The sequence below is a fragment of the Plectropomus leopardus genome, chromosome 1 (assembly GCF_008729295.1).
Source record: "Plectropomus leopardus isolate mb chromosome 1, YSFRI_Pleo_2.0, whole genome shotgun sequence".
NCBI classification, from domain to species: Eukaryota; Metazoa; Chordata; class Actinopteri; order Perciformes; family Serranidae; genus Plectropomus; species Plectropomus leopardus.
The window spans coordinates 21,394,281-21,536,531 of record NC_056463.1 but is presented as its reverse complement, the minus strand read 5'-3'; the positions used below and the strand labels follow the sequence as shown (position 1 = coordinate 21,536,531).

The 142,251-nt window shown below is 39.5% G+C and overlaps 12 protein-coding genes across 15 annotated transcripts in view; 5 read left to right on the top strand and 7 right to left on the bottom strand.

The window, feature by feature from the left end:
* The window catches only part of ppm1g (protein phosphatase, Mg2+/Mn2+ dependent, 1G), an 8,589-nt gene extending 5,070 nt beyond the window's left edge, over positions 1 to 3,519 (top strand). For both annotated transcript variants that reach the window (XM_042498829.1, XM_042498749.1), the window contains exons 10-14: positions 817 to 919; positions 1,185 to 1,316; positions 1,430 to 1,559; positions 1,686 to 1,785; positions 2,562 to 3,519. In XM_042498829.1, coding sequence (XP_042354763.1) covers positions 817 to 919; positions 1,185 to 1,316; positions 1,430 to 1,559; positions 1,686 to 1,785; positions 2,562 to 2,765 — 669 coding nt within the window. In that variant the 3' untranslated portion in view covers positions 2,766 to 3,519. The remainder of the gene's footprint in view (positions 1 to 816; positions 920 to 1,184; positions 1,317 to 1,429; positions 1,560 to 1,685; positions 1,786 to 2,561) is intronic.
* Positions 3,520 to 22,973: 19,454 nt separating this feature from the next.
* rhoua (ras homolog family member Ua) lies at positions 22,974 to 33,762 on the bottom strand. Its single transcript, XM_042498635.1, is given in 6 exon segments — positions 22,974 to 28,551; positions 29,459 to 29,647; positions 31,492 to 31,550; positions 33,349 to 33,445; positions 33,447 to 33,521; positions 33,524 to 33,762. Coding segments are annotated over 6 exon segments (810 nt in total). The 5' UTR covers positions 33,629 to 33,762; the 3' UTR covers positions 22,974 to 28,266.
* A 1,405-nt stretch (positions 33,763 to 35,167) lies between these two features.
* Positions 35,168 to 40,862, top strand: pdcd2 (programmed cell death 2). The gene is made up of 8 exons (XM_042487418.1): positions 35,168 to 35,465; positions 36,456 to 36,564; positions 37,700 to 37,756; positions 38,238 to 38,426; positions 38,755 to 38,904; positions 39,606 to 39,706; positions 39,806 to 39,919; positions 40,213 to 40,862. The coding sequence occupies exons 1-8, from the start codon at positions 35,268 to 35,270 to the stop codon at positions 40,390 to 40,392; spliced, it is 1,098 nt and encodes a 365-aa protein (XP_042343352.1). The 5' UTR covers positions 35,168 to 35,267; the 3' UTR covers positions 40,393 to 40,862.
* A 475-nt stretch (positions 40,863 to 41,337) lies between these two features.
* LOC121951849 (TATA box binding protein) lies at positions 41,338 to 49,706 on the bottom strand. 2 transcript variants are annotated; one of them, XM_042498366.1, is made up of 9 exons: positions 49,620 to 49,706; positions 48,483 to 48,715; positions 47,242 to 47,395; positions 46,906 to 47,083; positions 46,025 to 46,112; positions 45,852 to 45,943; positions 44,921 to 45,088; positions 44,485 to 44,579; positions 41,338 to 42,758 (listed from the first exon to the last, which is right to left on the bottom strand). In XM_042498366.1, the coding sequence occupies exons 2-9, from the start codon at positions 48,531 to 48,533 to the stop codon at positions 42,679 to 42,681; spliced, it is 906 nt and encodes a 301-aa protein (XP_042354300.1). In that variant the 5' UTR covers positions 48,534 to 48,715; positions 49,620 to 49,706; the 3' UTR covers positions 41,338 to 42,678. The 2 variants fall into 2 exon arrangements, with proteins under 2 accessions (XP_042354300.1, XP_042354372.1); XM_042498438.1 differs by lacking the exon at positions 49,620 to 49,706 and adding an exon at positions 49,414 to 49,431.
* Positions 49,707 to 49,757: 51 nt separating this feature from the next.
* On the top strand, positions 49,758 to 51,482 carry psmc3 (proteasome 26S subunit, ATPase 3). Its single transcript, XM_042498258.1, has 2 exons — positions 49,758 to 50,753; positions 51,023 to 51,482. Exons 1-2 carry the CDS (start codon positions 49,809 to 49,811, stop codon positions 51,359 to 51,361), a joined length of 1,284 nt encoding a protein of 427 aa, XP_042354192.1. The 5' UTR covers positions 49,758 to 49,808; the 3' UTR covers positions 51,362 to 51,482.
* Positions 51,483 to 53,047: 1,565 nt separating this feature from the next.
* psmb1 (proteasome 20S subunit beta 1) lies at positions 53,048 to 56,130 on the bottom strand. The gene is made up of 6 exons (XM_042498548.1): positions 55,951 to 56,130; positions 55,496 to 55,603; positions 54,602 to 54,683; positions 54,171 to 54,300; positions 53,804 to 53,910; positions 53,048 to 53,664 (listed from the first exon to the last, which is right to left on the bottom strand). The coding sequence occupies exons 1-6, from the start codon at positions 56,049 to 56,051 to the stop codon at positions 53,479 to 53,481; spliced, it is 714 nt and encodes a 237-aa protein (XP_042354482.1). The 5' UTR covers positions 56,052 to 56,130; the 3' UTR covers positions 53,048 to 53,478.
* Positions 56,131 to 57,199: 1,069 nt separating this feature from the next.
* On the bottom strand, positions 57,200 to 68,975 carry phf10 (PHD finger protein 10). The gene is made up of 12 exons (XM_042498140.1): positions 68,849 to 68,975; positions 67,491 to 67,603; positions 66,917 to 67,047; positions 66,510 to 66,593; positions 66,196 to 66,320; positions 65,932 to 66,081; positions 65,716 to 65,825; positions 65,179 to 65,326; positions 64,783 to 64,929; positions 60,356 to 60,464; positions 59,303 to 59,491; positions 57,200 to 58,446 (listed from the first exon to the last, which is right to left on the bottom strand). The coding sequence occupies exons 1-12, from the start codon at positions 68,918 to 68,920 to the stop codon at positions 58,352 to 58,354; spliced, it is 1,473 nt and encodes a 490-aa protein (XP_042354074.1). The 5' UTR covers positions 68,921 to 68,975; the 3' UTR covers positions 57,200 to 58,351.
* A 1,622-nt stretch (positions 68,976 to 70,597) lies between these two features.
* rab4a (RAB4a, member RAS oncogene family) lies at positions 70,598 to 77,862 on the top strand. 2 transcript variants are annotated; one of them, XM_042497938.1, is made up of 8 exons: positions 70,598 to 70,740; positions 72,096 to 72,176; positions 72,453 to 72,567; positions 73,091 to 73,153; positions 73,245 to 73,399; positions 73,654 to 73,749; positions 74,232 to 74,377; positions 75,402 to 77,862. In XM_042497938.1, the coding sequence occupies exons 1-7, from the start codon at positions 70,725 to 70,727 to the stop codon at positions 74,345 to 74,347; spliced, it is 642 nt and encodes a 213-aa protein (XP_042353872.1). In that variant the 5' UTR covers positions 70,598 to 70,724; the 3' UTR covers positions 74,348 to 74,377; positions 75,402 to 77,862. The 2 variants fall into 2 exon arrangements, with proteins under 2 accessions (XP_042353872.1, XP_042353949.1); XM_042498015.1 differs by having other exon boundaries at positions 74,232 to 74,389.
* A 169-nt stretch (positions 77,863 to 78,031) lies between these two features.
* Positions 78,032 to 84,693, bottom strand: ccsapb (centriole, cilia and spindle-associated protein b). Its single transcript, XM_042497818.1, has 5 exons — positions 84,630 to 84,693; positions 82,736 to 83,108; positions 82,273 to 82,353; positions 81,677 to 81,897; positions 78,032 to 81,564 (listed from the first exon to the last, which is right to left on the bottom strand). Exons 2-5 carry the CDS (start codon positions 83,100 to 83,102, stop codon positions 81,382 to 81,384), a joined length of 852 nt encoding a protein of 283 aa, XP_042353752.1. The 5' UTR covers positions 83,103 to 83,108; positions 84,630 to 84,693; the 3' UTR covers positions 78,032 to 81,381.
* A 1,881-nt stretch (positions 84,694 to 86,574) lies between these two features.
* On the bottom strand, positions 86,575 to 90,684 carry acta1b (actin alpha 1, skeletal muscle b). Its single transcript, XM_042497699.1, has 7 exons — positions 90,578 to 90,684; positions 89,531 to 89,667; positions 88,618 to 88,942; positions 88,049 to 88,210; positions 87,476 to 87,667; positions 87,184 to 87,365; positions 86,575 to 87,067 (listed from the first exon to the last, which is right to left on the bottom strand). Exons 2-7 carry the CDS (start codon positions 89,657 to 89,659, stop codon positions 86,924 to 86,926), a joined length of 1,134 nt encoding a protein of 377 aa, XP_042353633.1. The 5' UTR covers positions 89,660 to 89,667; positions 90,578 to 90,684; the 3' UTR covers positions 86,575 to 86,923.
* Positions 90,685 to 99,133: 8,449 nt separating this feature from the next.
* Positions 99,134 to 115,372, bottom strand: abcb10 (ATP-binding cassette, sub-family B (MDR/TAP), member 10). Its single transcript, XM_042497586.1, has 14 exons — positions 114,493 to 115,372; positions 110,960 to 111,166; positions 109,175 to 109,377; positions 107,742 to 107,876; positions 107,228 to 107,374; positions 105,467 to 105,602; positions 105,267 to 105,362; positions 104,828 to 105,037; positions 104,618 to 104,697; positions 104,289 to 104,469; positions 103,156 to 103,199; positions 102,821 to 102,855; positions 102,553 to 102,611; positions 99,134 to 102,438 (listed from the first exon to the last, which is right to left on the bottom strand). Exons 1-14 carry the CDS (start codon positions 114,896 to 114,898, stop codon positions 102,245 to 102,247), a joined length of 2,133 nt encoding a protein of 710 aa, XP_042353520.1. The 5' UTR covers positions 114,899 to 115,372; the 3' UTR covers positions 99,134 to 102,244.
* Positions 115,373 to 117,008: 1,636 nt separating this feature from the next.
* Positions 117,009 to 140,756, top strand: urb2 (URB2 ribosome biogenesis homolog). The gene is given in 13 exon segments (XM_042497479.1): positions 117,009 to 117,061; positions 118,067 to 118,222; positions 119,301 to 119,477; positions 120,139 to 121,280; positions 121,394 to 121,532; positions 122,372 to 124,814; positions 125,612 to 125,772; positions 126,553 to 126,663; positions 129,997 to 130,239; positions 135,174 to 135,270; positions 136,145 to 136,161; positions 136,163 to 136,273; positions 139,579 to 140,756. Coding segments are annotated over 12 exon segments (4,965 nt in total). The 5' UTR covers positions 117,009 to 117,061; positions 118,067 to 118,096; the 3' UTR covers positions 139,777 to 140,756.
* Positions 140,757 to 142,251: the final 1,495 nt, after the last annotated feature.

Genomic DNA, 142,251 nt, shown 5'->3' with positions numbered 1-142,251 from the left:
GTTCGAGGGCACCGACTGAAATACGTCGGTGCTACTGAGCAAGTTCGACCAATCTGTGCCATATTTTGGTACCTAAGAGCTTGCCTGAGTGAAAATGCCAGGTTCAGACTGGAGGCAGAAGTACGGCAAAGCCCACCGAAGCTGGGAAGCCTCCTGCGGAGCTCCGTGGCCATCATCCTGGCTTCAGGGCACTTTACAGCAGAGACAATCGAGTCCTGTGAAGCTGCTGGGTTCTGAATAGAGGAAGCAGCCCTGAGTGTCCCAAAAACCAGCCACGGAGCTCCGTTGGCTTCCCGGCAAATTAAACTTATGCTGCAGCGCCGATAATTTCAATCCATCTGACGTAATTCTCTTTTCTATTTTACTTTAGAAACAGCCTAGTATCACTGCTGTTTGTGATTGTGTTCAACAGAACCAAAAAAAAATGAACCCAGATTTTTGTTTGTCACTTTTGAGAGCCGGCCAAGTTAGCAGTCGTTTGTTTTTCGCCATTTAAAGAGCTCCACTGTAATTTCCAGCTGTGAAGCCAACTCACAGCCTGCAGTGTGTTGGATTGCCTCATTGCAGCAGAAGCCAAGTTTACTGACTTGTGAAGACTTTGTGTAAATGAAGCTGGATGCCTGCAATTCTTTTCTCTGCAAAAAAATGTCTGGAAGCTTTTAAGAAGTTAGTTTCAGTCATAGGGTGAAATAAATTGGTTGAAATTTGAAAACGATTCTGACTGTATTTTTGGGAAGAGAAGTTTTTTTTTGCAGGTGTAGTGCATCATGGAGGTTTTGATATTGTGTCACATCTCCCATGTTCTTGTGTTGGCAGCCCGGCTCAGACAGCGGCACCACAGCTGTTGTGGCTCTGATCCGAGGAAAACAGCTGATCGTGGCCAATGCTGGGGATTCTCGCTGTGTGGTGTCTGAGCGCGGTAGGTCCAAACCATTTGGTGCCTATTTACCTTGATAAAAGTGTATGTTTTGTAAAAATAATTGTGTATAATCAAAATGCCAATCAAATAAATTTAGGGACATTAGTCTACGACCCTTTAGGTCATAATTTTACTGAACACCAGCCAGTTATGGTGTTTTGCTTTTGCGTGGCTGCCACAAAAAATTGTCGTGGTAGACTTTAAAGAAAAGACTTTGCAGTGATGTTTTATTAAATATCAGAGTTACATTTCTGTGTCGCTGCAGGCAAGGCTGTTGACATGTCGTACGACCACAAGCCAGAGGACGAGGTAGAACTAGCTCGCATTAAAAACGCTGGAGGAAAAGTAACCATGGATGGACGCGTCAACGGTGGACTGAACCTCTCCAGAGCTATTGGTATGGCTTTTGGGTTCAAGTTGGCGATATAAATGTTGTGTCCTGTAACAACGACACCTGTAAGCCGAATGAGTTTCATTTACCAAGCTGCTAACTCGGACTCTGACTCTCAGGTGACCACTTCTATAAGAGGAACAAGGCTCTGCCTCCAGAGGAGCAGATGATTTCTGCGATGCCAGATGTCAAAGTTCTGACGCTCAACGAGGACCACGACTTCATGGTCATTGCCTGCGATGGCATCTGGTGAGTTTTAGTAGTCGCTGACAGCTTATTCACGCATCTGCCATGTTAATGCATGTCAGGTTGTTTCTTCCATTGATTTGACATTTACTTGTTGATAAGTCCTGTTTGTTAATGTGTTGTGTGCAGGAATGTGATGAGCAGTCAGGAGGTGGTGGACTTCGTCAGCGAGAGGATCAAACTAGACCAGAACGGCAAAGTCAGACCCCTGTCATCCATAGTGGAAGAGGTGAGCAACGGCTCTCAATACTTGTACATAATGACCACTTGTACATAAACCAGCTACATGACAGACATTAAAACAATCATTAGGTGTCTACACTGCAAAGTAACCCCAAAAACGAAGAGTTATCAAAAGGAGAGCCTAAAAATAAACTATGTAAAACACATTTCAATATCAGCAAAGTCTTAACTGAAGCCTAAGGCTCACCACTGCAATGTAGCTAACATTAGGTAGAGCCTTAAATCACAGTCCTGTCGTATCAAACAGCTTTACAGGTGCAGACCAGCAACTCACATTTAGCCTGTGCAAACTCCAGTGCTACCACTGGTAGAGCAGCTGAATGAAGGTCCGTCTCCAAAGCTGCTGCCCACTCTCCGTCCAGGGAAGCAGTACATAGCGATGGGGAGTGAGGCTGACAGATGGTGGTGTGGCAAGCAAACTAAGCCTTGTCTCATTTGTGGTCTGATAAATAAAGAAAGAGCCTGGCAAGAAGGTTCTGAGCAAATGTGCAGATCTACAATATAGTAAGAATAAATAAATCAGTGTAGAGGAGACACTGGCTTACTGTGTGAAGCATGTGCATATGCCCTTGGTCGCCTGGTTAGAGGGGCACTCTAACCATCTGTCACTTAAATTTGATGATTTTAAACTGTTGTGTAGTCATTATCCAATCTCGCTGCAGCCTTATTTACTACTAAACATTCAGCTTGTTACCATACATTTCTCATGAACAAATATTTCCATGCATCTGTAATTTCACACCTCATAAATCCTCCTGACAGCTGTTGGACCACTGTTTGGCCCCCGACACCTCTGGAGATGGGACAGGATGTGACAACATGACTTGCATTATCATCACCCTTCGGCCACACCCTGCTTCTGCTCAGCCAGATGACACCAAGAAGAGGAAGCACCAGGAGGAGGAGGCAGAAGCAGCTGAGCCGGAGAAGAACGGAAATGACAGCAAAAAGGCTAAAAGTGACTAAAGGCACAGAGAAACTGTCCCAGAGGGAGCAGCTGGTCCCAGGCCACCCCAGATCCACCAGAGACACACTCTGTTCAAAATTTAATCCTTACCTCACAAACATCGGTTCACCCTAAAACAGAGATCACAACTGCTATACGTATGCTCAAAAATTGGCCGAACTAAGATCATCAGTATAGTTTTTTGCTCTCTGTTTTAGGCTGATTCTCACTTTAAAACCCCTCCAGTCTTTTTTCTTCTTTTTTTTTTATTCGGTCTTTCTGGAAAGAAGCTGGACACACCTTTACTTCTTAAATTCAGAAGAGGCAGACTCACAGGCATGCTGAATAGCACATGATTTCCCAAGTGTTTGTAACTTGAAGAAAGATGCAGAAAGAACCAGTCTACAGAGATAAATGTGTATTTCTAAACATTTTGGAGATGTGGCACCATCTCTGCAGACGTGCACTGCACTGGGTTATTCCTAAAATCTTTTTCCACGTGGCGGCTTCACACTTCTGTTTTAGTGGTTTGAGGATAGCTCTCATAGTAACCTGTGTCTGATGCTGTTCACATGTTACAGTGTGACATGAATTTTCATGTAGTTCTGCGATATAAAATGTGCACATTACTTTCCAACATGAATCAACACAATGCTCTTTGTGTTGTGTCCAAAATCAAAGTTATTCATTGGTTCTCTAAGTGCTATAAAAACCACGAATTCCACTCAAAGGCACAGTTTCACATCCTCTAATTAAAAGAACTCAGAGAGGGGATCCTGCAGATCTGCTTAAAGGTAAACGTGGAAAAAAATAACTGAATGAGAGGATGTTTTTGTCTTTTGTAGCCCAAATTGAAGGTTTCGGATGCTGCAAGAATGCGTCCAGTGAGGCGCTGAATGTGTTGCTTCTTCTCTGATCTCCACCCTGAGCTTGTTCAGAGGCAGTTTGTGTTAATCACAGTTGGAAAGTCTGAACAATTTTGAGTTCAGTTGTTCTTGTTTGCCATTTATCTATTTTTCCCCATTAGCACCCATTCATAAGTGAGGATATTTTTTTCAGTCTCTCTGGTCACCAACAGTACATCATCGTTATATTGCCTTTTTTCATTCCTGCTTTTGTGTCTTGTCTTGATGAAAATCTCCAGGCGGAGAAAAGAGGCCAGAGTTTTAGGAGCTAGTATATTTTTGTCTGTAAGATCTGATAACGGAAACACACACAGACATAAAAGACCTGCTGCATTTTATGTCTGTGCATGTCCATCCAGAGATCAGTGGTGATTGAAGCCATGGATTGGACCTCCACACTCCGCTAGTCTCTAGGACTATACAGCATTTACTCTCCCAGTCTGTCCCCTGTTTCCACTGCAACACTTTTTTTAAAGATCATCTCTAGGATGTGTTTTAAGTAAAAAAAAAAAAAAAAAAAGTATTTCCACTCAAATGTTTAATTCTTTTTCCATTTTTGACGATTCAGTACTCTGGCTTTTTTTTTTAAATATATCATTTTTGTGAGGACACTCTGCCCTGACGCTCGACTGTGGAAAGGATGCACAAGGTTACTTTCGGAGTGGAAATACAATTTGAAGTACGGAGCGCCAACACTGTAGATGTTCAGAAGAAATTTTTGTCTTTATTTGCAGAAGCCTCATTTAAACCACATTGTGTGACTGTAAGTTTGTTTCTAGTGTACTATCTTGTCACCATGCCCTTTTTTCTGTACATAGTTTTTTCAATACTTGTAATTGAAGAAAAAGGAAAAGCTTTTTCTTTGTAATTGTGAGTCAATGTGACATTTTTGGTGCATACTCTTTTGACACCAGTATGTAAGTACATACAAATACATTTTTTTAAATAATGACTACCGTATTCCTGTGTGTTTGTTTGAAAACAAGCAGTGCTGCATTAGCTTTTTAAATCTTACGTTTCAGAGAGCATCTTTTAATCAATTTAACCAAAACATTTTTATTAGGCAGACAATATTGGGGTCAGTCATATCCTGTTTGTATACTGCTATCACATTGAAGTCAGTAATATTTTTGATGGTTACTGATAAAATGCCACATTATGGTAAGCTTGGGTATTTTTCAGCCTGGACCCAATTTTACCTTTGTTTTACTAAGTGACTAATGGAGACAGTTTTTGAATTTGGTCCAGTTTTGAGTAAGAGGACTCCGCCACAGTGGCAAAATTATATACAATTTAATCCCATTAGGCAATTGTGCGTTGTCAATTTACATCCAAAAAAGTTTTAAAAGTACTTGTTTTTGCCCCTGAAAGGCTCAGATTGCCATCAGAAGTGTCTGACATTATTGAAAAGTTGAAAAACCTTAGGTTATACGCACATCGCATAGGTGCAAAGCTTTTGAAGAACTTGAATGAAGAAAGAAGGTAACGCCTGCACTCTTACTCCAGACCACTCAGATTTATTCAAGACAATGTTTCACTCCCTTTTGGTTACTTCGTCAGGTCAATGACCTGGTTTCTGACATTGCTGAAAAGGCCCTACAGAGAAATGAAACCTTTCACTGATCAGGTGTGATGATGTTCACTATGTTCAGCATCTCAGTGTAGCTTATTAACATGCAGACATCTGCATTGTTTATGCTATTAAACACAAAGTGCTAAAAGCTAAGACTGGGCATAAAGTGTTTAACAAATGGTAAAATGTTGACCTGATGATGGTGCAAATGAAAAGTAAAGGGATCACCAAAGATATTAGGCTACAATTCATTGTGAGACGTCAATAAATATATGTATCAATTTCATGCCAGGCCACACCAGATAATCCAAATAATCTGTGCAGTCTGTCCAAATAATGAGAAGATGAGCAAGAACTTCCTGAAACTAAATGAAGGACATACTGAGATCCTCCTACTTGACCCAAAAACTAAGAGGGAAATGAGACCCTGCCTCATAGACATGACTACAGGTTAAAAACGTCAGTGTCACTAAATTCTGACCTAAATCTTAAAGACCAATATAAATTGTTGACCATCAGTTGTTGAAGGTGAGATCTCTGCTGAGACAGAAAGATGCTGAAAAGCTTGTTATTCTCTTGTTTTACATAGACTTGACTAACGTCTCTAGTCTTTGGACTTTTCAAAGCACTGTCACTGATTCTGATTCACACATAGGTGGTCGAGGCCACCATACGACGTACTCAGTTTGAACATTCACAGTAACAATTTCTAGTGATAATGACCAATTTGGGGTTCAGTATTTTGCCCAAGGATAGTTTGACATGCAGACTGGAGCAGCCGGGATCAAACCACCAATCTGTCAATCGTAGGTGATCTGCTCTACCTCCTGAGTCACAGTCACCCCAAATTCCCTATCATTTTATTAAACCTCTATGAAGATCCTCCACAGCTGCTTGTTTAACTGTCCCCCAGGTTGCAACAAAAACCTCTGGGGGTGCTCCCTTAAAGTAGTTTGTTTTGATTTTCTCTTTTATATAAGAGTAACACTCCTCTGGTTCGTGCATGGTCCAGGACAAGGAAGCTCTGCAGTGGGTGATTAAAAAACTGCTCAAAACATCACTGGTTCCCCCATGCTGTGAGACTCATCCTTCAAGTCCAAAAGATTGAGAGAAATTTAAATTTAAAGTTTAAAGAAATGACTAATAAATCTCTCTTGTACTTTGTTTATAAATAAAGTTCATGTATTCCTTGTCTTTGCTAAATGCTGCATAAATACACTTTTTTATGTGCTTTGCAGCACAGAAAGTCCTGCAGATGGCAGCAAAGACTTTTGGAGCGGTTCTGCTGATGGAAACAGGGTAAAGGAAACCAAGTGCCATGAAGGGTAAAGAGTCTGGAGGGTTTCATCCCAACCAGAGAGCACCACTGGCACACACACACACGCCTTCAACCGTCAAGCACACACTGAATAGTAAAATCATTTCAGTCAAATGAAGACATCTCCCTACATGAAACACAATCACAGTCCTTATCATGAAGGCGCAGTGTTATACTTTAAATCTCCATAGAAACGAGGAAAGCTAAAGAGGACAGACTTAAATTCCCATCAGCCTCGGGGCCTCTCTGTCCTGCCCTGCCATTGGCTGCCACAGTCCTGGTGGTTGCTCTGCTCCCAAAGGATCACTGTTGCTGCAGGAACAATAGAACGCAAGAGAGGAAACACACCCTGTCCTTGGGATCTAAAAATGTCATCACACACCAGAATACACACATTTTCTCCCTGTCTTTAAAAAGGAAGGATGTTTTTTGTTCTTGTCTGAAGATTAGCAGCGTCAGTGGTGTGTGTGTGTGTGTGTGTGTGTGTGTGTGGATACAGTAAGTGCATGCAAAGTTTAGTGGTCTGGGTGCTGGTCTGGTGTCATCCTTGTGTTGAATATAAATACAGGCCAAAACACACTTTTTGTTTGTGCCCTTGGACATATAATGAAAAAGAATAACCCTTTAGAATCTGAGCCAATTGATTTGATTTCTTAGGTAAAATGTGGGTAGACGGCGGTAAGCAACTTAACAAAAAATTGGCCCAAAAAAATTTGCATAAAATTAGTTTTTTAAAAGTTACGAGACAATTACCTGAAAAAGAGAGAAAAAAAACCCCACAAAAACAAATAAGAAAATGACCCAAAAACAAAATAAAAAGAAAAAAAAAAAAATGTATTTTTCTGTTAAATAATTTTAAATATATGGTTATGTTATGAATATAACAATCTTGACTATATTAATTAATTCATTTTTTCCCAAGTATTTTTTTTTTAAAAAAAATTTCGTAATTAAATTACATTTTCCCTTTTTTAAAATATATTTTAAATATATATATATATATATATATATATATATTTTTATTTTTTTTTTTTTTTTTTCAGATATTTTTTTTGGTCAACTTTTACCAGTTTCTTGTTATTTGTGGGGCATTTCTTGCCAAGCTTGTCATTGCCTTTTTCCTTATGTTGTGAATAGAAATCAAACCAAATTGCTCAGAGTTCAAGGGTTAAATAGCTTGCGAACAGCATCTAAATGTAGCATAAGAAAACCGACATTCATCCAGGTTTCGAAGGGTTAAACCCGCACTGCTCTGGGCTAGACTACTTTCCTAAAAATGAGACACATGACTTCCTCTTCACTAGTCAAGAGCACATGAACCACAGCTGTTACCTATAATATTTTGATTTCTGTAATGATTTCCTTGGAAGACATGATCGGCTGTTTCTCAAAGGGCCACTGTAGGTAGCTGCTCCAGGCTGACTTTTCCCTGCAGTAACTATAAAATGTTCCTAAAAGGCGTCCACTGTGGAGCTCAATGGCATCCTTGTCCAGCTGTGTGTGTTAGGGGAGTTGCTTCTGTCTCCAGACTCTTAAACTTGACTGATGGCGGTGGAGGAGAGCCACAGGAGTCCAACTAGACCTGGCCTGCAATTGTACATGTATAACTCTGTGTGTGTGTGTGTGTGTGTGTGTGTGTGTGTGTGCGTGTGCATGTGTCAGGTCTTATATAGAAAGCTAGACCACAATAGCAGGTTGTAGTTAGACAGTGTAAGTATTCATCAAGATCTTTTTCGATCTCCTGCCCGTGCTCCTAGAAACTGCATCAGCCTCGCACTGCACCGAGTTCAGCAATGTCCAAACACACACACACACACACACACACACACATTCCAGCGGTCACTGTAGAGCAGTTTAAATACTCGCTGTGACCAAAAATAGTTAACTATATGCTTTTTTTTTTCCAGAGTTACACACCTTCAGTCTCCTCTCCTGTTACTTATGTGATCATTTGCAGTGATAGCAGCTATCCTTAGTGATAGCTTATTCTCAGGTCATTTTTTTGGTAATTTATTACTAATTTCTTGCTATTTTTTGGGCCATGTATTGTTAAGTTGCTCATTGGCTTCTCCCAATGTTTTGGAATAAAATCAAGCCATTTTGTTCAGGTTTCAAGGGGTTAATCCGTAAGTGCTGGTGTTCTGTTTATTTTTAGCAAACAATGACATGTGATATGTGAATTTGATTAAAAAAAAGTTTCTTACCATCAACTTGACAATTATTATGTAATGTTTCTGCATATGTGACGTCAGCTAATCAATAAATGGAAAAACATTTTCGAAAACTTTCCAAGTTGTTGTTGAGTTTTTCCCATGAATTAATCAGTCGAGGACAAATTTTTCCGACTATTCTGACACCACATGGATACAGGGTTAACTATCACTACTACATTATCAGCTTCAACCCTTATAACACAATCACAAGACACTGTAGCATCAGCATGAACACACACACACACACACACACACACACACAGTTCATGTAAAAAAGATGTCACAGTCAGCTGTTCTATTGCTGGCAGGATGTACCAGCATGTCAGTTTCAGACACATCCTCCTGTGTGTGTGTGTGTGTGTGTGTGTGTGTGTGTGTGTGTGTGTGTGTGTGTGTGTGTGTGTGTAATTCATCAGGATCGAGCTAAGCATGTTGGATAGAAAAACAGGAAAACTCTCCACATCCTTTTTCCCCCTCTTTTCCCTTTTACTTCTCCTGTGCCCCACCTCTCATTTTTCTTCTTCACCCTCTGTCACTTCCTGTCACTTTTTCACTCCACTTCCTCTCTTCTTCCCTCCCTACTTTTACTACATGACCCCTCCTCTTTGTCATCTGATAATTTCCCTGCTTTCCTTTCTATTTCCTTCCTTTCTGATCACTCTGTCCTGTCTTGTTCTCTGTCTTCCCATCCTTCGACAACTGTCCTCAAATTCTTGTAGCTTTTATGTCTCTAGCTTGATTTTTGGCTCTGATTTTAAGATCTAATTGTGAGAGATGGTCAACAGAACAATGTTGGACAATGTTGGTGAGTTTATCTATAAGCTTTATGAAACCTCTGAAACCTCGATGGACATCAGTTTTTACATGCTGTGTTCAGATGCCTTTCACAAGCTATTCAACCCTTTGAAACTGAACAAACTGGTATGTTTTCTTTGAAAAACATGGAGAAAAGGCAACAACCAACTCTGCAAAAATGTATATTATTATTCTTTTTTAAAATTGTTTTCTTCTTGTTTGTTTGTACTTTACTTTTTTAAATTGCTCATCCCTTTCTTCCCATGTTTCATGTTCATCAAATTCAAAGGTTTTTTTGAAATACAGTGTTTCAGGCATCACTTACGCAACATTAAAAAAAAAACATCTTCATTTAGCTTCAGGCTGCATCAACCAACCAAAAGAGAAGCCTAATTACAAACACATGACAGTTACAACATCAGTCATTGACATTGATGATTGAAAATATATCCTTAAAATTAGTTTAACAATACTACCACCACCACTACTACTACTACTACAACACACACACACACACACACACACACACACACACACACACACACACACACACACACAGGGTGGATCAGAGATAAGAGAGAAGTGGAAACCAGCAGCTGTCTGATCAGCGGACATACTGCTGCTCTTACATCATCTAACATTTCTTCACTCTCTCATTCTTTCGCTCTTTCTCAGAGACACATTCACGTCCTGTCTGACTCCCCCGGCAACATTTCCCTGTTTATTCAGCATATTTGCCCTTTTCCCACAAAAAAAAAATCGATACTGTGGGTTTTTTTCCCCATTCAAACATTTACCAACAGACCCCAGTCTGTTTCTCTGTGGTTACGTTGCAGTGAGGTGTACACAGAGAAATAGAGCTTGTTTTACACTCGTAACCAAAAGAAAAACAATCTGAAATGAACAGCAGCAAGACAATGCTAATGCTTTTTTAATGGTGTTATTTTGTGAAGCAAATTTTCATTTGTTTGTTCTGTTGTTTTTCAATCTGTGTGCTTTTGCCTGTTTACATATGTTTTTCTTTAATGTGCTTTTGATAGCTTGATTACATTGTTTTTTTCATTTCTTTCTTGTGTTTTTACCTGTGTTATCTGTGAAATACTGTGGTTTGTCTTTGGATATGAAATGTGTAATATCAACACATTTGCGTCCTCTTAAATAAATAATTCATAAATTCATAAATAAACTCTTAAGCTATGTTTAAGAAGAAAATGACAAATAAATCTACCTTGTACCTTAAATACTAAAGTGTTGAGAAGTTGTATTGCATTAGTGTCTCTGTGTTCTTCACAACATCATTGTTAGTTAACCCTTTGTAACCTAGAGCGACATTACTTTTCTTGTGCTGCTTTCAGACGCCTTTCACAAGAATCTATACCTTTGAATCCTGAGCAAACTGGTGCAATTTCTCTCAAAAACATGGGCAAAAGGCAATACTTGATAAGAAATGTTGTACAAATTCAGAAAAAAAGGAAATGTTATTTTTATTTTATTTTAATTTTCTAAGCAGCTTTTTCAGGTCATTTCTATAATTGATTTTTATTTATTTTATTAATTTTCAGTTAATTTTAACTCTCTTTTTTCTAATATCTTTCTATTTTTCTTTTGTTGCTAATTGCTTTCTTCCCATGCTTTTGAAAGAAATTAAGTCGATTTGCTCAGGTTTCAAAGGGTTAAACCTGTAGAGATCACTGGAAGACAACGCAAATTAGTAATTCTAGATAATGTCACTGCAGAAATGTTCATGCACAGTAATGCAGTAGAGTGATTTTTAAAGCTGCAGGTTTAACATGACCTGATTACTCTGGAGTCCCTTTGTGAGCCTCCACACGGAGGACATTTAGTGTCAGTGCTGAGAGTACATCTTGGCTGTGATTATTGTGTGTTCAGAGATAATGCTGCGGAAAATGCTCCCTGTTACCTACATGTCTGCTTTCTGTCAGTGAAAGAGCTGTTATTCAGCTGCCATTAAGGCAGAGAGAGGCTGTTCTTCCTGCTAAAATCAGAGGTCATATGTTAAACCAGAGCTTTGTGCACTGCAACAATTATACACTAAACACTAACTATGCGTCCAAAAGAAACTTTAGACCTCTTTCCCTTCTCCATGCACATTGGAAGTACGTGAAGTTTTGCCAGAAATCCGTACCCTTTCAATCAATAAAAATTAGAAGTAGATATTTTTGCACATCTTGTGATTGAATAAATCCTGCTTCTCTGCTCATCTGAATCATCTTGTGACTGGGTTCAAACCACAGTCTCAGTGAGAGCAACAAAAGCTCTGTGGTCTATATGTAGCAGCTCTGGATCATATGAACAGACATCTAATGTCTCATGACTGAGCCCACTGTTATATAATTATTTAACCATTTTCTAAGATTATTTGAAAACATCTCTTCAGTGCTTAACAACTAACGAGTGAAAGTAGAACAAAGAAGTTGTGGTATTGACATGTACGATCAGTTACTGACTTCCATAACCTGCAGAGCATTAGGAGAGGGACTGTACATTTTTCCTAAAGGAACTTGACAGCATCATTTTTATTATACAGTCAGCAACCATGCATATGTTTACAGCAATTATAATAAAAAACAAACAAGGGGGGAGGGGGGGCGTGCTGATACTCTTGTACCTCTAAAAACTGTGGAACAGTCAGTGTTTTGTTTTGTTTTTAATGTTATTACTGTGCATGGTGTTATATTTTATTATTTCTGTATTATTTGTCCATGTATTACTATCTTTGTACCTATACTATGCTGTATTGTATTTTTAAGCATCTTTTAACTCTGGTATTAAAAGGCAGTGTTGAAAAAAGTTCACCATTATTATCATTAATATCATAAAACTCTCTTTCTAAAGATAATTCAGAGCTTGTCCTTATACTCTTTACACCTTAATGTTTGATTCTCAGTGTTGGGTCTAATGTCAGTATGTTACCATGCTAGCATTTGTTAACTGGCACAAAACACAACATCAGGCTGAGGCTGAGAGGAATGTCACTAGTCTTTCAGGTATTTAGTCATAAACCAAAGTACTGGATAAAGTGAACTTTTGACCTGATGGTAGCACCAAGTAAAACGTCAAAGGAAGTCATTACATCTCATCCTGAGTTATTGAGACTTTAGAAACCACAAATATCAACGTGCTGACAACACTAGAGGAAACACTAGAGGATCACCTAAGCCATTAGGATACATCCTCCGAGGGCCGTGAATATCTTTACAAAATTTCATGGCAACTCATCCCACCAAAGATCAACTGATATTTCCATCCAAAGAGCAATGCCAAGCATGACTAAAACTCACTGAAAACCATTTTGCAAAAAAAAAACAAACAAAAAAAACCTTAATGTTTCTACAGCCAGAATATCCAGCACATGTTGAATTCTGTGAGGACACAGAGCATGTATTCATTTCCCTCTTTCACTGTCGGACAACTTTTAGCAATGAGTTCATTTCAAACAATAAATCGGTATAGTGCATCCCCCGCAGATGATGTTTCAAACTGTAAAGTTTAGAAACAGGTCACTGGATATGGCTCTAGCAGTGTGTACAAAAAAAGTGGTAAATTTAAAGATAATGGTCAACACATCAAGGTGCTGCACAATAATCAAGACTCAGCTTATTTTTTACAGAAACATAAAAACTGAGGAGAGTCATCCTCCCTCTTCTCAGCCCCCCATGACTCAGAGTCTTATCTGATGAACCTGACTCCCTGAGGTCACGACTTCAACATCACCCCCCCATCTGTTTTACCTTAAACAAACAAGCAATACCTAAAACACTCACTTATATTTCTTTCTTAAAACACACAAACATACATGTCATCCTATCGCTTTCCCCGCATCTGAGGTTTGTATTTCTGACAGTTTCTGTGTTTACCTGTCTGTTATTTTAATATGAAGATAGAAATTTCATTCAACCATCAGCGAGTCTCATTGTTTAAGACCTTCAAGGAGCTGCTGTCCTCCACTGCAGAGATTCATTGGCTACAGAGATACATTGAAGCAGTGTCTTTGAACTCTGCACAGCTGAAAGTGGGCCTCTCTCTCTCTACATTATGTGTCGGCTCACACAGTCGAGAAAAGGACAAAAGTTCTGGCCACAAGCCTGGTCACTCTGTGTGTGTGTGTGTGTGTGTGTGTGTGTGTGTGTGTGTGTGTGTGTGTGTTTGTGCCAGCTGGTTACATCTGGTTTAAGAGGCCACAGAGGGAGGCTGCTTTCTCCCACCTCTCAGTATCAGTTACTAATCCCTGTTTCCCACAAGTGTGCTTTTGTGTGCGTGTTTGTGTGTGTGTGTGTGTGTGTGTGTGTGCACGCCTGCGTGTGTGTGTGTAACTGTGCGATAAATACTACATTTGTATTTATCATCATGAAGTGCACGGCACATTGAAACAAACATTTGAATCAATATGCATGTGGCAAATATTATAAAAATGACAACAAACACAAACATGACAATAAATTCAAGATTTTAAGATGATGAAGATCCAAGATTGAGAAATGTGCTGTTGGATGTAATTTGATAAATACCATAGCAGCAGCTGTTCTGTCCTCCTCCCTCCTCTTGTGCTTCCAGTTTATCTGATTAATCTCTGAGTGATATATACTAACATTTACTCCTTTTTAAAACCTGCCAACTTCTCAGGTTCCCACCTGAACCAGTTATCTGACCACCCAGCTGCTCCTTATCCACTGTCAGCTGACCACCATTAGTCTTCACATATGATGCCAGTCTATATGGATTAAAATTCACACACTTCATCTCTCAATACTAACAGCACGAATGACTTTCAATCTACATGATATGATCGATGTTTACACTTTGCATCGATGTTACGTCATTTTTGCTCATTTAATCGATACATCCATGCAGATCGATGGATCGTTACACCCCTACTACGCACTTTCCTCCTTAACAACAACTACACGGCCGCACCACACCGTCAAGTGCATTTGCAACCCCGCTCACCCAAACGAGTGCGAGAGCCAAAGAGAGTGCCCAACTTCTCACCCACTGCGGGAAATGGCCAAGTTAGGTCTTCAAACTCGCCCTCTCTGCTTTCCCCTGTAGCAAAAGCAAACCTTTCCACACAAGCCACTTCTGTCCCATGTGAAAGGGTTTTTTTTTTTACAGAAGGAGACACTGCGAATTACCAGAAATGCATTCATTGCATAGTTTGTGTTTTGCATTTATACCCTATCTCAGAAATAAAAAGGTTATTTAATTTGATATAGATAGATAGATAGATATACTTTATTGATCTCAAAACTGAGAAATTGGGGGAATAGAAGAAAAAATGCAGTATTTTTGTTTGAAATAATGTATAGAATATTTTTCAGTCATGATTTTTCAGTAACCTATTTTTTTTATTAAAAAAGAGAGAAAAACGTATCGTGAACCTGGTATCGTGAACCTGTTATCGTGAATTGTATCGAATTGTGAGTTGAGTGAATCGTTACATCCCTAATTACTACATCCATAGATATCCATGAACTGCCCTTGCTTAAATTTAAACATTCATATTTACATTAATTTCATCCTTTAGACCTATATCTTTCCTTCTGTTTGATTTAAACAGTGATCCTCACCGCCACCTCACAGAGCGGCCCATAAGCCTTCAACACAATACTCACTGAGCCAATAGGAGCTTCCAGTGGGATACCAGTTGACCTGTAGCCAATCATGGCCTGAGATGCAGAACAGATGTTCCTGTAGTTTTAAAGACAATGAGAAAAGACCAAGCCCCCAGGAGGAGCGCCAGGCTCTCATGCAAATTTTACACATATTTTGCATTTTACATAGTGGCCAAAAGTGTATTTACATTGTCCTGATCAGTCACGTGATGCCCACTGGCCCAGAGAGACTTTCCTTTTGACTTACATCAGGAAAGAGAGCACCCGCTCTACCAGGGTAGCTACTGGGCACCCATTTTTATTATTTTTTTTAACATTGCATTTGCACTTTATCATTTGGCATTAAAATTTTTATCTTTTCCACTTTCCACTTTGGATTTTGAAGCTGTACGTAACTGAGAAGGCGTGGCCTAAATGCTGGAGGGAGGGTCTTACACGACTGAGACCAGAGGCCCCATATGGACTTCCCTATAATACATCCATGGTATTGACAGCAGGGGGGGGGCTGACTGCTGGCGCCTCCTGGTGCTTACATTGGACATAGCCTAATGGTTTTGCTATGAAAACAAAAAAATGCACGCATGTGCTTTTTGCATTGCAAGTGTTTCGTAACAGAAACTGTAATAAACAGGGAGCTAAGTGAGCAGTAAGAACAGTGGCGATTACAGCATTTTACTGTGAGAGCTTAAATAAATATCTGTAAAAACCCAAAATAATAAGACTGTTTGGTCACTTCACAAAGTTTTTTTCAGCCACGCTGCAGTAAAACAACCAGCAACCTCAGCATTGGAAACAAGCTAACGTTAGCACCACAGTAACATCACAGCAACACAACATACAGCCTACAGTGTCGCAGTGCGGGAAACCATCTCAGAAATGTGGTTTTATTTGTCGAAAATCTAATCAAGCAGAGATTATCCAGGCGTAACATTAAATACCTGTAAAGCAGAAATGTTTTTACACTCACCATGGTTCGGAGTCCTCTCAGCTCCCATTAGCTCTCACCACCTCGGCTCTCGGGGTCGGTTGAATTTTTTCCTTTAAGTTCGCTTTTTGTCTTCGGTTAGCTTCTGTGAGCCTGTCTTCACCGTGCATGCTGTTGTCAGCAAAGAAATACGCATTTTTTACTTTGTTGGTTGCTGTTTTTCGGCCGCGTCCATAGTTCATCTCCCGAGACCGCGCGCCGACGGTAGTGAGCTTGAACTGAGCTCGTGAGGGGGACGGGGGTGCGCAGCGTGTGCACGAGCGGTGACACTGCGCGTGCAGCAAATCCCAATATAAACACCAGGAGGAGCTAGAGGAACCTTATTCTTATAGAGCTCACCTGTCTAACGTCATTCACCCAAAAATATTGTGGTACATCTGAGAAATATATATATATATATATATATATATATATATAGTATAGCAGTTGCCAACTGAAACCTTAAAAATAAAATTCATCTTTCGTTTTCTCCTCTTTCATTGCGCTGCGCACTTTAGTAATCAGTTTCCCCTGCCCACACCATGACTTCCTTATAACACATCCATGATGCCTCTGCTTCATCTGTTTCAGACCGCCCTCCGCGTTTGGGCCACGCCTCCTCATTTACATACAACTTGAAATGCCAAATGGAAAATGGAAAAGATAAAATTAAAATAGAAAACATCATATTTAAAATGCCAAATAATAAAGTCCAAAATCAATAAATAAAGCTTTTATATAAGTATTTCCATTTAGGTTTTTGCATTTTCCCATTTTAGGTTTCATATTTGATGTGTATCCTGTCATATCTCCATTGCCATTTTCATCTTTACAATTTAAGATTTAAGCTTGACTATTTCCATTTTAGCGTTTTGCATTTTAAATTTTAGGGTTTTTTTTGTTGTCACTTTACATTTTTAAATGATAATTTCACATTTTACAATTTACTTTTTTTCAGATTACTTTTTCTTTTAAAGTTTAATTATAGCCAGATTATTCTTAGTACTGCAGTCAATTAAAAAAATCTTTTTGAATCAACTTTTAATTTCCTTTAACTTTGAATTTGAATTATGCCTAAATAGATATTTATGTCTATGTTGATTTGTTCCCTCATCATCACACACAGAACATTTTTTTACCTTCTTTTTTTTTTAAGTGCTTGGAAATAACTTTATAAAACATGAAAAAAAGTTTTTTTTTTCTGTGATATTGTTATCTACTATGAATTTGGTCTGCAAGATGCTTCATACTATGGCCCCATTGTTGTTGGTTTTTTTACATCTAATACACCCCAGTCATCTGTTGCATCTTTAGTTAAGGAATCATTTAGGTGAGCGTGAAAAAAAAACATTTTGTTTCAGTGTGTTTAAAACTAATATAACTTAATGACAGAAGTGCAAGCCCATGTATGTACATGTACTAAAAAACTGAACAAGAACTGCAGTCAGTTTACTTTAAGTGAGCCTTGGATAGGCATTTGAGGCAAACTTAGGTTAATTTTACAGGGCTTGAATTTAAGTAAAAACCATATTATCTTTTATGACATGAATTTACTTCCTTGCAGCTGGTTCAGAATTATTTACTGTCTGTTACAGTAACTCTTGACTGGTTTCTTGGGGGACAAAAAAGTGATAAAAATTACTGATTTGGGTGGCAAGGTTGTTTTTTCACATGGCATTATCTAATTTATTCTAACAAATCCAAATATAGCTGCAGGGAGGTTTTCATATTATCAGTGAAATGTTGTAAATACCGTTCCGTACACTTCTTTGCACATAGAAACATTTGACATATCGTGTTTATTCATGCAGGGATGTGGATGTGAAAACGTCATGTGTGAAAACGTAGAGAACATAGTGACCTTGACTGTGATATATGTGCTGTTATCTGCAGTAATGTGCTTATGTAAACGTGGTGGTCAGCTGTTGTTAGCGGTCCACAGGAGAGATGTATGTGGGGGGGAGGAGGAGAGTGGGAGTGAGCTGTGGGGGTGCAAACTGTATGTGTCACACTGTTTCTCAACTGTGTAAAGGCCACATGACACTGAACTTTGAACACACATGCAAACACACGTCGTCATCATGTTATTCAAACAGACAACTTGTAAAGATGGAGAGGCAGTTTGATGAGCGGTGACAAAAGATGAAGGACAGAGAGAGACCAAAAGGAAAGCAGATAGGGTGTTTGACAGGAAAACACAGAAAAAGAAATGACTTATCTTTAAGGCGGAAAAGAAAAAAAACATGTGTTTGTATGAGAGCAAGAGTTGAGAGACTGAGATAAAGCACATTCAGGAGAGATTACAGGAGTATGTGTCAGTCTGTTTAGTTAGCTGTCTGTACGTAACCTTTTCAGTGTGAGGAAGAAAATCTGTTCACACCTTCACAATTTCAGGACTCACCTCCCAATTTATTATTAAGACTCAGAGTTAAAAGCCCCTTTTAGGCTGCAGGAATTTCATGCCATTATGCTGCCTTGCTATTCTGTATAAACGGTACAATCGCAGAATGAGACAGAGTTTTTGTTTGTTTCTTTTGTTTTTTTGTTTTTTTTTTTTTACCTACTTTATTCAGCAATACAATGCACAAAATATGTCAGGTATGAAACAAGAACACAAAAAGACACAAGAGCTGATAATATAACTTACAGTGAAAGATAAATGGCATGAGCATGATAAACTGCACACTACATACATTATTAGAAATCTTATAATAAATAAAAAGAATGGTTATACAAACAAAAAACAAAAACAATTAATTTCACATCAAGGGGGTTTCACCAAATGTGTTTCTCTAATACTCTAAATACCTGTTACTTTTTCTGTTGTTCAGCATTGAGTTAAAATCAGTCAAGAAACAATGGAAAGAAGGTTGTGAACCAAAAAAATCATTTTTCCCTGTTAAAGTAGTTTCAGTTTCCCATTAAAATACAGAAATGAATGACATAGTTCAGAGACTTGTTACTCATATTCTCATATCACTAGAGTAACTGATTATATTTTTTAAAAAATGACTGACACCAGAGTTACTGAAAACATGGTAACTTAAATCATACCAAAGAATCATTGTTATTCTACATAGAAAGAACAAGTGGACTGAAGTTTCATCAGCATCTCCACAGACAGAATAAGAGTTGTCTCGCCTTTAAGAAGGTATGATACGTTTTGCAGCTGCCGTCCACAGTGGTAGGCTACATTGCTTAGTGGGGGTACTCTTGTCTGCTTCTTCAAACCTCCAGGTAACACACTGACTATGGATAAAGACCAATAACCCCACTTCAAAAACTCAGAAGTACCCCTTTAAAGGTTGAGCATCTGTGGATCAAACTGCCACATCTAAAACTCCAGAACAACAACAACTGTGCAAACGCCAAAATCAGCTCTACAGTCTGATGAATGTAGCAGGAGGAGCTTCAGATGTTTGATCGTCTGCCCTCTTTCTCTCACACTCTTTTTCTCACTTTCTATAAAATAATTTATCTGTTAGCTTTTGTCTCTCCTCCTCCCTGTCTGTCAGCCCCTCAAATGCTCTTTTCTTCACTTTCTCTAAACCCGAACACACACACACACACACACACACACACACACACACACACACACACAGACACACACTCAGAGCAGCTGTCTACACACACATTGATTGGGTTTATAGCTTGTTAGGAAAGTGGAGATTGTATTTCAGCTCTGCTTGTTAAGAGTCAGCACTGATGTCACTCTGGCCCCTCTTTATGTTATGTAACACACACACACACACACACACACACAATCTGAGACAGAGAGGCTATAAAATTATAAAAATGGGTTGGAACCGAGCCTCAGACCATCGCCTTGAGTACTGGCAGCTTTCTGCCTATGCCATACACATTGGACTTTAACATTTTGCAAAAAGAGGCTGAAACATAAATATTCTATGTGGAACAAACTTTTTCCCAAGGTTATGTCCCTCTGTATCTCTCTTTCCTTCCTTGTGTAAATATGACAAAAAACACCTGTCTAATCGAGTAAATGTGCATCATAAAACTACAACATAAATTTCTGGATAACATATTATTATTATTATTTTGCAACTTTAAGTCTGAAAATTACTAAAAGCAATTGACAGACATCCAAGCACAGGATGTGGCCACGCACAGCATGCCTTTCTAAACAAGATTTGAGTAATGACATGGTGAAAACACATTAGAAGAGCTTTGGAAACCATTTTGAACCAGTACCGTAAACATTTTCAACCTGATTTCATATAATGATCAATAACATTTTAGCTTCCATGTCACTGCTACATGTGTTTAAAGTTTGTGGAATTTAGGGGCATCTATTGGCAGAAATGGTTTATAATATTCATAACTATGTTTTCATTAGTTTATCATCACCTGAAATGAAGAACCATTGCACTCACTACCTTAGAAAGAGCCATTATATCTACAGACGGAGTGCGTCCTCCTCCATGGACACTGCCATGTTTTTTCTTCAGAATGGACAAATTAAACACCGGCTCTAGATAGGACCAATCAGGTGATTATGTTTTTGCATCGGCCGCTGTAGTTTCCAACACGCTTAGCACATAGTAGAAGTTTCAGTTCTGCAACCTCACTACTAGATGCCACCAAATCCAACACATTGCACCTTTAAGGTTTTCAGCGGTGGCACAGTTTGTTGTATTTACATCTGCTCAGTTTACAAGGTATTGGGAGTGGTGTGTGTTTATGTCACGCTACAAAGTGACAATGCACTGAGCGCTACCCGTTTGGAGTTTTTGTCACTTTTTACCAAGCCGTTCAATCACAGAGGAGGAGGGGCGAATACCATGAAGTCCAGCCTTTACATCTTACATGTACAAGTACTGAACAACAACAATGGAGAAGAAACATGTTATAATACTGTTCATACAATGATATTTGTTTCCTTTCATGAATCCACACAGAACAGCGGGTCAGTCCTCTCTCTCTTCTTGCCTCAGTCCTCCCTTCATCCAGAGCATGTATTTTACCTTGTCACAGACATTTTTAAATCTGCAGATATTCCATATCATAACTACAGACTATATAAATATTGAACATAGCCACGATGATGTCACCTAATGGGTTGTGGACTCCAGTTTTGAAGACTTCAGTTTGGCCATCCCCAACTTGTTTTTTGGGCCAGAAGTGACCATATTTGGACAAAAGGCTGGTGCTGTGGAGGAGCAAGGATCTTACTCACACACTGTAGCAACACCTTGCAGACAGCCTGTCACTCAAGCAGCCCTGCACTTAAATATGCATTACTTTAAACTTTAATTTATTTAAAGTAGGTGAGTTATATTAAAACTCATCCCCCCTAGAGTTGTCGTGAATGTGGGAATTAGCTATAGAGACTAAACTGTTTTTTGTACCAGGCTGTAAACATGTTTACTCCTGCTGTAAAGTTGGGTATTTTAACAAGGGGGTCTAAGGGGTTTGTCTCCCTTCAGGATCCAGCGTGAAGTGGCCATTCGAGGACCTGCAGTTTTTGGCACTTCACATTGGCTTAATTTTTTAGCCCCAGAGGTTGTCGCTTGATAATAGCAGCCAGACGCAACCAAAGCATCTCATCTGAAAAAAACGCTGCACCTCCAAAGCGCTCTTAAGCAGTCCAAGCTGAGCATTTCCTGCGGAGCAACTGGCATTTTCAGCCGGGAAAAAAAACAATGCTTTAGTGGAAAAGGGGCTTAATAGACCTGATTTAATTTACAACCCATTTAGGGGGAAATTTTATTACATTCTGCCAATAATTATTTTCTGTTTTTACATAATCATTTGTTGCAGGTCTTGTGAGTTTTTGGATCGCGAATAAAAAGAATCAAATCAAAGCTCACAGTGCTGACAGGAGACCAGGACAATAAAACAAATGTAGCACACCATTTGCAGCCTTTCTTATGTTATTTTCCCAGCAGATTTTTAATTCATGATTATTACATTTTGGAAAATGAGCTATGATTTGCATCAGTTAATGTCTACCCCACTCATGGAGGAGAATTAGAGCCGAATAATATCAGTAAATAGGACCTGGCACTGCTTGAGTCACAGAGCAGCTGATCTGGAACAAAGTCTGCCTTGTCATTATGTACTAACTCTGTGTTGTCAGGTAGAGCAAAGCAGTTTGTTTCCCAGACAGAGTTAAGTCAGGGCATGCCCCCGCACACACACAAACACACACACACACACACACACACACACACACTCTGCCTCCAAGAACAGAGACATGCCACTAACCAAATGTCACATGACAGCCTTCAAAATAAAGCTCTTGCATAACCATGAGGGCCTAGAAGCAGAGAGTCTGTTTACAATGATCCAGTCTGAAGTTGGATGACTTTCTGTGGGCGTCTGTGTGTGTGTGTGGGCATGTGTGTATGTGTGTGTGTGTGTGTGTGTGTGTGTGTGTCTCCATGCCCCCAAACATCCCATTCATCTTATCCCCTCTCTCCTGATGTGCATCAGCTGAGCATAGCATGGTTGTTGCATTTGGTTATCACAAAGCACACAGTACAATTCCCAAACATCACTGCAGCCACAACAACATGAAAAAACCTGTTCAAAATGTGTTTTAAAAATGAGTTGAGGCCCTGTTTTACACGTGTTTCACCTTCCTTCTGACCATGCTGACTCTTTTGAGTAAAATTCATAAAATCGTGTATGTGAGCAGACACAGAAATATGCACATATGATATAGACAAATTCTATTTACAGATGTAACCAAAAACAAAACGTTCTCATTTACAGCTGACGCTCACAAGTTATATTTAAACACACACATACATTCCCAGTCCCACCACTCAGCACTGAGCCTAAAATCAACAACACACAGCATGTATCATACACAATATTCTTTATTTCTCAGCGTATAAAACTTCTGTACAAACACTTCTTCCTTTGACTGACGTCCTCGATTAAACAGAGGTTCAGTGTGAGCAGATGGCAGCAGCTGTTACAATGTTTTTACATGCAGGAAAAATGATGTTTCACACAGGCCGAGTGGGGTGGTTTCCTCAAAGAAGCTCTCAGCTGGTGCGCCATGTGAGTGAGCTCAGGTGTGCTTCAGGGGGTATCAAGCTCAATAAAACAATGAAATCTCAAGAATGAACCGTTCTGTCTGTTTCCCCAGGCTGTCTGCTTTTGTTTTAACTCACTGGGCTTTACAGGATATTCTTGTGCAATCAACAATTAGGAATGTGTGGGAATAAAAGTCTACAAAAACTGATTTGCTTACAGTAATCCGAGGCCTCTCACACGCAGAAACTATTTCATGTTCATATTTCCCAATCCACATCCAGACTTTGCACCTGTCCCGAACACAGAGCATTAACATTTCTGTCCGACCCTCAACAAAACAACTTTGCAGCACATTTCTTTGTCCGTCTCATAGACGGTCACCATCACGTCTCTTCTTGACTGTCTTTAAACACAATAGTTCACTTTCAGAAACCCATCTGTTCAACATTACAAAGCCGTCCATCTGTCATACAGGACTCACACTGCTGTGGATCAACAGCCTATTCTGGCTCCTGGGAAGCAGTTAAAACATTAAAGTCAGAATATATAACTTGTGAAAAAAGAAAAGACACAATCTTAGTCTTAAACAGAAAATTTTAAATTGAAAAGCGAAGAAGTGCAGCATATTTATTCAACATACTTAAGAGTTTTACTACTACAGCCTTATGTAGTCTGCAATAGCTTTTGCTAAATTCAGTTTAAAAATTTCTGACTCTTCTGTACTCGCATTACTTTTAAACTCTGTTCGCATGTGGCCAATGGACTCGCTTTAAAGAAATACGTCAAGCACAAAGTGGCCACTATATCAAATCAGTGTGAATTTGCAGGTTGTTCTCGTGCAATGTTAGTACATTGTCCTGCAAAGAGTACTGCGCCAAAATTCATACATATCCCATGTAATCAAGAGCCGCCACTTTGTGTATTACCAGCGTATTTTGGAAGACTGTGATCATGTGACCAGTGTTGACGGTAGTAAAGAAGGAGGCTCTCCCGTAAGGTCTTAGATGATGATCACAGCAACCTTTCTGGCCCAAACCTAACCTCCATATCTTCACGTTATCATATCAACTGTTGTGATTGCATTTTTGTAGGATATCATGCAAACCGTTGTATGAGGTTATATTGGAATTTGTGAAGAAAACTTTTTCAAATATCTCAGGAAACTGCAAACGTATTGATTTATTGATAAATTAGGGAACAAAACAGCAAAACTGTGTTAAAACATTTCTTTACAAACTCTCACACAACTCATTTTAACCAAGGTTTTCTAGTGAAAATACATGTGTTTGAGAAGTACTGAGCATACGCATGGATAAAGGAAACTTGGATTATACTGCTCAAGTTTTGTGAGCGTTTGTCAGTGGATGTTTTGATATTTTTTTGCTGTTGTTAAATGTGGTCCTTAATCAATAAATTAGAATGTTTGCAATTTGTTCTGTGGAGGCATGCAAAAAAAAGTTTTCTTCACAAATTCAAGGCGACACAGCATGACTAATTGATTTATAAATGCTCATTTTGTGTTCCTTTAAAGGATTATACCATAAGCTTAGAGGTTATTACAGGCTGGATAAAGAGAGGAGAACCAAAACAAAGAAGGAGTCATCCTCGGGCCCTTGTCAGACACATGTACGATATTGTTTTCCTCACTCATGCTGTTTTAACATATTGAAACAGGAATAATCTAACAGTTATTCGCAGTATAAAAGCAGCCACATGCTGCATGCAAACAAACACTGTGATAAAAAACTTTACTGTGCTCCCTGTGAATTATGTAAGCAGGCAAAACTGATCAGACCTGACAGAGGAAACATAAGCTATCATCAGGGTCCATGTGACCTTTACCCTACTTAAATCCACCATCAGCTAAGACTGCACACAAACAGCAAGACAAGCAACTTATTATGCCTTTTTTCCCCCTCAAGCAAGAAACAATGCATTTGCTATCATGAGTAAAACATCCACACAGTGAGACCATTCAGTCCCCGTCACATCTTCAGCAGAAAACTACCCAACTGCTCCAGTAACGCACTGTCTTCAAATCGAGGCTCAGTTTTACACTAAAATCAACATTTCGAGTTGAAACATGATTTCTATTAAATTCTCTCATTGTGTGCATACATGTATTACTACACAACTTGCTGCCAGATTGTAGAAAAATCTGCAGGTCAGTTTGGGTTACAAGTGCATTTTTGCAGAAAAGTCTGAAAGACACCAAATTTTGGTGTAAAGATTAAGCTGTAGTTGGGTAGGACATTTAATCGTGCATAACAGAAATGTTTAAAAGAGAGTGGTTAACTAATTAGGTGAAAGTATTACACAGAATTGTAATCCTCCACCATGATTGTCCATGTTGTGGCAGCAAATGCATTAACTTTACAAAAAACATTTTTGTTTAACTTTTAACAAACACCTTTTCTCCACACAACATTTAACAGAAATTATTGTTGATTGAATTTTGAGGCACACCGCAGCTCACTCCATTTCACACCAGACAAATGTGATGCTCGTCAGCTTCACTTCTGCACAATTAGCAGGGTTTTAACTCTAAACTTAATCCTGGGCTCAGACGCCTTTTAGCCCAGAGTTTACAGCTTTCCTATCGCTAAACTAACAGCTATTTCAAACTCAAACAACAACACAACTTTTAGCCCAGAAATCATGAAAAAACCTCCAAGGCAGGATTGTTTTTGTTTTTTGTTTTGTTTTACTTTGCCAGGAATACCATAAGAAACACAGGATTATAATAACTTGCAGAAATAAGAACAAAAGTAGCAGAATATTAGTTGTCATATGAAACACTGTTGTGAGAGGGAAAAATTCATTAGTGAACACTGTTCACCCTGAACCTTTAACCTCGTCTTATAGCCTCTGGGTTACTGGTCAGACAAAGGTTTTGTTTGTACCTGGATTCTAAACAGGGGGTTAGGTCACAGTTAAAGTGACATGCAAGCATGGAAATTATTTTTTTGTGTTTATGTATGATCAACATCAATTGTTTTGTTGCACACTAAATAACAGCAGATCTTTCTTAAGTCCATTACAACCTGGTTGCACCCTTTTTCCTCTCTGCTGCAGTGAATCCAATACAAAGAGCCATTCAGATGAAGGCACTGTAGAGAAATGGTTGTAAATTATTGGATTTTGGTCTGGTTTTAGTAACTACAATGTACAATGGAAGGTGTGGCAGCCTCAGTTTCTTTTTATTTCTGCTTTACAACAACTTAATCTATTGTAAAGAGAACAGGCTGCAGAACTAATAGACAGTAGCCACAAGACGGACAGTGAATGTCTGTATTATTAAAGTATTATGGATGCAGAGGGGTAGAAATTACCAAAGGTTACCATTGTAGTAAAGCATATTTTGGGGAAAGGGAACAAATGCAGAGCAATAGACATGACAAACTACAGTTTATACGTACTAAGAAAAGAATTCACTGACTTCACATAATTAAAACTTCACAGTCTTAGATACACATATGCATTGAAAAGCTAAGAAATAAAACCCATCTTTGTTTGTTCTGAGTTGTTTTCTCACTGCAAACCCACAGAAACAAACAGCTGAGCCCATTCTGTAAATTTAAACACATGCAAAGAGCACTTGGTTGATCTAATTCTGTTAAGTGCTCACATTTACAGTAAGGCTGTTTCAGTGTACAAAAGATAAATCAAACAGACACCAAGCAGGACAAATATCTGAAACTAGTATAGTGTTAGCCTGCCTTTTACCTTCAGCCTGCGGATGCAAGTTACTGGTTCACAGGATGAACATTTCAAGTCCTGGAATTTTCTGTTTTAGACTGAATTCTTTTGTTGCACGTGAAAAAGGCCTCTACAGAAGTCACTTGGCTAAAGTTGTGGCTTGTGGAACAACGTGACAAATATGGAAATTACAAAATGTCCTCCTGTCAGGTTAAGGTCAATTGTGAGCTGGTCTACAGTCCACAACGTAGACAGCAGAGACCTTCAGTACTAATGATGAATAGATGAGGATGATGAACTTTTTATCGTCATGGGAAAAAAGACATTTACCTGAGTCCTGCTGCAAATAAGACAGAATATAAGCCTTATGTCTGAACCTCACAAAACAATTCCACTATCTGGCTTCATTCTGGGCCTGACAGTGGCAGGACATGATGGAAACCGCATGACAAACCAAAATAACTTCATAAAAAGTTAAGATGGAGCCAAAAATAAGAGAAGAGTTATAAGTAAACCATGATGCAGGTTTCAGATGCACTACAGTAAACTCTGCATGTGAGCAGAGTCAAACTAATAGCTGCTAATAAAGTCCTTCATTAGAGCAACACTGATACAAGAAGCTCTAGAATTTCTTTGATGTTTTGATTCAAATCACGTCAGGTGAACTTTCTAGGTCAGAAAGTCCAAAATGGCTTCTTCTATTCTTTTTCTTTTTTTACAAATATAAGGACAAAGTTTGATTTTAGGTAAGCTCTATATGATTCAGCAGTTCTTTCTAATCATGAGTGTTGAAAACACGCCAGACAAAGGAAGTTTAGATGCAGCTTCAGGCGACATAACAAGCGTACTTACAACCATACTATGTTGGGAAGTTAATTATGACAACACCAGACAAAACAAATGTTATATTTTATGTGTTTAACACAGACGACACTGTTCTTGTTTAAATCTGGAGATGTCTAATCATGAGCAAAATTGTCACATCCACCATGGCATAGAGAGCGTCTTCTCCTAGTCCCAGTTCATACCAGTTTAACTCCAGTAGAGGCAGGAGTACCTTCTCTTGCAGATGGCTCCTACTGGAGGCAGGCTAAGATTAAAAGCAGGTTAGAAAAAGGGACACTGCAGTATATTCAGAGCAGGTTTTGTTAGAGTTCAGTATTAAAACTCATCCATGATGAGACTTCAAACCCCTCTTTGAATAAAAAAAAAAAAAGAAAACCATTTAAATCTGTGTCAGTCTTACTTTGGTTCCCAGCCAGAGTCCAGTCGAGGTCCTGCTCAACATCAGCCTCCATTAGAGAAAAACCCAAACTGAAAGCGAGTCTGGGGAGAACCCAAACCTGCTGAATCCAGACCAGGAAAAAGTCAACATCAGAGTCTCAGACACAGACTCACCGCAGCAGGTCTGCTCTAGGCCACGCAGCAGTACCTTTTCCACCATGACTTGGACAGACTCTTCATCTTGTCCGGTGTCTGCCTTTGCTTTTTGCGCCGTTTCTGTTTCCCTCTTGTGCGCTTATGGGAGCTGTAGTTCTGCAGGCTAGCCAGTATGGCTGTGTCAAACACTTCTTTCAAATTTTTTTGGGTCAGGGAAGAGCACTCCATGTAGGCCACAGCTCCAATCTCCATCGCACAGTCCCGGGCGTCTGCTGGATCCACAGGTCGCTCCCGGTACTTAGCCAGGTCAATGAGAACCTAAAGAGAGGAGGAAGCACTTTGTTGAAGACGGGTGCAACAATACATTGATCTGGATTGTTTCAGTGATCAACAATCCAATACCACTGATGCATATTTTCATCTTTAAGATATGCCTTTATTTTGAAATTTCTGTGTCACCATTTGAATCCAAGCACACCTCCTTCTGAAACATTTAAACAGTGCTAACGGCCGAGCACCAAGAAGATAATGGTGAGCAGCCAAGAAAAAGACAATGGGGATATTTACTAATATCTTCTCCTATCGATCGCAGGCCCCTGAATTGAATAAAAATTGTATTGAGGTAGACTTTATAATATCAGCAAATATCGCATCATTTTCCAAAGAATTTATATAATATCAAATCATACTGAAACTTGTGATTTACACTCGTAATATTAACAAAGGCCTATTTTGTTGATCTTGGATCTGCTGATTTATTAGTCAGAGAGACAGGAAAGTAGCAGTGTTTTTTTCCATCAGTATTAACGTGATCATTTTTGAATATTTGGTGAGCGTCCTGGAATCTCATTCTTGTAGCTACTTTTCCTCTAAACATTCAAAATTGTTATGATATCAAGGAAAATCAATCCTGAGAGCCAAATGCACCCAACACAAACACAGTAAAAGATGCTCACAAAACTAGCAAATCATTGGCATTTTTGCAAACAATATATTATTAACAATAACACAAATATTTTGTCAAAAGAGTTGTATTCATATTGGTGAAAGGTCACATTTAGTGGCTTACAGGGACAGTTAATACACCTGTTCCTACTACTATTTTGACATGTCAAATTGTCTGCTGGGAGAAAAAAAGTGCCTGTTAAAGTGATGCTATTGTAAAATTGTCATTTCGATCATGAAGAGTTACAGCCTCTAGTTAATGCTAGTGGTTTTGTTTCACCTTGACATCTTCTCGGAGGTCGCACTGTGTTCCTACGAGGACGAGCGGAGCGAAGGGTGCGTGTCTCCGGATCTCTGGAACCCACTTTTCAGGAATGTTCTGGAAGGAGGCGGGACTGACGACGCTGAAGCACAGCAGGAACACATCTGCACTGGTGTAACACAGCGGCCGCAGCTTGTCAAACTCATCCTGGAGACGTTGGGAGAGAGGGAAGTGTTGAGGATGAATAGGTTTTACAAAGCAACACAGTAACCGTTTTAAGAGTATTTGGATAAAAAGAGAGAAATTATTGACACAAGGAGGAATCTACAACATCTGCCAATCCTGTCTGTCCTGACAGAGTTACTGGTGCTACTGAGCACTGTCTGTTTTCAGTGACAGATGATTAACTAAGACAACATGTCTCATTTCTCCTGCCTGACTTTCATCTCCGACTCTCTCCTTCCTCTGCCTGTGATCCTCCCATTTATTCTGACATCATATCTGTAAACAAACTGATGCACAAAAACAGCTTTTGAGTGTTTATATAACGTGAGCTGATTCTTTATCCATATTATCTTGTAACAGATTCCATAACTTTTTTCAAGTTAAACACTAGCTCTAACCAGTTCAAGCTCACTCTAAGAAGATTTTTATAGATTTTTTTTTTTACTTATTTTTGACAAAAGCTGCTGCTGCAGAGATATAAAATGCATCACTTCCTGTGTGTCACAGGACTTTTCCTGCCTGGGAAAAACCTACCAGACAATTTCCTGACAGAAACTGAGCATATCTAGATGAACACTACAGCTACTGTATATCCATTGTAAACATGTTTACTTCAGGTATAGTCTTTTTTGCTCTTTATTTGTCCAATTATTGCCTATTACAGAAACTACTTCTCAGAAAAAAGAAAAAGAAAGTATCACTCTATATAATTCATTCATTCATTCATTGTCCATAACCGCTTGTCCTCGTAAGGGTCGTGGAGGGGCTGGAGCCTATCCCAGCTGTCATTGGGTGAGAGGCGGGGTACACCCACCAGTATTTCAGGGCTGACACATATAGACAGACAACCATTCACACTCACATCCACACCTTCGGGCAATTTAGAGTCACCTATTAACCTGACCCTGAAATGTGGGAGGAAGCCGGAGATCCTGGAGAACACTCACGCAGACACAGGGAGAACATGCAAACTCCGCACAAAAGGCCCCCCCGCCCAAGGTCCGAACCTCGCTTCAACCCAGGTTCGAACTGGGGACCCTCTTGCCAGAAATGTGAGCAAACTGGCTTGATTTATTTCAAAGGCATGAGAGGAAGAAGGCAACGACCAGCTTAACAGCTCTTAATCTTTTTACCAAACTTGTTGATAGCATTCTTCCTTTTGCTTGGTTACAGCACCTCAGGTTTCAGACAGTTTTCTGTATTCTGTTAAAGTGCCGCCGCTCTTAAAATCCTAAAAAAAAAATCAGTTTCTAAAGAGGCAGGCTGTGGTCCTCTGCCAAGACACAACTGCTCTGGCCCTGAAATGAGTGAAGGACTAGTCTTGCTCTATCTGCCAATCATCCTTATGTACATCATGTTGGTACTTTAAAATAGATAGAAAAGCAAAACATTGATGTATGTATATGAAAACTCCAACTGTAGCAACATTTTTGAATTCTGAATTCCAATAATGCAAACTTTTGTGGGGTAGACTAATTGTTGGGATGGTACCGTGCAATTTGATCGAGGTTTGATTCCAGACAAGGAACTTTGCTGCATTTCCTCCCGTGTTTCCTGTGTAGCTCTACACTGTCAATTATCAAATAAAGGCAAAAATGCAACAACAAAAACACAAAACAAAAACAATAATTTCTATCTCATACCAGAAAGAAAGAAAAACAGAACAGAAAAGAGTATTGTTCTGTCTTCATAGCTTCCTCTGCTCAGAGGCATTGTTTCAAACACAAATAAAACAACAGGAAATACTGCTGCCCTCTCCTCCTGTGTGTACATGAAGTGTGTGTGTGTGTGTGTGTGTGTGTGTGTGTGTGTGTGAGATCACTGACCTGTCCGGCTGTGTCACAGAGTTGTAGTTTGACTGGCTGCCCGTCCACCGATACCACCGCTAAACAACAAACACACACCACACACACACACCATGAGACACTGGAAAAAAAACAGTCACACAATCTGAAAACAACAGCCGGTAACTATTTAACTAGATTAAAGTTAATACAGTGAAGGAAAGATGAGTCACTGAAGTGACTGGCCAATCAACAGAATATTAATCAATTCTGTAACTTATTTAAATCATTAAAAATGACAAATATCAAAACAGTTCCTGTTTATGACTTCAAAGTGGTTACATAATGGACTACAAAGCTCACATGAAGTGAAATGTTAATTATATTTGACATTTTTACTGAGGGAAAGATAGATTAATTAATCAAATTTATTGATAGCTGGCCCATTCATAAATGGCATGCCTTTAGCAGCTGTTAAACACCCCGTCTCCTCGTAGTCTACATTTAATTGTGAAGCTATGATTTAGGATTATATTTCCATAGGGTGACATGTGTTCATTCACACATAGGGGAGAATGGGGTTGGTAGACACATAGCTATTTTTTGTTTATTTAGGCTGACATCAAAATGTCTGCATTCATCACCTGTGCTAATCCGCTATGTTAAAACATCTGAGAGTCAGTTGAGAGTCTGTGATGAGTAACAGTAGCTGGCTGACATAATGTCAACACAAAGTTGAGTCAAATGTAAGCAGGACTGATAACCACACACTTGTCATATTAACATTTGTAACTATAGCTGTATTTCAAGAGGTTAAAACTCCTTTAAAGATGTAATTAACGTATATATTGTTAATGACTATTTTTGGAATTGGCAACGGCAGGAATGACTAGACATTCCAATGATTATGTTTAATGGTTCTTGTTTGAAACAAATCTTCAAATTGTTTCCATGTGATGCTTAATTTTTTTGTTAACATTGTGCCAACCATCCCCATGTTGGGTCTGGTTGGCACCAATGCACAGCATGACTTTAAATCACTTAATTTTAGAAAACAATTTAATTCAAAGTTCCTAAAGCATCAAAACAACCTCAATAATAGATATACAGTGTAAACGTTAACACATTTCTGTCTTCGAAAAGCAAAGTAATTTAAGATTGTTTAGGGTCAATAAATGAACAATTATCAACAGTATTATTAATAATAGGACTGTCCCTTGAAAGTCAAAGACTCGAATCATCAGTCAGAGACCCTCAGTGGACTGAGATTGCTTCAAGTTGAGCAGTCATTTTTGGCTTCTTCTGGGGATGTTTTGGTCAAAGATTTTGTTTGCAGAGTGAATCCTCTTGACTTTACAAAACTCTTTGCAGCTGCAGACATGCAGGCAGCAGCACAGAGGGAGAGAGCGACGCCACCGTAAGGTGAACAAGTGATGAATTTACAGCTCACAGCAAGTTAAAAAAAAAACACAGTCTCTGGCTTGTTGATATCTAGAGTCGACAAACAATGTTGTATGGAGAAACAAAATGAATCGTCAAATATTGGTATTGAACAGTCTAATCCGATTCAACTGGCATAATTCTGATTTTGATACAGCAGATATAAACTGCAAAAAAAAAAAAAGAAAAAGAAAAAAATCATGAGTAGAGGAGCTGGGTTGTGTTTGTTGAGGTGTGTGTCTACAGATTAGGCTATAGATTTTAGTACATTAAAACATATTTATTAGTATCTGAGACCTTAAAATTTAATTAGCTGTTGATAAGCATACTGTAAATTAGCCTATGCCAGATATATATTTAAGAGCGTGACAAGTGTACCAACCGACCCCGGTCTCCCCTTTATAGTGAATTAATTACATTACTCACGGATGTATCAAGAGACCGACATTAGTTCTTTACCTGAGAAGTTGTCAAACGCGGTGGGGACGTACTCGGTGGGATACCCGTTGGTGGTGTAGCTGACCACCAGGCTGGTTTTCCCCACAGCTCCGTCTCCCAACCAGCACACACTTCACCCGCTTCTCCGCTGCTCCGGCTCCCGCTGACCCTGCCCGGACCGCCGCGTCCTGCCGGAGCCCCTGACCCTCCTCGGTGGGACAGGCGGAGCAGGGGACACCGGTGCCGGCTTGTAGCCCCCGTCGCCCCGCAGAGGCATCTGGCACGGAGAGGAGGGTGACATGTAGCCTGAGGATACCCGGGCAGGAGGCTCAGTCCCGGTTCGGGCCAGTTTTCACATCGTCCATTCTTCCGTTACTATCTGCCGGGCTGCGGAGCCGTTTGTCAACTGACTTTTTTGTTGTCGCTGCTGTCCGCTTCCTTTAGTAGTTTCCATGGTTCAGTTACAAAAAAGTTTGAGCTTCTGGTCACCGCACACAGCCCCAAAAACTGGCCCTGTGTCGGTCCGAAGCCTCATGGTTGATTTAACTGTGAACTAAAGTCCGATTAAAGGAGCGGGGGTTCAACTGACGTTAGCCGTTTCTAACAGTCTGTGTCCGTCCAGTCCTCCAATGGACAGACCAGACCCGTCCCAAACTCCCCTTCATATGACATCACAGTGTGTGTGTGTGTGTGTGTGTGTGTGTGTGTGTGTGTGTGTGTGTGTGTGTGTGTGTGAGAGAGAGAGAGAGAGAGAGAGAGAAGATGAGAGAGAGCGTCACTGAACATATAATAATAATAATAATAATAATGTTATTTTCTATCTAAATCAGCAGAATTAGGCAAATCAACATTTAAAAAATAGACAGTCTAATAACAGGCATACTACTACTACTAATAATAATAACAATAACAACATATAAATTAATAATAATAATAATAATAATAATAAATTTTCTATCTAAATCAACAGAATTAGTAAAGGACATCAACATTTAAAAATGATATATGTGTCTAAAAACAGGCATACTACTATTACTACTACTAATAATAACAATAATTCCTGCTTTTATTTTCAGTTTGGATGTACTAGCCCACTGTACCTCATTATTCCTAATCCCCCCCTAACGTTTGTGAAGTACATTTTACACAAGACTTTTGCAGTTTTGTCTGTCACTTAGTTTTCCACATTTCTTTGTCTCTTTTTACTTTAATCTTACCAATAAGTCTGTTAACTCAATCTACAGTGGCAGCAGAAGAAGCCCCCAGATTTGATGTGATATTATTTTTATTCACATAAAAGTACCATATATTGCAGCAGGTCGAAGTGGAACAGATTCTAACTACTTTACTTTACAATTCATCATATTTTATAAACAAAATATTTTGAACGAAAAGTTTTAATATGCAACGTAATATCTAAATATAGCCTAGGTGTCAGATAAATGAAATGAAGTAGACAGAAAGTATATCAAATCCGTATTGATTACAGTTGAAACTATTAAAAAAAGAGAAAGAAACACCGTGTTCAATCACAACATTTAATTTAGCCTATCTTTTTTGTGAAACCGTGTATATTCATAGGACAGTTGTGCACCCAGTGGACAGACTGAAAACGAACTATAGCCCTTTAATAAAAAAAAAAAAAATTAAAACTAATAAATAATAATGATTACGTTTCTAAGAGCCAGGTGAGTTACTAAATACTGTGTTTCCCAACACATAATATAAATTTAGATCATTCTTCACAAAATCTCTACAATAAAAAACTTCAAGAAACACGGAACGAAACACCAACTGGTCAGTGTTTACTCACGGACGCTTTTTCTGGGCTGCACCCACGTTTCATGTGTTGTGTTGTCAGAAGTTGAACATCTTTGATTTCTTCTGGACCGTTGTTGACACACCTGTCCACTTGACGGGACAATAACTTCCTCTCCAACATGTCCGGGGACACCAGCCCGTCCTCGGCGGAGGTAGTTCTGGGTTTCCTGGAGGAGGCGGAGCCGTGGCGGCTGCTGTCCCCGCAGTTCCCAGTAAAGTCGGGGGGAAAACCGGCGTGGCTCAGCCAGAGAGGCCTGCCCTCACTGCCCGGACTGGAGTGTGACATCTGCCGCCTGCCTCTGGTCTTCCTGATGCAGGTCAGTGTCCCGGGAGGACAGGGAGGGACTCTGGACTCGCTGAGGGCATCCTCCACCATAAATATAATAATAATCATAGATCAATAGATAATAATTCACTCTGATTCTTGGGAGTTCCGTTTTAGGGGAAACATACAAAACATCGTTTTGGGGCTATTTTGCTTCGATGACAGTCTTCTTACAAATGCATTTTTAGGTATTTATTTTAGTTCCGACTTCTGTTTGGGAAACGCAAAAAAAAATAGGGCATATTCACTTACTTGCTTATTTAAATATTACCGTTTCGCAAAACTTGTAATACATTTTGTTCCAGTTAGCATGGTGAAAAAGTCATTGTTTTATGGCTGTTTATTGATAGTATTTATTGATTTATGGAGTGATTAAAACATATTAAAAAATTCCAGTTGTAAAAAACAAAGTCAACAAAATAAAACTAGAATTTTAAACCTTTATCCGATTAAATTTGACAAGATAATGCCTCATATACGTATTTAAACAGTACATTTCAGAAAACTTGTACTACAAACAAATAAATGTCATGAAGTATGAATCAGTATATATCTATTCCTAAAAGTTTAACCATATCCACATGTAGTGTTTTTTCTTAACTTGAGAACTGGAATAAGTCAATCCAGTGATAATATCACAGAAAGAAACTGTGGAGCTGCCTCATATTATAGGCTGATAAATTATGGAAAACTGGGGAGTAAAAGTACCACTGCAAAGCAAGCACTGGAATATGTTGTTAATCACTTTTATGTTTCCTTAAACATTTATGAGGGGGCTTTCAGACAAATATGACGATCAGACAAACTATACTATGATAAAACACACGTGGGCACATTTCCATTTACAATAATAGGTAACCTCAAACTAACATTTTTATCTCATCTTCATGTAAGCCAAGTGATACATTTATAAACCCACCTCAGCCCTATTCATTTTACAACCAGATAAAGTAATAAATTACCATCTCTGTTTTCCTTGCAGGTGTATGCACCCATCTCTGGTCAGGACAGGAGTTTCCACAGAGCGCTCTTACTTTTCTGCTGCAAAAATCATGAGTGTTACAAACCCAATGACAGTCGCTGTATGAAAGGTACAAGTAGTCAGTAGTGTTGTTGTACTGTATATGCGGACTCATGCCAGTGACCAATCACAGCTGTGATGATATATAGGACAACATCACTCCCTTCTCCTGTTATATTGCTTTTATACAACAGTTCAACAAGCGTCATTTATTATTTAACAGTAATACTCGACAACAGACTATGATTTGTTTGTTCATCTAATGATTTTTCGGCTCCGCCAATAGTTCAGCTAATGTAAGTAACAGCTGTTGCCTAGCAACACAACACAAACTTTTTTTTCTGCAAACTAGCAGGAAAAAATTAATTAGCTACTTTGTGTTAGTTAGGTCTACATGTTATGCGCTGGTTAGTTACTTGTCTGTCTGTCTATTAACTGCAGCAGACTGTTGTATGTTGTGTGTCTCTCTTAACTTATGGAGGCTAGTAGAAAGAGTCCTTACCGGCTCATAACAGCAGTCTCCGCCGCCTCCAGCTGAGGAAACTCTAGTTTCTGTCACCAGTGAAGGGAGAAGGCAGGTCGACCTCGGAGTCCCCCACTGTCAAACATCCCGTGTCGGGTTTAAAAGCTCCTCGTCTCCGCGCATCGCCACATCTTCATAACGTTGTTGCCCGCAGTCTTGAAGCACCATGCGGGGGTTAGCCGAGCCAGCTAGCTATACTGAGGCAGCTAAGCTAAAAACAACAGCACGGCTAACGGCTGCACACGTCCACAGAAAAACGTCCTCACAGCAGCTTGTTGAAGGACACCGCCGCAACCACTTTAACCGAGAGTCCTGGGTTTTCGCCTAACTGGATAACTTATAAAACAATAAACCGGACAGAAGACGGTGTGACAGCTCCAACAGCAACTATTTCCTTAACCAAAACTCTCACACATGAATGAGCCCCGAAAAGAGTGGACGTTTCCCCCCATTAGCTACCTGTTCACCTCTGACTTCAGATAGCTACCACCGTTAATGTAGGCCTGATGAGAAAAGCCGCGAAGCGGAGTGATACATCAAGAGTTAAAAGTCCCTGTGATGACCAATCAGATTGTTTGGTCGGAACTAACTTGTATAAAATTGCCTCTTATTTGTCTAGTTAATATATTTTCCTCAAGTTTTCTGACAGATTTTTTTGCTTTCTCCTCCTTTTCCCTTTAAGTTTTCAGAAGCCAGCTACCGAGGAGGAATGAGTTTTATCCCTACGACCCTCCGCCAGGTTGGTGTATTTTGCCAAGATGTCAGGAATTTTTTTGTCACCTCTTATTATCAAGTGCTGCATTAATAACGTATAGTTGAAATATGTCTTCTGTCATCACTTTACTATATGTTTATGTTGATAGCATAGTAAAGATGAAATTTAAAAACTCAAACTTTTAAATTTATATATTTGCATTCATCTGTGTTTATGTGTTTCAACAGTGACACGGCTTAAAACATTGTTTTTTAGCAGAACTTATGACTCTTCACTGACTTCTTGTTGGTTGCTCTGCTTTTATGCACTTATTTTTTATTACTTTTAAAAATGCTTTTGTTTTGGTTGTTTTAATCTGTTTTTTATGCTAATGATTATATCCTGTAACACTTTGATATTTGTTCCAAATGTAAGTATTTTAAAAAATCTGTTATTATTATTATTTTTATTGCTTCAATATGATGTATTTATATTTTTTCCCTCTATTGTTTTTTTGTATTGTCAGAGGATGAACCCCCCAGTGGTCCTGAACCGGACCAATGTTTGTTGTCCGTCTCTGGACTTAAACTATGCTGGGTGTGCGGTTGCCTTGGCAGCAAAGCCTGCTCCCGCTGTAAGACTGTGACCTACTGTGGAAAACACCACCAGACCCTCCACTGGAAACACTCACACAAGAGGGAGTGTTGCAGCCAAGGTGTGTGTGGTAGCATTAGATTAAAAATGTGTATTTTCTCTCAAAATACTTAGCAGTCTTATAATTTAGGTTACGTTTTCAGTTTGGTTTGTGTGTCATCAGGATTACAGAAAAAGAACAAGTCAGATTTTTCTGAAACTTGGTGGAAAGGTTTCGCATGAGCCGAGAAAGACTCCAGTAAATAATGAAGCAGATCCAAATCACGGGGCAAATACACAGATAAGAAAGCACTTTGGAAGGGCAGCTGTAGTGCATTCTGAAAGTTAAGAGAAAACGTATGCGACTGGGAATGCAGGGTTAATGGCTTGCTGTGTCTTTGTCTGTACAGAAGCATCCATTGTCACAACCTCTTCCTTCCTCTTCCCTGAGTCTGAGCTGGTCACTGAACCCGAGGAGGAGGAAGACAAGAAGGAGGACGACACAAAGGAGGCCGAAGAAGAAGAGGACAGGAGTGTAGATTGTCCCTCCTTAGCGGACGGTAAGATTTAAATTATGTCGAGTAGCTATGAAAATACTGGTCACATGAAGTAATCAGGGCTCCTGATGGATCCTTAAAAAGTCTTAAAAGGCAATGAATTTTAAAATCTAAAAATAAGGCTTTAATTTGTATTAAAAATGACTTAAATTAATCTTCAAAGTCCTAAAAAATTCTCAGACATGGGAAGTAAGATTTTATTTCTATGTTCTTTCCTGATGTTGCATAGTAAAAATTAAAAGTAATTGGCAACATCTATTTTTATTTTTTGTTAAATAATTTACCAAATTCCTCCTCTGAAAGTCGTCCTGATGGGAATCCAGGCAAAAGAATCTCACATGCACAGTGAAAAACACAAAATTATCAAGAAAGCCAGCCAACAGCTTTCAGATATTTTCCACTTCGGTTGATAAATGAAATATATTATAATCTGTTCTTTTGTGTGCCACGTGTAACACTCCAAAAAGGTCTTTTTCAACACTTAACATTATCTAACTTTTTCACTAGACAAAAAATGTCATGTTTTATGTCACAATAAACATTTGTGCAAAACTGTCCTTCAGTTTTGGTTCTTGTAAAATTACTCTTAATTTTTATTCTGAGTGGTTATCAAAACAAGTCCTAAAAAGTCTTCAATGTACCTGGCCTTATTTATGCTGACATTATTTTTCTTGTCACTACTGACTTTCTGTCTCTCGGTTCAGCCCTGGCAGAAACAGACCTGGAGGAGATGGCCATGCACGAGACTGAAGACAACAAAGTGTTCCAGCGCTTCAAAAAGAGGATCGCACCAGAACCGCACCAGGTTAACATCAAAATACTGAAAAGACTTTCGCTGACGACCTCAAGGTAGAAAAATCTAGCCAGTGTTTTCTGTGTCCATCTCCCCGTGTTTTCTGCTCAGGTGGTACGTTACAGTCGAGGCGGTTCCCCCTTGTGGGTCTCTTCTCAGCACATCCCTTCAGATCAGGATATCCCACCATGCACCTGTGGCACCAAGAGGATGTTTGAGTTTCAGGTAGTCCTCTCTTCTCCTTCCCTCTTCCTTTTCTCTACCTTTCACCCTCTCGCTCACGACACTCTTGAATGGCAGCGTGTTATTATTTTGTGCCCAGGTGGTGTGCTACAATGTACTCAAAGTACAAGATTTAAAACCCCTTTAAATGTAAATGAATGTAAACACTCAGATCAAGATTACATAAAATGTATAACATTTCAGCCATCAAATACTCTGCTCTGATAAGGTTTTGTGTAAGGCTCTTTTTGCATGTAATAACCCTTTTGTGTTTGTGTGTGTGTGTGTGTGTGTAGGTGATGCCACAGCTGTTAAACAGTCTGTGTGTGGACTCAACAGGAGCCAGTATCGACTGGGGGACACTGGCGATCTACACGTGCTCTGCCAGCTGTAACCATGACGACCAGTACTGCCCCGAGTTCATCTGGAAACAGGACTTCAGTTCAGACCAACACACGCGGATGAAACCTACATAATATCTCTAACACTGACACACAGCTTCCTCCAAGACTATCAAGGACAATGAAGGTGTTTTTGGGCAGATATTCAGTTAATTGTTTTATTAAAAGTTCATATTTTCAAACAGGAATTCTGGTTTCTTGACCCCACCAAAACTTTTCTATTATACTGTTAAATTCTGGCTCTTTAAAACAATGCATCAGAGGTATTTCTGACTGAGAGAGGGGTGACAAACTGAAGGAAAAACCAACATTAAGTGTGTTATTGTGGAGTAGAGCCTCCAGAGCAGCCTGAGGTTCCTTGTCACGTTGGGGGGATAAACACCGTTCCTCCACAACACATTCCCTCATTTATATGTACAACTTTTACTCAAGTATAGTTTTTTTGTAAGAGAGACCTGGGCAGTAAACCTGAGTGAACAGTCAGCAAATCAAATATAACATGACTTTGTGCTTTCTCCTCACAGAATAAAGTTTTTAAACTAATATGTCTGAACAAGCTTTCATATGATTTTCTGCATTTTTTTCAGTGTTGGACACAGTTACAATACTCCATCAATTAAACTACCCTCTGAAATTATTGCAACATCATCTGAACTGACGGGTGTAAACAAAAATTCTCGATTGCATAAATCAAAGAAAATTCAGGTTTGCGCTGCACAAAGAAATTCACTAACTGAGCAAAAATAAGTTTAAAGTGAGACTTTCTAACTTTTGATTAATAAAATATACTTCCAGATCTTTTTCTATTAACTGAGGAGAAAATACAAATTTATTGGGAAAAAAACAAGAATTTATGCTCTATCACTCATTTCTTATTTGTATTATATTTTTGTATCTTTTAAATTATGCTCTGGGATGCCGTTCTGTTTGTCTTCCGTCTGTTTACAACAAAAACGCTGTATCCAGATACAACAGCATCAAAAGGTTACTGTGGTGAAAGAAGCAGCTTTAACAAAAGAGTCAGTATGTACACATTTATTAATGCACAATGCAGCACATAAACTATTTCAGAAGAAGCAGAGTTGTATTGAGATGTGACGGGGCGTCCTGTCTCTGCCGCCGATCAGAATCAATGAGGAAAGTATTAATTAATATTAAATGCAAATCCGTATTAATCTCTTCTGCCCAAACAGGCGTCAGGTGGCAGACACACAGATGGTGAAACTGACAGTCACCAGAACTATCTCACCAACAAGTGCTCAAAATTTAACTCGTTTGTGGCCAGGTGTGTGGCTGAGCATATAGCAAAGTCAGTTTTTCCATCAAAGATTCACTTTTTCCTACACGCAAAAGAATTTTCAAGAGAACTTTTAAATATAATTCTGAACAGCCAAAAAAACCCAACAACTTTAAAACAATAAACACAGCAACATAACACATAGTTTATCTGCCTTCAGATTTTAGTGCTTGTGAATGTAAGATGTATTGTGTGAATTTAAAATAAGTGAAAGAGGAGGCTGTTTAGGACCAGCAGAATCTTTTCTTCATGTTTCGGTACAAACGTAGCCATAACTGAGCTGACAAACCTCAAAGAACTAACCAACAACCTGATGATGACTTCAGCTGTAGGACTTCAATCAATTTAACTTCTGTCAACCTAAAATTTAAGATCATCTGTCTTCAGTTACAGCTTATCAGACTTGATATGTGTCAAAATGTTTGTATCTAGAGGAAAATCCACATCCAGCGTTTATGTAATCAGGACTAATCTGAACTGTAATCTGCAGGATTTGAATGCAAAAAATAATTAACATGAAATTCTCAAAAAAGCAGACCGATTTCTTTTGGGATAAAGTCACTCGAGCTAAAATCTTTGCAAATACTGCTCACAGGAATGTGGTGTTGACAGGCCCAGACATGTCATGATAAAACTTGGGGACTGAGCGGACAATGTATAAAAATGCAACGTACAAAACTTGTTTAAAATGGCTTAAAATAAAAGCAAAAAGCAATCAAGGTCTGACTGCTTCTCTTTCAACCAGCGCTTTTTACATTTCTTTACAGTCTTATGTACAATCAGGGATGTGATCTGGATAACAGAAAAATAACTGGGCAAAAGCTGAGAAAGGGTCTGAAATAAATGGAGGTGTCTTCACTTCTGATTAGAACAGAGGAAAACAAAGAGTAAAAATTCTGGAGGGGGCACAAAAAAATCCCTGTACAACAGCCCTTACAGCAGTCCACTTGTTGAGGTCAACATATAGATGACACTTCTTGTGAATTACAAAAAAAAAAAAAAAAAAAACTGAGTACAAAGAGTCAACGTTTGGGACATAAAGGTAAAAGATGGAGCTGCAGGTTCTACGTCGTCTTGCGGAAACCTTTCAGAATGGGATAAATGTTTTCAAACGCTTCGTAGATCTCTGCTCTCACCTTGGCGCCTTAAAAAAAAAGAAGAAAAAAAAGATAGATATCAACTACAGTGAGTAACACATGCAAATCCCACAACAATGATAGAAACAATCATTATATCCATCAACATGTTCAACATTATCTTTTCTATTGTTGTCTTTATTATTGTTGGTTCTTATTGGGTATTTGCTCTACGTTTGTTCAGAATTAGAATTAGAAAATATCTTTATTGTCCAGCGGGGTGGAAATTTGTCTTCGGCACACCAAACACAGAAGACGGCACAATAAACAGCAAACAATCTAACTGATTGTTAAAAAAAGAGCACATAAACAGGTCATTAGGGACACTTGACACAACAGGTTCAGGTCATTGTCTGTCCGTGGATTAAAAACGCATCAGTTATTTTGTTGAGTTGAGGATACTGATGGCACTTGTAAAAAAACAAACAAAAAAAAATTACATTTTAGTGCCTATAGTTAGCTACACTTACAAGACTGCGACCGCAACTTTTTTCCCCACTTTTCCCATGTTATTTTATTGAACTAATTTATTCTCTCTTTATCTGGGACCTAATTGATCAAAGTGGGATTTAAAATATCCTTCACATAATAGTCTTGATTAGGAACTCATGGAAATGGACTTGAACCATGATGTTTTCTCTCCCCCTCTTTTCCTCTTCTTCTTCTTCTTCTTCTTATTTATTAATTTATTTGTTTAATACACTTTTTTTAAAAAAATGTACCCTTGTATGCTTTCACTTGTTTACCTGCTAACTTGTCTTTTGGCTTGTACTTGTATCTATTTCCTTTAAGCACTTAATTTTGTTGTGATTTATTATTGCCAAAACAGGCTTGCGGTAAAGTTCTTAAAACCGTCTTTTCTAAAATTTTCTGGCTGCCAATAAAAACAAAATTTTAGATTAAAAAAAAAAAAAAAAGATATAAGTCTATTTTGATTGTGATCAATTACGGCCTTTGGTCTTCAAAATGACCATAAATTGCTCTTGCTAGAATATTGCCATGTATTGATGCATTTTGTCTAAGTTTATACATTATCTGTGTATATTCAACCTCTTCTTTTGATACATGAACAGTAGCTTTAATTTGTATGATTTGTGATTATTGTTTTGTATTTTACTGTATATAATCGACACACAACTTTGTTGCCTTCTTGGCCAGGTCACTATTGAAAAAAATATGTCAATTGGTTTTATTTGGTTAAATAAAACGTTTAAAAAAGGTTTTGGGGCGCCCAATAGCTCAGTTGGTAGAGCCGTAGGACCACGGGTTCGGTTACGGTCTTGGCCCTTTGCTGCATATCATAAAAATAATCTTTAAAAAAAAGGTTTTAAGGATTCTGATCAATTTCTTGCGTAAAGAGCTTGACTGATACAATAGGACGATCGATAAATTACAATAAATTGTTTCCATTTTTACTATTATTGAAAAAAAAAAAAGACCAAACACGTGATAAAGTAATTAAGAAATAGTCTGCCAGGCATACTTTTCACAACTACTAAAGGAATCAATATGTTCTTTTTAAAACTCCTGCATCAGTACAGCTCTGTGTGATCTTGCAAAAAACAATCAGTTTTTTATGTTCTGCAGCCGCACTAAGTTTTTGACAACTATTAATGAGGCTCACTCCAACAAACCAACATTAACTCCTTCATCAAGCATGAGATTAGGACACAGCGTAACGTAATCATAACTAATAACGACCGAGAGACGTCAGCAGAGAGGAGCAGGTCTCACCTGTGAGTACAACCTTCCCAGAGACAAAGATGAGCAAGACGATTCTGGGTTTGATCATTCTATAAATCAATCCTGGAAACAGCTCCGGTTCATAGCTGAAAGAGACAAATCATTTTATTTTAATCATCACAAGTATTCGCCAAATCATTAACATAAATCAATTTAAAGTTTAAAAAAATCATCTTAGCTCTTTGCATACTGTCTAAAACATTTATGTTTTCTTACTTAAATTTAAAAATAAAAAAAATCCCCGTTAATGGATTCAGAGGACACAGTTTGTATGGGAGCATGTCGACAAGAAGAAACTCCTCTAGCTTTTCCTTCTGTAGCACAGCTCTGCAGCCACATGAAACATCCTGCCCTGGCACAGTCCAAAAATCAGAAACGGGCTACCATGGCTTTCAGCGGCACAAGACATTAAGCAAACAGGAATTACCTGCTAAACTGCTGATGTGTGAGAACTAATCCTTCCAGCCGAATGGGGAACTTCACATCGCAGCTTCCCACCATGTTCTGAATCTTGAAGTCCAGGAACTTGGCAGGAAAACCGAGCTTCTGCACCACACGAGCGTATTTTCTTGCAGCTAACCTCGACTGCTCCTCACTAAGAGAAGATGAGTCAATGTGAAGAGGGTTATAGGAAAATTCGACATGTATTAGAAGAAAGAGGAGGAGCTACAAGGCAAGAAGGTAGAGAGCCTTTATTAAAAGACAGGCGAGGCTTAGCCTGTCACAACTCACAATAACTACGCTATTGACCTTTCAAGGTCAGCAAAAATAATTGGTCATGTCCATATATTGTGCGATATAGCCCTTGTGTTTACACGTGTTTGTCTATATATTAAATGTCACCTTCATTTTAGCCAACAGGATGCCAGAATAAACAGCAAAATTTTCCCAACCATTATTAGACTTGGATTTAGCGCCTAGACGTTGTCACAGCGACTAAGCCAAATGAACAGAAAAAAAACTCTTTGTTGATGCGTTTTTATGCCATTTCTGGTCACTTTTTTCACTGTGGGTGGGGGTCACCTCCTCTGTACACACACATTTATTTATGTTCTATTTCTTAAGAGTTTTCTAATATTTGTTTTCACTTTCCACTTCCAATATCTGAATATTTTTAAGAATTAAAAGGTTTATCGCTCTTTGAAAAATGTACTTGCATCAATATGCCATTATACTACTATATCAGTGACGTAAAATTGTCTCTAAAATGACAATAATATAATTTATCACAATGATTTCTGGAAAAAATGAATAATTGACCAGTTATACTGACAGCCCTGGTGCCATCACATCTCTGAGAATCTGTTTTACTATGAACTTGAGCACGTGACGGTTTAGCAAACAGCTCTTATTCTGACCTCTTGGCTCCAGTGCAGACCATCTTCCCAGAGCTGAAGATGAGAGCAGTGGTCCGAGGTTCTCGTATTCTCATGATGACGGCAGCAAAACGCTACAAGAAATGGAGAGAGTGGGATTGTTACAGCCAGTAGTGCTTCATTGAGCTGATTACTGTAATGTGTTGCAGTCTCACCTTTGGGTTGTACTCTGCATTCCTGGCTCTCAGAGCGATGGTCTTCAAATCCAGTTTACAGCCCAGATTTACGGTAGATACTATGTTCCTAAAAGTAGGGAAAAAGAAAAGAAAAAAGAACTGAGTCAGAGACATAAAGAAAAACAAGTCTATGTGTCAGGAAATAATGGCAATGTAGCCAATTTCAAAATAAAAATCCTTCATAACTAAACAGAAATGAGGGTGCCCTGAGGTAGTATCTGAAATTATCTGAATTTCCAAGTGTGCTCGATACAGGTATTATGAACTGAAACGCTGATCATTCTGCACAGTTGGAGCTTTCCGCTGCTCCGCTACATTTTGCCAAATCAAAAAATATTACTCATCAAAGATACCACACAAAATAAGAGCTTTAATGTTATCTCATTTGAAATGCGATTGTCTAAATCTGTCAATTAGTCTGATTACTATAAATATATATTACATCTTTTCACCTGTATACATACAGTTTATGTACATTGTCTGCTATTTCTGTTGATACCATTTGGTGGAGGAAATTTGCATTGTCCCATTACTAAGCTCTATTTCTTGGATCCAGCTTTGGGCGTTTAGAGGGATGGGTAGTTTTTTTTGGTCTTATTTAATTGTTTTTATATTTTTTATTTATGTGCAGTGTCAAGATCTATGATGTAAGGGACTTGAAGGTCGGGGGTTTGCAGGTGGAGGGGAAGGGATCATACAGGCAAATATAACACCACAATGTGCTTTGATGACTACATCCCACTTTGGCTATTGTAATGATCCCTTCCAGTTCTTGCAAAAATATCAATAACCCCCCCCCCCAAAAAAAATAACAAAAAACCGATACTGTGATCATTCTTTCCATTGGATATAAAACATACTGCAGCTGTGGTACTATTCCAGAGCTCTCCGAGGCTGGTGTGGCCGGTGTGACAGGGGTCATGGGGGTGAGCGGGGTGTTGTAGAGCGGGGTGTTTCCTGGCAGCGCTGTGGTGGTCGTGCCTGCAACAGTCTGGGAATGGTAAAGCTGCGGGGTCTGCCCCGACGTTCCAGGAAGACCTGAAAAACAAACCACGCATATTTCCTCTATAACATCAACCAATTATATAATTACACTATGGTAAGGACTCATTATTTTCCCCAATTCTATAATTATGATCTCACCTCATAATACCGGGAAAGGATGGAGAGGAATATGACAGTAGTGTGTGTTGTACCTGTGTTTGCCTGCTGCGCCTGTTGCTGCTGTTGTTGCCTCTGCTGTTCCTCCAGTATAGACAAACTGTTGGTGTTCTGGACGGGCTGGGGTGTCAGGCCTGAACCATACGGCATCATGGGACTGAAGATTGGCATGCCTGGGGTCATGGCACCCTGAAAAAGGACATAACACCAAAAAAAAAAACAAAAAAAAAAACATGAATTTTGGATTGAGCAGAGAAGCCCCATTAAGAGCAAATGATACTCACAAATGACATGCAAAGAAAAAAAAAACACCATTATCACAATGTTTTTCACTTGACACAAATAGAAAGAATGACCACATTACTTAATACCAATGGTTTATGGGTTGATTTTGTAGGGTAAGGGTTATTTAATGATGGCTGCACAGCTAAGTAACAATAGCACTCCAAGACCTGAATTAATAGTGAATATATTTCAAATAATTGTAGCCACATGTTTAAGTTGATTTGCTATTTTCAAGATCTTCATGATATGGCATCACCAGAAACTGTTTTTGTACAATTATCTGTTAAAAGCTGTAAGTTCATCAACACTTGTAAACTTGAAAGATGTGAAACTATGCCTTGTTTATACCTGCAGAACCAGATTGTTTACCACAAAGATTTAATCTTGTTCCTGTATGTGACATTATATTTCACAACTACTCTGTCCTCAGTGATAAAGTTACTCCCTACGCCCATTTCACTGGACGATGATGGTATCATACTTCCTCTTCCAAATTAGCAGTAAATTTCATCACTAAATATACATTTAAAAAAAACTACTAATTATGAACAAGATCTTTTTGATGAACATCATTGACTGTGATACTGAGCTTTACAATCTCTGCATAGAAAACTCTGCTGCATATTCAGCGGCACTCTACAGCGTATCACCATCCTCCAGCTCCCAAACAACTGCTGCCACTGCATTCCATTAAGCCAAGGGTATACGTAAAATAAATACATTTATTAGTATTTTGCTTTCTGGGAGGTGCACTGCATTCAGGTGAGGACCTTAGAACCTTATTTTAAGTCTTATTTTGGCACAAATATTTTTTAATTAGTCAGAATGTAGCACAATATGAAAGCGAAAGCAGTTTTAAAGTGCAACAAAATATTCTGTACTACATCAATGAATAATAATGATCAATAATTGTGATCTGAATCTTTTTCAGAATGGAAGTTCATTTTTAAAAATGTCTTAACCAAAAAAATCTTGAAATCAGTGTTTTTACCTGAGGGGAGGCCAGCCCCTGGAAGGGTGGTATACTGTTGTTCTGGTCCATCTTTTAGCTCCTTGCGTTAGTTCACTGCCACCTACGAGCAGGAAGTAACTTTACACAGCAGGTGCCTCAAGGCTGTGCGTCTTGAGTTTGTATTACAGTAGAAAAACACCAACAACCACAGAGGACTGGACTCTGCAGAAACACCTTCTTCTTGATTCTTCTCTCTGGCAGCTTTGTCGCGCCTGAAAAGATGGACAGAACCAATGCTAAGTTAAACAAACAATTGTTGGTGGTAACTATTCAGCACCAAAGATTATTAAAGCTGATGATGTTGATGATGACAATGATAGGGTGACAGCTGCAGTACATATTGTACCCGTGTAGTATACTGCAGCATTGGCCTTCATGGTGCCAGTCCTGACGCTTTATTACTGTGATTGTCATGTCCTGTTGATGGTAATAGACACTACTCTGGAAATAGTTACGTTATGAGGAAATCTTTATCATATTTGATAAGTTATTACGGGCAATATGGTGGACACTAAAACTAATTACTAATTAATCTGCGCCTGTGCAGTTTGAATGTGCATAAGTGACAAATAACCTGTGCACAGGTTAATGTCGACAGTTGTATGTTTCTGCTTCAATTTTTGTGCTTTTGTGTGTTTTTATGCCATGTTTTTACATTTGCCGAAACACAAAGTGTCTTCTGGATTAAATAATAAAATCAAACTGAATTGAGTGAGAAGCTAGCAAACCGCATGAAGGCGAGTGTGTGCAGCTGCAGCAGTGGCGCGAACACATCCTCTGTTTGCTAAGCACTAACTTTAACTTTTATTAACGTTATTCATACTGGTTCGTTTATTTTGAGCCCCAATACTTTGTGTCTTTTGAAACGTTAAGTGTGCACAATACGGGTGACAACTCTATCTTTACTTACTAGTCTTCTAGCAGGAAGTCTCTTGACAGCCTCCAAAATGAAACATATCAACACACTGGCTAGCTGTTAGCCGCAGAGCTAACATTAGCAATACAAGCTAACATAAGTCAAACGCGTTTCGAAAGCAGCGTCTTTGTGTGCTACAAACAGTTGTAAATAACTTTGACATATGCCAGTACACAAGAGCACATTGCCGGTCAACTTACACGCACACTCTCGCAGTGCAAAGCGGCACACGAACAAAATAAATTCAGCTTCAGGCTCGGTTACTCCTCGGTGCTTCGGCGCTCATGTACGGAGTCGGCTACTTCCGGAAGTAGAAGGTTTAACTTCCGGCGGGTCATAGGTCTCTAGTTCACTACTCGCTCCAGCCGTTCACAGCAAACACAGCAAAGATGGCGTCGCTGAGTGACAAATCAGTTTGGGACGAGGTGGAGGATGGAATCGGCGAAGAAGTGTTGAAAATGTCCACAGAGGAGATAGTTCAGCGGACTCGTCTCCTCGACAGCGAGATAAAGATAATGAAGAGCGAGGTGCTGCGGGTGACCCACGAGCTGCAGGCCATGAAAGATAAAATCAAAGAAAACACGGAGAAGATAAAGGTGAATAAAACGCTGCCGTATCTCGTGTCTAATGTGATCGAGCTGCTGGATGTGGACCCCAACGACCAGGAGGAGGACGGGGCTAACGTGGACCTGGACTCCCAGAGGAAAGGAAAGTGCGCCGTCATTAAGACCTCAACCCGGCAGACCTACTTCCTGCCGGTGATCGGGCTGGTGGACGCCGAGAAGCTGAAGCCTGGAGACCTGGTGGGTGTCAACAAGGACTCCTACCTGATCCTGGAGACCTTACCCACCGAGTACGACTCCAGAGTCAAAGCCATGGAGGTGGATGAGCGTCCCACAGAGCAGTACAGCGACATAGGAGGGCTGGACAAGCAGATCCAGGAGCTGGTGGAGGCTATTGTCCTGCCTATGAACCACAAGGAGAAGTTTGAAAACCTTGGCATCCAGCCACCCAAAGGCGTCCTCATGTACGGACCACCTGGCACAGGTAAGACCCTCCTGGCCAGAGCCTGCGCCGCTCAGACCAAGGCCACCTTCCTGAAGCTGGCCGGTCCACAGCTGGTCCAGATGTTCATCGGAGATGGAGCCAAGCTGGTGAGAGACGCCTTTGCCCTGGCCAAAGAGAAAGCCCCGTCCATCATCTTCATCGATGAGCTGGACGCCATCGGGACCAAGAGGTTTGACAGCGAGAAGGCAGGAGACAGAGAGGTCCAGAGGACCATGCTGGAGCTGCTCAACCAGCTGGACGGGTTTCAACCCAACATGCAAGTCAAGGTAAAGATGCTGCCGCCAAAGACGTTTATGTACCTCAGCATAAGTATGCACGATAATATCTGCATCATCGGTATAGCCTATTATTAGCTTAAAAATGAAAAATTGGTATCGGCTTCCATGCTGATTTCTGCGAAAATGACAAACCAATATTTTACCATACAAGTATACTAGTTTTACTTGAAACTACGTTAAGCAGCACTCCCCTGATGATGACTGTCTGATGTCAGAGTGATGACAACTGTATAACTCCATACATTTTTATTTTCTAGGTGATTGCTGCCACCAACAGAGTGGACATCCTGGACCCTGCGCTGCTCCGTTCAGGTCGTCTGGACAGAAAGATCGAGTTCCCCATGCCAAACGAAGAAGCCAGAGCTCGCATCATGCAGATCCACTCCCGCAAGATGAACGTCAGTCCAGACGTCAACTACGAGGAGCTGGCTCGATGCACCGACGACTTCAATGGAGCCCAGTGCAAAGCTGTGTGTGTGGAGGCCGGCATGATCGCGCTGCGCCGCGGGGCCACAGAGCTGAACCATGAAGACTACATGGAGGGAATCCTGGAGGTCCAAGCCAAAAAGAAGGCGAACCTTCAGTACTACGCCTGAGGACACAGCCTGTGCCTGTGTTTGTGTGTGAGAGAGTCTTTTGATTATTCAAATTGTTCTTGAGAAATCACTTGTTAGAGTTGCTGATTAACTTGGGTTAATAAAAAGAAATAAAATGTCATGTTTAAGCGTTGTTTCTTTTTGCTGAGCATCGATACAACAGTTTTCACTCTTTCAGGTGATACAGAATAACATCACAAGTGTAAAATTATTAAACAGAGCAGTTCAGTCTTTATTCAGCTGGAACCTGGTGTTTGTTCTGTACAACGGAGGTTATACATTGTGGGTTTTTTTTAGTAAAAAAAGACAATTTTTAAAAAATGTGAGAAAAGTAACCATCAGACACACCACAAAACTGGTTGGATAATATTGAGGTTTCATTTGTCACTCCTGAGCAGAGGCAGTATGAGGATACTGCAGGAAAATGGAGACAAAGCAACAAAACTGTTTACAACACAATGCAAAAAAAGATTTATTACTATAAATTTAATACTAATACAGTAAGTAAGCCTTTTTCTCAGCTGACATTTTGACAAATCAGGATAAGAACAGTGTTAATTAATGACATTTAAATTGGATGCGTTGTACATTCAAGTTTACCATTTCCACAGCCCTGCAGCCCGGCTATCAACACCAGCTGTTTCCCCCAATCTGTACTACATACTAATCATCATAGTACACTATTTTAGTAGTTATTATGCATAAATATCAACCTACTTTCCCCTTTTATATCATCAGGAAATGAAATGTGGTATTGGATGTCAATCTAATTACAACTTTGGAAAGATATTTTTAATCCGATATAATGAGACATCAAAATGTTTTTCCTTAGATTTAAAGCCTGTTTTTTTCAGGATTTCTGACCTAAAATGTATTAATAATCATTTATGCATTGCATTGTGGGAGAACACTGCCCATCAACAGCACACTCAAAAATGTATGTAGTATGCTCTGAGTGGTCACCGTTCAGCGTGAACACACCAAATACTGAAAAAAAGTGCCAGAACTAGGACATCTAAATGGAATTCAGCCATCAATGATGTGGTGTGTGTGAGCCTGTAGTCTATTGGAGCAACTTTAATATGAGCGTGTGTGTGTGTGTATGTGTGTGTATGATATAACATGTTGTAGTAATTACAGATAGCTGAACCTCTGGGGAAATGCATTTGAATAAATTTGTAAATAAGTAGGGAGAAATGTTGAGAAAGCAATATTTATAATTATCATTATTGCACTGAAAATTATGTTACAGAATTATTGTTTTTAAGCACTTTTCCAAGCCCTTTACTAGTTTGTTTTTGCTTTTCTACTTTTTTATTATTGTTTTGTGCTAATTTCCAGTAAATGTTCTTGTATTTGGGTAATTTCTTTTCATGTTGCTCATTGCCTTCTTCCCAGGTTTCTGAAAGACAAGGCTACAACAACGCAAAAGAGAAAGAAAATTCTGTGAGCTTTTCACATTTGTAATGTCCAACAAACTCTACACACTAAAAGTAACAGTCTTAATTAGTAAATGTGGTAAGTCATAGGAGGGTGTCTTGCAGGTAGGTTGGAAGGTGTAGTATGGAGTCCAAAACTAGGCCAAAAAGAAAAACGTATTTTATGACAAAATCGTGAGCAACACAAGCCGCTCAAGCTGTAGCGTCCATGTGTGCAGGACATGAAATAAACAAGAAGACCCACTTCTTCCAATTCTTTATATTTATTAAGAATGTAAAAATAACAGCAGAGTATGTATCCTTCAGAAACATAATGCATCTCAAACAGAGGAAGAGTCTAGGCAGGTTGAATGAGTGAAGAGAGAGTTTCTGGCTTCTCAAGAACAGGAGTGCTGATCTAGAATCAGGTTACTAGACCACAAATACGAGGATGTAATAATAACAGAGACTGAAGTTGATAACTGTGGAAAGCAGCAGAAAAAAAATATGTAAATTGTAAGAGGACATTAAAAAAAAGGAAAATCCGCTTCCAAGATTGAACCTGGCTGAAAAGGCCAATAGAAACAGTTTCTGGAACAACACTCCTATTTTAAGAAACTTCCTGTAAAGGGGCCAAAACCAACAGGTGAGTGTGGAAAGAACAGACCAAAGAGAAAAGCAGAGAGAGGAACATCCTCCTCAGTCCTTCCTCAGAGGTATAGTCTGCTCACTGATGCCCTCTTTAGTGATGATGCAGACCCGAAGAGCGTCCCCGGTGTAGACATCTCTCTCTGCGGCCGAGATGAAGACATCCTTGACCAGCTGAACCGCTTTGTCCTGAGTCAGAGGGACGTGCTGGACACCCTCCATGTTCTTGAATCCAATCTGTGGAAGGAGGGACATGAATGAAGCTTGTCCGGTGTAAAGAGACTTGGTTGAGACACTGCATTGTCTGCATACCTGATAAGAATAAATGTAGTGGGATTACGGCAATAAGTGGTCAGCACGCAGAGCATGTTTTTACCTGGTTGTCCAGCAGCGGCTGTAGCATGGCACTTGCTGATCCTCCAGCCTTGTAGGTGTCTCTCTGGTAGGAGCCCACGGGGTCAAAACTGTACACTGCTCCCTTGCCTACATTAGAAACATGGAATATTGCAAATAAAAAGTTATTACATAGTTAAAGATTTAAATAATTTCCAGCCTAGACAATTTACTGTGTGATATGGTTAACAACATAGGCAACAACCAAACAACCACCGTGGACAAGAATCATGACTTCAGGTGAAATATGCAGATTTTTTTACTAACACAAGGCAGTGCATGTGCATACAAATGCTGCATTTACTCATTACCTTAACTCATCTTGATGTCAGCAGCATTAAGGAACCTACCCTCTTCATCCAGACCTCCGATGATGTTGTAGACGTAGTAGGGAAAAAACCTCCTGCCGTACAGGATGGTGGACAACATGGCTGCGATGGCACCACAGGTCATCGTCTTATTATTTGAGTGTTTGTACATCTGAGAGAGGGGAAGGAAAATCAGTGCAGACGTTAGTGACAAAGAAATAACCTGTGATATCCTTTGAAGGTCCTGTAGGGGTGCAGACTGCAACAGAGTAAAAACTTAAAGAGAAGTAACAAAGATGTCGTCCTTATAGTTAATTAGCTGTGGTAACACTGGACACAATCAGAGATGGTAGAAAGATTGTTGGAAGTCTTGGAAACCATTACAATCCTCACACACCGCTGGCCTGCAAGTAGAGGCAGCACCGACAGTGAAAGAGAGAGTGAAACCAAAAGATCACGCTGCACAAGCCCACCTTTAGTCTGGCATCAATGATTTTGGTCAGAGTCAAGCAGTCGCCATGGAAACCGCTGCAGCCAATGACGGTTGTGTCTGTCCTGTGAGAGGAAGGAGAAGCACTAAAATCAGAACCAATCAGAGCATCTTATTGTTCAACGTGGCAATGAAAAATGATCTTAGCCACAGAAATCAACTGCTGAGGGGCACTGCTACTGATCACTGAGCACCACGCAAAAACAAACTTGACTCTTGACGAGTTTCAGAGCAGAGCTGCAGTGACCTCAGTGGTTGCACTTCAATTTAGGGGTCAACCGATGTCGGTTTTTCAGGGCCAATACCTATACTGATTATTGGTCGTTTATGAGACAGATAACTGATGTTTGGAAATGATAGGCTTTTACTAGAAAAATGAAAATCTTTTTGTCAATATTCAGAATTTGGAGCATAACAAACTCCAACATAAACCTTTGTCTAAATTTCCTTCAGCAAATGTTGAAACTTTCAACCTCATATACAGCTAGCTCCCAGCAACTTTTTTTTTCAATAAAGCCAAGTGAAGATTTACCTTAAAAAAAAGTACCTTCCTTTGGTTGTACGAAATAAAAGTTCCTCCCATGCTGACACTCCCTTTGCACTTTTTAATTAATGATTTTTTTAAAAATCAACAATCCTTAAATTAAAACACTGATACAGATAATCAGCAAAATGCCAAATATCAACCGCAATAATCGGCCGGGCCAATAATCTGTCGACCCTTACTTCTAATCTGACAAAAACAGATATTGAGTTCAATTGCAATATAATTACAATTATAACGATGAAAGCAGTCTGTGAAGGGAACATTTCTTGATTCAGAAGTTGACATGGTGCCTTAGTGCTGCTCTACTATTCAATGACAGTGCAAACTTACAGTTTGTAGCATTTTGGAGAGTCGCGGCTGTGGATGGAGTAGCCTTCACTCAGCCTGGTGTCTGAAGCTACAATGGCGAAGTCTTCCCCAGCAACAGCTAGTACGGTCCTGAAAACAACAAAACACACCACGCCGATTAATTTATAATCTTATAAACCACCTCATCAAAGAGACAGACAGATGCTAACGGAAGCTAAGCGACTGTTTCGAAACTGAAAGTGTAGGATTAGCTAATATTTCCCTTTCAAGTTAACTTAAGTTTCCATTTATCTTAAGATGAGCTTTGAATCTAAGTTAAGATATTGTACAAAGAGGCATTGCTCTAATCACTTTTTTAAATCAACTTCACCTTTGTTTAGTTTCAGATGCTAAGCTGGTTAGCTTGTTAGCACAGTCAAACTGGACGTAAACGTTAGCTAGCCGGCTAACAGCCAGCGGTGGAAAATCACACTCACCCTCCGTTGAAAGCGTACGGTGAGAACCGGTGCTCTACTGGACCAGTATAATGATAATCTTTCATTTTCCCAGGGTCGCCAAACGTTTGAGAAGAAAGCATTGTGACTGTAGGAAGCTAACGGTGTTTCAGATTCAGTAAAGTCGCTGTATCACCGCAATATGGCAGCCTCTTCTTTTACTGTCAGCACAGCCGCGTGTTCGCATGTGATCTGGGCGAGAGCGCCCCCACAGGCTGTTTGATCAAGCGCAGGAGCCCACAGTGACACAGTGAGACCATAAAGACTGTATACTCTGCTATACATACATACATACATATACTCACACACACATATATATATATATAATCTGTGAGTGAGACCAGTGATTTTACCCAGGTCAGAATAACTTTTTCTCACATTTCACTATTTAGAATCAACAAAAGCAGATACCAAATAGTTGCATAATCTAGATCTGCAGTTTGCTGGTGAGTGATATATATGACATGTGATGACAAATTGTAATATGATTTTAGTTTTGTGCACAGTAATTGAATCCATCGAAACGTAATAACATTAAAGGTCCAGTGTGTGGGATTTAGTGGCATCCAGCTATGAGGTTGCAAAACCTAAACTTCTGCTGTCTTAACCCTTTTTAACCTGAACTGAAATCAGTGGGTTTTGTTTGTTTTTTTCATGCTTAATTCAGATATGTTTTACAAGCTATTTAACCCATTTAAAAGCATGAGCAAATTGCTTTGACTTCTTTTGAAAATGTGAGGAAAAAGGCAATGAGCAACTTGACAAATGTCCCAGAAAAAAAAATGGTAAAGGATGACAAAAAATAACTTTAAAAATAATTCAGAAAAAAGAGAAAACTAAATACAAATAGGTAAAAATATCCAGAAAACTGTTAATATATTTCAAATTATGTTATAGAAAAAAAGTATAACAGTGGTGTTTTTTAAATTTTATTTCAGCACTTAAGGAAAAAGTTTTTGTTTTTTTCCTTTTTGGCTTGTTTCAGGAAATGTTCTTGTAATTATTTATTTAGCTAATTTCTTGTTAATTTTTGGGCTATGGCTTGGTAATTGCTCATTGCCTCCTCCCCATATTTTTTCAAGAAATCCAATCCAATCCAAACAAAATGTAAACATTTCCTTAAAAATGCATATCTGTAATGCATTGGTAGTAAAAATCTACCTTTTCGCTAAAGTTTATTTTACTCTTTTGTATTTAAACTGGGATTCTATTAAACAGAGATAAATATGAGTCTTTTTAAAGAAGCTTTTATTGAAAAAACACTTCATAATTCAGTGACTATGACATTATTCAAAACAAATATTTCTTAAACAAACTGCTCACTGAGGGAGAATATAAAACAAAGAAATACAAAAAATAATAATAATAACTGGAACAAATAATATTTCAAGCCCGCTGCAAAAATATCAGTTGACTAATCATAGCTGATGGATATTCATTTTAATTCCGCTACAATGAGTGGTTACTTTTTTGTAAAATAATTAAATAGTGGAAGGTTGACCGCAAAATCAATAAACGTAAAGTGAAACACTTTGTTTCAGTCATCAAGACTCGCACATCTCACAAACAGCTGCTGCAGCCGTGAGGTCGATCACAGCCAGTGTCTATTACATTACACACATAACAAGCACCATGTCATTATTTAAGACAACACTTGGTTTAAATAAGATTGCTCTGTACTGGCCTGCCGTTTTAAATTAATTCTAATCAAAAATACCAGAAAAAATACAAAACCATACAAAAAAATGTTTTCAAAGCAAATGAATTACATCAGTGAGCTCTTGATTGTTTCAGTAGCACCGAATCAAAAGCACTGTTTGTTCAAATAAAACAAATTCCCAGAAATGCTGTGATACAGAAACAACAAGATACGTCGTTTTGATGAAGTAGGAATGCACTGATACCGTTAGTGGTTAGCAGATCACAGGATTCAGTGCAGTACATTTAGATGGATCTGATCTACTGTTTGGCTGTTAACATTATAAATGTAAGATGACTGGAGGTGATGCCTAATCTGGGGTTTTTTTGAGCATTTATATTTGAGGTATAATCCCATATATAATTAAAAGTTTGGTTTTGAGGAGGAAAGTACATTTTTTCAACTGATTGTGATTCAGGTTATAGACCTGCCTGACTGATGTCATCACAGCTTTCATAGAAAAGATCAATAAGTTTGTTTTCTAGTGTTAGTGTTAAGACTAACAGCAGGTTAAGATCTCGTGTTTGGGGTGTTAGTATTTGGTAGGATGGCTGCACTGTAGTTCATTTTTTCATCACAGTGATCCCATGTTTTAAAAAAATATGGCTTCTGAAAAATGGAATGATTGAACATGTGCCGTAATGTGCATTTGTTTGGTCAGAGTATCGCGGTTAATGATGTTCATCATTTTTGTGCCGACTTGGGCTTCTTGGGTGATTTGACTCCCTTCTTCTTGGGTGTGGCGAAATCTTTGTCGCAAACCTCACATACCCAAAGGCCTGAGGAGACGGAGAGGATTAATTAACACAAAAGAGACAAACAAAAATGCAAAATCACATTTCTAAAAATCAGGCAAACTAAGTGAATGTCTGTTGTAGAAATTTTGTGCGTACAAGTGAAATGTCATCATGAATAATAACTGTATGAAAGTGGATGATGCATCCATAACAATGGTACAACTATTTTCGAGGGCCTTGGAGTTCTTCACTGTCTGCATGCAGACATGTGAAGAGGCTCCAGGGTGTCTTAAGATAAGAAACTGTAAGATCAAAACCATGTAGATGTTCAGACTTTGATGGTATACAGATTGAACCACTTTAAGGACAAAGTTAAAAATGTCTGATTTTTACCAGAAAGTGGCTGAACCCAGTCCCACCCACTTTGGAAGACTGGTATGGAATAATTTTGGAAATATTTAAAATGGAAAAGCTGACCTTCTCTTTGAGGATTCAAAAGAATACATTCTAGTAAATCTGGAATAAATGGACATGTGCACATGGAAGTATTATATATTAATTTCTTTTGTTTTGTCTTTTAATGAAAACAAGGAAAAAATTAATGAAATTAGAGGAAATAACGGATATATAATTATCCTGTTATTTTGTACTTTATCTGCATTACACAGGCATTATGACTGTAAATACTGGGGAAAAAAAATCTGTATTTTTGAAACTGTGGATGTAAAAGTCACAAATAAAAAGGGTTTTTTTTTTTAAGTCTGATTTTCAAGGTTTTCCAGTACTTAAATCTGTGTGTAAGAATCACGTACTTCAAGCACCTTGTATGAACCCTGTGTATATGTGTGCCCATATCACATTATGCACGTTATGCTTGTGTCTGGAGCCATCCACTCACCAGTAGGTATGGAGTCCATGCCCACGCAGAACGTGTGGTATCCTCGGTCACATTTGTCGCAGAACATCATCTCGTCCTCATGGTGGGGCTGCTGACACACGGTGCACGTCTTGCACTCCATACACTGCCAGCGGTAAGTCTGGATCACACTCACCAGCTCCTTGCTCATGTCCAGGCAGGACGGGTGGCCTAAAGTGCACGGACATGGAGGCACATGCACAAAGCAAACATGCACACACATAAATAAATACACAATGCATGCGCACAGACACACACAAACAAGCGAGTGAGACAAAAACACGAAAAACACAAACGGACTAAATGTGAACAGGCCCTCCCACACACAAGAATACACTGTTACGATATTTAAGAGGACTTGTACACATGTAGGTAGACAGTATTATTGAAACATCTAGAATCTACTCACATCTATCTTAACATAAACTTCAAAGAACAATATAAAGTTATAACTACCCATTGATATTGATCAGGACTGTCAAAAAACATAGTTTTATGGTGGCATGCATAGACCTTTTCTCCATGTTGTCTGAACTGCCAGATGAATTTAAGTAAACACTAAATTTGCCAAACAACCTGATACAACTTTCAGATAAATAAATAAACTGTGTGATAACAATGTCTTTGTGAAAACACAGTCAGTGCAAACCACCTAAAATGAATTATATACAATACTCAAACCTACACAAGCTTTACTAAATGCCGACAGCATATAAACACGGCAGTATTAACACTTGCCTCAATGTATTTACTTAGACACAATGAAATGAAGTTGACTTTTGGTACAATGAACTGAACATTTCCTTTCACTGATGATAGAGATGATTCATTGGTCTGTTAATTTTAGGTGCCACTGATGTTAAACGAATGAGAGCCAGAGGAACAATTCATTTATGATTTCTGCCTATATTACTGATGGGGAGCACCATTTACACAGAAACAACAACACCTGTCACTTAAACTGATGAAACTGTGCTGATGTTGTACATATATAAAAACAGGGAAGTGTCCTTTAAATTAAAAGCGTGAACTTACCGCTGTTATCACATTGGAAGCAGTGAATGAGTGCCTCTGGTTTGCCCCTCTTGTTGGCCTCTTTACCCTTCTGGCAAATGCCACATATAGCATTGGGAATGACCTTAGGCTGCAAGGGCAGAATAATGCTATAAAAACCATGCTTATCCTGTAGTCATCGACAATATAGTGGTTAAACAAATTTTTAATGCCTAGGACAGAAAAAAACAACAAAAAGAGCACTTTCTCTGGACAAACGGAGGCTGTTTCTGTTTGGGGGCACAATACATGAATTACATTTTGACTGGGTTATGCACTTGAAACACAAACTCCATTATGAAAGCTGCCGTCCAACTAAGTTTGGAAGTTCTAAATGATACAAAGCCAGTTCTTCTTAGTTTTGTTTCTTTAGTTTTTCTTTTGTGTTTGTTGTTTTTGCATAAGCATTCCCAGGTTACTGGGCATTAGAGCAATACACAGAATTATTTCCAATAAACTGCAATTAAGTGTACGTATGACCATGACATTAACACAAGAAAGATGTATGGTATCTATCAGACTCTTCTGCATGCATGTGGGGTCTGTAACTTACGGCATATTTATTGTCACTGTGGTCAAGTGGTGGCTTACTTACTAGCAGACTGACCTTAAAGATCGTGCAGTTGCTTTCTATGCACTGCACCTTACAGTTCAGCAGGGGTCAGAGGGGAAAGAACCAGAGCAGAGAGATAAGGAGGCTTGAGGACATTTAAATCAGGATGTCACACAGGTAAATGGGGAAACGTTTGAAATTGAAGCCTCACAGTTAACATGGAGGATTGAGCAAGATTTAATATTTGGACTTCAACAGCCTGAGGGTGAACAGGAATAGTTAATCTAGTTCCATAATATTTGAAAGAAGGCATCTCTACGGCTGATATCTCCAACATTCAGCAACTCACTTCAAAACAATCTAGACTGATAAATAGCACAACAGCCATGAAAATATGAATTTTACATTTTTGGGGTGAACTGTTCCTTTAACTTAACTAAACTAAACAGTGTGACCCCAAAATCTGTGCAGTTTAAGAGCATAAAATATGTATGTGAAGAGGTGAGTTTGATTTACGACTGTCTTTAGGACACAGTAGTATCCCCAAAACAAACAAAACATGTATTTAGAAAATTAAATTTGCTTTCCAGTAATTCATGAGGTGGATGAGGATTTTTTTTTTAATTTTTAAAATCTCAAGATAGTGACATCCTTCATTAAAATGCGAGAAAATGAGGAAGTGAGCATGTTATGCTAAACAGCCAGAGAAAATGGGTGCTATTGGTCAGTAAGGACATGGTTTGGTAATGATGACAATCAAAGACTAGAAAGAAAGCATTAAAACTAAACTAATAGACAGACAGCAGCAGGAGAAGGAAATAAAGAAAAAAGGTAGAGCTGGATGTGGCCCCCTGACTACATTTTCATTCATACTCACTATGCATGTGCTAATTATACACTCTATCAGTATTTCTTCTTTCTTCTTTTCCGCTGTATTACTTACATCATTAGTGAAAGGAGCGTCCCTATAGCTACTGTGAACTGACTCTTTACGACTATAAAAATGTATTTGTGGCCACATGAGATGCTTACGCTACAAGCAGTGTCCAGACAGCACATTATTGAGTCCAATGAGGCTGCTTGTTGCCTGTTCAGTCAAATCATCTCTTCAGTGGAAACATCCACACAGAAAAATAGAAAATGAGCAGTTCATGAGGTTTAATCCTGTTTTATTCTAAATTAACTGAATTTTGTCAACACAAGAAAATGCTGTATTTTATGCACATTAATGAAAGAAAACTCTCAGAGAACTCACTTTCAGGCATGTTTACTTTTATATAATCTGGTATCTTTTATATGGAGTCATAAAGCTCTAAACATTACGTATAATTCAGACACAGAGGCAAACATACTGAGACACACTTAAGTGGGAACTTCATACTGGCTGACCACACAGATTTTAGATCAGTGGATCATATGGTTTAAACATCATGTTTTTACTTTTACTGAGATTTCTATAATGTAATGAAGTGATTAGGTGATGCTAACCTGTTAGCTGTGCCTCACAACTTCCTATCTGCCTCTGCCAAACATCCATTCATTATCTAATGAAACTGAACTCTACTCAACCTTACAACTCATAGTGATAACTGTGGCCCTAATCAATATCATTCACTCATTTAATATATCTGACATACAAAGTCACAAAACTTTCTAAGCTCCTTCTAAGAATCAAACCAGCACTGCACATTCTCAGTTAGACTAAAAGCAATATCAAGGGAAATGTTCTTTAAAAAAAAAAAAACAAAAAAAAACAACAACCTTATAAAATACTAATAACACATTATCTGCAGCAGCTGATGTTATTGTGATTTCTGTAATATGACTGTATGTAACCGTATCATACAATAAATCCAACATTTTTATCTCATATGTCTCATCTATGTATAAGCTACAGAAAGGCTGGTGAGCAGCGTCTTTCAGGGGGATTCATTTCCTTGAATCATAAACGTGTCAGGTAAACGCTGCAATACAGATTACACATATATGTAACATGCAACATGTATCAAATTCTAAACAATATAATGCTGTCAAGGGCAATAGTTTAACTCCGAACTTTGTTGTTCATAATTACTTTTTATTCAGGAGCTGGTTGCAAAATACCACACTATCAGTCATGAGGTCATCATTACCATTGCACATGCTGTGGATGGTATCCAGACCAGAGCGAGGTAACGTTTAACAGCTAGCAGTCTACAACACTGACTGCAAGTTTTGCTGTCACATGTTGGGTCTTTGTGGAGACATATAAGTCATTAGAAATGAATAAACCTCATCTACTGGGGTTTTTGAATATGTTAAACATCTATCACTGAAAAGGAGACTGGTGGATTTAAACTTTACCAGCATTTCACTTTGGCTGATATACCAGAGCTAGTAAATTATGGATCATACTTGACTTCTGTGTATACTGCACTGATGCAGATAAAGAAAATGCCTGACAGCTGTTAAAATACATCTCTGGGTCCTTTTGTACTCATTAAAAATTAATTCACTAATTCTAGTGAATTCTGGCTACCTCCATGCCATGCTTCGTATGGACTCAAAAGCATATTCAAAATGATCTGATGTGTAAGGGTTAAGTCAAAGTTAAACTTAAACTTAAACACACTGAAACCGTTTCAAACAGACACTAGAAAGGGACCATGCCCACACCACAGCGCTGAGCTGAACTCAACTGAATTTACCAAGTCCATCGTATTTTCATTAACCCTAATATGCCAGTATATTTAGGTGCTTGAATTTTTTTTCTGCAACGTTGAGGATTATTAAAATGAAACAAAATTCAATGTGGCTAGCCCATTGGGATTTAGGGAACGAGTGGTGCAGTGAGATTATACTATTTCCCCCATCTACAGTCCTTTTAACATTTAGTTGAAACCATTTATATATCACATTTAACTAATTTATTTAAAATGAGTACCAAAGACGTGCCGTGACTGGGTGTTAAAGAATGATCAGCTGATGTGGGGCTTGACCAGCAGTCCAAACCCAGACAGACAGCATACAGACTACTTCTAGCTCAGCTCAGCAACAGTGTGAACAAGGTCAGCATGTCCTCATCTCTCCAAGATGACATTATAAACCCCAAGTCAAACAGCTGTCTGATACGTATTAACAGATTAACAGTACATCACATGGTATATAAACAAAGCATATTATAATACCAATACACACTTAAAACATTAGGGTTAAGTGTATTCTACACTTCAGATATAAATGTTAAAATTCTATAGTGTTAACATCAACTACTTTTTAAAAGCAACCACAACTTGTATGTGGTTTATATTTTCTATATCAGAGTAACAAAAAGACTTTTCTTTTCAAAAATGAAAAAGGAAAACTAGCAGCCAAAACATCCACTTACTTGTCTAGGAAGTATCTTTTTTGACAAGTGAGGACAGACAAGAGGTATATTGAAGACATTCAAAAGGAAAAACTTTTAAAGTTCAAATTTGTCTTCGCTGAAAAACCCAAAAAGTGAAAGTGCAGGGAACTGTTCCTTTAAATGTTCTTATTGCTCACAGTCTGGTACGAAGAGAGAGAAAAAAAAAAAGCAACGTGGCAAAAACTGAAGACGACAGGACCCCCTCTGTGTGTGTGTGTGTGTATGTGTTTGTGTATGTGTGTGAGTGTGTGTGTGTGTGTGTGTGTGTGTGTGTGTGTGTGTGTGTGGGACAGGTTGTCCCAGCTGAAAAGTTGACAAACTGTATAAGCCGGAGAACAAAGTGAAGAAAGGTAGGGAGGGGTGGCGGGATGGATGGAGTAAGGGAGTGGTAGTAGTAGAAAGAGGAGGAGGGGTAGAAAAGTGCTGCTGCTGTTGTTGGAGAAGAGTTCAGGTGCTTTTGTCCTCTACCTTGTACCCTGGGGTGGCTTTGTGGGAGGCAGAATGGCGCTGGTTGCCGTCTTTGCCTGGCGTGGATGTCCTGTCTTTGGCCTTGGACTTATGTCCACCTCCTCCTTCCTGGCTCTCCACATCAGATGTGTTGCCTGAAGAACTGTCCTGTTCAGACAAACAGAAGAGGAAGAGAGAAGAATACGGGGTTTAACAGTGATGCACTATAATGTTTTTCCATGTAGATATCTTAGTCAGGTCTAGTAGAGGTAAATGAACGTCATGGGACCTGGAAGTCATCATGTATAGATTCACAGTGGTTTTAATCATCAAGCATCCGTACCACTAATCTTTAAAGGATGTATGATCTGACACAGACAGGCTACTAGAGTACTTGTTCACGGCCTGATGTCTTACAGATGAGTTCTTGTTCTTTTTGTCCTCCTTGCCATCCTCCGCGTCATCCGAGTCTGGTTCTGAGTCCAGCGCAGGGAGCTCAGGATCCAGCGGAGGCTCAAACAGAGCTGTGTTCAACGGCAAGTAACGCAGCTCATTGGGAGAGTACCTGTCATGCACATCACAATAATTTATCAGGCGAACCATTCAGGACAGCACTGACTACATTTACATGCACTTATATTCTGTTTTTTGGCATTATTCCAAAAAAGACTATATTTATTCAACACTATTTAAATGGATAATGAAAATGTGTATTTCACTAACATACCTGTTTACAGGCAGCTGTGCATACTCTGATTTTTGTGTGGTAACATGTTATTTATCACATTAAAATATGGAAAGATGGAACAGCTGAGGTGGCAAAAAATACAGACTGATAGGCTATCCAGAAAACACAGTTTCACTACAGGAAAAATATTATGGATTGGGATTCATTTTCCCAAATACAAAGAAGCAAATTGTAAGCAAAACCAGGTATCTCCGTGTGTGATGTACCGTTTGTAGTAGTCTTGGAACTGTCCTGGTATGAGAGCCACAGGGTAGGGCCCCGTCCTTGTCAGCTCTGGAGCCAGCACCTTGAACCTTCCCTGGGGCACCTGGATAATCTGAGAAAACACACAAAACACAATGCATGTAGAAAAAGCTGACACAAAGCTCTTTTCTGAGTCCCTGTGCAAATCTCATAGAGTTTGCTTTCCATGTGGAGCTTACATGTGTCTGGAGGTCAAAGTAAGCTCTCCTCTCTTCCATGCGCTCCCTGTTGAAGTTACTGTTGAACTCTGCAGCTTTTTTAGCTGCCTTCTTAATGTACTCAGGAACCTTGCTGGCCTCCACCTTCTGAGGGTTCTGCTGCTGCAAAGACTGTAAGAGACATGCACATACATGCGTGTGGACTTTCATTAAATGCACTGCTCTGAAATAAAAGGCCGCAATTCTTATCAACCCCAGGATATTTCTTTTAGTTTGTATACTCACAGAGTACTCTTTTGCTATTCTTTGCCGCTCTCTCTCCTGCAGTATGACTGAATACTCAGAGTGTTTGGCAGGATACTCCTTTATCATCAGATCTATCACCTCGTCACTCCGCAGAGCTGTCAGACCTGGAAAGAAACAAAAGATTCACGCTGTGCTCACTTGGACTGCATCAGGCATACTGATGACTCAAATATTATTTACAGAGTAAATCTCCTAAATAATTTTCCAGACTATTTTCACTTTATCGTAACTGCACTGTGTTAAGAGAACGTTAGGAGTTTGATTGGTCTGAGAGAGTTCGATGTGATCCCTACCCAGAGTACATTGTGTCTCGGTAATGACGTTCTGTTCACGCAGGTAAAGCTTCTCTTTGTGGGACAAGTCTCTTCTCTCCATATCTGTAGAGTGACAAAGAAACACATTACTAGTCGAGGAACAGCTTCACTCTTCATCAGTTCATAACATGAGTAAAGAAAGGTCATTACAGCAATGTGACAGCAGACAAACAACTATACACAACTACTATTAGTGAAGGCAGTCCACCCTTTCTCAATGCCTGTATTTGTAGTGTAGTATAATCCCAGTAATAATACTTGTAAATGAATATGCACTTGCAAATCCAAAATATTATAATGTAGAATCAATAGCATTACATTAAAAAAATATAACTTTATTCCTGAACACTTAAACAGTACAGTTTAGATTTTTACTTCAGTCTTACCAGGGTACTTCCTCTTGAAGGATGTGACTCCCAAATACTCGCTGACCTGCTCCTGCAGCATGTAGTACTCTCCTGTGTCATCTGGAGGCCACTTGTACTCTGTCAGGTTCTCTGCTGGGAAATATGTCAGGCTGGAGGAGGAGTGGTGAAACAACAGAGAAGGAGGATAAACTATTTAAAAAGATATGCATTAAATTGATGTTTTGTTATAATTATTTCATTTGTTATAATAGAGATAAACAGGTTCTTAGCAAGGACAACACATTCAACGGAAAAGCACACATAATAAAATGTGGAAATGGCATGTTTAAAATCAAGTATGTAAAAGGGGAACATGTGAGATCGAAGAGGGCTTAAGTTCAGTTACATCACATTCACGTCCATACAACTACATTTTAATGACAACTTAGATTTATATGGCGCCTTTCAAGAATCCCAAGGACACTTTGCACAATTGAACAAAAATACATCATAAAATATAGTAAAATATATCAACAAAATCTTGTAAGACCCAAAGTTATTAAAACTGGTAATGCTAGTTTAGTGCTCCATGCCAAGTATTAAGCAAACCTACCCAAGAAGATCCTGACTGGATGTGTCAAAGCTCCGGGAGCTGTCCCCTGAACCCATTCTCCTTCTTTTGGGAGGCTGGCTGCCATCGTTGGACTCCTCTTCTATAACATCCTCCTACAGAAGAAAACAACAAACAAAAATCATCATTTAAAAATCATTTATTTATTTGTTTTTTTAATCAATACTGATATAAAGTGATGTTTGTAAACCTCACAGAGCATGCATGTATTGACAAACTAGACTTCTGTGCGATAGGCAAGCAAAGTATAAAAAAACATTTAATTTTGCTAATCACTTAATTCACCACTTACTTTGCTGCTCTCTAGAGGGTGCTTTGCATTTACTTGTCTTATTTTCATTCTGGTAGAGAATTCACTATATCCAAAAATTATGTTTTGTTTGGGGAAATAGGTCAAATTCCAAGGGTGCTTAATAATAATGCACTAATATCACTCAAACAAGAACAAACCTCTTCATCATCATCTGGCTTAGTGTTTATCATTTTTACCCTTTTGACCTACAGTCCACCCAAGGACAGCCTCTATTCCACAATAATTACCACCTAACAAACAGTCACTAACATACTGTGCATTTAATGGTATTTGTCACATTCTAGGCTGCAGTGGAGGATTGAAAAAGGAAATGAAGAATCAAAAATTAAAAACAGCCACATCAATCAGTCTTGCACAAAAACACCAAAACAGTCATATATAAAAGACATTTACTATTAGTAACAAAGCTCAACCAAATGTGTACATTTTTAAACATCTTCAGACCTAAGTTATTGCAGAAGGCTGCATCAGTCCTTAAATAGCAGAATAAATATTAGACTTGAAAGTTTTTACTGAAACATCTTGGTCTTACACGTTTCAAGTAAAACACTGCAAGCCAAAAATATATTTAAACTGTACTTCGTCTGCGAGTAGTAATACTACAAAAAAAAGATCTAGTATCTAGTCCTAATTCATGTTCTTACTTTTGGGGATTTAGATCCTGTGAGTAGTGTAGTTAACGTTGGACTTTTTACTGAAAAATGTGACATTTGTCTGTTCATGTGGAGCTATTTATTAAGCAACAACAGTATGTAATTCTGTAGGAAAAAATAACGCCGGTGGCAAACAAAATAACACATATCATATGAACAAATGCTTGTAGAAATGACGGAGAAAATAGAGACGATGCCTAACATTCAGCCCACATTAGAAAACAATGGGGTGATGCTAACATCGCCATCAGTGTCAGTCATGGACGCAGGCAGCCGTTGGAAAGCTAACTAGCCGTTAGCTGAGCGAGCAACCATGCAGAGCTCCGTGAACAGAGCTAATGATTATTCGTGATTATTCGAAATACAAAGATCACCTTTAAGGATTGTGCTCCAGGAGTGGCGGGGTTACTGTCGCAGGGCGGTCTGACGGGGAGCACAGCAGCCATATTTCCCTAAAATAGAGGCTGCGGCTAGGCTAGCTCATTAGCAGGTTCTTCGCTTTCTTCTTCTATGGTTTATCTGGCGGTTTGTCATGCACGTTAAAGGTGCGTGCAGCCATCTACTGTACCGGGAGTTTTAGCAACAGAAACTAGAGGAAACTTTTTCTAAAATCATTTAGAAAAAGAAATTATCTTCTCGAATCACGTGTATTCTGTAACAGTGGCACAGAAACAATTATTACAATTTATTTTATAAACAGGCCTACATTTATTTAAATTCTTCTGGACTGTGATGTACAAACATGTTTTTGACTTGTTATGTGGAAATAATTGTTATAAAATAGTATACAGAAAAGTTATTGTTATTATTGTATGTGCTGCTATTGTTATTTTTTATGTTGGAAAAAAATATTTGTGGGGAAAAAAGGACTGAGAAATTAGAAAGCCATCAGGACTATGGTCATTTATAATGCTTTAAAAAACTCTTTTAATTTGTAAGTTAATATGTACCCCTTTTGTTGTATGTTATGGTATTAATTGTATTCTCACATGCCTTTATATCAATTGTATGATGATTGAATTAAGGAAGTTTAAAAAATAGTGGGGGGAAAAAAAGAAAAAAATGAATTAAATTAATACAAAAAAATAAAATCAATATCCCTGGAGAAGTAATACTCTGAATATCAAACCTGTTAAGGTACATACAGGTACATAACTGCCACCTTCTGGGCTGGAGTTTGTCACAGAAGCCACAGCATAACTTACAGCACTCTTAAGTACCTAATATCGACTTCCCTATAATACACCCATGTATAATACCTGTGGAAAAAATGCCAAATGTCTCATCCAAAATTACACAACTATGTAAAAATACCTAAACGCTGCCTGGTAACATGTATTATGGGGTAAACGGGCATTTGGTGCAGTTCAGGATTATTTAAAATATATACAAATGGGAAAACAAAGTATTAATCAAGCAGTAATACTGATTACAATAACAGGCTATGTCAAATTTAACACAATTGACTGACAGGGGTCATATGGACATGTTTTTGTCATTCTTTAAAGTTGGCTGGAGTTAATTGTAGAAGTCATTAAGTCAACAATAATCACGCTATGGTTTCACAACACAAACGTTAAGCAAATAATTGAGTTAAAGAAAGACGAGGACAGGGGTCAAATTTGTCTTTTTAATTTTTGGCACAAGGACGTCTTGTGACGCCCTCTTCAGCGTATATCCTGTCAATACACACAGGTAGGGTTAATTAAAAGTGACCACACCACCTGTATAATTAATATTTAACCAGTTGATTGTGAAATTGAATGTGACTACAGGCTTAGTAAGAAAATATTCCCAGACATGTCCATGTGACGATATTAAACATTTATCTAAACAAACAGGCTAACGCAGTTGCAGTAAACTGTCATAAGCTTATTATACTTACGCAAAGTCAATCCGACGTTAATTTTCCTGTCCAGTTCAAGGTAACGGACTTGTTTATAGAGTCAAACAAAGACTTTATTCACTCTGAGGACTCACTTATTTGTTGTATATACCACGCAGAAGCTTCAAAACCTGTCAGCTGGTCTAACAGCGTCACTCCGCGGCAGCTATAAGACGTTACAATTATCGGCCCGTTTGGACGGCTTTTATTTTGAAAAAAGAACGTACGGGAAGTCGGAGGGAAAAATCAGCTGGAATCCGCGGAAATCATCAACAGGACTATTTTCCTTTACTTAGCTAGCTATCCATCTGTCAACTTCTAATTCTCCTTTCCTTCCTTGTTGCTGTCAAAACGCCACACTGGCGATGTCGGAGTCATACGGTAAGGAGGCTGTTTGGACAAGTGTCCACCATTAACGTCTGGATGTAGCCACAGAGATAGATGGGATGAGGCAGGTGCGCCGAGAGAGGTTTTTTCTCACCGTAAACAGATAGCTGACAGGCTAACCGAGGGCTGCTGGCCTTAAAGATGCCATGTCAGCGCAAGTAACACCACAGAGGCTATACAGTAGATTTTACTGAGGCGGTGCGGACGAAATGTGTCGAGTTTCTGAGGTTACAAAACCCCTCAGAGGTTAGCGGTATGGACAGGAAGCGGACCAGGGGACAGACAGGGCTGATGATGATGGAGCTGGTCTGAAGATCTGACTGAGCTGTGTATCCTGTAACAACAGACACAAAGCAAGGGATGTAAGGGATACCTATTGAGGTCATTATATGGTTTATAGGGGACTGATGTCCTAGCCTCAGCGTTTTACACCGGGATGAACAGGATTTTGAGATGAAGCTTAGATAGTCCTGTATACACTTCGACCACATCCATGTGGGTGAGTCCTAAGTGCTCTATACCACTGTGTAGCCTTACGATCTGGTGTATTTTAGGATGCTATGGTGGGAATGGGTTATTAAACAGAGGGCCAGTGGTTGATGTTTTGCATCTCTTGGTAGCAGCAAGCAGCACTCAGCAAAAGAAGTAGTACGTCAGAAACATCAATGCATGACAAAGATGCACACTGGCACCTCGTGTGGTCCTGTGCATACTTACTTACATGGGACAATAACTTAAGAAAAAAAAAATTCCATGCTTCAATACATAAGTAAGTAAATAAGACTTTCTAATGCATTGCATATTGCTTAAATAAATTCATAAAATGTATGCATGGGCTTTCCAGCCATGTGAGGAAAACAGACTCAATAATTAACCATATGGTTACAAAATAAAAGTCAATTACAAAGACTACTGACAACATTCAGCAGCCTCTTTGCAAAAGGAATAAAGGACAGTTCATTCAGTTTACAGTTCATTTGCATCCTTTTGTGGTTATTTTGAATCTCTTCCTGGTAAGTAGGTACTATGTGACATTTCGCAGAATGAGGGCCATTGGGTCCCCCTTACACCTTAAGCCCCTGGGTGTGTGTCTGGTGGACCTGCCAGTTACCCTTTTATGTGGTGTTCATTTTGATTTTAGAGGGCAATACTGGTATCAATATTTAAGATTCATAAAATCCAACAAAGATTCTCAGCTGCTCTTTGTTATTTAACGCAAAAACATGAAATTATTTATGTTAATTAAAGAATTCTGGCCAGGATATATACTGAGCAGAACATTTTACAGTTGGAAATAACTGGGTTATGTTGGATGTAGACACCATTATATCTGTGTTTTCTTACTGCAGATTTCCTGTTTAAATTCCTGGTGATTGGGAATGCTGGAACAGGCAAATCCTGTCTGCTGCACCAGTTCATAGAGAAGAGATGTAAGTGAGAAACATGCAACACACTGTTCATTATTTACTGATTATAGACAGCTTCTCTGACCTCGAATGTTAATGCAGCACTGTAGTGATTGATAATCAGCACATATTAACATGAAAATTGGATCAGCTTTAGGTTAGAGAAAACAAATATGAGAGATGTGAGTCCAGATTATAATCACTGTACGATGAATTTTCTTCTCTGAGAAGAGACACTGTAGGCCATCACTGTGTATTGTTCTTATTTAATAATAAACTATGTTTTATTTCGTTTTTCAGTCAAGGATGAATCCAACCACACGATTGGAGTGGAGTTTGGCTCTAAGATCATCAATGTGGTCAACAAAATGGTCAAGCTGCAGATTTGGGATACTGCAGGACAAGAAAGGTTCAGGTAGGGACATAACTCTACATGGTCTCTCAACACGTACATCATTTCTGTTCTATGGCTTACATTCATTTTAAGTCTTATTTACTACATTTCTATTTACGACAGAGAGAAGGGTTCAGATCTCACAGAAATAAAATTTATTAGAAGGCCTCTAGCATTCTGGGTGTGTTTTGTTTTTTTTTGTTTTTTTTTTTTACTAAATTAAATATTAGGATAGGTAGGGCGGTGTAGATCTGTACACAGTCTTGTGGGAAACACCCATCTTAATTTGCACCAACCTTTTATCCACTGGAAGAATGTTAAATGTTTAAGCTGAACTGCAGTGAATGCCTTTTAGTTTTTCCTACATGAATAGAAAGTTTGTTATCCAAGAGCCACATTGCAACCAAGTTACTGAACAATATCTGACCACCTGCTCATATTGACTAGGAGCTATTCTGTTTGTGTGTCTTGCAAAATGCAAAGCAGAGAATACAAAATACTGAAAGACACTGACGCGATACATCTTTGTGTGTTTGTGTGTCAGGTCTGTGACCAGGAGTTACTACAGAGGAGCAGCAGGAGCTCTGCTAGTTTACGACATCACCAGGTAACTCAGCCGACTACAGAACATAATTTCAGATCTGCTTCATGTCAAGTCCCCTCTTCTTTCTAAAATGTAACCTGTCCGCATGCTGCAGTCGAGAGACGTACAACGCTCTGACCACGTGGCTGAGTGATGCCAGGATGCTGGCCAGTCAGAACATCGTCATCATCCTGTGCGGAAACAAGAAGGACCTGGATGCAGACAGAGAGGTCACGTTCCTGGAGGCTTCCCGCTTTGCTCAGGAGAACGGTAAGTTTGTGATAACGTGGGACGCTTTGGTTGTTGAACTTTGGTAGTTTCTTTTCAGCAGAAGGGAGCTCCAAATGTGGACCTGATATTGTTAACGTCATTTTTTTAGGCATGTCATTATCACCTCGATTTTTCTGAAATGATTGTAGTTCACTTCTGTTCTGTAAAAATGATGCTGCTCGGACTAACAGCATTTTATTATTAGGACTACAGAGGACTGAAAAACCATGTGTGTGTTTGTGTGTGTGCATCAGAGCTTATGTTCTTGGAGACCAGCGCTCTAACAGGAGAGAACGTTGAAGAGGCTTTTGTCCAGTGCGCTCGGAAAATCCTCAACAAGATAGAGTCAGGTAGGAACTGCGGTCCTCACCTATAACCCTCACCCCCGACTCTAAATCCCCTCTGATCCTGACAGGCTCAACAGCAGGCTTAGATATGACTACTGATTCAACACTGTCGCAGTTTTAACTGAGATTTCCACACTTAAAGTCAGAAATAACTTAAGTTGATATTAAAGAAACACTATCACAGGGGCGCCTGGTGGCTCAGCGGATAGAGCGGTGCCCTATACACAGAGGCTGAATCCTCGCCGCAGCGGTCGCAGGTTCAATTCTGGCCTTGACCCTTTGCTGCATGTCGCCCCCTCTCTCTCTCTCCCCCTTTCATGCTTAAACTGTCCTGTCCATTAAAGGCAACAAAAGCCCAAAAATATAATCTTTAAAAAACACTGTTACTGACAACTAATGTCATCTTTTCAGAGTTTATGGTGGTCCAAATGTGAAGTCCACTCTCTCGTCTCTGTCTCTTCACTAATCTTGTCTCTCATTTTCAGGGGAGCTGGATCCAGAGAGGATGGGTTCAGGTATCCAGTATGGCGACGCTGCGTTACGACAGCTACGTTCTCCTCGTCGTGCTCAGCCACAGGGCACCCAGGAGTGTGGCTGCTAGTGGATGCGAGGAGTTACAAACACAGACAAGGTGAAAGGGCCGGTGGGTTTGGACTCTGTGTGCATCATAAGATGATATTAATTTTGCTGTTTTATCTCACAGAGCAAGGTTTTTTATTAAGAGTGTCAGAGTTTATGAGCCAGTTCGAGCGACTTGATATTCTGCTCAGTGCTGTGCATCCGCTGCACTCAGCCTCTCCTCGTCTTCTGCTCTCCTGTCACTCATCTTGTGATTAAACCTCAGTCTGAATACAGATTCACAGTGGAAGGATTTATGAAATGGGGTTTTTAATTTTGTCTAAGTTTTTTTTTTTTTTTTGCTGCTCCTTCTTTTAGTGAAATAAACTATGTTTAACATCTTTATTACAGTCATTCTGGAAGGTTTTTGCCATGCTTTTACTATTCACTTATAGGATATGGCTCTGTAGATATACTATATTGTGATACTGACAATATATCCCATGAAAAGACCAAAACTAACAATGCACCAGTCTTCTCCAGTTCATTTGGCTTTCAGCCCTATAACCGTTTGTTCCTATTGAAGGCATACATCATCAATTTAAAGAGTTCTTTATTTCGTATAGAAAAAGGCTAAAACAGCTTGGCACTGGTTTTAGGAAACGTTACTCAAACAAGAGTAAATAGCATGTTTTTGGGTGACTGTGCTCAGCTGCGGATTTTAGGTGCTTGTGTTTATATTTCCAGCAACAGGACAATGAATGTGGGATTGACTCATAAAGTAAATTAGTGTCCATGTTCATCGCTTCCACAGTAGGGAGCAATGAAGTATATCAGGCTTTGGCTATACTTGTGGTACTTGTTAGTTTGATCAATTCATTGTTAGTTCAGGACTTTTTATGGGGTTTATTAATAAAAATATTGAACATTGTCAGAGTTGCCCTTTAATGGCATTGACTTTACATAATATTGGTTCAACCAGCTTTTTGCCTGCAAATAGGAGGTAAGTCACAACTCTGCATTGTTGCAATGCATGCAATTTAATGTTTTTGGGTTGTTTTTCTTGTCTCTCTTTGTGTGTGTGTGTGTGTGATCAGTGTGTTTCAGATGTGTTTATGGAGACCAGGAGAAGAACAGCTTCGGGGGACCCAGGGTTCAGGTTGCTATGTTGATGACTCCTTTCTGACCTTTGACCCTTCGCACGGAATCTTCAGAACCTTTGTTGTCATGGCTGCACCTGCAGAGAGCTGAAAAGTACTCCCAGCCACGCCCCCTCTCAGAACTATGAGCATCTCCATGGAAACCAGAGAACGCCCACCCTCCAACATTCTGCCCCACTACTGGACCAAACCTTTGACATGTATTACTGACATGTATGTTACCCCTCTCTCTCACCTTTATACTTACCTTTTCTCATGCCTGCTTACCTCCCAAATGTATGCATTTTAGTTTTTCTCTTATCACTATTCCTGTCTACCTTCCATATGGACAACTGAGGGGAAATGTCTTTTCTTTTGCATCTGAGTTAGACAAAGACGATATAGTTTGGTGATTAGTCAGCTGTAAAGGCTTTGGTAGGTGGATTTTGAGATTTTGGGGCTAGCCAGGCTAACCTGTTCCCTCCTCTTTCAGATATTATGCTTATTTAATAACCCCTCGGCCCCAGACTGATACTTGATTCACAGACATGAGCTATTGATCTTTCTCATCTAAAGTCTAATTTGTGGTCGGGTGCTCTACAGAAATGACATATTTTCAACAGAAAAAAATGTCGCTGGACACTTAACTTTCGCGTCATGCACCTGAATAATTTTGTTATGTCGCAGACACTGTCGTGTTTTGTTGCGTAATGTGACTGGAAGTGTTATTAATGATGAAGTGGAGAGACTAGTTTTCAATCCAAACTGACTCTGCAGTTCACCAGGCTGACTGACAGCAGACATTTACTGAACCAAAATATTCATGTCAGCGACACAGGAAGCAATTGACAGTGTTTGTATTTAGTGATTTATAGATTTCAGTTCCCGGTTTAAATAAGCAAGTGAGGGAGATATGCTGATTTACTGAGAGCTGATCGGTCGCTGTAGATAGGGTTTATATGTGTATGTGTGATTTAAACAGCTGTCCGTGCAAATTACTCTGGTCTCTGGTTACTATGGAGATAACTTAAAACCTTTCACTGAAGCATAAATTGAAAGTGATGCCTGACTGTTCAATTTCTGTCGAGCGACACTTATCAAAATTGTGGAGCGCCCTCTTGGCAAGAAAACTAATTGTTGGACTATTCCTTTAAACACTTACATATTTATTACCTTCCCCACCTACAGTTTTACTATTTCTCCACCCTCCTGCTCCGATTGCCTGTTAACATAACCCTCACCTGTTTAAAACACACCACTAAAAGTCTACTGACCACCCATACACTTTGCATTCCCTGTATCTGTTTCTCTCCCAGCAAAGAGCCCACAGGCAATGCAGCTGCCAACTGACATCATCAGCCTGCCCTCCACACCCATTATTACATCCCATCATTTTCTCTGTTACCTTCTTACACACCTTCTAACAGTCTACCTGCCTGACTCTTTACGCAGCTCTCTGCCCCTCTGTGAACCCCCCCCTTACAGCATCCTATACACTGTACAGTGTTTCTGTATATAGAGACTGACGCATGTTTTCTCAGACAGAATAGCAGAGTATTTCAATATGAAGAGATATTATATGTATATTAAAGTAGATATATCCAGCATCTGTTTTCATGCTCCACTGTGTTATCATGTTAAGCTACAATACACTGGCGACTTGTAAGCAGTATAGACGGGCAGTACTGTTTGCAGTATGTTTGTGAATGGGAAAAACATGGGGATTTCAATATTGATATTTATGTGAGGAAAAAAATGCTGTTTTATCATTGTCCGAGCTAATAGATTTTAAAATCAGAAATATTTCTGAGGATACATTTGGCTTTCCGTCATGGTTGATTTAAATAATTTGGAGTGTGAAAGTTAAATGTCATCTTTTGATTTACAACGGCACATTCAGCATTCACTACTCAGTCACTTCTTTATCCACAGGATTCCACTTACAACTGATTATGTCTGATCCCTCTCATTTATTAATTATGCCTGTTTACATGAATACCTCACTGCTAGCTGTGAGGTGATTCTAACGAAATGCATTTCAAGTTTTTTGTCTCCAAAGATACTTTTTGTTCAGTTCAGCCACATGAAGCTCACAACAAGAAATCACTTCAACTTGGGTTTTGTTTTATGAAGATTTAGACTGAAAAGGTGTGATTTGCATAGGTGTGTTCAAGCACTACAACGTGTGTTTGTGTTAATGTTATGTTTTTTTGGGTTTTTTTTACATGTTTGCCCCTTCATAGTTATGCATTAAGCTTTTAAATCAAGCACACTTCAAACTGTATAAATATATCATTTAAGAATGCATCTGATAGTGGCGGCTCCACATCAGATCGCAGTCTTGTGTTGATGACATCATCATGTCCTTTGTTTACTGATGGACATCTGTTTTTCTCTTGTCATTATGAATATCATGGATTTTTAATTTATTGTGTATGATAAAAGCATATGTTTTTAAAATAAAAACTACAAATATAGCATTGTCTTTGAAAAGCATTTTTGTTCCATTATTGATGTCTTCCTTTTAAAAAGATTTCTTGAAGTTTTCTGAATAATAAGTGTAATTTCAAAGAGATGAACAGTGAACAGACGGGTGGAAAAGTGATTTATTAAAAGCTTTGCACGAACACCATTTAACCTCAACAGTCATTTCCTCTGAACCATATAAAATATGTACACCGTAAGGTAAAAGCCTAAAATGTAAACATAATAAAATATCATGAAATTTTACAGTATTTTGTAATTTCAACCCTTGTGTCATCCTACAATTATATTAATGAAATTGTATTGGATATTTTGCACTTCTGAATCTCCACTGTGGAGTTTGCCAGTGGTTAGAACTTCACTTTTCCTGTTGCTAATTGGTCATAATCTCTATTTCTTTTTCATCATGACTGATTTAATTTCTTGAGTGGAATGATTATGTGAGGTGACACTGTCCTTTTGTAAAGGAATATTCACTGCTATACATAAACTATTAAACCCAGAAAACCATGTGTCAAAGTACTGTATCAAGAGGATCTTACCTATAAATTTTGGTCTCAGTGACAAATGAAGAAAGACATAAATTAATAATTTAATAATAATAGGAATAACCTATCATGTTCATGTTGGACTGTCAAGTTTCATCAAATCTAAAACACCCAAACTGGCTCAAATTTAATTATTTAAGTATTGCACAAAATTTCACATTGTTTGTCTGACCTTTATTATAATTCAACTTAAAAACACTGAAACACTAAATAAATTGCAAGTAATGTAATACTGAACTCAGACTTTCAAGAACAAAATAAAGATTTAGAGAAAATGTGAAATGTCCACATGTAAAGCGCAGGCCTCCCCTTTTTTCTGCCCAATATTCACAACAATAACATCAATAACTTAAGTTTGCAAAGGAGAAAAGGACATTTCTCCAGTTTTTAATGGCACAGAGCTGATTTTGTCATGGATACTGGGATCTGATTTCTTGTGGTTTTGAAGGATTCAAAGTCTATTTTTGTCTTCTTTTCTAAGTACAAATAACTATCTGATGTTTTAAACATACAAATACTCACGTACAAACTTATATACAGAGATTCAAAAAAATGAACAACTTACATGGAAACCTTAAAAGGTAGCAAGGTATTCTGTACAAATAATATTTCACACAACAGATTATCAAAGTGCTGCTTGATTTGGTCCAGCTTTAGAGCGTATGCGGCTTTAAGCAGTAAGCAGTAAATCAGCTCTATGTACTTGTGTTTTTAGACATTAGCTAAATGTCCTTTGTTGTAATGTCTCTACTTTTGATTCTAAAGCATATTTAGTAACAGTAATGATAAAGAAATTTGGCCTCAACATTTGATTGTTATACTTTGAAACAAAACTAAATAAGCAGTAGGTTGTTTTACATTTTACTGGTTGAAAGAGTCCCATGACCAGTGACTGTATAATAGACACACTGCAGTATCCCAAGTACCACAGAAACACGCTATTCACCATCATCCAATGGCTTTGAAAGTTGCACGCATCTATTTTCATACTGCAACAGCACCAGGTCAGTTTATAACCGTACACACCCATTAACACAACCAAAGAACAAATACAAATGTTGTTATAAAACTATTTCAGGTTACTGACACTGTGGCAGTGTGGGCGTGGTTGGGTATCAGCTGCGGGTGGAGAGCGGATGCTCACAGGAAAGTCGACGCAGCTCTGAGTACTATGAATGACGTGTCTTAATAACGTGCGATTTGGACATTTGTGCCTAAGGATAGTCAAAATTGGGAAAAATGGCTGGGTCCCCTGTTGTTGGCGGTGTGGGAGGTTCCTTTGATCTCCATGAGGTTTTTCCCTTTAGAGTTGTTGTTTGGCACAACACAACAAGGGGTCTTAGTGCTAGTAAAAAATAGTCTCAATATGTACTGGACCTTGGAGGAACACTGGCAGTACCCATAAAATAGAAGAGCTCAGCTGTGATATTTGCACCAGAACATTAAGTACGCGTATTGTTCTCTACTTCCATCACTAAATTACTCGGTTACCATCTAAACCTCCTCAAGGTAGGGAGGCAGTTGGCTGTCAGCCACATGTTACCTCAGCCTCAGTTCAGCGGTGGGGGTATGTAAGCAGATCAGCTGTAATCAGCTGGCGGGCTGCAATAAATGAACAGAGTTTAGTCTTCCAACACCATTCACCGTCACGCACTGCCATAACACAGCTTTAAAAAATCAGAAATGTTTCTCTTTAAGTACCAGCGTGAAGCTGGGTCTGATACACTACTGACATAAGCAGGCAGAGTCAGGTGCCAGGCAGGAAGATGACAAGGAGCAGAAAGCTGTGCATGCAGAAAGATGTGCTTTGCAGACGGACTTACTGGTACCAGCACGTACAGCTAATTAATTTAACTTGAAGTACTCTGATGTTGAGATAAACCCCTGTTAACCACCAGCTGGTGTCTGACCATTCATCCGAGCCCTCCAGTAACACTCGCCTGTCACTAACATGTATAATAGTAAAATGCTAATGAGTAAATGTGCTGCATTGTACAACTGTGATTGTGCAAAGTTTGAATTTGACTGTGAGTAGATTGTGAGTTACTATTCATCCAAATGAAGTCAGTTGCACCACAACAAGCGACATCACAGCGCTAAAAGATCTGAAAATCAAAAGCTGCACAACTCTTAAAACAGATTTCTGTGATTCAATCAATTCATTATATTTAGCACAAATAAAAAAAATGCTTATCCACATCGAAAGCTGCATACATGTTAGAAAAAAGGTTTAGTTGATTAAGCCATCTTGCTGTGCTTAGCACAACTTTTTGGAATACAAACAATTCGACTGTGTTTGGTTTTGTGTGTATACAATAAGAGTATGTACATTCTTCATGTTTGTGATCTCACATTTGATGCCAGAACTGTTTTTAGGAATGTGGCAGAATCTGTGCTTCTGTGTGAGTCCACTGTGGTTTAATCCCTGTATAATGTATACATTATATATAGCTGTGTTTAAAGGGACTGCATCAAAGTATGGCTGTAAAATGCATTTAAGACTCTTCATTCTAATCAAAATATCAGTATACAGTAGATGAATCTGTTAATTATACATTTACTTTCAAATCTTTTCTTTCAAGAGTCGTGTATACCCTGTAAAATGGTTCTTCTTGTACAGTATATTAAAATGTATTTAAACATCTATATAAAAACATGATAGTACACATCTGGGAGAATAAGCCACACAGTGAATTTCAAAGTTTTGTAAGTTAATATCCTGAATGTGAGAGTGATGCACATTCTCAAGCCTTTTAATGAATCAATCCACCCCATGCTCTATTCTACATTTATGGGTATTTAAGCTCAAGGGGTGGTAGGCAATAATGGCTTTATTTTGTATTTTTGTCTGGAATCACCCTGATGTACGAGTAAGAATATCTGCCGAGTGTGTTTGCGTGTGTTTCTTATCGGGAGCGAGCAGAGAAGCAGCGCATGTACTCAGTGAGCCAGGGGTTGAATTCTGGTTGCACCAGTTTTCTGGCCTTGTTTACATCGGCAGACTTGGCTCTCCGTCGCTCTGTTCTCTGGACCTGGATCTGACGCTCCACCTCACGCCTGGTCTTGGCACGAAGAGCCGACTCGTGGATCTACCGGGAGAATAAATGTCATGAGAAACTGCCAGTTCCCGCTGACACTTGTGTTCAACCACAGCACAGCTTGTTAGGTTTAGATCCACAGAGCAACAGAAAGAAAGATCACCTCAGTGGTCGAAGCCACAGGGCCAACATTGTGCGTCTTCCTGCTCGCCATGTCTGCATCTTTCTCTCCTGAACCATACAGAGCGAAAGGATGTCTGCTCTCCTTACTGTCGTCCCTGGGCTGCCGTGTTGGTGCAGGCTTGACCCGCTGGGAGCGCCATGTTTGCTTTGAGGATTTTGGGGGTTTACTCTGCTGTGGTCGGGGTTCTGCAGTGTCTCTCTCTACAAATAGAGACGACAAACTGGTCAAAGCGGCACCAAAATGCCTGATACTGGTAATTTCAAGTGTACATACAGTAAGTTCCTTGGAGAAAGATCATCTGCAAGAATGCAGAGATAAAGTTGCTCTTGTAATTTATGAATCAATACATAGTGAGGCGGTAATGCATTCTCTGCCCACGCAATTTGATATACTGTGTGGCACATGGTTCACAAATGTGATATTAGTATTATTTATAAGAACTTCATGACATTTTGTGACATCTGGGAGCAGTTTGGTAAAACTTTCATCGTTTATTGTAATGAATCTCATGAATGTTGTATCGTTTATTTTTATCAGCTATACAGTTTTTGCAGTACTTTTTGTCTTTAAATTACCTTTGTCTTGTTCCCTGGAGGTCTGCTGCTCTCTGTTCTCCTCTGGTACTCCTGTGTCTCTGCCACCTTCAAGCTGTGACCCTGAGAGGGGTGAATGACATGATATGTTACAGCAGAGAAACCTGCATTATTCCAATATATTATCTTAACTTTTTGAAACCAGAGAAAATTGGTTTGATTGAAACAAAAACCCATACAAACAAGAAAATGACCTAAAAACTGCTTTAAGAATGTTATATATATATATATATAAAAAACTAATTTTTAGGTTATTTTCTCACCACTTGCCAAGCTGGTTATGGAAAATCAAAAAAGTCAAATCAATTTGCTCAGGTTTTAAAGGGTCAGATGACTTTGGAAATGCATCTGAACACACACACACACACACACACACACACACACACACACACACACACACACACACGATGACGATCCAGGTTTCAAAGGATTAAAAACCATTTACCATGGACTGCAGACACATTGTCCTCCTCCTCCTGTTGAAGGGGAAGCCTGGGTACAGACCCCGTGGCTCTGCTCTGCTGCTCCTGCTCTCTCTCCACCCTCGCCCCCTCACACTCCTCCAGCTCAGCCTGCGTCCTGTCTCTACTGGTCTCAGCTCGGACCTGGTTCTTACTGGGAGGAATGGGGCTTCTCCCTCCGGAGTCTGAATCACTGTCCTGGCCACCCCAGAACCAGGGGTTGTGTGTGTGCTCCAGCAGTCTGCGGGTCAGCCTGTACTTCAGCATCTCCTCGTAACACTTAGTGTAGGTCTCCCATTTGGGGTCTTTGAATTTCTTCATGTACTCCGAGCGGATCCTCTTGGTCACCATCTTGAACTGAAAAACACAAACTGTATGAAAAAGCTAACTCGCGAATAACATGTCTATGTGCAACACCGAAAAAAAAGGTGTTGTAAGCTTAAACGAGGCTCTCGTATATGTAAGTTACGATGTTTTCTTTGAGGTTTGGTATCACCGCCAGACATTTAAACCATAATGTGGAGTCAGTTAAAGCCAATAGCGGAGCAGCTGGAGGCTTCCCCCTCTACTACAGTGCCCGCCTACTTCACCCTCTCCCCGGGATGAGTTCACCTCTCTGGGCTGGGTGTGGACATAAAAGACTAGCTTTGACAAAATTATAGACCGGTTCACCTCCTCTGTGAAGCCTACTGGCGCTTTACTCGAAAAAAAAGCTGAATTTTTAATAGTAACCGTCCGTTTCTGCCGCTACCGAGCGCTGACAGTAAACAGACGTTACTTGAACGCGATGACGTAGCTCCTAGCTCCTCCGCTGATTGGCTCAGGCAGTCTAAACGAGTATTCCAAAATAAAGGTCAGCTGTAATCACTGGATGAGAATATATTTTTTGGGTTTTTTTAAAATCGTTTTATTAAAGTGTTGAAAACTGTATATTCAATGGTCAATACAAACCAGACAGACAAATAAAATAAAATAGACACAAGTATGAGCACACACATGGGTTTACTTAATTACTTATCTAATAAAGCTGTAAGATTTGCATAAAGTAATAGTTTTTGTTTTTTTTATTACGTATCTTTAAGTTCAATATTGTTTTAAAATATGAAGCTAGATCTGATTTTTTAAAAGTGGTATACGAGGGCAATTTCTTAAAAAAAAAAAAGGGAAAAAGAGAGGTGGGGGGGCTATAATTATGAGCAAATTAATTACATATTGTTCATTCTTGGATACATTTGGATTTTTTAATATTATTGACAAATCAGGTTCTGTGATATGTGATATGTTCTTGCTTGGAGATCCAACTGAAAATCAGTCCAGAAGATAGTCACGTGTACACATTGAATAAAACAAGTGTTCTACCATATTGTTAAAGAGGGTGCATTTGTCATTCATAATAAAATCTATAAATAGGCTAATAGAATTTACTGGATGGTATCGGTGTGTAATTTTAAGAAGCACCTATTTGATTTTGTTGGTCAGCACATGGTTTTATAACCTGTTGTGTTACAAATCCTTACAACCTCATTTCCTTATTACTGAAATACAATGTTTTTTATTCAAAGGCTTGTGTGTTAAATCGTCATATTGGACTGTATACTATAAACTATTACACCGTAACAGAGTGTCAATGGTTAATCAATTGCCCGTTGCTACATTTTATCTTCTTGTAACAAATGTGTCCGTGTCATTTGCAGAGATGTCTGTAGATCATATGACTACATGATGCACCGATAATCGCCTGTAAGCGCTCGCAGGTAGCAGCCAAACGTAAAATCTCACTGACAATCCCTCGACTCTCATCCATCACAGTGTCCGGTTTGACAGCAGAAATTCAGGGCTGTAAGAGTCTAAATTTGTGTACGGTGTATATATACTTACACTGGGCTCGGGTTTCACGGAAGCAGAGCAGAACAGATGGCGTTGTCGCTGGCTGCACGGCGCTGCCGCTGTAATCACAGGCTGCGTCTCTAAGCTCCGCCCGCCCGAGGACGTTTTTAAAAAGCCAAACACACCCGCAACAGGTGGCCCGGGCCGGGATGTCAGGAATGCGGTCAAGGCGGTTACAGATGACTTGGCTGATAATGATTTCCATCAAATGTTAAAAGGAAGATGGAGAGATAATTCGTTGTATTTTATTTAGACAGTATGCACAGATTCAACACGTAAATTAGCTAAACTGTGTTTGCTAAAATGTAGATACTTGAGTACAAATCTGAGGTAGCCCACTTGTACTTGAGTATTTTCTTTTCATGTCACGTTATACTTTTACTCCACTACATTTCAGAGGAAAATATTGAACTTCTTACTTCACTACTTTTATTTGAAATCTTTAATTACAAATTTAGATGTTTGCATTAAAGTTTATAAATTATGATGTTTTGTCAAAAACAAATGCAGTTTATATTAGTAACTTGCAATTATTAGTTGATTAGTCAATCAGTTGGCTGGCAGAATATTAATTGTCAATTATTTTGATAAACATGTAAGTCTTTTTTTTTCATAATTTTGTGTTTTTTCTTTGTTTTTTTATATATGTGTAATTTTTAGGTTGTTTTGTGTTTTGGGGGGTGGGTTCTATTATTTTTAAATAATTTTGAGGGTTTTTTTTTTTTCATTTAGTTTTTTGGGGTGTTTTTTAGGGAGGGAGTGTCTGTTTATTAAAATAATTTTGAGGGTTTTTATTTTTATTTATTTTGTTTTGTTTGTTTTTCTGTATGTAGTACTTTTACTTTTAATATCTAAAGCACTTTTCCCTGAAAATATATTCTTTTACTAAAGTACCATTTAGGACTTTAAAAGAGTATTTTTACAGGGTGCTATTAGTGCTTTTACATAAAGGCTTTTAATAGCTCTTCCACCACTTGCTTTACATGGCTACTAATGCCTCCAAAAAGTAACCTACCATGCCTAGCTTAATATTCATGTATGCACTCAAGTCTGTCTGCTATAGGTCTATTTGCACCTGGAGTCGAGATGTTAAGAAAATAAAACGTCAAAGTAACAGCATGAGGGGTGTCTTTATTAGGCTGGGTCTGGTAGGTGGACACAGGGTGGTGCGCGCTTGAGACGCGCCCATCACACTCCATTGTGCTATTAGCCCGGACCCAAACCCCACACCCAGATAACCTGTTGAGCCTCTATGCATATAAGGTAGGGCCACGGAGATGCCGCAGTGTGCATGGGGTCTGGTTTTGTCTAAAGATGGTCTGGGGCCCGGGGCTGCGCGTATGGGTGCAGGGACAGGCAGCTCAACGGGATTCAGAGCCGGGTGTCAGGTGTCCCATGCTACTGATCCGCTCGGTCTAAAGAGGAGCTGCTGCTGCTGCCCAGGCACATTCCTGGCAAGTCAAACTACGACTGTCGGAGCTTTCAGGCTTCGCCTTTCACCTCCGTCATCCAGCAGCCCCCCAGCCTGCAGTGGCTGATGGGACGCCCTGTCTCCCTCTCTCTCACCCATTCAGTTATGATGAAGGGAGTCATGCCAGCTATCGACCCCTATGAACCTACCCTTGGCCCTCAATCAGCTGATTGGTTTATGAGGCAGTGTGTGTCACACAGTTGGTGTGGCTAATTGCAGTGTCAGTTATGATTCTCCTTAGATTGTTATGTTGATTTTGGTGAATTTTCCCATTATTTCCCCCTTTGTTGTTGAGATTTTCATTGAATTTTAAGATGATTCTTGCGATTCTGAAGGCAGAATCTTTTTTGAAAGGTACCCTTTTGCAAGAAATCGTCCTTATTCCAGTATTTATATTTTTAAAATTTTACCAAATTTTGTTTTTCATCCCTCCCTCTTATAGAAAAACAAGGCCATGGTCGAAAATACCAAATAATGGACTTTAATAAATTATCAATATGTATATACACTTACATTCACATGTGTTGGGCAACATGTTGTTCTTATTTTTTTATTAAAGTTTTTTTTGGGTGGATGCATGGTTCAGTGGTGGATTTTCACAGCCTTTCTCCGTGCAACACAGACAACAAACAGCAACAAAATATGCAAATTTTAAGAGGATAAAACATGCATATGAATGTCAATAGCGCAGACAGACAGTCCATTGACAGCAGATTGTTGCTGTGCCGCAGAGGTTGTTCCTCCTTCTCGCTTAATCTCCAGATAGTAGCTGGTGGTGTAAAGGATGGAGAAGCTGGAGACGAAGATGGAGGATTTAGAAGCACTTCCTGTGGACAATGCTGGGGCCAGCCTCGTCGTACTCCTGCTTGGAGATCCACATCTGCTGGAAGGTGGACAGGGAAGCCAAGATAGAGCCACCGATCCAGACGGAGTACTTCCTCTCGGGAGGGGCAATGATCTGGAGGAGAGGGAAGGAGAAAAATTGATCAATAAAGTGTCAGCGCCTTATTTTTCTGTGCTCAAAACTTTTAATTTTGAGATATTTCATAAAGTTTTTGTTGTCATGATATTTACCTTGATCTTCATGGTGCTGGGGGCCAGGGCAGTGATCTCCTTCTGCATACGGTCAGCAATACCAGGGTACATGGTGGTACCGCCGGAGAGCACATTGTTGGCATACAGATCCTTACGGATGTCAATGTCGCACTTCATGATGCTGTTGTAGGCAGTCTCATGAATACCAGCAGACTCCATACCTGGTAAGGTGAGAGGGGCAAGTGTTAAAAAGAGGGAGAGTATCTAATTTTGGGCGATATCTTCAGTGCTGCTAATAATGAGGGGAAAAATTAAAGATTATGTGGCGTACCAATGAAAGAGGGCTGGAAGAGGGTCTCGGGGCAACGGAACCTCTCGTTACCGATGGTGATGACCTGACCGTCGGGAAGCTCGTAGCTCTTCTCCAGGGAGGAGGAGGAGGCAGCGGTGGCCATCTCGTTCTCGAAGTCCAGAGCCACATAGCACAGCTTCTCCTTGATGTCGCGCACGATCTCACGCTCAGCTGTGGGGAGACAAGTTGATGAGTTTTTGTTCAGAGTGACAAACAGCGGAGATCACAGACAAACACCGGCTGTGTATTGGCAGACTAATTAAGTGCGCTGAGCTACAAAAGTTAAATGTCTGAAGCTGAAACTTGCATTTCTTGAACACGCAGCTGCATCCAATTTTCACTGCGTCTGTGACATTTTTATCAATTATATATTTTTTTCTTTACTGTTGCTGGTCAGGTTGCTGTTAATTATCCCTGTTACGTGTAGCAAACTGCTCCAAAATTGCCACTATAATAAAAATATGAGGTTGTGTTAATAATTTAGTGTCTATATCTGATGTTTCGCTCCTTTCTTTCAGGTGCTTCATTAGTGGAGGAGGCTGGGTTCCTCACCAGTGGTCACGAAGGAGTAGCCACGCTCAGTCAGGATCTTCATCAGGTAGTCGGTCAGATCGCGACCAGCCAGGTCCAGACGCATGATGGCGTGGGGCAGGGCGTAACCCTCATAGACTGGGACGTTGTGGGTCACACCATCACCAGCATCCAGCACAATACCTGGAGAGAGGCAAAGCGAGAATTTAGTAAAGTCCAGGCGTGTAAGAGTCCTAAAACATATCAGTTTTGTGCGTAAAATTGAGGTTAAAGTGGGTGAGGGAGTGGATCGTTACAAATACACACTGGGTGTATGAATTATAAGAGGCGTAAAAGAGCTTAAACAGTCCCAGAAAGGCTGGCCGACTGTGCGTAAAAGTCGTGCGCAAATTGGCACCAGGGGGATTTGGCGCATTAAGGCGCAGTTAATATTATGTGTTGCTTATTATTGTTACATCATTTTTATCATTTACATGTATCAGTTACATTATGTTCTATCATAAAGGCTTTTTCCTCCTTGTGTTATGTGTGTTTAGGAAGCTGCGTCTGTGTGTTTTTGATGAACAGCTGTTTGTTGCTGTCAGTCTTACCAGTGGTACGGCCGGAGGCGTACAGGGACAGCACAGCCTGGATGGCCACATACATGGCGGGGACGTTGAAGGTCTCAAACATGATCTGGGTCATCTTCTCTCTGTTGGCCTTGGGGTTCAGGGGGGCCTCAGTGAGCAGGGTGGGGTGCTCCTCGGGGGCAACTCTCAGCTCGTTGTAGAAGGTGTGGTGCCAGATCTTCTCCATGTCGTCCCAGTTGGTGATGATACCGTGCTCAATGGGGTACTTCAGAGTCAGGATACCTCTCTTGCTCTGGGCCTCGTCGCCGACGTAGGAGTCCTTCTGACCCATACCGACCATGACACCCTGAAGGGGGAGGAGAGGGCGAGATAATGGAAATGTTACGTCAAATAATCCAAACAGAGGTATGACCTTCTTCTGCCCAGATTAAAGTCTTTGCTGTGTGATGTAAAAGGCACGTTGAGCATTGCGTGGATGTGCCAAATAACAGCGTGGGTCACAGAGACAGACAGAGAGCAATTGTGTGACTGTCGATTCATCTGTGACAAATTTAGTCTCAAGGAGTCAAAGGCCACATTGCTGAAGGTAAAAGGAGTCAGATTTAAATAGCTCAAAATACATAATGCCACGCTGTTATCACCGGAGAGTTTCTAACTTTAAAAACTTTAAAATTGTTACACTAAAATATTGAAATTTCAGTTAAATGTGTTCTTTTCTCCAGTTATTTCCCTCTGCCAAATTGTGTACAACTGTCTGAATTTCTTCTTCTTACTATTATTATTATTAAAAACTGGTGTTGATCGAATTTATTTTTACAGATGAATTGACAGCAGTTTAATGATTACAATAATTGTGATTATTTTAATTTTTTCCCCATAACCTACAATAGTTGTTTTTTCCTTTTATTGTGTGGAGATTTCCTCCGCTATTTACCTGGTGACGGGGGCGGCCAACGATGGAGGGGAACACGGCCCTGGGGGCATCGTCTCCGGCGAAGCCAGCCTTCACAAGGCCGGAGCCGTTGTCGCACACAAGGGCGGTAGTCTCATCGTCGTCACACATGTTGGCTTCTGTGAGAGGGGAGGAGAAAAAGAGCTCAGGACACTAATTCAAGCGCACATGGCAATACAAAATGTGTAGAAAAATGTTGTTTCCTGCAAGCTCACACCAGGCGTCTTAATTGCAAAGACTAATAATGCTAAAAAAAATATTTAGGCCTACTGAAAAAATAATAATTCTGGAGCTTAAACATGATCAGGCCCATGCCTTGCGCTAAACGCATCCATGGCGCACTGACACCAGGCCATTACGCATGGCGTATGCCCGTATAAACCTAAAAAATCACATTAAAGTGAACAATACTGAATACCGTTTTCCTTCAGATATGTATCTGAATTTGATGAGTCTCGACTGATGATCTGTTCTCTGTATTATTCTAAATTTACCTGAACAAAATTAAAGATCTGAGTTGTGTTCAGTTTAATCCACTAACAGTCTCTGTCATTATCACCTGCCTCAGGTAAGCTATCCTGGCTTTTTAATTGATCTGAAGGTTTGCGTCTTGCTGCATCAGCACCTTTTCAGGCTTCAGTTTTACACCTCTGAAGATGCTGAAGTCAGCCACTCTACGTTATCTATAAATTTATCAAAAATTTCCAAAGATGAAAGTTCAGATAATATAATAATATATTAATAATATAATAATAAAATAATATCTTCTCCTGTCCAGCACTGACACATCTCAGCCTACTGTTAATTATTTAGAAGTCTTCCCCTTCTCCTCCAGCATCCAGCCTCTCCTACAGTCTACTCTATCCTCCAGTGGAGCTGCCCATGTTGCCTCCAGCAGTATCTGGTCCTGGGCGTCCTGTCCCTGGATCTCCTGTCTAACTCCTTTTCCAGTAGATGCTCCAGTGTTCAAGGCCTAGTCTGGTGTCCCAGTCTGGATGTGAGGCTTCAGGAGTCCCAGCAGGGTCTTACCTTAGGGTGAGTGTCTGCGGCTCGGAGAGAAAGACCCAACCAGTGCTGTTGCTGAACCAGCTACAATCCTCTCTGCGGCCCGTCCACCTTATATACCCGAGCTCCACCATTCACAAACCTCAGCACTGGCCCCCATCCCGGCCCTCTGCCATATTAGGATGCTGACAGGCCGAGGGTGCGGAGTGGGTGGGGGCGCAGCAAGGAGGCGCGCCCCGCGCAGGGGAAGGTGGGGGCCCCTTCCATTGGGTGACAGGAGAGGACCAACGGCGCGCGCCCCCGACGAGAAGAGAGCGCGCGCCATATATGGAACTGTCGCTTTGACCTCCCATCGAGCCTCGCGGTCCCACCTCGAGGGCCGTATAAGGTGCGCGCGGTTCAGTGGGGGTTTTCTGGGGGAGACGCCAGTTGCTACCAACCAGGGTTATAGATTTGCTGCAAGTAGGCCTCATCCAGCCTTAAAACGGGAAAATGCTGCCCTCATCTGAACAGATTTAGATCACAGAGAGAGCCAGGGCCCAAACAACTGACTGACAGGTCAGCCAGCTGCAGCCCCAAAATGCCAATTAAGAGTTCAATTTACATCATGGTGATCAATACAAGAGAACAGAAAATCATCTGAAACAACTGAGGAGAACTTTGTTGTGTGAACAGTGAAATATGTGATGCTTCATTATTTCAGTCATGAAATTTAATTACATTTTAAATTGAGTATTTGTAATTGATTGCATTAAATTCTGCAGCCTGATCTAGTCTGCATGAATTTACGCCCAATATGTAGTCATTAGAGGAAAACTAGTGCATCTATACACTGTGAAAGTACTTATCTCCATCTTCAGCCTTAATTGAATGTGTAACATGTTAAAATACAAATCATAATGATTATTAGTGCATGTGCACAGAAGATCTGGTTCTTCAACACTAGGAGATTGCAAACTGGAATCCCGTTTCTTAATTGTGCACATGCACACCCAATAGAAGAAATTTACACTTAGATTAATTCAAACTGTGCTCCTTTGCAGACCACATGGTCTGATATTCACACACGTCTGTCTGAGTAAATAAGGAGAGAACCACTGAAACAGCCAACAGCTGAAACCTTATCTGCAGGGGCTACTCTGCTCTGTCACTGGAGTAGTTGGATTAATTATAACTCTAATGGAGGAGGGGAACTATAGTGCACGTGTGCATGTGTGCATGTGTGCATGTGGGAGTGAGAAATTGAGCGTGTGTACATGCATACACATGTATGTTTGTGTGTGTGTTGTGGCATGAGACACCAGAAGGTGTGTAATAGGAGGTGCGAAGGAGCTTATAATAAACTCAAAGGAAGCGAGCAATGGCGGAGGAGCAGAGAGACGTGTGAAGAAAAAGTAAGAGATGTATCTAAAAAGGCTTAATTTGGGGATTTAAATGAGCAGAGAAGAGACGACAGACAAAATCTGTCATGAGAATTGGCAACCCTGACCTATGAACAACTGGGGATTCTTTGCCAAAAGCAGCAAATGTTTCTGTGTTGACAAAAAATAGTAAATAGGATTAAATAAATGTGGATTAACATCTCTAGAACTTCATATACACTACAAGAGATGTTGTAAAATTTAGCTTTTTGTTCCATAACATTTTTTTCACAAAATGTTAGATTTTCTACAAGAAGGCGGCAATTAAAGAAATAATGAGCAAAAACTCTTAATTGTTGGTACAAACATACAAGTCATCATTGTGCTCTTATATCATAACCTAAAGTGGGATTTGTGTGGGAGCAGAAAAATGTTAACATGCAACCTTTCATGACCTGGATTCTCATTATAGCAGCCACAGAAAGCCTCAGTATGGATTGCATGTGGTTGGATACGACATACAGTGTAAACATGGTGTTATGCGGAGAGACAAGTGGAAGAGAAAAGTTATTGATGAGCATGGCAAGTCGAATCTTTATGCCTTTTTTACTTATTTTAATCAGGCATTGTTTGTTGGGCTGTAATGCTAAGTTGCCTTAATTGGCTCTGCAAGTTTTTAGGGGAATGTCAGTTCTGTAGAGTGAATTAGGGGAATGTCAGTTCTGTGAGTGGAGGGGTGTGTTTGTTTGTGTGTGTGTGTGTGTGTGTGTGTGTGTGTGTGTGTGTGTGTGTGTGTGTGTGTGGTGGGAGGGGGTCGGGCAGTGGAGGGGCTGCAGAGAGCAAAGTAGAGCTACTTTTATGTACTTGTTGTGAGCCATTTCTGATCTGAGGGCCAGTGAAACGCCTAAAATGTAAAGGGGCTGGCAGTTGTCAGGGAGCGAGAGACAGAGGGGAGGGAGGAGGGGAGGTCAGAGGGGCCGAGGAGGAGGAGAGTCCAGGGAGGCTCCTGGAAAGTCGACTAGGGGAAGGGGAGGAGAAAGAGGGAGGTGAAAGGGCATGTGCAGCAGGTGGCAGGAAAAATGAGTTCAGTTTGTCAGAAGATATGTAACCCAGCCAGCTGCAGGAGAGACTCTGGACAAGGAGAATATTTTTTTAGAAGTGCAGTATTATTTTTTTTTTTAAATTGCAAGTCATGTAGTAAATAATTATTTAGTCAGTAAAATAAAAGGGAGAGAGGTGGACAGGTGGAGACAAATGGAAGATTTTTTAGGAGCTCGCTCAGTTATCTACCTAGCTACTAACTCAGTTTTTTTTATTCCAGTCACCACTCTCTGTCTGTCTCATGAGAGCACAGAGGGTCAGAGTGACAGAGAAAGTGTAAGAATAGCACAAGCCTCGGCATTCAATCGCTGGAACCAATACACATGCTGTACACTAATGTTCTACCTTTTTAAGTGTGGCAGTGTGTGCAACGACCGGGGCTCCCGTGGTGCATGTATGGTAGAACAGACAGGAGGCTTGATGGTGATTAGTTTTCTATCTCAGGTGATGCAGTGAAGAAAGTCTGAGGATATTGTAAAAGGACAGGTAACAGTGCTTTGAGAGTATATATATCTTAAATTTTACCTTGAAACAAAATTCTGTTGTCCAGACAGGCAAACCTTTTTATTTAAAGACATGCTTGCTGCACAGATCAGTTCCTTGCTGAGTATGCACTGCTTTCTAATGCTGCTTTCTAATGCTCCAGTGAAGGTAAACAAGACTCCTGATCCTCTCCTGAAACCTGTAGAAAAGACAAACATCTTTGAGGGGTAGAAAGACATTTTACTGTAATCTGAATCTGGTTTAAAGAGAGATATTCGCCGATCAAACTGTCTCCAATGCAGTTTTATCAGAAAGTATTAAACTGTAAAATCTGACAAGGGAATTTTACTTAAAATGTTTAGAAAATTGTCTGCCTCAAAAAAATGTATGTAAACATAACTATCAGTCTTAATTCATGCTAACTTTATAGCTCATTTTAAGCTCACTTAAAATTGAGTCATATGTACTTAATTTTGCAAAGCTGTTGCAACTTAAAAATGACAAGTTTAATCAAATCCATCTTTAAAACTTTTAGCAACTTCAGTAAACCAAGTTTACTGTGCTATAAATCTATATTCTGCTGGCTGCAAACTAGTCAGTCATATTTATATATTTCCCTAAACATGCAAACAAAACAGAACTCGCAGATAACTTCATCACTGGCAAAATCCTGTCATGATCAAGTGAAGTCAGACTTTACTGAAGTTGCCAACACGCAGAAAGAACAAGGTCATTTCTCTTGTCATTTTTGAGCTGCAACAACTCCACAAAATTAAGTAAATACAGCTAAATTTTAAGTAAATGTAACAATTAGATATATAGTAAATGTATATTATGATTAATAGTTATATGTACTTTACTTTTTCAAGGCGATTTGGTTTCCAAGATTGTTTTCAGTAAGATCAACTTGTCAGATTTTACAGCGTCCAGCATGCTGCTTTCACTCAGCATCACAGTTTATTAGAACGGGAAGCATTACCCCTGATCAGAGAGAGTTTGCAACAAATTTCTTTCTTTTGTAGAATAAAAACACAAGATGCTTATATGCCTGTGAAATGCACCCTGTTTTAAAGTGGTGGGATGTCTCCTATTGACAGTCAGTTTTACTTAAAATAATGTAAAATCTGCTTTATGAGACTAAAGACTCCAGTAAACCTCTGCATGGTCTCCAACCAACCATGGTGGCATGGCATGGTTGAGCTTCACCAAAATGCTGCACAAACTTAGAAATTATATCTTTTTCAATATACATGAGAGATATTTTATGAACAAATAAGACTCTGTGTGATGTTTTTCAAGAGACAAGCAAGCAGACTGTCATATCATTTAGTTGTGTAAGGCCTAAAAAGGGTCAGAACCTCTCAGTTCCTGTAGTTCCTCAAATAGCCCGGCAGTAAATACAGAGAAAAGTGAGGGGAGCTGCAGCACATGGAGCTGGAATTGGAAACCCATGCAGGGGCTGAGCAGCAACTGGCGAGCTGCATGAGCCAGCTGAGCCGTACTCCACTGAACAGGAGTGCAACTGCTGCCTCTGCCGGAGGGCTGACCCACTGTTTACTTTTTAGAAGTACTACCACTACTCTAAGAATTAGGAAACAGTAGTTACTGATCACAGAAGTACAGCACACAATCTAAAGGAATATGGTGAAAATGAAGCTTAAATTAAAGGTCTGGTACGTAGGATTCGGTGGCATCTAGCTGTGAGGTTGCAGAAGCGAAACCCTTCTTGTGTGCCAAGCACTGGGACAACTATGGTGGCCAATATGAAAACACAAACAGCTCTATTGATGGCCAGCATTTAATTTGTCTGTTCTGGGCTACTGAAACAACACAGTGAACTCCATGGAAGAGCTCAGTATGTAGATGTAAATCGCCCATTTTAAGGTAACAAAAACACAACAATTCTCAGTTTCTGGTGACTGTAAACCAAAGAATATTGTCAGAAGTCTCCATCCAGGTATCACAAGACTTGGCCTGAGAAGGGGAAAAGCACCCATCTACATTTTGTTGATAGGAGATGGTTATGCAGCACCTTAAACTAGAACAAGAAATCAGATTTATTTTACGAGGCTCTGTTGACAGATTTAATAAGACTTGGCAACCCTTTATTGATTATGTAGAAGCGAAGTGTCAATAATAAAAATGTAAAGCAACCCTGTGGTTTATTTAAGATTTATACTGCATATTTTATATTACCTTGTCTTTGTTGAGTTGTGTCTGTATGTGTGAATTCTTCACCGTTTTGTAGCATTTTGGATAATTTATTTTCAGTCTGTCCCGTCTGATGATTGAAAAAGCAATAAACAGATGTCTATAAAAAGAGAAGGGGAAAAACAGCTCAAGCTGTTTTTCCCCCTCAGGTGGAATCATTTCAGCCTGATTAGAGGCATTAAGTATTACTTTCCTTTGTTCTGTCTTTTTCACCTCAGCCATACTGTGTGTATCATGTAAATTGAATTCCTCATTTGATATGTTTTACTTTATTTACCTACCAATGCACACTATTGCTGTTTTTGATGTTATCAATACTTTATTTTCTCTCTGAAAATGAAATAGATAAATTAAATAAAATTGCCCTGCTTTTAAGCTCTTGGACTTTTGTCTCATTGTGATGAATATTGCACACCAACAGATAACTTAAATCCTCCCCACTGGACCATCAAGTCTTTAAAGTTAGATTTATGTCAGCATATACTATTACCAAACGTAAAGAATGAACACCTACAAACATGTCTAAAAGAAGGGTACATGTAATTCACAAGAAAGCTATGTGAGAGTTTTTATACATTATGGTTTTGCCTCTTGTGCCCATACTGTTTTGAAATCCCCTTTTCAATCACAGAATTACAGCTGAACCTGATTCTAAAGAGGCTGATTGACGCTTACTCGATGTATCTTGATAGACTGTCTGTGTGCCAACAGATAACACAATGAGCAGTCTATTTCCACAAAAAGATCACCACTGTCTGCACAACCTCTCAGCAGCTGAACACACATTACTCATATCATTACCAGGAAGTTTTATTTTGGTATGACGGATTGAATGAACCCTGATACCACAGAGTGAGCATGAACTGTCCTGAGCCTGGCTGCAGCTCAAAGTGTGAAGCAACATCACCATCTACTGACATCCTGACACACTACAAGGAGACACACAGTGTTTGTTTTGGGGAAAAAAGTGTTATAAAAATGACAGTGTGTTAAGATGAATGAGTAAACGTTATCTAGTGCAAGCTATTACATACTATACATAGTTACAGAGCAGGAAATGGGGCGTGAGTTTATCTCCTATTATCATTCTTTGTTGCTCTAAAAGGGACTAGGGGTGAAAGGGTGCAGATATAACCACTATTTTGAAACAATATTTTATGCAACAGTTAGTTCTGACCAAGCAATTTGATTGGACGAGAGGTAGAGTGCTAATAGTACAACACAATGCCATCTAAAGAGAATTATATTATGTGTATTAATTATATGTATTTCTAAGGCCCTAGTACAACATCACTGGGACTTTTAACTTTTCATGTATCACTCCGCCACACACCGGTTACAAACTTAGCCTAATTAGTTTTTTTAACGGTAGTTTTTTAACCTTACTGTAGATTGTAGTGTAACAGGCTGCTCCGGAGGCCTGTTGTTGTCCCTCTGGAGTCCCTCTGTAGCAGGAAAAATGTAATGGGAGGAACTTCCACTCTTTTCGGGGCTCCTGCGTGTGTGGGAGTTTGGTTAGCGGCAGTTGCTGTTGGAGCTGTCACACCGTCTTCTGTCCGGTTTATTGTTTTATAAGTTATCCAGTTAGGCGAAACCCAGGACTCTCGGTTAAAGTGGTGGCGGCGGTGTCCTTCAACAAGCTGCTGTGAGGACTTTTCTGTGGACGTGTGCAGCCGTTAGCCGTGCTATTGTTTTTAGCTTAGCTGCCTCAGTATAGCTAGCTGGCTAACCCCCGCATGGTGCTTCAAGACTGCGGGCAACAACGTTATGAAGATGTGGAGACGAGGAGCCTTTTAAACCCGACACGGGATGTTTGACAGTGGCTGGCCCCTCTAACAAACAAATAAATCTGGTAAGGTTTCTTCCTACTGTCCTCCACAAGTCAAAACACTGGGAACACACAGATAATTGTACACGATAACAAGCAGCTGCCCTGCGCATGACATGTTGACCTAACTAACACATAGTAGCTAGCTAGTTTTTTTTTCTGCTAGTTTGCTAAATAAAATTTTGTCATGGAGCCATCACTTCCAGTGGTTGCTCAACTATTTGTGTGTAGGAGCCCCAAAAAATCATTAGATGAACAGACAAATCATAATCTACTGTCACATATTACTATTAATTACTAAATGAGGCTTATTAACCTGTTGTATTAAAACAATATTAAATATTATTATCTACCACTGAATCACAGCCGTTATGATAAACAGTACAACAGCGCTCCCTCTGGTGTGATATTGCTTAAGTATGGGTTTATCAAACCTCTTTAAATAATGTAGTTATATTTCATCTTTACTCATTAAAAACAAATAAAACAATCCACATTTTTAAAGCTGTATAAATACTTAATAATTTATTAAATCTGAACATATGTAAATAGCTTTAAATGTGGATACACTTAAACTTTTATAGTAGGTTATTTTTCTCATAAAAGTGTAGTTTGTGTACTTTTTTGCATCCATGTATGGGGAAAATGTTCATTTCGTCAAAGTAAAAGTCCTTTGCTTCTTCATGTTTTTATTGTGGGGACAAGCACACATGTTCTGAATATTGAGGGGTGTGTGTCCCCTGCATGTCCCCTGAAATCTACACCTTAAGAAATAGCTACATAAAAAAAGAAATGTGCCCACAAATAAAAACAATTAATATCTCACTTTATTCACCTTTACGTAGAAGCAGAATAATTTATCAAGCACAAAAATAATTAAAAATCTATCATACACCATTTAGGCCATATTATTTATAATTCATACATATAAAAAAAGAAAAGAAAAAAAAGAGCCCCTCTGTAGTCTTCTGGGATTTGTCATTAGACGTGAATCCATCACAAACTGGCAAACTTTTAGGCAGCACCGTCAGTGTTTATGGATTTAGCAGGGTTTGGTTATATTACCATCTAACGTTCATAAGAACCACAACACAGTCTGGACAAGATGTTCAGAGACAGTGTTCAAGGCATCGTATTAAAATAAAATTTAACTTTAAAATTAAGAATAACAGGTTGTGATGAAATGAAGATCTGTTGTGAGTCAAGTAAAAACCACCAGTAAGAAATAACTAACTAATAACTAAAATTGTAGCAAAAAGAACATAGAAACTATTTTTGTTAAAGTGACAGAGAACAGAGCTCACATGTTGCTGCTGTACCGTCGATACACTGTAATAAGTATATAAAACCTTGACATTTTTACAACCATAAAGTGATTACTGGTGATTACTATCGTACACAGACAACAGACATCAGCAGGCTTTCATATGGTCAATTACCAGTGATCAATGTTGTATTAATTTATCCCTTCTTTAAATATTATCAGGACTGATTCTTCTAAATTTTCACTGTTTTGAGAGTCTGTGCATCACACCCTCTACCTTAACAATTATTCAAGTTTATAACCCCTATCAAAAACATACAAATTAAAAATTAAAAAATACCTAGAATAAACAGAGAAACAGAGAAATACACACAGGTTTGCTATCTCGTCAATTTAGTCGGACAGTTAAAGAAAGAAATCTGATTGAAAAATATTGTATAAATAATGTATTCATATAGGTTTTTTGCAATTCGATTTATACTGTCTGACCAAATAGATGATACAAATATAGGAAATATAGATTTGAATATAGACTGACTTTAAGTTCCCCTTGTGACATGTTTTTAAGTAAGTACTTACCTATGATTAATATTTCCTTTGATATCATTTTTCCACATAAAAAGTGGAAAAAAAAACTTTCAGTGAGCTTATGCAAGCCCTGCTCTCTGCACTGACAAGTATGCTCTGCACTGGAGGTTCCTGGTTTCTTTGCTGGCTTTTGCACATAAGACAGTGATTGGATTTCTTATTAGTGATGTACTTCATCTAACTCGTCTAGTGTAAGTCTAAAGCTCAGATTTTAGCAGCCCAGTTGCCATAAGAAAATGTCGACATTGTACATTTGTGTAAACCACACCTTTGTTACATTTCTATGTATCAATGTTTCCAGAGTGACATAGTTCTGATTACATAATATGACCTGAATTTGTCATTAGGAGTTGGAGGGCATGGTGGATGGTGTGACACTGACAGTTGCAAGGCTGCAAACCGCTGTTTGAGACCAACAAATAATGAAACAATTGTTTTGTCGGAGACGTACTACATTTCTAGCAGTTATTTTGCCACCAAAAAATGTTTTTTAACCAAGATATTGCTGCTTTAAAAGTGGGAATTGTGCCCCCAAAAGCTGGTGTTTTTTGTGCGTAAAGAAAACCAAACATTGACCAAAGAATTGTTGCCAATAAATATTAAGTTTCAATCTTTTTGCTACATAATAACATACAAATGTTATGAATCCATGGTTTGCAGAAACGAACAATGCAAACATTTATTTTGTTGATTTGGTTGGATTTTATGGAAGCGCAGACATCACCCCCCTCAGAGGAATGTGAAAACGCCTCTCTGGTGACAACCTTTACACAGATTCAAGTCAGTATAGTCAAAGTCAGACATTTTAGGGGAAATAAACAGAAGAAAAACACCATTTTGAGTGGAGGGGATGTTTAAATAATTTGCGATCATTTGTAAATGTGTATATATCCTGTGCTGTAAATCAATGTTATTTTGAGCTTCTAATCAGATATTTAGTTGTTTCTTACGAACAGTTCTAGAAACAATCCAACCTGCAGTCCCTTCAGAGCTGTGGAAAACCAAGCTGAGACCATTTGCATGTCTGGTGTAACACTCTGGTCCAGCAGACTCCCCCTGAGCAGTGAGGCGGACACGTATTCCATGTAAATATTTACTGAAGAATCATTGCATCTTAGTCAGGCTCTCCGACAACAGCGCTGTGGCTTTTAGAGCGGTTTACACAGGATTTAAAGCTGGCCAAGTGCACATCCTGTTCCAGCGTCGGGGAGACTGAGAGACACAGTGGTCTACAGTATACAGCCTGTGTGAGGTGTAATGTCAGCCTCTGATTTTCCACCTTTTTAAATTAAACCAATGAAGTTTACAAGGATTATTAGGATTATAAAACAGTTTAAAAAAGATGAAGGGATTTTGGACAGTGAGATTATTGTTAAGAGAGAGGTTATCGTGACTCACAGGCCACCTTCACCACTTTCATGGCATGTCTCCCTAACCTTCCTCCCTGAGAGCAGCAGAATATCTAAGAGAGGAGAGAGGAGGCTGTTATGCAGGCCTCAATCAGCTTTCCCAAGTGCACCTTTTATTTGTTTGTCAAAGATAGATGGTAATGTTTAGCAGTTTCAGAGCTGTTAGTCAAATCCAGTGCAAGAAAAACTGAATATATGTTGTCAAACCATTTCAGATGTAAATATGATTAACCGAGACCAAATCCCGGATAAGAGGAATAATGTTTTTGAAGATATGGAAGCACCTCAGCTCTTAATTACAGGATAATCGCTGATATTTTTTATGGCAAATGTGCACACATTATTCTATGTCCTCATTAGGGCACGACATCTTTTGAAAAGTTACAATACCAGTACCCTTAAAGTGATGCCGCTGGTATGCCTGTAGTCATTATTTCGGCCATTTTGGTGACTCTGCAGCAGCACAGTAGTTCTGCAGATGGCTGTAACAGAAAGTATGCTGATCCTGTGGGGAGTTGGGACAACACAGGATCAGACCCGTGGCGCAAAAAGGATCAAATGCACGAATTGTTTGACTGGAGACGTTTCACTAATACTTGGTACTGGGTTATGTTGGTTGATATCGAGCACTGGGACCCAGCTCTTGTCTTAATAGTGTCCAGTCCTGCTTTAAAACAAAAAATAGCTGCTTCATTTGAGACTCATAAATGAACGTAAAAGGCTCTGTATGTTAGCTTCAAGTTTTTGAAAAGCAATAATACATAGATACAAATACACGTTTTGCAGTTTTGTATACATGATACTGGACTGTTTTTGGTTTGGTTATGAAAAATTATGAAGTGATAACAGACTATAGTGTCCGGTAGAAGACCATGAAAGTCATTTGCACCAGATTCATAAGGTCACACTTAAATTCTGGTATGCCTGAAATATTTAAAACAGGATCTGAGCTTTCTCCCAAAACTATGGTAGTGACAATATTTTAAAAACAACATGTCGCTGTGTGAGGAGTGCCTGTCTTCATCGTGTTTCCTTTTCACTCCCATTTAGACCTCGTCTTTCAGTGTAGAATTAGATATTTTCCTGATCCATTGTTCAGTTCGGAAGTCCTGACTGTGGATTACCCTGTTTGTTTTATGATCCGAACGCCTCTTCGTGTGGAGCTAAATAGTCATTTCAGCAGTGAAAAGACACTGGCAGCATTTAAGAAAACCCCATTAATGTTTCTTAGTGGTTTTCTATGTTCCTGTCTCTCTCTAGTGTTCATCTGTCCTCCTGTGGACAGTCTGCTTTCCTTCAGCTTTTATCCATCTCTATTAATTCCAGGTGATATAATTTTTCCCTCTGCCCCACCCCTTCAGGAGCAAAGCCGTTTTTTCCCAGGCATTGACCTCACCTCCTGATTTCTCCTTCTTCCTCATCCTCTTCATGCGACTCCCAGTGCTCTCAGCGAAGTGCTCGTTTCTGTTCATCTTGTAGAAACGCCTGTTTCTCCATCAGTTTCCTGAACAGTCCCTGCCTGTTGCCTAGCAGCTCTGTGTGCTGGCCACACTCGGCTATACGCCGCTCGTCCAGTACAGCAACGGCGTTTGCATTCTGTATGGTGGACAGACGGTGAGCGATGATCACGACTGTCCTCCCTGTTGATTGGGTGAGAGGGTATGAAAAAGAAAAAGAGTGGCATCAGTGTGCTATAGGAGAAGCAGTACTGAAGCTCTGTTCTTACATGAGTAAAGACAAAAAGACAGATCTACCTTTCATTAGATGCTCCAGGGCCTCTTGGACCAGGAACTCATTCTCAGTATCCAGTGCACTGAGGAAAAAATGCTTTTTTAAGGATTTCTTCAACAATTAAAGTTCAATGAACACCGTTTCTGAAGACAGTTTTATCACCATGATTTTCAAACTTAGCTACAGTCATGCTCTACATAAATGTAAAGAAGATAAAGACCGTTCAAGTAATGTAAGTAAAGTAGTTTTGTCAGCCAGTTAAAACAATTCCCTAGTCTCAGTTTTTCTTACCTGGTCGCCTCGTCTAACAGCAGGATCTTAGGATTCTGTGGAGAGAGAACACAACTAGTGTTATACAGACTAATTCACAGAAAAACAGGGAAGTCCAGACTTGAGTGTAGATTCAGGTACAGTGTGTCATTTTCATGTTATCTTGTGGCTCAGTGAATATAAACATTAGATACTGATGATGACTGTGAGAGACTCTTGACAGAGACATCCAGTCCTAGTTAAAGGACAACAAATATTATGTGAAGATGACAGGTAAGATGGCAGGTATGACCAGAGCTGTGCTTTCTTCTGATGTGGAAGAACAGTAAAACAAACAATCATGTTGCTGCGCTCACCTTTAGCAGAGCTCTGGCTATGGCTATCCTCTGTTTCTGACCACCTGAGAAACAAACACACGAGTTAACTGTGTACACACACAAAGTTTTAAACAGGCCCTATGTGTCTACTGTACACATGAAGCCATGATAAGAAGTATTTCACTGTTTGAAAGATGATATTTTTTATAAAACTAGACTGTCTATGCAACAGAAAGACACAGATACTCTTGGTGCAACATAACCAGAGAAAACAGAGAAGAGGGGATGTGGCATTTGCTTTTGTTGAAGAGGTTAAAAACAAAACCCCCCCCAAAAAAACTACAACTACCAGCATGCACTGGGCTTCACTGGATCGATGACATCATACTGATGGGAAACTACTGCAAGTTGCTTGTCCAAAAAATAAAATGGTGGCCAATTTCTTTGTACAAATAATAATTTTTTTAAATAATTGTGAAAAAGTCAGAGATAAAAAGACTTTTTTCACAATTATTGCAGCAAAAAAATAGTCAGAGAAACTTGGAAAATTTAGTAACTGTTTTCTTTCTAAAATGTAAATCAAAATTTTTTTTTTTTTTAATAGAGACCTACAATAAATGAACTGAGTTTTCCTTTTTCCACAAATAAAAATACTGCAAATTAGGAACTTTGATATAAATGCATTATTGAATATTATTGAATAATTCTTTAGAGCATTACTGCTTAGAAATTGATATGGAAACTTAAAGGAATAAGTAAGCATTCTTCCCAACACACAACATATATTTATAACTATGTGAGTTAATAACAGATAAAAAGTGTTATATATAATATAAAAGTGTTATATTATATTATGTACTTTAACTGCCCTTTACTGTCTGTTTTTAGTGTTGCCACACAGACCGGTATTGCCATTTCTTGAAATGTAATGGATAATAAAAGTTTTCTATATAACAAATATCATCTTTAGTATCATCAGCCCTGCTGATTGCTTTATTGCACCAACAGTGCAGCAATCACAGAATCCATCGGCTGCGCACACGCACACACACACACACACACACACACACACACACACACACACACACACACACACGTATGTGTGTTTACAGAGACCAACAGTGCAGTGAATATTTTGATAGCTCTCTCGTGTCTCCAGCTCTGTTTCTCACCTGACAGCAGCACTCCTTTCTCCCCCACTACAGTGTCAAAGCCCTTAGGAAAAGCTTGGACGAAATTAAAGGCGTTGGCTAATCTGGCTGCCCTGTAGATTTCCTCTGTGGTCACAGCCTCAGGATCCACTGCACCGTATGCGATATTATCTCTTACAGAGCAAGAAAACAAAATGGGCTCCTGAGAGAGAGGTGGGAGAGGAGACGGAGAATGTGAGAAAAACAATTTTTTACTGAAATTAAATCAGTATATTTTAGCCACCTAGAGATTATGTGTGCTGTGAGATCTGTTGTACAGGATAAAAACAAGATAAAGATGAATTTATTACCTGGCTGACAGTCCCAATGTGACTCCTGAGCCAATAGGGATTCAGATCTTTAATGTCATGACCATCTATAGTGATGATACCTGGAGAAAAAAGGTCATTTTCAGAGCTAAAACGGACATCTTTCAAATGCCTGCACTTTTAAACTTGTCATCATCAGCTTTTTTTTTAAACTGTCAGATTAATTATTGAACAGAACAAGCTTGCTCTCACCAGCATCACAGTCGTACAGTCTGAGCAGCAGTGAGACCAGGGTTGATTTTCCAGAGCCACTGGGTCCCACCACAGCCATGATGGTCCCAGCTGGGACCCGCAGACTGAGGTTCTGGAAGATGGGTGCCTCCTTACGGCTTGGGTAAGCAAAGGAGACGTCACAGAACTCCAACTGACCCTTCAGCTGGTCTGATGGAAGCACGAGGCCCTCTGTGGAGGAGCAGGGGAGGAGGGGTACAAAGACAGAACCATTATTGAGTTCAAAGTTACAGTCTCAAAGATCTCCATTTCATACTGTTTGGCAGCTCCTATGGCAATATGTGGAAACTGCAGGTGTGTTTTTTGATCTGACATCATTGTCTGCAGTCATACGTCTTTGCTTTGTGTGTTTGGCTATAATAACCGTCTACTCGCACCACTAGCAGATGGGGATACTGACCATTTATAGGAAACTCAGGCTTTCTGTCCAGCAGCTTCCACAGTCTGGCTCCTGCCCCAAAACCCTTCATCAGCTCAGAGTAGAACGAACTCAGACCTACACAACAAACAGACAAGCAATGAGCCATAAGCCCTCACACAAAACCCACTGTGCACACGAATGTTAACAATAGTGAAAGTGCACATGTACGTGTGTATTACCTGAAATACTGATGCCCACCCAGAAGCTGTACATGAGGAACGATGAGAGCTCTCCCACAGTCATGTGCTGGCTGGCCATCAGGAGGCCTCCTTTGTACAGCACTGACAGGATCATGATGTTACCACTGAGACCAGTCTGAAACACACATATGCAGACACACACACACACACACACACACACACACACACACACACACACACACACACGGTTATTTGATTACTACAATGTCTGGCGTCACTGCTCCTCCCTGACGGAGCACTCATTACACCGATTATAGCCCATCTGGGAAGCTGGTGTATAAGCAGACCGGTCTCTCTCAATATCTGAACTAAAGTTCACTGAGCGAGGAGAATATTATTTACATCAAAACATCACTAGAGTTACATACCAGAGTAAAGATTAAACTCAAGAGCATCATTTTTATGTTTTTTTTGTTTTCTGATTCACCATCTCTTTAAATGTCTAAACAACAAAAAGATCAAAAACAACTTCTTCATTAGTTAGTTATTCCCCTGTAAACTTTTATTATCGATACATTTAAAGTTGGAGACATTCTGTCAGCAAAAAACACTTTTTACATCATTTATTGTCATCTCCATGCAGTCACACATAAGGCCGATAATTCCTGAGCATCAGGTTTGATGAGTTACATAATTTCACTTTCCCTGAAACATTCAGCTTAATAAAATAATTTCCATCAAAGTCTCTGCAGCTGTTAAAGCCGACTTGACAGCTGTGATCAGCTGCAGCTGTCATTAGAAACAGACGTTACTTCACGTGACGCTTTAGGAAAGGACGTTTCATTTCTCTAAAAACACATTTCCTTACATCTCCCCATGTATCCTCTGTGGGAACTGAGCTGCAAATGAGGAAAATGCGTATTCAAAATAAGATCACCTCAGAGAACCCTATGATTGTGACAGAGCTGTACTGACTGAGCGCTGCGTTCAGTCAGTACAGCTACGTTCCTGCTGAACCTGGACGATTAAACATAATGGATGGAAACATAAGCGTTGTGTTTCCACTCCAAGCTAGGCTTCCTTTGCAGTTGCAATATAGTCCTGGTCGGTGACAAAACAATTTGCGAAGTGCTTACATTTTACTGCCCCGAAATGATGCCTGACAATGCAACAGTACAGGCAGACAGAGAGGACAATATTTTCATTAATAATTAGTTGAGTAAGTCTCAAAGAGCTTATTTTTGAGACAGAGTTTCCAGTTCAGACAGCGGGCTAAATCTAACCCAATAGTTTTACTTTATCATACGGTTCATGTTTTTTATTTACAATTTTAGAATGGGCTTTCATTTAATTACATGGTCATTTTGAAGGTAGTAGTCTGTGGTGCTGATAGATTGAACTGCATTATATTGAGAGACGTTTCTAAGATTTTGTGTACTGTCGTACCATAAATAGGGGTGGACAGTTAAAGCTTAATTTCATCCAAATGCAAAATGAATACAGATGTCCTTGTGTTTAAGAAATGAAGAAAAAAACCTGTTTAAGAGCTGCAAGCCAAGTTGTGACACTGAGTCGTTTCATCACTATCTTAACCTTTTATTCTCTGACCTTTTGCGGAGGATTGGATAATACTTTTTTCATGGTGAAATATCCGTCATATACAGACGTGTCAGGTACTGTGTCGTTGTGACAAACTTGAGGGGCAGAAAAGCAGAAGGCCCTGTGCAATGTTTCATTTCTTAACTGTGGATGCCGTTTGCTTCACTGATGGGAGACACACACACACACACACACACTTACCACTCCAAAGAAGCCGGCTCGCAGTAGAGCCTCCTTCCTGGCCAGGCTGAAGACCTGGTCTGTCTTCTGTGTGTATGTGCTGACCTCTGACAGCTCTTTACCAAAAGCTCTGACCGTCCGTATGTTGCTGATTCGCTCCTCCGCCAACTACACACACAGGCAAACCATTTTTATTATGACTATCTGCTGGAAACCAGATTATTGACAAAACAAATTTCCTCTGTCCGTGAATTTAATTAAGCTACCACAGGCACTGGAGCATTTCTGTCGGATACACATGAAAATAAAGGATAGACAATCAGCATAGCAAATTTGCAATCGTATTTTATCACTGCTTCCTTGTTTTTAATTACCAAACACATCTTATCAGTCCCAACTGCTGAACATCTGGCAACAACAAACATATGCTTATAAAACAAAAAATATCAAAAAGCTATTACACACTGTTTGAAGCATTTAACTCCTTCATACTTCATCTAATTCTTGGCTAATTCTGTATGTTTCTATGATGTACCTGTGTTGTTTGTGCGAGTGCATCCTGTGTGCATTTGGAGATGGAGCGAAGGTATCGGCCATAGACTACAGCGAGACCAGCCACAGGAGGAACAATCAGCAACACAAAACTCGCAAGACTGGGGGAGACGTAGCACTATAGAGGAGAGAGAGGGGAAAAAACAGTAAATGGATATGAAGGAGGACAAAAGACAGAAAAAAGTGGTGGGAGGGAAGTAGAGGAGGAAGACAGAAAAGAGTTCACAACAAATCAGTAACTAATCAGAAATGACAGCAGTTAGCTCCATTCATTTCCCTGAACAGTCATTACACAAGGAAGTCATTTTACTTCCCTGTAAGTAGTAAATCTGTAAACCTGTAAATCTTTAAATTTATGATGTTCTTTTTGGGAAAATGTGGTGGGAAGGAAGTCACCGGCCATTAAAAAATTGAGACAGGTGATAGAACATGGTCAGATAAGCATCATTTAGATTAACAGCTCAGCAAATGAGTATCAGTTCAGCCACCTGTTGGTCAATAATGTACATAAGTGACCTCCACACACACACACACACACACACACACACAACGCTTGTGTCTCCAGGTGTGGCAGACTTTAAACACAATCTCCGCTTTTCCTTGTATATCTGTAAACCGGTTTCCCAACAGTCTTACAGTCCACAAACAATAATGTGCAGCCCACATACCAACAACAATGAAGAGACGTAAACAAAAGACGTCAGGAAAATAACAAGTACTTCCTCATACTGAGCGGCAGAACCACAGACATGCAAACACCTTGCTCTGACTGTAGTGTTTTAGACTGTAAGTCAGTGTGCCCTTGTTTTGCAATAATTGTGTTTAAGGGATTGTTCACCCCAAAATCAAAAAGGCTTTATGTTTCCTCTTAGATGGCACTCAGCGTGTTGTGCTCAGTGCGCAAAAAAATCATTTAAAAAACTCTACAGTAATGTCTCTTTCAGAAATCATGACTGTTGTTGTGAGCAGTTTCATGTGGAGCTACTTTTTTTTCTATCAAACTACACCTCCCAGCAGTATCAACAAGCAGAAGGAAGCATGCATCTACTCATGGACAAGAGGCTTGTGCTTGTAACAGCAGGAGATGTAAACATTAATGGCATCCTGCAGTTTTTCAAACGCATTTTTTATTTCATTTTAGTTTTTGGCGCTTTGAGTTTCAGCTAGTTCCATTATATTCAACAGAAGGCAGACATCTCTATGGCCAATATCTCTAAATTGATAAAAAGCCCTACATGTAAAAGGAAAAATTATGAGTTTTTTGTGGTGAACTGTTCCTTTAAATCTAAAAGTATTTCAGACATGTCAGTAATACACATAAGACATTTATTTCAAAATATAAATCAACATAAAAAATAACCTCTTGTCATTCAGACCTGACCAGCCACAGAAGACCACTCTGAGGGACGTCCTTACCATCATACCGACACCTGCAGCTGCCTGGGCCATCGCTCTCAGCCCATCTGACAGATTGTCAGTGATTGAGCGGCCCACCACGGCAGTGTCAGCAGAGAGGCGGTTGATGAGCTCGCCAGTCCTGTTCTTGTCAAAAAATGCCACTTCCTGTCTGAGGATGGAGGAGAAGACGGAGGTGCGGAGATCACGAATAATCTGCTGGCCTGAAGACAGAAAAGACATCGGTGAAGGTAAGAGAGAGTTGTAATGAGACGGTCGCGTTATTCATTGATTACTTCATCATCACAAAATGAACTGATTTCAACTTTAGAAGGTGATTCATTTTTGCAAGCAGTCATTCAGTAAAATGCAAAGTATAGTTGGTACAGCTTAACAAATATGGACATATTTCACTACATTTCTTTCTAAACTTCAGGCTCTGTTCATTTCTGCCTGGCATTTGTCATAATAATTGGGATATTGTCGAATTAATTACTATTCAACTGACTGAAAAAAAACAAACAATAATTGATTAAAGGAATAGTTCTACATTTTGGATAATGAGCTTATTTCCTTTCTTGCTGAGACTTAAATAAGAAGATTGATATAATTCACATGTCTATACACTAAATATGAAGCTAAAGCCAGCGGTCAGTTAGCCTCACTTAGCACAAATACTGGAAACAGGAGAAAACATTTAGCCTGACTTTGTCCAAAGATTACCGATAACACTAATCTGCATCTCCAAGGCTCACAAATAAACATCTCATGAGTTTAATCTGTACACAAACATTTATGTTTACTCTGTAAATTTGCCAGGAAGTCACTGTTCCTGGCTGCTGGTCACCAAGAAGCAATCGAAAACCAAAACTGGTCACTGCTTGTGTACGAAAAAAACAAATGCCGGCTAGATGATCTTAATTAGGGAGCTTTAGGTGTGCTGGTAGGAGCATTTTTTAAAACTCTGGAAAGAGCCAGACTGGTTGTTTCGCCTGATTACAGTATGCATGCTAAACTAAAATAAATGTCATTAAATGTGAAGTAGGTCATTCTGACAGGCACAAATATCTACCAGAACGGACTACTTCCTGAATAAATGTAAGTAAATGGGAAGTTGGTCATTCTGTAAAGTACGAGACAACCATCCCCTGGCTTTAGCTTCATATATAAAACACAGACATCAGATTACTATCTCCTCACCCGACTCTCTGCAAGAACACAAACATACCTCCCAGTTGTTCAGGGCAGGGCTCAACAATAAGGATTGCCAGCGACAAGTAAAATGCCACACCAAGCTCATAAATCCAGCAACTGGCATGCCTGTTCAGGCAAGTAGTAATAAAGAATTACAAACGCCATTTCCTGGAGCTAATTATGAAAATCTCATAGGAAAAAGCAATATCGCTTCCTTCTCATCTCTACTGAGAGATGCACACGCACTGTACCAATCAGGCCCTCACAAGAAAATGGTGACTGGTATCTTGAAGCGCAAGTGATTATTTAAACTATCCTGGAAACAGGACTTAAGTTTAGTAGAGGCTGTGGTTGAAATAAAGATTAAAAATGACAACTCTGCAGAGTATTCAGTACTGAAATATAAGACAGAGAAAATTATTTTTATCTATACTTTCCCAGCGAGGTAAAGCGAAGATAAAGAGCTGCAGAAGTAGACTCCTGTCACTCTGCTCATGAATGTAGACAGTGAGTTTACATTGGCTTTAAGTATAAACATCTGTGTGAACATGTGTGTGTGCCTTTGTTTCTCCAGGTTCCTCTATAGAGTATCAATCTCTCTCTTGAACCCACCTGAGGTCTGCATGAGGTAGACTCTGGCAGCGTTGGCTGCTCCGCCGCACAGGAACAGTCCCGTCAGCATGATACTCAGTGACATCAGGGAGGCTGTCATTGTCTCAGTGTCTGCTCCAGTGTTGTAAATGGTGTCAATCACTTTACCCAGGAAGAACGGAGCTGACATGGTTACCGCACTGGAGACAGTTAGGAGGCCAACAGCAGCTGATGTGGATACAGGAAAAGAGAGAGATACAAAGAATTTAATTAAAAAACAATTTAATGTAGAAAGCAAAAACAAGGGTTTTGATTTATAAAACTTAGTTTTAACTTCAAAATTTGAAGAGGTTGTCCGGTGGGGAAATTTGTTTGTTGCAGCAGCACAAGGATAGAAATAATGTAAGATAAGTATGGAAAGTAACAAAAAACAAAAATAAGAACAGAAAAAATAGAAGCCATACAAAAGCATCCGGAGCAAAATGACATGATGAAGTGCATTTGCATGAATAGCATTTATCGGTGTTTGTTATTACCGATTATCACCAATAAATGCTAGGTATTTCCCAATCCTAACCAGATCCAACTTTTTCACTTTCACTGCTCTAGGGTCGACCTGCCTTCTCCCTTCACTGGTGACAGAAACTAGAGTTTCCTCAGCCGGAGGCGGCGGAGACTGCTGTTATGAGCCGGTAAGGACTCTTCCTACTCGCCTCGGTAAGTTAAGAGACACACAACATACAACAGTCTGCTGCAGTCAACAGACTCTTATTTCACTGGAAACACACAGATAATTGTACAGGATACTACACATCTGTCCTTCACATAACATGTAGACTTAACTCACACACAGTGGCCAGTTTTTTTCCTGCTAATTTACAGGAGAAAGTTTTGTGTTGCTAGGCAACAACTGTCACTTCCAGCAGCTGCAGAACTATTTTGTGTTATTGGAGTCAAAAAAATCATTAGATGAACAAACAGATTATAATCTGTTATTCCGTATTACTGTTAACGACTAAATGACATTTATTGAACTGTTGTATAGAAGCAAAATCACACTCAAGGTCGTGCAGTTGTACTGTGTATCTGTGATTGACCTCTACAACCGAATCACAACTGCACTCCCTCTCCTGTGATACCGCTTAATTTTGTGTGTCTCGCTCTGTATGTGGCATTATTTCACTGCTTTAATAATTATCTTGGAAGACTTTAAAAAAAGGCATTTGGTAAATTATTTTTTTTAAAAAAATGTTACCAATTATTTTGAAGATTTACAACAAAATATCAGAAAAAAAGAGATTCAGAAAATCCCACCTCCAATGTCTTTGCATTTTTAAGACTTTTGAAATATTGTTTTAAGACCTTCTAATACCAATGAAGGCCTTATTTTTAGATTAGTTAATTCAATGCCTTTCAAGACTTTTTAAGGATCTGTGGAAAACCTGAGTTTAGTAATATAGTGTAACACAACATATCGCATGGTACAGCAACAAAACGTAGACTATAGCATGAGTATATCATAGTACAGCAATGTAACATATTAATAGTGTAAGACAGTAGTCCTTTAACTGTGCTCTCCAGATGAACTTCATAAACCGCTGAGAGTAGCAGAGCTCTTTGCAGGTAATGAACATGATTTGACTTGATGTAAATGCTTCCAATCTGGGGGAACCTGTCTCTAAACAGAGTCAGAGCAGGTTACGACGCAGCTCACAGCCACTGAGGAGACATATGGGAGGGATTCGGAGGCTTTGAACCTGCTACAGTGTCCTGAGGTGGCCTGTTGTGACTGATTAAAAAAACTATGAAAATATGACTGTGCACCCAAGCGTCAAATGTTCAAAGTTTACATTTCTCTTCTGTTTATGCTTTTATCTCAAACTGTTGGGCTTTTGAACTTCCTTTAACACACTAAACAACTGTAGTAACGACCAAGAAAGAACAAGCAGAAATAATGAGATTTTTCCTCCGTGTGAATGAAATCTAAATCTTCCTGTAGTGCGATCATGGAGAGTGATGCTGCATAAAGTTAGTCATGTGCAAATTCCCTCCTATATTTAGGCGAGGTGCAAGATAACACGGCCACTGAAGTGAAAGATAAAAAGTATCCGCACACTGGATTAAACCTTCAAAATCTTTACTGTGACATGACTCGGACTCTAGTCAGAACTGAGTCACAGAAATTGATTAAGTTAGACTCTACTTGACAAAATCAAAAAAGAGTCAAAATGCCATTTATTAATTCCCAGCAAGTCGACACTTAATCCCCCTGATTCCACTTCGTTTGAGACGACAGCATCCAGTGACGTTACAGGAAGAGAACCGTGAAGAACTGAAGTTACGTTACTGCCAGTTTGGGAAAAAAAACCTCCAAAGACAATTTAATTCATGTAAAGACAAAGCGGTAATCAACAAATTACAGTGTTCAAAATTTGACGGTCGAAAATTACAGACGCACCAATTTCAAACAAAGCTGTTTTCCCAAATTAATACATATTAAATATAAGCACATATATAAAAAGGATTCATTATTTTAGAATTTGATGTATTATTGTTAAAATGACATGACATTTGGTGAAGAGTGAATCATGACTTGTCCAGAACTCGAAACTTTAAGGTCAAGACTTGGGACTCGAGTACAAAGACTTGAGACTTACTTGTGACTTGCAAAACAACGAAACAATGCATTCAAACCCTTCAGGATCTTCATCGGACAAAACGATTGGACCAAACTGCTTTTTTAAATATTGGCTGTAAGATGAAATATTAGAATTGGCCAACGTGCTGATTTCTGCTGATATACAAAGTGAACACGTATAAAACGTCAACCCTAAGTTCAGATATTTTTCTTTTTTAGCACATTGAATGAATATAACATGTACTATAACATGTGCCTCCATCTGTTGGTTGGCTATCACAATAAGAGTGTGTATAATATGATGATAATTACACTTCAGAAGAGACTTGATGATCACTAAAGTTTGGCAGGAAAAAAAAAAGAATAAAAAATATATCAATATCTACCAAATGAGTTGTTAAATATTGGCAAAAAAAGAAAGAAAAAAATCAAATTTTGTGCATTCCTACAAGAAATGTCCCAAAAATTGCAAGAAATTAGTAAAAGGTGACAAGAAAATTAGTTTGGTTTTTAAGGAGGGTTGGGGGGGATTATTAGAATATTAGAAAAATATCCAAAATATTAGGGTATATTTTGAAACTACTATAAAATATAATAAAAATGTAAAATAAATACATTTCCAGCAAATTTTAGGTATTTTTTTGTTGTTGCTTGTTTTCAACTGATTTTTTTTGGTAACTTTTTGCCATTTCTTATTAAGTTGCCCATTGCCTTTTCCCCGTGTTTTTGAATGAAATCATTTGCTCGGGTTTTAGAGGGTTAACTATCTGCCGTATCTCATCAGGTAATCACCTAAACTTTAGGTCCTAAAACGTGAGTCAGTGACTCTTGGAGATGTGTTTAGGATAAACGGACCACCTTTAGTCATTAGAGCAAGAGGACAGACAGTAAAAGGACTCTCTCGGTATATACACACCTGCCAGTCTCCATCTCTCGGGGTGAGCAAGTTGCAGGATCCTTTTGACATCGTCCAGGGGGACAGTGGTCGGTGTCTGGGCTGTCTTTGTGTCCGTCTGGGTCTTCACTGAGCCGGCAGGTGAGGGTGTGGAGGCGGCTGAGGAGCTGGCAAAGGCAACAGGTGTGTGTATGACTGTCCGTGTGTGTGAGGAGAGGACAGAGAGACCTCTGCGGGGCAGGACAGACATGAAGGGTGAGCAGAGAGTGAAGGCAGGGGTCGGGTGGACTGAGCTGACCCCGGCGGACTGCCTCTTTCTCCGGAGGGCAGCTGAGAGAGTCGGCCGGTGCTGCAGCCACAACATCCTCGGCTGTGTTAGCTTCAGTTTGGTTTGTGAGCACCTTGACATGCGAATTAAAAGCCCCATCGTGGCTCAACAAAACGTAAAATAAACACTCTTCTCTCCTCAGTCTGGTTCAGTGATTGATGGTGAGGTGTTTCTTGTTGAAGTCCTCTCGGAGAAACATTTCAGATCAACGATCCGCGTCCACAGCCGAGCCGCCGATGAGCTTCTTGCCGCCGCATTGTCGCATTCAGACCGTTATTTTAGGGTTTTATCTGCGCTTGACAGCCGCCTTCACCCCGTTTATCTCTTATCACCGAGCAGCTAACAACACCCTGCCTCCTGTCACTGTCATCTGTCGCTGAATATGAGCTCTGCGGGCGGCTGACGGGGAAACACCAGCCTCCGAGGAGCCACTAGCACCACATCCACTGTGATAAATGCACCTTATTCACCTGAGAGGAAGCTAAACGGGTAGAGAAAAGAAAGGTGACCCTGGTTTGGCTCTTATGTAGTAGACACACACCAGTCCTCCTCCTCCTGCTCCAGTGAATTCAATGGCTGATGAGACGCAAACTTTCCCAGCCATAACCAAGCAAACCCAGATCGCCTATAAATAACCACAACAGTTATGACGACGCTGAAGTCCGCTTCAGATTCGTATCCGCTGGTAAATACCTCAGTGTGAATGAGGTCCAAGCGTCCTGAATATAAACAAGACGTAAACACAAACTGCTCTTTTTTTGTGATTAACACTGTTTTACAACTTTTTTGGCATTGTCCTCACGACAAGGAATTCTGCTAGGACATTTGCTGATTCACCATCGACCATATTTGTAAAGATTTTACATTATTTTGGGGGAAAATGTGGTGTGGCTTTCTCAACTATTTAAGAAAAGGAGACAAAACATTTTCCTTAATTAATTAAGTTTAGTAAAGTACTCCACACATAAATATAAGTTTAACAACAAATGCCTAATATTATTGTTTTTTTTTAAGGACATTGAACCTTAGGCCCTATATAAAACCACTCACTGATTCAACTAATGAAAACATTATCGAGACATTTAATATTTGTATGTCTTATATTATTTTTTTAAAGTCTAATTCAAAATTATTTGTTTGTATATGTTTAGTTGCTCACTGGATTTTTATTATACTCTGTTGTGCATTTAAAGAATTAAAAAAGGCCTCTCAATTAAAACAAAAAGCTGTCTTAAACTTACTTAAAAATTTGTGAAACCTTAAGGGAGTTTGTAAAAGTGTAAAAAAGTGGGATTTCACTGAATTTGTCACTTGTGGACCACATTTAACTAGGTCTCTTTCACAACTAGATTAAAGGTTTCACAAATCTAATATTTATGTAGCCTCCCTGGGATAATCTAGGTCAGATTTGACCTGTTTAAGTATAGTAGTTTTTGATCTGGACCTGGTCTAATCGGGTCAATTTAAAAAAAAAAAAAATGAAATGAAATCAACATTTATTTACTGCATTTTTACAACTACAATGAAGGTTCCACAAATGTGTTATAAATTGTCCCTCACTTTTCTGGAATAATCTATTTCAGATTTTACTTACTGAATAGTGGTATTTGATCTGTACCTGGTAATGTGGTCAACATGTGAAAACGCAGCGAAATCTCCCTTTTTGCATTTTTTGCAAACAGAATAAAAGTTTTAAAAAAGTTTCAGGCAGCTGTTAGACTTTACCTAAAATGTCTGACATGCTTTCACCACAGTAAGAGAAACCGAGGATCGATCATTAAGCAAAGTAAATTACATTTCCATTAAAAACTTCACCCACATCTACTGAATGGGAAGCTTCGAATCATAAACTAACTTCAGCGTCGTTTTGTGAATGAGTTTTGAAAAGGTCCAAAGAAATGTAATGTTATGTTGTTTATATTTAGTTCATACAGGCATACGTTTGTTCATAAGAATATGGTTATAAGGAATATTTGCTAAAACAAAATACAATTTATAAAATAAAAATAATCTACAAATCTTTTTTGACATACTACACATTATTTTATTTCGAAATTAACCTAATTTATAATAAATAGGAAAAAAAATCGGTTAAATGTAATTATTTCTACCAGGATCTGTGGTGAGAGAAGGCGAAACGCGAGTATTTGGCGCTGGTCAGTTGATTTAATCGTGTCTCGATTGTTTCTGTCTGTCCGGCAGGGTGAAAGTTGAAAGTTCACCGACGTCTGAAAACAGGAGACACGTGCAGATTGAAACGTCGTAAGTGCAACAAACTAAGCTCGCACGAGTGTGCGTAACTACTCTTAAATAATGAACATTAAAACTCAGTGATGTTTTGCTTGCGTGCGGACGAGACGCAGCTCCGTGTTAGCGAATATTCTGACTGTAGCTCGAACATGCTGTGTAGCTCGCTGACGCTAGCTGTGTCAGACAGACTTGAACAGACCTGAAAATGAGAAAAAAAAAACCCATTTACCTTTGCCTTGAACTTTTTACCAATATCTTGTTGAAAATAGGTGTTTGTAAGATCTGGTCGTATATGTTGGGCTAAGGGCCGCAAGTTATTAAAAGCAGAAGCAGAAATATTTATATCTAAAATAAGTCACACATCTGGGTGTTTTTGGCTGCTCTGCCTAAAAAAACTGCCTGATGACCACCTTTCACAACGATCTATTTCTTCAGACTTTAATATGTTATGTGTGTCTTTTTCAATGTTTATTTCTGTGTAACATGCCGTGCAATTATTATCTGCAGTAATATTTATAGGCTATATTTTTATATTTGACAGTAAATAAACTACATGCCATGTGTGTACTTCAGTTATCCAGTGCAGCAATCAACCAACATACAGTATTTGTATAAGTGACAGGTCTATATGGTGGATACAGATTTTTTAATACTATTTCTTGATATTATGTTATTTGTATTTTTGCAATATTTTTATTTCTTTATGGCATTTTTTTTCCCTCTTGTCTCTGACTCTTGAGCAGCTGTAACATGTGAATATCCCCAGTGTGTGATTAACAAAACCTAGTCCAGTCCAGTCTAGTATGTGTCTGTGGAGGTGGATTTTTATTTTCCTTGGTGGGTTGGTGTCTGCACATACATTTTAATGTTATTGTAATATAAATATAGATTTCCTTATCCTCTTTCCTAATCTTACCCAAAACTCATAGTTTATCACTGTTAATGAACTGTATACTTACAACCACTGCACCTATGTTCCCTCCCGCTGACCCTGACTCCTCCATCCTCTCTCTGCAGACCTGTGCAGAAGGAGCACCGGCTGCAGCGATGGCTGCCATCTACTCGGGTATCCATCTGAAGTTGAAGAGTCCTCAGACTCCCTGGGAGGACAAGTTAAAGCTCGCACGTTTTGCTTGGATCTCCGCTCAGTGTCTGCTGCCCAACAAGGAACAGGTAACAGATGAAGAGAAGAGCAGTCACTTCACTATATGCTCATTCAGTAATGAGAAGTCCCTGCTGTATTTTTTATTTATATTTTATTCTTCTGAGGTGATTAAGTGTAATTTTTGGACCTCAATCAAGAATGTATTTTATATAAAGACCAATGCTACTGACTGCATCATTACGGACAATAGCCTTGTTGATCATTTAAAGGAGAAGTATGCAGGATTTAGCGGCATCTAGTGTTGAGGATTACAGATTACAACCAGCTGAAACTTCTCTCGTCTGCCAAGCATGAACTCCCGGCTGGGATTCCTTCAGTGTTCATTTTTCAGGACAAACCAGCGTCTCTCCCCCACAGTTTAGCCTGTCTGCAAAGAGCACCTGTAAATTTGTGCTCACCTTTTTTCTCTGATAGCTTAAGATTTTTTTTTCTCTGGAGTTGAATTATCTGCAGACGTCTCCTCCTCTCCAAAACAAAACGATTGGGTCATTCAAACAAACAAAAACATTGTATAAAGAAGTTGCACATTTTAATAATCAGTGTTTTTCCGTTGTGAATGGCCAGATCTGGAGACAGTGTTTGATTTGTTTATTCTTGGCTGCTTTAGAAACATGGCGGTCACCATGGAGGAGGACTTGCTCCTTATGTAGATATAAACGTCTCATTTTAACGTCACAAAAACACAACGGTTTTTATTATCAGGTGATTATACACTAATGGAAACATATTCCCCTAAATCCTACACGCTGGACCTTTAATGGGGATTACCTGTAGATATCGTTTGTCCAACACCTTTTCTTTTCATTTTTATATTGATTTTAGTAAAGTTTTGCATAAAGGAATTCTTTTGGATGGATTTTTAGAGTCACTTCACAGACGTGGATTACTGCATGTTGAAGTTTTGAGCCTAAATTAAGGATTTGCACAGTCCTAACTTGTTGAATGTTTCATTTGACAAGTTTGTGAAACATTCAGTGTAATTTCTGGGATAGCTGTGAAAAGATTGTTTGTTTAAATACATTTAAAAGCAGCATATAAATGTTTACCATCTATTTGTACATGCATTGACCCTTCGTTCCACTGTAGGTGCTGTTGGACTGGTGCACTCACGCGCTGACGGGCCGCTACAGTCAGAAAGTGGAGTTTTCACAGAATGTTCTGGAAGGACTCTGGTGTTACCTTGACGATCTGCTTCACAGCCGCAAGCTCCATTCGCTTCTCAAGCAGGGCAAGACCGTCAGCCTGAGGCTCAACATGGCTCAGGTCTACTGGCAAGACTTTAACCCTTTAAAACCTGGCGCTTCATTACTTTTTCTTGTGCTGCTGTCAGATGCCTTTACACGAGCTTAAACCTCTGAAACCTGAGAAAACTGGTATGATTTCTTTTAAAAACAAGGGGAAAAACACAATGAGCACTCTGGCAAGAAATGTCAGACAAACTGCAAAAAAAATAGTGAAAAGTTACAGGGAAATGATCTGAAAATAAATTGGGGGGTTATTAAATATTATCAAAAATTAATTTTCTTAGTTATATATTTAAGTTATGTTACAGTAAAAAAGGAAGAAAAAAATGTAAAATGCATTTTCCACTTTTTTTTTCTTGTTTCAGGTAATTTACTTGTAATTTTTTTTACTAATTTCTTGCAAATCTGTGGGCCATTTCTTGTTAGGTTGCTTTTTGCCTCTTCCCCGTGTTCAAGGCAGTTTTCACAGGTTTGAAAGGGTTAATAAGACCACCACTGCAAATTTATTGTGAAGTTTGTAATGCAACAACACTGTTTTTGGAATTATTTTGTAGTGATTGTCTGCTCTATAATTGCATGGTGGACATGTGCTTTGGCTGTAACACATTGATACTATACAAAGAGCGTGACATTGATAAATGAAGGTTTTACCGACACCTCTTTTCTCTGTTTGCCTCCAGCTGCTGCTTGACCGTCTCCAAGAGTGTGCATGTGCCGGCTCTAAGTCTCCGGTGTGTGTGTCCACCATACTGAGTGTGTGTCAGGGCCTTCTCTCTTCTCCTGCGCTCTCATCTGTCTTCACCACCAAGTATGAACTCATGGTCGATCTCCTGGCAAAGCTCTGCTCACTGGCCAGCCGGGAGTTACAACAGCCAAAACCCCTCCTGAATGAGGCTGTCGCATGTCAGGATGAGGTGATGACGGAGTGTTTACAAACTCAGCCGACTGAAGCTGCGGACGGTTCACAGACTGAGCCCGATCAGCCAGGGTTAGATGCTGAGAAATCCTCTCTGAAGCTAAAGGAAAACAATCATGCAGCTAAACTGTTTGAGGTGTTGCTTCAGGTGCTGTCGTGTTATTTGTCAGTTCAACGACAACAAGCCAATCCTAACAGAGTCTTTACCATGGTAACCAACCAGCTCATCCAGCCGTTAGTGCTGCTCAGACACCTGCTGACCTCAGGGGAATTCGCCCCCTCTCATCTGTGCCTCCGTCAGCAGCTGTCGAGAGACATCCGCACCAAGATCGACTCCATCCTTCAGTTGGCTCTCTTCCCCTCTGAGCATCTGACGTCCTACAAGGAGGAGCTCCTTCCATCCAAAGAGGAGTCTGGGAAACGTGGTCCTGGGGGGGCGAAAGGCCCCTTGAAGCCAGTCAGTGCCATACTCTCCAAACTGAATGCTCAGGGCTACTGTGAGCCGGGCCTGCACTACACTGTGAGGTCAAACACGCTGTCTCTGCTGTTCAAGTTCTTTCTGGAAAGCTACGCAAAAGGGAGAGGCGAAAGTGAGGAGCCGCACAGGATGCTGTGTTTCTATTTCCTCTCCAGACTGGTCCCGGCCTTGGACATCTGTCTCGATGGACACTCGCTTTCACCTGCCAAAGCGGACCAGCCAGAGTCGTGTGGGCAGAAGTCTCCTCCAGCCTCCCTCAGTTCCCCACAGAGCTGGAGCCTGGCTCTGCTGGCTGTGGAGGCCCTGCTCAGCCAGGCTCTGTCCGCTGATATTTATAATGTAGCAGCAGACAGGATCAGACACAAAGAGGTCCAACTCAAATTTTACAGAGCTCTGGTACAAATGCTCTTCAACCAGGCCCAGCCAAGGTAAACAGTAAAAAAAACACTCCTTGATGTATTTTTATTGTCTTTAGTCTGGACTTTTCTTGTAACCTTTTTGTTGGTCATACAGTGAAAACTTTTTCTGTCTTGCCCTTCAGCATCCCAGCATGGTACCGCTGTTTAAAGGTGCTGTTGAGTCTCAACCATCTGATTCTTGAACCGGACCTGGACCAGCTGTGTTCTTCTGCCTGGATTAACTCTGAATGCATGGAAGCTCGAGTGCAACGGGCCAGACAGGTCTGGATTTAAATCCTAATCTATGTTCTCAGGGTCATGACATTCCTGGAAAAGTTATAAAATTAAAAACAAATGATTTTTTTTCCCAGTGAAAATAATTTTGCAATTAACCAGGTTTCACTTGAATCCTTTTAAAGTCCTAAAAGGCATTGATTTCATTAATCTGATAAAAATAAGGCCCTGATTGGTATTGAATGGACTTAAATTGTCCTTACAAAAGTCTTAAAAATTCTCTGACATGGGAAGTGGGATTTTATGAAGAGTTTTCTACATTTCTTAAATTGTAAAATAATTGGTAACATATTAAAAAAAATCTTAATAAATTTGTTTCTAAAATTCTCATTAAGGCAATCCAAGTCGTGGAATCTCACATGCAGATTGAGAAACACAAAAAACAGCCAAAAATGCCAGATATTTCTCACTTCTTTTTGCAAATCAGTAGAGACTTTTATGATAATTTAATATGTCCGTAGTCTTCCATGTGTTCCATTCTAAAAAGCTTTTTTTGCTTTGTTTTGTTTTCTACATTTGATGTAGGTAATCAAACTTTTTTGCTTACAGTAAACATTTGGGTAAACAAAATTGTCCTTCAGTATTGGTTATCAGAAAATTGGTCTTAAATTTTAAACATTAAATGGCTATTTTGCTATAGAGGCCTAACTATTTTAAACTACTTAAATAAAGCCGTGGAAATGCGAAAAAATATATAAAGGCAAAAGTTATGGAAAACTTAAACCCTCATTGTGTGATTTACTCACACAAAACGGTGAGAAATTAATATGTGCGCATGCAGAATTTAAAATATGTTTGACTGAGACAAGATGTTTGTTTCCCAACAGCTGATGGTGTGCAGTCTCCTCCAGACGTACACTAAGCTCCGTCAGCTGCCTCGCCTCTTCTCTGAGCTCCTGGCTGTGATCTGTCAGCCCGCACTGGACAAACTCCGACCTCCTCTGCTGTCTGAGGGCGTCTCCGCCTCCCTCAGCACTTGTCTTCTTGATGCTCCCACTTCTCAGAGCCTAGAGATCTGCTCGTTGGTGTTGGACAGCATCAGGAGATATATACTACCTGACCTGGTGCAGGAGGAAAGAGAGGCAGAGAGGATGGAGATTGATGGGGGGAATAAAAAAATAAAGGTGCACCAAGAAAAAGAAGATGCATCTTGGAAGCTGTTCTCCCTCAGCCAACTGCTTCATGTTGTTATGTTTAGTGTGAAGACTTTAGATAATGCCTCTCCTCTTCCTATACTTAGGCAGAGTCAGGGCCTGATGGAGGAGATGCAAAAGGTAGTCAAGGAGTTACTGCACCTGTCAGCAGAGAAGAAAGCTGTAAAAGCAAGCTCAGTTCAAAAGACCTCAAAGAAAGGCAAAAAGAATGTGGACCACAAAGAGTCAGAGAAGGTTTCAGAGACTAAAATAGGAGCGCTGTGGGAGCAGAAGACCCAGGAGGCCGCTCTCCTCCTCAGATACACCTGGGTGGAAGTCGACACGCTTTTTAATATCCACTGCAGCAAATACACATCTCTTGACTTGACCCAAACAGCAGCTGCCAGTCAGACTGAAGATCTTGCTCCAGTCCTCATCCAAATGGAAAGACTCCTCTCTGGTGAGATCGTTCCAGCATCTTTGCAACCATCCTGCAGGCCCATGAGCTGTTTGCTGCTCAAACTCCTCACTTTGCAACAGATGAAGAATGTTTTGTTAGATCCGACTTTACTTTCTGACCGCAGCACCCCAGGACTGCTGAACAGAGCAGCCCAGTTTATTTTAGCTAAATCAGAGTTGCGTCTGGATGGAGAGCAGGTATGGGACGGGCAGATATCGAGTGTGAACGCCAGCTCATACCTTGTAGCACACTGGTATCTTGTCACATCCAATCTGCCTTTGATAGCTCCCTACCTGAGCGGAGAAGACATGGGCAGCATAGCAGATGTACTTGTCAGTTCAGTCCTCAGCAGACAGAACGACGCAGGAAAGGACCGGCTGCCCGGCTGTCTGACTGTCTCTCTCATATCTTCACAACTTCTTCAAAGCGCCGTTCTCGCTGAGTTGCCTTCGCTGTTCTCTGCCACAGTTTGTTCCATCACACAAAGGATTGTTGGTGTCCTCAAGGCAGCTCACGCAACCAAGGTGTGTGCTACGCTCCTGAAGCTTCAGGAGAATGGAGATGCCAGCCAGCCTCTGTCCACACTTGTGAAAAAAGAGACTATAGTTGAGGATATATTGGCATCTTCAAAGACTGGAGAGGCGTCTTTGTTGCTGACTGTCACGCAAAGCAAGGAGCTGGTAAACCTACTCCAAATCATAACAAACCTAAACCCAGATGGGATGAACTCAGAAGATCTCTCCTCTACTTTCCTCCTCCTCCTCTTCATGCTCACCTCCACCTCCGGTCAGTCAGAGCAGACGGCTCCTGAGTCCGGAGGTGATGCTATCTTCCAGGTGAAACTGCTCAGGATTTTGACTTGTCTCCTGGAGGGTAAAAATTTCCAAAGTGTTTTGAAGCTCATCCATGGTGGCACTCTGCTGCAGGCCTGTGTGTCCTCCCTACTTCAGAGTAGTAACATTGGAGGATTTCAAACCACAAGCAGCTCTGATTGGATGGATTTAATCAAAGCGGTGCAGGGATTCATCAGAACCCTGGTCCAGTTGATTATAAGCAGAAACAGCAGCGTTCGACTCAACCTAGACCAGTTTGCCTCCTATCTTACCAGTAAGGAAATGGCACCTAGTCCAGCAGGAGCGACCATTTCGTCTGTTCATCTCCTGCTGGCATCGCTGACCTCGTTTTCCCAGGTGATGACCTCTAACTTGGGAAGGAGTAAACCAATGGATCAAACTCTGACTCAGATGCTCACAAGAACGACAGCCTCATTGGGAGCAGCTGTTGAGTCCGTCCTAAAGCCCCAGACTGTCAGTCAATCAGCCATCCAGCCAGCCAGCGTCCTCGGTCAAGCCTTCGTAGTAGAAGTTGTTACTGTCATGCTGCAGTGTGAACTGTCCTCGCTGCCAATGGAGGATGAGCAGAATGACACCCGGCTCACCCTCAGTCATATGAGCCTCTATCACGGCTTCTGCCAACAGATCCTCAAAGAAATAATTTGTGCCCACAGGCCGATGGACTTCCTAGTTTCCTCTCTCCATTTCCTGTCCGCTTTCTACAAAGCAGCAGAGAAGACGAGAGGAGAGACAGTGGAGGAGCAAGGTCAGGAGACAAAGAGCGGAGAGAAGCTGGATCAGCTGTACATGCAAATTCTGCAGTGTGTGCACACACTGCTGACAGGTAAACTCATGGAGAACAAACATGTCATGCGCCCGTGCAATCAGTCAGTGTTTGTCTTTCATTAATTACATCTGCATATTGCACACACTGACACGAGCTTAAGAGTGATTGTATTTAGTTTATTCCATGCAAGCGGTTTCTCCTGTTTCAGTAAGTTAGTGCTTGTGTAGTCTATTTGGAGAGGTTTTTTTTTTTTCTTTTTATAGAGGTGACGTAATAATTGACATAAAATCAAAGCAGATCAAACAACAAATCTTCACATGGAATCTATTTTTGGCATTACATCTAAAAGTTTGACATCAGGGTAATTGTATACTTTATATTGAAAGATTTTGCCCCCCTTTATTAAAACTAGGGTGGGAAAAGCATTAGAAACAAGACTCTATATAATGCAGGCCAATGCAACGTCACTGCAGACTCAAAAAATTAGCACATAGTTGAAGTCAAGGTCATATTGGAGGGGGGACACGTGAAACAGAAAAGACACCTGAACATTTTGAACATCAAACATTTAAATTTTTTTTGCATTCTTGAGTAATAATTTGTGCTGTTTCTGCATCAATTTATGGTGTAAATATCTTACATTTTGTCAAAATACAAGTCCTTATACAAGCTGCTTTCATTTTTAAATTTGGGGAGAAAATGCACATTTTTAAAATATCAATGAGGATGTGTCCCCTGTGTCCTCCCAGAAATGTTATGGATGAATTAATATCTCTCTGACAATTTCATTTAGAGCCTAACACACTTAATTGTCGATTTGACTGGATGGAGTCACACTTTCTCTTTGATTTCAGCCTCTTGGCTTTCTGCAGATGATGTTTATGAGCTGGAGCCAGCTGTGCAGGAGCTGCTGCGCCACCTGCTGGAGAAAAGTACGATGGGTCGGTTCAACCTGCTGCTGTTGCTGATCAGAGAGAGACTGGACACGGGCAAGCTGAGGGCAGGAAACTACAGGGTGAGGCTCAATCCGTAATGCTCAAGATCTTTTTTTAGCATTTAAAGTTATACAAATACAGTTTAGCAAGGATATTATTAGAATAAAATACAGTATGTGCCCCCACTCTGAGTGTTTCTGCTCCAATAGAGCCCTATCCCCACTATACCATTCAGCAAACAGAACAACAGTCACACAGACAATTACAGGTATATATTAAGAAATTAAATGTGACCATGATAGTAGGTCAGACACAAAATAAAATATGAGATTTACAAAATTTAACAGACAAAAAAATTAGCACAGAAACAATAGCAAATTTCAAAATGAGTAGAAAATTACAAAAATGAGGTAAATTATGTATAATAAGGAAAGTCAGATGCTTATAAGGTCTTTAATCCATCGCTTAAACGTTGGAGGAATTTTTTTCCTTTCATTTAAGCAGTAAAAGTCGTCTAGGTAAAGGAGATGATCATGATCAAGATCATTTTTTTTTTGCCTGACTAACCTTTACGTTTTGTAGAGCGACTCCAAATACAGAAGCAGAAGCTAGGCTCCATCCTGATAACTTGGATACCTTTGTTGTTTAATGTTTAAATATCTCAGAAACTGTTTAAATTTTGTCCAATATCATTTTTTTCTGGGATGTTATTGTAATGTTTTACAGAAAGAGCTGTCTTACATAATTATAGGGTGTTTCTATTTCTTTTTTTCTCCACCGTGTATCATTTTTGCTGTGATATTAAATATCTAGCAAATGAACTGTTTTCTCACCCTCCCTCCTCCTTTACTGTTCTGCAGGAGGTGCTATCTGCAGTAATCATCATTAAGCTGCTTTCCTGTTGTCAGATACCTGAGCCGTGCTCTAAAGCTCTGTGGCTCATTGCACCACAGATTCTATCTGCTATGGTGGTAAGAAACAAAAACAAACACACACACACACACACACACACACACACACACACGTTGAGTCATATGCTGAGTCATATGTTGCAATAAGAGAATTTACTTCAGTGGGCACACACACATAGGCATATGTTATTTATAGACAGATGTGCACACATACGTGCACTTGAACAAAGTTTTGTGAATTTTGATGTGAGGATGTGTTGTTCTGGTCAGTTTAGTCATTTTGCAGTTGCCATCATATCAGGCCTTGTACTGCATATGTTTTTGTTCAAAGTGTTTGAATATGTCCAAACGTCAGTGGCCAGATTTATGAACGATGTGTATGTACAAAAAGCGTGCATGCGTACACTTCACCACAGATAAGCTTATGTTTATAAAGTAATAACGTGCGTACCTCATGTATTCTTCATAGCAGGCTTTAGTGGAGATAGCTGAGGGTTATATGATAAGGGGGAGATTTGTTACAAGCCAAGAGACTGGTATTATGGGTGTTATTATTTTTGCAGGCTACACAGGGTTCTGGAAAATTTCAAAGATGCATTTATAAATTTGATTTTAATTTATTCATCAGTGAATTCCATCATTCTTTTTTTTTAATTTACCTTAAAAAAGAATTCACATTTACATATGAGCCATCATCTCCCTTGTCAATGATTGTTTAGTTTGATCCTGAGTCGTTAAAGGATTTGGTGAACATTTGGTACAACATGAGCGCTGCGAGTGAATTATTGATCAGCCTTTGGACGTTGAACAGTAACAATGATTGAGATTTTACCACAATGATGATTTTTTTGGCACAATTACTATATTTGCGGTATGGTCATTACAAATATCAAATGTTGGAGAATCTTGCTGATGCAACACATTTGATGAAACTACACTTGTTCTTTTTCGTATTTCTCATTGACTGGTCTAATTAATGGCGCAGTCGGCACAATTATCGATATGCAAAGTGATTTTTAACTGCATTTCTACATCAGTTTATGGTGAACTGTAGGAGTGGAGAAGAGGCTTGTGCATGTGCAGCCAGCGCTACAGTGATTTGACATTTATAAACCAGTATCAGGCATACGTGCGTGTTTATAAACCAGTGAAAAGAATGCACATTTCTTTATTTTTGTGCGTACACACAGTTTTAGTCATGAATATAGACAGAGTTTTATGCATCTTGCCCCAGGAGTGGTAAACAGCATAATATTTTTTGATTGCAGTTTCTCTACCGACCTGACAGGAGGAGCTGCCTTCTAACCTAAAATGATCTGAAGAGTATTGTGGTGGCATATGTCTGTGATGTGATGTTGTCTAAAGGCCTTTTATCCCCAAAAAAGAACCTCACCACTTTTCAAGGTTCAAAGATTCAAAAAACTTGAATGTCCTCGAGGGGCGACTTGCTTTACAGAAAGTAGTCCAGCATAAATCTATACATTACAAAATACAAAATACAAGATTCATATTTCCTACACTGTTACCATGAATCATGGAAAATAGAAAAAAGAAGACCAAATGAAATGACATCCAAGGTTATAGTTAAAAACAAAAACAAACACAACACCACAGCTCTGATGGAAGCATCTGGAACTCAGCATATAAAGGATGCTGAGGGTCCTTTGAGATGACCCTCATTTCACAGAGGTGCTGAAGGTCATTAACTGAAGCACCAGTAATCTTATGGCTCAGCTTTATGGTTGTTTTTTTTTTACATGTTTCTCTTGAACATGTGTGTGTGTGTGCCTTCTATGTTCAATAGGAATTGTATGTTTGTTTCATAAATTCAATAAACGAATATGTGAAAACAACATATACAAAGGCTGCCAAACCAGCAAATCAAAGAAAAAGAAACAACAGACTCAACATCAGAAACATAAAAGGTTTAATCAGTCTCATGTCCACATTAAATCCTCCCAACTTCTATAAAAAGAGTCATCGATGATTTGTGTTTTTACATACAGCGTCTGCATCACATTTAATCTTCCTGTGTGGGACAGTGCCCAAATACTTGTACTGCTGCACTGCTGACACTGATTCACTCTTAATCACTCTTGGTGCAGGGGCACAGGGAGGACCCTCCTTCGAAAATCAACAAACATTTCTTTGTTCTTTGCCACATTTATTTGGATAGAAGAATCCCTTAGCACCAATGAAATAGCTGTCATTAAATCTTTTCTAATCTTTTTCTTGCATGTGTAGATGAGTGGAAAATCACTAAGCACGACTTCTTTCAGTGACTTTTACTGAAATGTTGAGACAGGCAGGGGACAGTACCACGCTGAGAGTATTTTACAGTATGTTCTCTGGCTTTACATCAGTAATTATTTTAGCGACAGTGTGCTGGAGCTACATGTGACAGCCGTCTTGAGTGACTCAGCGGCCAAATGACAGTCGCCGTCTGCTGATTTCCGCTCATTGTAATTTTCACTGTGGCTCTTTTCGGTCAATGACTTTTTCGTCGGGCCTGCTGGGTGGAGCAGACAGACAACACAGCAATCTGCTTAACCATACTGTACACACACACACACACACACACACACACACACACAAAGCACTTAAATATGCTATCCATGCTGTTCTGTCTCTGTTAGTTACACTTACTGTGTCCATATGTCTGTCATCTGCCTGCTCTGTTGTTTCTGTCTTTAGATTATTCGGGAGACATTAGTCTTAAATCATCTTAATTTAAAGGATTGCTTTACCTACAAAACGATCATTTGGTTGTGTGACCTTGAAACTATGAAGAAAACCGTTTTTGTATGCCTCCATGGAAATTAGTGAAGTTATTGATTTATTGGGGACCAGCTTCAACAACAGCGAAACCATATCAAAACATCTGTTTACAAACCGACTGAATTCGTGCAGTGTAATCCAAGTCATATCCGATCATATTCTCAGTACTTCCCAAACACGCATCTTCAATAAAAAAGACCTTAGGAGTAGAGTCTGTCTCTTTTACTGTCTGTTCAGTTTCATACGGCAAGGTTTTAGTAAAAATCCATGTGATTGAGAAGAACTGAGCATACGACCGAATAAATGAGACTTGGATTATACTGCAGAAGTTTCGGTGAGTTTGTAAAAAAAAGTTTTGATATAGTTTTGTTGTTGTTAAATGCAGACCCCCATCAATCTATACGTTAAAGTGTTTACCATTTTCCTTGGAGGCTTGTGAGAGTTTTCGTGTACATGTTGACTTGTCAGAAAAAGCACAGGTATGAATAATGAAATGAATGACGGCTGAATTCCATTTAGCTTCTTCATTTTGAACTTCCTTGAATAGAGCAGACCCATTGTTAATGTAATCAGTAACGCCTGTGCTTTTCCCACTTGTTTCTCTTTGTGTTGCAGTTCTTGGTAAAGTCATCCACTGAAGATGTCTCTTTGACTCTTCCCTTTACCATTCCTACGGTGATGTCGATGACATCACTGCTGCGTCAGGGGGAGGGGCTCATCACCAACCCTCATCATGTGATTGTGGTCCTCGGTGCGCTCCAGTCGGTGTCCCTCGACCATTTGACCCCACCCGTCTACCAGTCAGCGTTCCTGGCTGTTCATGAGGCGCTGTTTGCCATCATCCAGTGTCATCCTCAGGTATGAAGAGGCAAAGGGGAAAGGGTTAATGGAGGGAGTAAATGGATTTGCAAAAAACTTGGGCCCTGTTTAGACCTAATATTAACATGCATTTTGGGTGATCTGATCACAAGTGGACAGCACTAAATACAGATGTAAACGACCACTAAAACGCACTGCGATGCAATCACTTAAACCACTTGCTGAGGTGGTCCGGGAAACATTTCTTTTTCAGTGTTAACACTAAAGGATTCTGATGCGTCCTTAGCAGGGTCTACATCATCAGTGCAGGATTTGGTGATGTTTACGTTACAGCATGCTAACACTCTTTTTATGTCGAGTTGGATGACGTGTTGATCATCCATCGTTTTGTCCACGTGTTAAACTCTGCTGACAGCGATGTCACCAGCTACACTGACACAATGACACAGCCACTAATTTGATTAGTGAGCATGCAATAGAGCAGCGAGCAAAAGTGTGGACATAATAACTGTGGACGGGACACTAACAAAATGTGAACACAAGTGGTCAGCTGGAGATGCTTGATAGGCACAGGTGTGAACAGTGTTGTGTCTCGGCTGTCCACTTGAGGCTCTTGGAAATGAATCTAAAAAGGATGTAGTAATTTATTTGTATGGCAATAATGTCAAAGGTTAGGTGTAGCAGGTTAGCTAAAGGGGTTTAATTTGGCCTCTACAACAAGTTGTGGTAATGTTTTCAAAGAAAAATAAGTCAGAGTGAGAGATAAACTAGCGGTGTCCCTGACTAAATTTGCATCGTCAAATCTGATTTGTCATTGTATCATATTTTCTTTTTGCTCACTGATCCATATTCTCATTTGTGACATTAGTTTCCATCTTTTTCCACACCAGACAAAAAGCTGAAACAGCTAATTAAACAATTTGTCTTCTTGACAAGACATTAGAGCTTATTTCATCATGGGATGTATTCCATTTACCAGTGTTGATGCTCGTGCACTGTAGGTTTGTGCTGTGTGTCGGTGCAGCAGTAGCACTGTCCACAATACTGAGAGGGAGCAGAGGAGATTGATGGATAGATAGACAGACAAACAGACAGAACACATCACTTAGTTAGGTTCCTGATTCCCTCTCAGTAGTTGTAAACAAAACTTTTGACTTTCTCTCAGAGAGAAACAGCTGTTTTAATCCTCCCCTCACTGAGAGTTGTTTATTAGATCAGAAAATGTTGAGCGTGGGGTGCAGGTTATCTCAGTTGGTAGAGCGCAAGACTCATATTCAAAGGCTATATGTCCTCGTCCCCGGGGTCTGAGTCTGACCGGCGGCCCTTTGCTGCATGTCATCCTCACGCTCTCTCATGCCACTTTCCTGTCATCTCTCTAAAAAAGAAAGAATCTGTTTAGCGCTCTGTGAATGCTTCATTTTTATGTGAATGCTCTGATTAATAAATGCATGTCAAAATAGGCTATGATATGTTGGTAGAAACCAAGCAGTTCTCCGTTACATCAGACATTCTGCACCCACATGTAGCCTGAATGGAGTGATCCTTTGTTTCATAACTGCATTTTCCCAGGACTGCGACTATTCAAGGTCACCCTTATATTATGAGCACATATCATGTAATCACACACATGGCAACCAATTATTCTGGCACAAATGTGTGAATGTGTGCAAGAAAAAAAACAAACATAAAATATGCATCATGTAACCATGAGACTATTAAAGTATTACAGAGAGAACGTTAAGGAATTATGATACATTTCTGCACTCGGTTGTCAGTTTATTAGGTACATGTAGCTGAAACTAATGAAGTCTAGTAATCCAACAATACTGCAATAAATCCTATCTCTATTAAATTTATAATGTTCAGTTTTTGTTGTAACTGTTTTAGAGAGGCATTGATTCAACTTTATGGTCAGTTTGGAGGCTGTAGCTTGATGCTGTTAAACTCTGCTGCATCACACTGAGAGGTGTTTCTGCTGTTCACATCGTTGATGGTTTGCTGAGTAACAAACACCTTTCTGTGTACTACACAGATTATGTAATGACAGACTGATGTCTTTGTAGCAAAAAAAAATAATTAAAGGTTAAATTGCTAAAAGTTGACAATTATCAAACAGTATCACCTCTTTAGAAGGCTATATCCATATTGTAATGTGAACCCTGATTCAAAGAAAATTGTGTCTTGTGCCTGAAACTGTGCAGCTGAGCCCACAGGATGCCCCAGAGGAATGTCGCTTTTAAAGAAAGGATATTGCAGCTCACCAGAGTCATCCTGCAGCTGCACGAAAACCTCATAACGTCCAATTTCTCAGCTTTTACTGGAAGTGTTTGCATTGCACCCAAAATTTCAAAGAAAGAACATTGCTTCCCTATAGAGAGACATTTTACTAGAAATGTAAAACTTTTAAATGGGGATCCACATTCCAGCCCACACGCAGCCTCTTATTTTGGTGTGTGTGCTGCGTTCATGTTATAATGGTGTTAATGTGATAATTTTTTAGTCGCTCGCTCTTTGACATGTTGACTTTTTTTTTTTTTTTTTTAGTACAGAAACGGTGACATAGAGCGACTGAAACGGGGCAGCTGCATTAAATCAAACGCAGCTAACTGATATCAGATGTTTGTGAGGACAGAAGACAGCAGTGAAGAAGAGGAGTGAGGGAGGGGGGAGGCAAGAGAGGAAAGGAGAGTACATTCATAGAGGAAGAGAGGGGAATAAAAACAACGTGATAAAAAGATTAGGGGGGAAGCAGAACAAAAGATGAAGGTGATTTGAATGCGACACACGAGGCAAGTTTCAGGAGTGAGTATAGGAATAAGGAGAGAAGAGGGGAGTGAGCTGGAGAGAGGAGGTGTGATAGGACGGAGAGGAAGGAGGAGAGGTAGGGGAGCTGGCATGCAGTGGTGGTTGGCATGGAGCTGATTTAAGTCGATGGAAACCATTACTGAGCTCCAATTAGAGCCGGTGACATCATCTCTCTCTCTCGTTTACATTCTCTCTCCCTCTCTCCCCCTCTTTATCCGTCCTCAGTCCACTGTAGGCCTGAGGAGAGAACAGAGGGAGGTGTGTGGACAGAAATGCAAACGTAGCTCTTGTGGGAATCCAACTTTTACCTCAGTCAGTTTTTGGACTGTAACTTTATGGTTGCTGTGCTTCAACTCAGTCAGTGAAAATGATGTGATAGACAGGTATTACAGGACTGTTTAATCCAAAATTAAAATATTTCTCTGCTCAACTGCTTACATCCTAATTTCCATTATAATTTTTCTATAAGTTTCTTAAAATCTAGGAAGACCCACTGCCACACCCTGACAATAAAACATTTATATTCTTCATGCTGCAAAATGCTTTGGATGTACCACTCCATTAAGTGGGAATATTCTACATGTCTTATGCACAATTTTCTACACATTTCCCTTTAATCAAAGTCCCGAGGGCGCAAACAGCTCCAGCAAAGATGGAGGCGTTGGTGTGGCAGAGTGGGAGTCATACACTGTAAAGTCGTTTGAATATCCTCAAGAATAAATCTCTTCATATACATGAATGTAGAGCTTATAGAACAAAGTGGTTAGCTTTTCTCTTTTTTCTGCCTTTTATTGATTGATGAAAGTAGACTGGAAACAGGTGGTACGACATGCAAGATCCCACAGCTGGAATTAAACTGGTTATGTTGCAGTTACGTGGTATGCACTATAACTATTCGGTTACCAAGGTGCTCTAGTAGTTAGCTTTTCTACCAGATTCTTTGGCTTTGCAAAACCAATTGAGTAGATTTACAGTATTTAAAGAGCGGAGAAACAGTCGGACAACTCACATTTGAATTTGTATATTTCAACAGCAGAACGTAGTTAGAGTTTCGCCTCTAGACTCCAGCCTCACCACTCCCCACAGATATGTTTACATGAGATATTAAGTGATGATTAAATGTCTCACACTTGAGCCGGAGCCAGAGGGAGGGTGTTTAGGGTGGAGGTTGGGCTGAAACAGCAGGCAGCAGTGCTGATACAGGGCAGCAGCGGCATTGAGTGTCTAAACATATAAAAGACTCGCTGAAAACTTGGCGTGGTTTTGCAGGACGTAGCGGCGCATGCCTCGGGGAGCTTCGTGACCATTGCAGCCCATGAATGCGTGTTAATAATTTATGTCACAACCTGCCAGCACCTTTGTTAGAATGCAGAACAAAATCCTGAATTGTTTTGCTTTGATCAAAATGAGAAATTGGACTGAGTCTGTATGTGCTAGTTTTATCTCTAAAACTTGCAAAATTAGGCAAACTAGACAGAATAATTCACACTAAATACAAATATGAAGGCATGCAGAATCATAGTATTCATGTTTTTCTATAATTTATATGTTTGTTCTCAATCCTGTAAACATGGAAATTGATAGTCTGCCTTGTGAGCCTGTTTGGATTGGGCGTGATGCAAGATACTGAGTGGATTTCTGTTATTGAACATAATTTAGTCAGTCCAAATGTCAATATATTTTAGCCCTGTTTAGCTGTACATCATAATCAATTTGAGAATTTATCAGCAGTCAGGTGAAAGTCATTTAAATTCAGATCTGCAGGGAAATCTAGTTTCAGCCGTGCCAGCAGTACAAGGAGCAAAACTCTTAAGTATAGAAAGGTAAATCAGTGATCACAGAAAAAATAAAAATCATCTCTGTTTGAAGTTACACCTAGCATGAAGTCTTTTGTTGGTATAATCTCATGGTAAAGGTAAAGATATGGCTAATGAGCAACTTTTTAGGTTAAAATGTTGCTATTTCATCCAAAAAAGTGTAAAGACAAACCAATGTGAGTTGATGAGAACGTGCATCATTCACACTCTGTGTAACGCAGGATGTGAAGCATCAGCCCAGAGAAATACCTAGTTTTTTAGGGATTCCCAAACATATACAATATCAGTTAACTCTAATACAAATGTTTACTGTCTAAATATACTTAATAACTGTACTTTTCATGTGTACAGGTGATGTTGAGTGCAGCGCCGTCATTCTTAAATGTCTTCTATCGTCTGGTGGCGTCCATCATGCAGGAGGGTCGGCAGAGAGGAGACAGTGACACAGGTAACACACAAATCCAGACAAGACTGGTTATATAGTACCATAAATGAGTGTGGAGAGGAAAATATTGGTTTTGGAAAGAAACATTTATACCGTTTTCTTTGTGAAGATAATGATTTGATTTAATCCACTCAGAAAAGCAGGTTGTTGATGGTTGTCTCTTTAAAGTACACAATGAAAAACAGTAGATTGAGAGAGTTAAACATAATTATATGTCCTGAAGACGTGATGGTAGAAACCCTGTTATTCCAAACAAAGAATTAACAGCGGATAAAATAACAAATCGCACCATGTAAATTCATATAAATGAACTAGAAAGCCAGTTTGAAGCTGTATTAAGTTTTAATTTAAATTTGTCTCTCTGCCCTTTTCCTTTTACTGGAAGTGCTAGTGGGTGGTGTCACACCCAAACACAAACTGTTGGCAGTTTCTGATATTCACTCAGCAGCAGTACCCAAACTGCAGAGCCCTGGTGCAGAAATTTCTACACTTTTATTTATAAGCCAATAAGTCTGCTCTTACGTAAAATTACGTAAAGTACGTTTACATTTTTATGTGTGCATCCTTTTCTCAAATTTCTCTCTAATAACCCTTATTTCTTCATGACTTCCAAATTAAGTTGGCTTAGTGGTGCAGTTAAAGTGTTGTGCAGCATTTTTTTAAAAAATACTGAGAACTCTGAAGCCCAACAGGTACTTGAACTGAAAAAGTGTAACACACAACTGAAACTTTTCCCACTTCCCTCAAGTGCAACAAGTCAAAACTGCATCCAAACCCCAAAGTCCAGGCTGTAGTTCCTCAGGCGTACCTGAGGATTATAGCTAAATAAACAAAACTCATGTTTATCACATGTAAACACTGTTTTTCTAACACCCAGACGGTGACGTATACCTCCCAGTGCTCCAGACTGATAGAGAGGATGTACTCTCACATCGCTGCTACCGCTGAGAGCTTCACCACGCTGTCGGCCTTCATGGTGGCTCAGTACGTCACGGAGCTGCAGAAGGTACACACACACACACACACACACACACACACACACACACACACACACACACACACACACACACGTAGTCACAGTATATTACAAAGTCAACATGCTTCCTCATCCAAACCCATCTGTCATCCCCACTGATTTTCCACAGCTGTGAGTGACACACACACACACACACACACACACACACACACACACACACACACACACACACACACACACACACACACACACAAGCACACATGTATGAAATGAGTGAGGCAGCAGGATCTCAGCTGATCCTTTGATCCAACACAGTTTGTCTCATGGTGTGCGTTGAGCTGGCGAGATTCAGCCGAGCAGAGTGACGGAGATGCTGACGCTCAGACGCAGCGATGGGGAAGTATTTTCCATTGGCCAGATTGTAAATGTGCACAAATGTGAGTGAACTGGTCCGGGATTACTGTAACTCCACGCGCTGGAATGAAGCTTTAGGCTGGATGTTCCCACAGCGCAGTGAGTCACGTCTGGTCTGTGAACGCGGCTCTCTCTCTCTGCTACCAGACTGTAGTTAACATGACGCCAACCTGACTCAGCAGTTTCCAGCACAGTTACACATTGAGAGGAAGACATGAGAGTGCCCGTCCAGACAGGCAGGGAGACAGAGAGAGAGACAGACAGAGAGAGACAGACAGGAACAGTGAGGAAGGGGTGTTTCGGGATCCTTTCAGCTCTGTGTGAGCCATCTAATAATCCTAAAATTGGATTTCTATTGTGCTTTTAATGGGGCTTCTCAAAGAGATGGACCTCTTTGTAAGTCAGAGGCAATTTAGCCGTCTCTGTGTCAGAACAGTTTCTAATGGCTCTTTGCCTGAACTGAACTTTCTGTGCAGCAGCCAGGTGTTATTGGACCAGAGTGGAGCTGCCGTTACACAAACAGTTTCTATGCTGGTGCACTTTGTGAATTCGTTTTCATATTGAACATGTTTGACTTGTTATTCTGTTGAAACCCCAATTAAAAGAGTACTCCACTAATTTATTTAGCATTGCGCTTCCACAACATTGTCGGACTCATGATAAACAATATAAAGAGAAAGGGATCTGAATTGATGCACCAGAACCAGGTTTTTTTTGTTTTTTTTCGTGTGTTCTTCCTCAAAACCACAGGCCTGAATTTCCCAAAGCGTAGCTTCATTCAGAGATGAAAAGGGACTACAGATGTCTCATAAACTCAACTGTAGTCTTCAGTCACAATAGTACCGACAAAACAAGAAGAAGTTGTGGGATGGAACCTAAAATGAAGTAACAATGGTACATAGTAAAAGGGATACAAATTTACAATTCATAACCAACATCTGTGTCTTACTGCCTCGTTTCCACATAGCTCTGTGTACGTACGCAAGTCAACCAGACCTGCTCTTGGAGCCAGCCTCAAGTGGCCATTAGAAGAACTGCAGTTTATGGCACGTAGGCGTTGCCTTCATTTTTCAGCCCCAGAAAATTCACAGAATCTAGATCCGATTATGATAACACCACCAGGTATCAGGACAGTCAGTGCGGCATTAAATGTAACGTTGGCAGACTACACTACATGATATTTGATACAGAACTTTGCTGAAAACCTGTAATGGGCTGTTCTCTTCATGAAGTCTGTCGTCAGTTTAGCGATGTGTCTATTCAGATCATTTAACAGGCTCAGTCTCCAGCACAGAGTGACTGTCACCTTAATGATGTGTGTCAAAGGTTGGAGGAATGTTGTCCAGCCAACTGTACCGACCATCAGGTCATGGATGTGTTCACACCTGTGAGGACATGAAGTAAGAGGGAAAATAACCAGATACTGTTAAATTTATCTCGGCCTGTTTTGCAGTGTTCACAGAGCACAAAATGTGTTTCTGTCTCTTTTTGAAAATTACGTAAAGTATGTTTACATTTTTATGTGTGCATCCTTTTCTCAAATTTCTCTCTAATAACCCTTATTTCTTCATGACTTCAAAATTTAGTTGGCTTAGTGGTGCAGTTAAAGTGTTGTGCAGCATTGTTTAAAAAATACTGGGAACTCTGAAGCCCAACAGGTACTTGAACTGAAAAAGTGTAACACACAACTGAAACTTTTCCCACTTCCCTCAAGTGCAACAAGTCAAAACTGCATCCAAACCCCACTTTAGGTAATGTTTCTGTCTGTTGTGTGTGTGTGTGTGTGTGTGTGTGTGTGTGTGTGTGTGTGTGTGTGTGTGTGTGTGTGTGTGTGTGTGTGTGTGTGTGGGGACTTGCACATTTGTGTGTTGTTGGAGAAAGAGAGTAAAGCTGGCATTGCATTGATTAATTGCTTCTGTCACACAGTTATAAAGTGTGTGGACTTTTTCAGATCTTAACCTCAGCATGTTTTAAAAAATTCTACTTTCCACTTTCCAGATCAGTTCAGAGCAATAGTGGCCAAAACGTATTTAAATTATTATTCTAGGACGCCTGTAACATCAGGCAAAGGGAATAATGATAAAAAGTAGCTTTTCAGCTAACTCAGTTGCATTTCCATTTGTCTGAATGTGGATTAATGTTCATTGTGCCTTTGCAAATAAAACGTAAATAAAGTAGATTAGATTTAATTAATTCCAAAGAATAAAGTATTACTTTGAAGTGAATTGGTTACAGTATACCACATCTACCTATTCTAAAATATGCACAACAGCAATAATGTTATGATATTTCATTGATCCTCTTTAGGGTGGCCTTCTCTCTGAGGCCCTGGGGGTGTAAATCGAGGTTTATGGACCATTTCTTTATAACCGAGCCTCTGCTCCATATGCCTCGTTGAATATTTGATGTTTCAAACAGGAGTTATTAATCAATCATTAGCATCGTCCCTTTGTAGTCCTGCTTTTAATATTTGTATTAACACATATTTTGGCAGGATGGATGACGTCGTTGTCCTTTGAAGGCACACTAATTGACTCTCGTCATGGTTATGAAGCTAGATGTGAGACTTATATTATAATTTGTGTCTTGATATGTTTGCCCTCAGGGCGTCCCCCCCGGCTGTGTGTAGACGCATAGTTTCATGTTGCTAGCAATCAAGTAAGAAGAAGAAAAAACGTGATCTCCATAATGTGTAAGCCTTGGAGTGTGTGTGCATGTGTGTGTGTGTGTGAGAGTAAGAAAGAGAGAGAGAGAAACTGGAAGGATCATTGCTGTCTGGTGTAACTGAGCCTACTGATGGTGAAACAGAGATATGATTTATGAAATAGATATCAGATTTTAAATTCTGGTCCTTTCACCCTTTGTCTCATCTGCTCACGTCTCCTTTTTCATCATAACTGCCCTCTTATTTACCTCTGCAGGTTACTCTGCGGCCAGATGTCAAGTTGCATCTAACGGAGGGGATCTATCGGATACTGGACCTGTGCATGGAGCAGGATATTAAGTTTCTGACAGCCGGACTGCAGATGGGAGTCAGAGAAGTGTTTAATGAGCTGTACAGCAGCTACACCCACTACCACAAAGCACAGAGGCAAGGGGAGGACAAGTACACGGTTTGAGCTGTCACAGCAAGCACTCTCAACCTCTACACTTCAATTTAATTAAATTCAAATGTTCTTGCTATAAAAAGACTATGTATATATGTAATTATTTAAAATTTTAAATGGGAAATGCGACCTAACAGCTTATGGATACCATCCAATGTTAAGAGTTTTAACACAGTTATTACTGAGAGAGTACATTTGTTTTTTTTTTTCCTGAGACAGTTTTTTTTTAAATAAATAAATCTGACTTGAGGTTGACCAATAATGGATATTTAAAGGCCGATATAATAACAATAGTTTAAAACAGGAAGAAGTTGATTGATGATTAATTGGCCAATATCACCTCAACACACCCACTTGTGAAACTCTTTTTTTTATAAAGTCAAAGCAATACATAAATAAATCAATTTGGATCAGACTATCAAACTTAAAGTAATAATAAGTTCCCAAATAAATATATATAAATCTGGAACTGAACATCAAACTAACCTCAAATAATCTTGGTGGGAGTGATCTTTATTTTTTGAACTATTAATGTTTTCAGACACACTGAGGAAGGAAAAACAGCTGCATGACAAAATACAGTTTTTTTATCGCCTCACCTATTTGAATAGATCAAACTGAAAATAGTGAAAAGGAGGCTTCCTTCAGTGTGTTTATGCCGAGACCCACAAGCATTACCAACACAACAGTTGCACTGCCTGATAAACAGTAACTGGTAAATATTTGATGTCTGCAAACACAAAACAATCTACAGTTGGACCACTTTGGTTACACTCTGCATCTTTAAACATACACACACACAGTCGATTGTTAACTCTCACTGCAGCCGCGACAAATGATGTGTAACATTTTCATATTACTATTTAAAGATGGTTTAAGTAAGATGTAATTAACATTGAAACGTTGAGGAAGATATGGATGCTTTTTTTCTATGTGGCTGTTTTGTATTTTTTACCAAAACTTGATGATAAACAGATCATTTTGAAAACAGAGTTGTCTCAAGCTGGTTTTAATTGTCATTTTTTAAATTCATATATATTTTAAAGAGGAAAAAGTTGGATTCAAACTGGACATATTGCAGGTATGTGGTATCCAACTTTACGATGCCAGGTCCCCTGTGACATCCCACAGTGTTGTTGTTTTTGCAAGAGTCTGTTTTAAAGGTCTACAAAAACAGATTAATAAACTGCAATTTTACACAAGGAGACACAATTGAATAATTAAATAATGTCGTCATAGCTGTTTTTCGGTAGATTAAATAGAGGAAATGATCAGTTGGATTTATGAAACCTCTGAGAAATGATGGGTTTTTGGGCCTTCATATTTTGAAACTCATTATGAAGGAACTGGTTGAGCATGTGTCATCACAAGCGTCATCTATACACACTAATTTCAAGAAAACACTTCTGTGTGTGTTTTGTGCTTTAGTTGCTGCAGCAGGGCAATATGTTTTGGGATATTCTCTAGATAATTTATTTGAAAAAAACAAAACAAAACAGAAACCTTTTGGTTAAGTGCAGTTAGTAAAAGAGAATATTTGTCTAACTACCTCTCCTGTTTGTTTTATTTAATGAAGGTGTATAAAACAGACCATAAACCTGTCATTATGCCCCGCCCCCAAGAGAGACTCTGTCCTGATAGCTGGTTGCTACGTGTTCAGACTGACATTACTGCTGCCCTTAAATAATATTTGGGCTTTAAGACAATAAGAATATAACTCCACAGATTTGTCTTTCAGCTAAATGTAGCCGTCAGAAAAACATAGCTTACTGAAAAAAATAAAAATAAATAGTGGGCCACTAATGAGGACAAAAAAGACAAGTATCAAATAATTAAATATGTAAATAAATATATAAATAAGTGATTAAAAAATGCAAAAATACATGACCTCATTAATATACAGACACAGAAATACAGAAATAAATGTAGTTATAGAAATACAAAAAGGAATATTAATTTATTTATGTCCTGTTCAGTCATCATTTTCCTCATTCATGTATATATGAATCTATTTAGTTCCACATTTATTTATCATTTATTTATTCTTGTATTTATATTGTTTATTATTATTTATACATTTATTGACACTTATTGAGTCTTTTTTTCATCTTCCACAGCCCTCTGTGTCTGCATGTACAATACAGGCCTTCACACCCTCATGTAATGGCAGTTAAGTTTTTGATCAAACAGCTGAAAACTCACATACAGGTGACAGTGTTTCACCTCGAGGTTTATATAAACGCTTGAAAATGGGGATAAAAGTGTTTATTTCTCAGAACCGGAGTATCAAAGCAAAGTTCAACAAAATGGAAGACTGTTCAGAAAACCTTGCTTCCTCAAGGAGCCTTTATGTCTCAGTAAAAGCTTCACGAATGAGGCGTTCAGTTGAACGCACCCACCAGCTCTCCTGCAGAAGCTCCCAGAAATGTTAGATGCTTTTGTTTTGCTCTGATTCGTCCGTCCCCTCCTCTGTTTGTTCCTCTGTTC

Bases quoted from the DNA above. Each gene is read 5' to 3' on its own strand.
- ccsapb (XM_042497818.1), bottom strand. From the start codon at position 83,102: ATGGTGACCAAGAGGATCCGCTCGGAGTACATGAAGAAATTCAAAGAC. The intron at 82,354-82,735 runs GTAAATGGTTTT...CACCCCTCTCAG, and splicing joins CAATGTGTCTGCAGTCCATG to GGTCACAGCTTGAAGGTGGC. The intron at 81,898-82,272 runs GTAATTTAAAGA...CTCTATTTGTAG, and splicing joins CTCCAGGGAACAAGACAAAG to AGAGAGACACTGCAGAACCC.
- psmc3 (XM_042498258.1), top strand. From the start codon at position 49,809: ATGGCGTCGCTGAGTGACAAATCAGTTTGGGACGAGGTGGAGGATGGA. The intron at 50,754-51,022 runs GTAAAGATGCTG...TTTATTTTCTAG, and splicing joins AACCCAACATGCAAGTCAAG to GTGATTGCTGCCACCAACAG.
- rab4a (XM_042497938.1), top strand. The intron at 72,177-72,452 runs GTAAGTGAGAAA...TTCGTTTTTCAG, and splicing joins CCAGTTCATAGAGAAGAGAT to TCAAGGATGAATCCAACCAC. The intron at 73,400-73,653 runs GTAAGTTTGTGA...TGTGTGCATCAG, and splicing joins CCGCTTTGCTCAGGAGAACG to AGCTTATGTTCTTGGAGACC.
- LOC121951849 (XM_042498366.1), bottom strand. From the start codon at position 48,533: ATGGACCAGAACAACAGTATACCACCCTTCCAGGGGCTGGCCTCCCCT. The intron at 46,113-46,905 runs GTATGTTTTATA...CCCTACTTTTAG, and splicing joins GGAATAGTACCACAGCTGCA to GAACATAGTATCTACCGTAA. The intron at 45,944-46,024 runs GTGAGACTGCAA...CATTTCTTGTAG, and splicing joins ATGCAGAGTACAACCCAAAG to CGTTTTGCTGCCGTCATCAT.
- psmb1 (XM_042498548.1), bottom strand. From the start codon at position 56,051: ATGCTTTCTTCTCAAACGTTTGGCGACCCTGGGAAAATGAAAGATTAT. The intron at 53,911-54,170 runs GTAGGTTCCTTA...TTTCTAATGTAG, and splicing joins CGGAGGTCTGGATGAAGAGG to GCAAGGGAGCAGTGTACAGT. The intron at 53,665-53,803 runs GTAAAAACATGC...CTCCTTCCACAG, and splicing joins AGCCGCTGCTGGACAACCAG to ATTGGATTCAAGAACATGGA.
- acta1b (XM_042497699.1), bottom strand. From the start codon at position 89,659: ATGTGTGACGACGATGAGACTACCGCCCTTGTGTGCGACAACGGCTCC. The intron at 88,943-89,530 runs GTAAATAGCGGA...CTCCCCCTTCAG, and splicing joins TTGGCCGCCCCCGTCACCAG to GGTGTCATGGTCGGTATGGG. The intron at 87,366-87,475 runs GTACGCCACATA...TCACCTTACCAG, and splicing joins CTTCCAGCCCTCTTTCATTG to GTATGGAGTCTGCTGGTATT.
- phf10 (XM_042498140.1), bottom strand. From the start codon at position 68,920: ATGGCTGCTGTGCTCCCCGTCAGACCGCCCTGCGACAGTAACCCCGCC. The intron at 64,930-65,178 runs GTAAGACATCAG...TTGTCTGAACAG, and splicing joins AAAAGAACAAGAACTCATCT to GACAGTTCTTCAGGCAACAC. The intron at 58,447-59,302 runs GTGAGTGGATGG...CCGTCTCCTCAG, and splicing joins CATGGACTCCATACCTACTG to GCCTTTGGGTATGTGAGGTT.
- abcb10 (XM_042497586.1), bottom strand. From the start codon at position 114,898: ATGGGGCTTTTAATTCGCATGTCAAGGTGCTCACAAACCAAACTGAAG. The intron at 105,038-105,266 runs GTCAGTATCCCC...GCTCCTCCACAG, and splicing joins GCCTGAGTTTCCTATAAATG to AGGGCCTCGTGCTTCCATCA. The intron at 104,698-104,827 runs GTGAGAGCAAGC...TTTTTTCTCCAG, and splicing joins ACTGTACGACTGTGATGCTG to GTATCATCACTATAGATGGT.
- pdcd2 (XM_042487418.1), top strand. From the start codon at position 35,268: ATGTCCGGGGACACCAGCCCGTCCTCGGCGGAGGTAGTTCTGGGTTTC. The intron at 38,427-38,754 runs GTGTGTGTGGTA...TTGTCTGTACAG, and splicing joins GAGGGAGTGTTGCAGCCAAG to AAGCATCCATTGTCACAACC. The intron at 38,905-39,605 runs GTAAGATTTAAA...CTCTCGGTTCAG, and splicing joins TTGTCCCTCCTTAGCGGACG to CCCTGGCAGAAACAGACCTG.